Source organism: Anas acuta, chromosome 25, assembly GCF_963932015.1.
Source record: "Anas acuta chromosome 25, bAnaAcu1.1, whole genome shotgun sequence".
NCBI classification, from domain to species: Eukaryota; Metazoa; Chordata; class Aves; order Anseriformes; family Anatidae; genus Anas; species Anas acuta.
The window spans coordinates 5,596,785-5,706,356 of NC_089003.1; the positions used below are offsets into that span (position 1 = coordinate 5,596,785).

Below are 109,572 nucleotides of genomic sequence, written 5' to 3' on the forward strand. Positions count from 1 at the left end.
CCTGTCTGGGGACCCTGCCCCACAGCGGGGACGTGGCTGCTCCCTGTCCCAGCACAGCACTGCGCAGCCCAGTGCCTGCCCTGTGACAAGGACGTGGCTCACTCCCTGTGCCACGATGCAAACTTGTGCAGCAGCCCCTGCCTCCCAGGGGGGGCCGGCATCTTGCCCACCTCTGGGATGCAAGAGCAGCCATCCCATCACAGGGACACATGGGCAGGTCCCTGTCCCTTTGAGGGGACACCACACCTTGTCCCCATCCCACCGCAAGGACACACGGGCAGGTCCCTGTCCCCCCCCCCAGGGACACCCCAGGGCTGGGTCAGTTCCGTGTGGGGTCCTGCCAGTGTTCCCAGGGGACTCATGGAGCTGGAGCAGCCTCCACGGGACCAGCCCTGGCCATGGGCCCAGGCTCGGGGACACTCACTGGGCAGCACAAGGCACTGTCTGAGCCCCCATCCCCAGCTGGCCTCCTGGGGAAGCTGCAGCCTGCACCCTGGGGAAGGGGCTGGGGTAGCCCCCAGGAGAGCAGCACCAAGGAGGCGGCAGTGTCCTGCCTGGCCCTGGGAGCGGGGAGAGCTGCTGGCCCCGGGGTCGCAGCGAGGCCTGGATTTGGCTTCTGGTCCTGCCATGCAAAGATCGGCCCTGCCGGACTCCTCGGCCCAGCCAGACTCATTCCAGCCAGACTCATTCCAGCCATATTCCTCGGCACATCGGCCACGAGAGGGCTCCCCCAGTCCAGTCCATGAGCATCTGCACGCCTGGACTGGACGGCAGGAGCAGTGCGAGGGCATCCCTGACACGCTGCGGGGCCACACGCGCTTTGAGGGCCTCAGCCCTGGGAGGACGGAGGCCGAGGATGAAGGCACAGAGCAGGGCTAGGGCTGCAGCACGCTGCTGCCGTTTGATGTCCTTCAGCCATATGGGTAGGACAGGGGACGTGTTTGTCACTGCTGCCAGCCAGCCCCACACCAGGCGGCTCAGAGAACCATGGCCAGCCCCAGCAGCCCTCCACTGGGAGGCCAAAGCGTGTGGTGCCCAGCGCCCAGACCCCAGCTCCTCCTTCCCGACAGCACAGCAGTAACACCCCCAACAATGTGGGCACAAAGACAGGCTTGAGGTGACAGTAGGGGGAGGCAGCCACCGTCCCCTTGGCCCTTATGGTGGTGGGAGAATCTTCCTCCATGCCCCCCTGCAATGTCGGGCTGGTGTCTGGATACCACTGTGATGCGTGTATGAGAAATAACCCACAGGCTTTTTTTGAATGTTGAGTTACAGAAGGCCCTCGGGGTCAGGAGCACAAAAAAAAAAAGGCATAAAGTCACCCCAGCTCTGGCAGCGTGCTTAGAGCAGGAGCTCCCCAGCACAATAAAATCTGTGAGAAGCGGCAGGGTCCAGCACCCAGGTGTACCCAATGCAGCAGGCTGCAGATCCTCTGCCCCATGAGCTTCTCCAGCTCTGTTTTAACCACAGCATCCCCCCTCCTTTGCCTTGAACAGCGACTGCCCCAGAGCATGCCGCCACAGAGCACCGGCCAGCTGCATGCTGCCCCATTGCTGCCTGTCCTTCTCAAGAATTTTCTCCTACTTTTAACTCACCAGGTTTAGGCTAAAGCCCAGTCGTCACAGGCAGCTCTGAGCCAGACTTCTCAGAATCCCCAGCCAGAAGACACTTCAGCAACACTTACTAAAAGTCAACCGTATGCCAGGAGAGAAGCCACAGACTTCCACGCCTGTGCTGCACGCCGAGATGCTGTCACCAACCTCTGGGCTTGCTGGCACCGTGTCCCACACAACGCTCCTCCAACAAAGGCAGTCCTTGCTGTGCAGCCAGTGCTGGCTTTCCAGATCCTCTGAGGTCACTTGCAGAGCCCTCTCCCTGATCCCGGTGTGATGTGTCCTCCTGTAACACAGCACACCTGACAGCCTGCAGGGAGTAACAGCTTGGGTACGCACGGAGGGTGTGTTTGCCAGAGCAGCTGTTGCTTAGAGGGCTAAAATCAGAGTTATTTTCCTTTCTTTTCACTGAAAACAGCAATGAGCCTCTTAAGGGTGGATCCTGCCAATCACAAAGTCCATGCTGGGGAAAAAAAAAAAAATCCTCTCATAATTAGTAAAACTAAAGAAATAAGAAGCCAAGTCTTCTGCAGCCTCCTCTGTGTCTGTGCCATTACATAATAGGGAACCCTTGAACCTAAAAATCTCTCTGCTCCTTTGGTTGCACACACTGATGTTTGACCATCTGGCTGTGACTTTTCAGCTATAATCTAATGAGGCAGACCTTGCTTTTAGGGTACACACAAGGAAGAAAATCCTCACGGACTCCTCGGGAATACGGTCGCAGCAGAGGCCACAGCATGGCACAGCGCCATGTGAGCAGCAGCTTGCACAAGCAGACGGAGGCTATGATTTTTCAGCTTTTGTACCCGTAAGAAAGTCGAGATGTTTTGGTCAGCTTTAGAGAGCAGAGGGAGATGTCAGAGGGTCATGAGCCAATGCTGCTGTGTGAAACGAAATGGAGAAATGTCACCCTGAAGGGAGTTTTTGTTGGGGGATGAATCAAAAGGCGAAAGCAAGCAATACGCCAAATATTGGCTTCACACACTGCAACGCAGCTCAAAATCCATGTCCTTGTTTCCATGCAGATACAGCAAATAACTGGAGGCACAGAGCTGAACTCTGACCACAAACCAGGACATGCGTTTTCCAGCCAGGAAGCCCGCTGAAGGCTGAGAAGCACGCTCACACTGAAGCCACGTCTTCTGCCCATCCGCCCCTTCCCTGCCAGAAGCCCTCTGGCCATGCCCCACCGCCCACCAGGAGCTGCAGCCCTACCTGCACCCACACCCCGAGCAGCAGGCACTTTCTGCTCCAGTCACTTCACGCCCTGGAAGATGCCGCTTGGCTGTGCCAGCGCCTTTCCCTGGTGGGAGACTGGGGTCTGGAGAGAGAGGGGTTGGTGAGGGCAGCGCCTGATCGGGCTCTCCCCCAGGCGCACTGGTGCACGGTGCCCGTACTGGGCCAACAAGAATTTGGTGCAGTCCTGCCCCATAATTCTTGCCCCATTCAGCTATGCAAGGCTGCCTCTCTGAGCTGAGGCTCTCCTTTGGCACAGGGACATTTTAGGACAATTTCCTTTTTGTCGCAGGAAAATTCAATGCGACCACAGAGAAATTCTGCAGGCAAACATCTGATAAAAGGTATAAAGGAGAACGTGCATATCAAGTGAAAGCAGATCTTGGTTCTGTCTCGCCTGCTGTGGGAATTTCGTTATTTAGGCCCCAGCTGGAAATAAGAAACAAATCAGTGCGCGGAAAAGAGGCAGTTCAGGGAAAAAGCAGTGAGTGTCTCCAAGCTGCTTCAGCTCCGCATGGCTTACACAACGCTGTCAGTCCGAATGGCACTCCGGTGCGCTGATCAGAGACCACGCGCTCCAGGGGAAGGAGCAGCACTCCCAGACACTGAGGGTTTGCCGAGCGTGCTGCGCCTGCAGCGGAGGTGACTCCAGCATCAGGTGAAGCAGCAGGACCTGGGCAGGCTGAGCTGGCCACTCCAGAGGTGCTGAGCTGAAATGGGTGAGGCTGAAGGGTCCCACATGGTTTGGAAAATGCTTGTCGCAGCTTTGTGAACAGGTCACAGAGACCATGCCACCCCTCAGGCTCCCTCCTGCTAAGTCGTGCTACCGAGCACCTTGAGGGTAGTAAACACACCCAGCACCACACAGTGCTTAAAGCATTTTGCACAGGAAAGCTGAATCCCGATTTTTCAGTAAACACAAAGCTATCCGTGCTAAAACCTTCTGCTGACCCATTTGAGTCACCAGCGACTCGATTTCTAATGGCTAGAAGGAACCCTCAGCAGCAGAGGGACACCTGCACCCAAACCAGGCTCATGCCAAATCCAAAATCTCTTTTAAAAATTCTTTGAGGGTTATTGAGTTCAGGTGGAGGGAGCTCCTGGTGGCGCAGGTCCCAACCCAGGGCACTGCAGGCTGGGTTGGTATTCACCCCCCAGCCCCTACAACAGCACCAAACTCTCAGTTTCAGGGCGGTGAGGGGTGAGAAGGGAAGAGCTGAGTCTCCAAAGCCAGCTTAGCCATTGGAATGACAGGTGAGAGCAGTTTGGAGCCACCAAAGGGAAAAAATAAAGGTCAGATAATACTAATAATAAGACAAAGCTGCTCATGACTGGGGCTACTGCTCGCAGAGGGGGGCAGGAGCCGCTCTGCTGCCAAGGCAGGGGCTGGGGCCTGACCCCACGCATGCCTCATGCCGAAATGGGGCGCGCACACGCTGGAGGTAATCGGCAGCTCATGTGTCACTGCTGCTGCATCAGAAACTGCTCGACTCCGAGAGCAGCTCCTCGGCATGCAGACAGCCCACTGAGGGCGCTCAGAACGGAGAAGGAAGGGGTTTTGCTAGCCCAGAAGACAGCCAGTGGCCTGAAAATGTGATTGAAGGCTTTTTGTTCTCTGCTTTGGCTGCACCGCTGCTGCCAGCTCCAGCGAGGGGGGCAAATATCCTGGGGACAATGGGGGAAACCCAATTCCTTTAGTCTGTTATGACTGGGCTGTACAAGAAATTTCCCAATGCCCTTTAAGAAGCAATCTTCTGCTGGCCAGGATGCCGACTGCATTGCCTTATAGGTCTTTTCCAGCTCAAAGATTATGTCATTCCAGGCTTTGGCCAGCCTCGCTGCTGCTCTTTATTAACGGCCCTCTGAACACTCGAGTTCACATTTCTGCTGCTGGTGAGCTTTAACCCGTAAGGAGCCGAGGCAGACACTGGCATGACTCAAAACAACGCCTGATTGCTTCTGGAACCGTGCGCGTAAGATAGGTGCAGCCTGTTTTACAGCTCAGCAGTTCAAATCCAGGTCAGCAAAATTTAATTGAGAATACCCAGTGGGCCCGTTTCACCTTGCCGGCGCTGTCAGAGCACAGAGAGATGGCAGCTGCTGAACTCCCCACCCCACAGGCTCAGGCCATCGTGTGTCTCAGCACAGGGCGCAACACGCCGGGACCCGCAGCTTGCCGGCCCTGCCTGCGGTCCCAAGCTAAGCATTAAACCCTCATTACCTTTACGTTAAACTGTATGAGCTAGGGACCAGAGATTGTTGAGTTAAATTGGCCCCTGACAAAGAAAAGGCTGACTTTCCTGTTTTCCTGAGCATTTCTTTCCATGGTTTTGGTTTCTGGGGGCTTTCCGGGGGAGCTAGAGGGCATTGGGTGGCCCTGGTAGACCTACGGAGGATCTAGAGTGCAGGAGAAGACTACAGGATACCTGCAGTGTGCCCAGGAGTGCACTAGAGAGCCCTGCAAGGCCTCCAGAGGCCTCTAGATTCCAGGAAGAGTCCTTATTTTACCTCTAGGGTTCAAGAGGAGGCTCGTAGGGCACCCTACAGTGTCCTGGGAGACCTCCAGGGCACTGGGGGGTCCTGGTGGACCTTCTGGGGGAGCACCACTCCTGGCTCCTCACTGGGCTGGCAGAGATGCTATAAAGGAAACGTGGCACAAGAATACTGCAACCAAATGCACACGCATATATATGGAGTTTTCTATATTTAATCAAGCAGAGATATAAACAGATCAAACTAGCCAGAGGGAAGGTCTCTTATGGCCTTTCACCACATTAGAGGCTTGATATTTTTATGTTTAGTCTTGAAGATAATAGGAGATTAATGCCAGACAGAGGGCAAGCAGGAAAGCTTTATGTTCTGGTTTGCCCAGAAGATGGTATTTCCAAGAATTCTCAAGCTGCCCTGAAGTTTCCTTCATCAGCACGTCTGCTAGAGCACACTGTCCGTGAATATTTCTCCCTGACATACCAGGGGAGGGAGAGTAGCTCATTGCTGGAGCATCGTGGCAGGGGAAGAGCTCAGAGAATGCCACAAGGCTGTAAGGTGAAATTTGAGGTTAATGAGTTGCACTGAAGTCTGGTTTTTCATCACTTATTCCCTTTTTTTGCTGATGAGCTGGTTGGAGCTACAGTGTTATATAATGACCTGCTTTTATTTTTATGCTTTTAATAATAATAATAATAAGTTATGATCCTCTATAATGTTAGGGGTTTTTTGCATTTCCTATTAATATGTATGTTCTGATGTCCAGTAAGGAAAGAGGAAATTCTGATTAAGAAAGAAGATCCCAGAAAAATGGTAGAAGCCAGCCTAAGGAGATGGTTACATAAATTCTGCTCCAGTGCTCTCTAGCTGCCCCAGAAAGCCTCCCTGTGACCCCCAGTTTCCTCTAGGATGCCCTGGAGGCCTCCCAGGGCACTCTAGGGTGCCCTATGGGTCTCCTCTTGAACCCTAGAGGCAAAATAAGGACTCTTCCTGGAATCTAGAGGCCTCTGGAGGCCTCGCAGGGCTCTCTGGTGCACTGTCACGCACCGTGGAGGGCTCCTGTGGTCCTCCCCTGCACTCTAGATCCTCCACAAGTCTACCAGCATTTCTTTCCTTTTTTTTTTTTTTTCTTAAAAATTTACATTAGTAACTACATACCAGCAATTGATTAAATTAGTTTTGAAGTCTCTCCAGCTCCAGAAGATCTCAGCTCTCCTCTCTGGAATATCTGCAGCACATGGCACTCCTCTGCCTAGCTACACGTAACACGCACGGCGAAGGGGCTATTTTTATACCTGTATAGCTCCATGGTCTCCAGCCTGCCCTGCAGCATCTAGGTGCTATTCTGTGCAACTAACAGCCAGGATTTCCCTGACCGGAGTGCCAGACACTGTACATCATCTGAACTGTGCCAGGTGAATCACGTTCATGCTCTATGCACAGAGGCAAAACATCCAGCTGCACCTCGCTCCCTGCGTTTCCTTTAATAAACCCATTTTCTGTTTGATATAGTCACACGTCTTCTCTTATTTTAGCTCTTGCCACGGAAGGGCTCCTGGCCATGCATCCTCCGCTGTGTGTCTGTAAGACCAAAGCCTGCAGGTGCTTCTGGAAGGCTTGGAGCTGCTGCTACGTGATCTGCTACCTCCTCTTAGCAGCCGCCCAGCCATGCTACAGAAGTCCTTGCTAATATTCTTCTGGTTTTCAGCAGAAGCATTTCTGGTTATTGCTGTTTTATGGGACTGGAAACATCCTGAGATTCTCTTTAATTTGCTTGAAGTCAGCCAGCACCTGCAGGAGGACTAAAAAGAGATACTGAAAAACAAGGCAAGACAACACGTTTCCACACTGAAAGCAGATTTGCTTTAAGAGGCTGAGTACCTACATCCAGGTTCACACCAGGTCTGTAGCATGGACAACAGAAAACATCACCCAAACCTTCACTGACTTTACAAAATGCTTCCCAGTGCCACGGTACTAGCAAATTCTATTAGTACACTTGATATTTGCAGGGGAAAAAAATCAATGAAAAATATCAATGAGGAGCTGTTCCACGACAGCTCTTTTAAAGACAAAGAGCACAGCTCCTGCCCTCAGAGGGGCAATTCCCCATTCTCCCTCCTGTGTTTGCATCATGTGCTGCACTGCTCCAAGGAACAACGCACCTGTCAGCTCTCACAATGTCTTATGTGGCACTGCAACAGGACTGGGAGTAACGGACACAGAGTTTACATTTACCAATTTTCTCATCTGAGTCATTCACCTTATCACAAAATTTACCACGTCAATCCAGCCCTAATTCTGATAAACCCACTCTGTATATTTTCATGTCTGTCTTTTCACCTCATTTTAAGACCATTCACAGCGGTGTGTGTTCACACAAGCGCAGTTATGTGCCTTCTCTTGGAGCTCACAGAAAGCACACGCTGCCAGGGAACCTACGTGTTAATCGCACATGCTGAACACGTTCCAGCTGCACGCCCATAGAGATTCAGCATGCAGCTGATGTAATCAAACTGACTTTTCAACAGCTCCTTCAAAGAGCTTTTGAAACGTTAACAAGTTTATTACCAAATATGGTTGACTAATCAGCCCCATTTTCTGATTCATGCTTTACACGTTAGATAAAGGGCTCTGTCTGTGCTGGAGGGTCACTCAGAGCGCAGCAGAACCCAGCTCATTCCAACAGGCTGGACAGCTAACAGAGGCTACTCTTTATGCAGCTTATAAAACGTCCTACATACCTGGGGGACCAGACCGCTGACCACATGGGCCTTCAATTAGTGCTGGAACCGATTAATGAAACGCGCTGCTTTGCTGAGCAAACCCCAGGCGGTTTGATGGCCGTCCCTCTGCTGCCTCTCTCCCCACGCTCCTCGCGCTCCTTCGGGCAGGCACTCTGCAATGAAGCTGATCCGAGCAGCAGTTGGATCTCTCATGGGCCTCTCCACCCTCCATTTAAACCAGACAAAACAGCTGTTTGCAGGGGAACATTTAACACACAAGGGCTGGGAGACCTCCCTGGGCTTCTAACACCAGTTAAGCTGCTTGCCAGCCAGCAGGCCCTGGTCCCATGGATAACTTTTCTTTGTAACTTGCTGCTTTCACAAAGCTTTTCACCAGGACACACCAGTGGCATTTACTGCGGTCTGTGGTCTAATTCCAGTCAATGGAAACAATCAGAGGACATAATACAAACACCCAAAGGATCTCCATCATTTGTTGTTGTAATTTGCTGTGTACAACATGAGAACATGTGCAGCAAGAAATCACTAAATATTGCAGAACCATTTTCAGAGGAAAAGAAAAAATACTGCTATCAACAAAATAAAGCAAAAGAGTTTTCCCCCCATTACATTTAAATTCAGCTTCAATTGGTCTCCTCCCTTCCTCCCTGCACAAAAAGCCAGGGGGAGTAACAGCCAAAGGTGACTTCAAAACTCTGGATACACAGATACGTCCTGGCACCTGCCCATATCAATGTGTGACCAGAAACATTTTCCATACAGAACAAGGGAATTTCACGTGATTTAAAGCTCATGGAAAAAGATACAAAGCCTGGCGGTCATTAATGGCAGTACTGAATTTCTGGACAGAAGAAATAAAGGGCAAGAAAAAAAAAAAAGCACTCAAGTCACAGTGTTTTTAAGTAAGGGCAAGATAAAAGCTTAGGAGTTGGCACAACACGCTACTCACGTGTCTTCCAATATTTCCACAAAGTGGAAATATATCACTGTTTATTTGCTGACATGAAATTTCATTCATGGCAAGAGATTCAGATCTTAATTTCTATCTGAAGACCAAGACCAACCTGCAGCCAAAGCGTGCCACAGAGGATGCACGGGTCTGTACCACCTTGAACGCCAGGACACGAAAATGAAACACAGGTACACCAGGAGAAGTCCTGAAGGTGCTTTTGTCAGACCTGAACCAGGGTTAACGTGCACAAATCCTGGGGTGTACAACCGCGAGGCAATTCAGATGCAGCCACGGGAGCCTCAGTTCTGCTCCCAGGGAAGCAGTGGGCTTGGGTCCTCCATGAGCAAACACGAGACTCTTCGTTTGCCAAAGAATGAGAACACCCCATTCAATAGCAAAATAAAAGGGAGGACAAGGAAGCCTGAAGTGTAGGTACTGTTCCATACCACTGATTAGCATTGATCAGGTGCCTCTAAATCCCCGTTCTGAGGCATTTTTCCTCAGCTATCACCATGGAATTTAAACAACAACTATAATGTCACTCTGTAGAAAGCAAAATGTCATTTTCCAAGCAATGATGAACTGGTATTTTAAGTCTCCTCTAATACAGAGAAAATGAATGGCAAGCCCCGAAGGAGCTGAAGTCCCCGTGCTCCTTTCCACGCTGCTGTGGAAAGGTGGATTGTGTCTAGCTACACCACTAACAGCAAAACATAATTTAACTCGCACACACAGATTGGTCTTTCAGGAACTATTTCATGGTAACTGCACAGCGTGCAAAGCACAGCACGTCTGATTCACAGGAATCAGGAACGCCACAAGCGCTCTGAGAGCAACCATGCGCGTCTCAATAAACAGCTCCTTTACAAAGGAGTAACCTCGTAGCTGGCAAGGTGTGCACCCGATTGCAAGAATTCTTCACCTATCAGCAGATTAAGCTACAAGCATTGTGTAGCTGCAACAAGATTGTAGCTAAACTACCCACAGGAATGCTTAATGCTAACAATATTCACCCCCTAACCACTGCTTCCAGCAGGAAAACTGTTCGGGAGATGATCTCATTTATACTTGCAATACCTGGTACAAAATGTCATGCTGTCCTTGCTTTATAGCAGAGGACAGTAAGGCAGACATGGTCAGTGACTTGCCTAGAGGTGTGAAGGGTCGGTCAGGATCACATCTGGGGGCATGGTGCTGAGATGTCCTCGCGTACCTGAGGCACTGGCACAGGGCTAGCAGATGTATTGCAGGAGCCCGGGGGACCTGTCCCTTGGCAGCAGCAGCTGGCGGCCACGTGAAAGATGCTCCACACTGGAGCATCTCCAACAGCACCAGGCATCTGCACAGAGCTGCGGGACCACACCTGGGGTGGCTGCAGAGGATCCCAGCCCCGACCTCTGCGTTTCCCTGTGCTGAGCATGACACCGACTACAGCCACCGCGTGATGGTTTCCATGAGGTGATTTCCCCACACACCCCACCAGCACAGCACGCTGCTCTCACACCCTTCTTTTCCAGTTACATTTAGATGCCTGAAGCACTTCAGAATTCCTCGCCGCCAATTTGATGTTAAACCAAGGCTTCTGCACGTTAAAATACTTCAGCATGTGCTTAACTGGATGCCTGCAGCTGGCTGCATTGACTCACACAGAGATAATCACGTGCTTAAAGATAACTGCAGGTTCAAGCATCTGGCTGGAGATGCAGAGGCGAGGCAGTGGGAACCCAGGCCTCATTATCTGTGCCCAACCATGCTGAAGCCGAACCCAAACCCATGGCACAGCCGAACCCTTGCCACATGGCTTTGGCCAGCGCTTCCCAGCCTGGCTGCGGAGGTCGCGGCCGCTGCAGGCCGCAGGGCAGGCCGAAGCAGCACGGGGCGCGTGGGAGGCCGAGGCTGAACCCTCCTGAGGAACAAACAGCTTTTTATCTCAGGTCCACGCCATCAAATCCACTTCACTCCTTGCTTTCCTGTAGCTACGTGACATGGCAAACGGGTTAATGCCACCTCATGCACGCTTCCAAGGCTGAGGCCAAATTTTCAACGAGGCCAAACAAGGGGAAAGCATGGGACACTTACAAAAGCTATCTTTTGTGACAGCAAAACAGACGGGCATTCAGCTGCAATTTTTAAAAGGAGCTGGGCAGCCAGTTCCCTTATGTTCCTTCAAAAACTGCAGCTAAATTAGGGCAGCTAATGCAGCACAGTTCACTGGACAATATCAGCACGCTCATTCATATGCATAAATGCAGATTTTTGTGTTTTCATGAGTGGTACCCTTTCCAAGGTCTGACTTTCGGAGTTTAAATTTTTCTTTTTTAAATTCAGTTGTTCTTGTCACTGAAGATCAATTCACATGCAGAACGGCAGTTAGAAACTGACTCTTTATTATACTGAACAAGGTCAAATTTTAAAAAACTTCAAGCTCTATTCCAATACAAATCACTGAAATACCCCTATTCTTCACTCTCATATCCAAAGCATATTCATTGTTGGAAAAAGAAGTCATCTCAGACAATGTTCAGTAATCCACTGGATTTAATACTTTTTTTTCCAAACTGCATCCAAAACCAGAGAACGACAACACAAACTCAAGTTATGTTCAGTGTTTTTCTTTGTCCAAAAGACTGTTCTGAATATTTATTTCAGAATGGCTACATTAAGCCAAAGCAAGAGAGCATTTTCAAGTAATGCATGTATCGTTTCTTCAAAAGGAAAAAAATCCAACCCAATACTTTGAAACTGAATACAGTCACAGACATGAACAGTTAGAGTTTCAACATACATCCTCTACTAATAACAAACAGTTTCAAAGAAAATGTGCACTTTATACACAATTAAAATGGAAACAAAACAGTAATAAAAACAGATCCATCACTTTGCATTTTTGGAATGAACTTAGTGTTGGGATTGAAATACTCTACACACTTTGCTTGCTAAGAGAATTACTTACTGGTTAGGTCAGTCCTGTGAGCTTTTGTCCAGAGATGGTAACCTTATGCAGGTAATGGTTTAGATCATGAATTAGGAAAGGGCTGATATAAACAACAGGTGAAGCAGCTGTTGTGAACTGATTGCAAACAGGTTTTATGCCATTACCAAGAAATGGCTGCACTGATGCAGTTTGCATAGAGAGCAACAGGGGGAAAGAATTTTAGCTTCTTGCCATTCAGTTGATGAAAGGGAGTTCTGAAACCACCACAAGGGGTTAAGGGCAACACAACCCTTTTGGGAAGCTGAAAAGAAAAACTGAGATGCAGCGCTCAGGATAATGAGTGGAATGTAGCCATGAATCTGTGTTTATCTCCAGGCTCCAAATGTCTTTCCCTAGTACTTTCTGACAACATGTTTTTCACCCAACTTCTCCATTACATGCAGCTCTTTGCTGGCAAAGCCTCTCTGCCCATCCTCAGGCAGCACACTTCTCTTTAGACTCCTGTTTAACTGGAGGAACACTATTAATAAACTTTCTCACCCCGCACAGCTAGTCCCATCTCACCAGCTAGCCGTCCCTGCCTGAAACTCCACTTCAGCTTTTAGAAGTGGGTATATACTTACTGAGTTTATCATCTAAAAGACATCACCCGGAAACTTCTCTGCGTTAAATTCAGAGGTTACTCCTCTTCCAGCACAGAGCCCAGGATGTTCTGTTAAACAAAAAGCCAGAAAGCAAGTTTTCTTCCAAACCTTTCTGCTGGCAGCAAACTGGGGAAGCTCTTGCTGACATTCTGTGGAGGGTTGCACTGGCTCTGGGCACACTTACATCTCTCTAAAGCAGAGCTGAGAGATAGCTGGGAGAGATATCTATGCCTGGACACTCCGACTGTCTGGTGTCCCAGAGCAAAAACAGACTGAGAACAATTCAGCAAAATATCTATTTTCAGCAAGTGCTTGGGTAGATGATAACTGCAAGCACACGCTTGTTTATCCTTAGTTTATATTTAACATAAAGCCTATGCTTAGCTGTTCTGCAGACAGGAATGGAGTACAGGTTTACACGTTCTCTGTGTAGCTTTACTTCTCAGTCCCGCTCCTGGTCAGACTGTAACAAGGGCACTACGGACTGAGGTAGCCTTGAAACAGAACAGTCCCCTTCCCATTGGAAGCAGGCCCCCAAAATAAATTAAATACACAAAAAAACTAACAGAAGAGGAAACAGAGCAAGGCCGTGAACACATTATAAATAATAGCAAAAAGCATACACATTTACCAGCATCCCTCAGATATTAATGCTCATCCTTGCCAAAAAGACACTGCCAGAGGCGATGAATACCGCATTCCCCTTTTTCTAATTATAAATTCAAGTTTAATGCCAAAACCACAGAATGCCAAATCTGACTGGTCTCTCAAGCAGAAATCTAAATTATACATATTGCTCTGTCTGAACTAAGTTCCTCGGACATAATGGAAGGAAGAGGGGTCTGGAATAAGGCATTATCATTCATATTCGGAATGGGCTTTGTAACAGAACTTGTGCAGACAGCTTGTGTGTACGGGGTTGTGGGGGGAGGAAGGTTATTTCTTGAATGTAATGCATCGAGAAACAAAATTAACATGACTCCATCTAATCAGATTACTCTGGAAAATACAAAAATCTTACCCAAAAGGTATTGTAACAACGTGATGCCCTTGGGGAGTGGGGTGTTATGTAACAAGAGACCTCAGAAACATCTTTCCGTAGATATCACATAAATATGTGGAATTACTGAATACAGTAGTTTCTATTTACTTTATCTGAATGTTTTACAAAAGTTTGAAGTCTCTCTTCCCTCCTGTTGAGTAAAGCTTGCAAGGAGGTCTGACCCCACTCTGCATTATGGCTGGCAGGCTTGCTCTGAACACAAGTACTCTAACACACACGCATTTTTCCCCCATTTTCCATAGGACAAAAAAATGTAGCACATAATAGCTATAGTTTGACACTTCCGTTTTGTAAGTAGCACATCATTTTTGTAAAAGATACAGTCAAGAGCACCATTAGCAGATGTTTTCCAAATCTTTCTCTGCCCTGCTATGAAGTGACTGGCACCCATGGGCTGCCTGGATAACTGGAGACTCTGTGCTGTGTGCATGTTCAAGGCACTTCTGAAATGCAGCATAGAAAGTTTTTACATTTAAAACAAACAAAAAACAACAACAAACCTGCGGACCACAGTAATAAAACTAGCAAAATGCTAACAACTACCTACTGTTTTCTCCTTATTAATATAAAAATGTGTAACTTCAGAGATCCAGTGTACAAATACAAAAATTGTGCATAATAAATGTACTATAATACTGTACATACAGCATAAACCGTTCAATGAGAATGATTTAAATATACCTATTTGTCTCCTGGCTTGGAAGGCAGAAGAATAAAGTTCTATAATCCTAGAATATGCGTATAAACACTTTCTTAGAGCTTGAATCACTAGCCAACGGTATCCCTGAAAATAAGCAGAACCAAATATTTACTTAATGGAAGCCATTATTCAAGGGGTTGCTGGTTATGATAAACTAGGAGAAAAAAACAATATATAAACTCAGCCAACGTTAAATCCAGACACAGTTCTTTCCGTCTCCTGATTTGCTACTGGCACTGCTTTTGTTTGAGCCTGCTTTGGACTTTTTCTCTCTGGAGCTGCTGGGATTGTTTTGGTTGTTGTAAGCCTGGATCGCAAGGTCCAGGCGTTCCTGAGCCACTTTAATTTCCCTCTGCAGATTTTCCAGGTCAGCAGGAATGTTTTCTTCGTTGCTTCCATACTGCTGTTCCTGAGCTATGTTGGCTTTGTTCTGTTTGTAGGCCATTTTGGCATTGGACAGTTCAGTATATTGGATCTGATCTGGCTTGACTGCAATGTTATAGCCAGGAGGAGCAGATGGTGTATTCCAAGTAAAAGGGTAGTTATAAGTACCAGAATCTTCCAGCTCTTTTCTCTTGTTGTTTAATGTGTCCCGGATTGTGCCAAATCCTAAATGGAGCATCTCCCAGACATTCAAAAGTAAACACATACAGCTCACCCCATACATTATTAGCAGGAAAATGGTCTTTTCAGTTGGCCTTGAAATGAAGCAATCTATCTTATGCGGGCACGGCTTTCTGCTACACACAAATATGGGGCTGACCTCAAAACCATACAAAAGATACTGACCCACAAGAAATCCAATTTCAAACGTAGTCCTTGCCAGAAGCTGCAGCACGTAAATTCTCATTAGTCCATCTTCACGAATTCGTCGCCTGCCATCATGTTTAGCTTTGGCAGGGGCTGGCTGCTCTTTGTTCTCCCGTTCACTTTCCAGCTCTATTTCTGGGTACATCATTGGATCTTCCTCGTGGTCATCTTCAGCTTCCTCTAAGCCACGGTGTTGTTTCCAGCGCGTTGAGAAGCTTTTACTTCTGATTCTTCTGTCAGCTTCGCTGTGTTCCACCATCCGGGCAATTTTGTGAATTGCATAGCCTAAATACATCACAGATGGAGTGGCTACAAGAATGATCTGAAACACCCAAAATCTCACATGTGAAAGAGGAGCAAAAGCATCGTAACAAACATTCTCACAGCCAGGCTGCTCTGTGTTGCACACAAACTTGCTTTGTTCATCATAATAAATGGATTCTCCTCCCACAGCAGTTAGGACAATCCGAAATACAATCAACACTGTCAGCCAGATTTTGCCAACAAAGGTTGAGTGATTGTGGATCTCCTCTAACAGGCGGGTCAGAAAACTCCAACTCATGGTGGTCAAATAATTTTATCTAAAAAGAAACAAACAAACAAAATCCCCAGATGTTTGAGTTTATCGGCTTAAGCCTAAATGCCACAAATATTCAGTTAAGAGAATTAGCCTAGAATTTTACAACCAAACACACAACTTTTGTTTGTGTTATCACCTGCTATCGGGAAACTCCAGCTGCCAGGATTTGCTTGAAGATCCTGTGTCTCCTCTGCAGGCTTTTGAGAAGTCCACTATACATATACATAAATAAATAAGAAAAGGAGTTAGCTGCCATTTCACAAGCAAAACTTGTGTTCAAAGCTATTTCCAAGCAGAAGAGAAAGACACAGCTGCTCTGTATTTCAAATGTTAAAAATAACATTTACACTTCGGGCTGAAATCTCCTAAATATAGTGGAACAAAAGCTCAGCTCCTGTGAAATTTTATGGGCACCACTGGCTATGTCCCACCACTGAAATTAGGATTTGTTTTAACTGCGTGAAGGCATCCAAGAGCTGTTGAAGTCTGAGCTGGCAATGTTGGCCTCCACCATAGACAGTGGAAACAGTTCTATCTATGGAGCAATGCCAGCTGCTGCAAGGCAGAAACAAATTGCCCAGCCAAAGCCTGAGAGGCACGCAACTGCTATTATCTTTGTTCTAAGGACAGGACAACCTTATATAGATTGTGACCTGACCAATGCTGTCCTGCAGGTCTAAGCCAGAGACAGCGTGTGACCCAAGTGACATCTCACTTCTAACCTTATGGTCAAAGTGCTCATTCTGTGTATTTTGGCTCAATCCCTCAGGGAGGCCAACAGTCTCCCTTTAAGGCACAAAAGACCTTAGTATATGTATCTCGTAGTGCCACTGGGAGAGTGGAAGGAAAATCTAGTTAAAGAAGATACCTATTAGATAGCAACCAATATAAGTTTGTAATTTTAACAGTAAAACAAACAAACAAACAAACAAAAACACACAAAAACACACTATCAGTGGAAACTCAGAGCTGGGACACTGCGAAGTATTATAATGAACAAAAACCTAGCAACACTACGGGCCTACCTGGTGCTTTAAGTAGTAAACCTGGTAAAACATAAGGATAGAAAGAAACATTGGACATTGCTGTAGCACAGGGGATATCTTTCAGTCCTCTGATGATGTTAAAAATGTAATAGTAATAGAAATTTTCAAGTCAGAAAAAAATGAGGAACACTTGGTCAAAGGTTCAGGATCTTGCTAGGAGGAAGCAGGGCAAAAAGTAGTATTGAGACCCTGGACTTCAGGAGAGCAGATTTTGTCTTCTTCAGGGATTTAACTGGAAGAATTCCATGGGTTAGCACCCTGGAAGGAAGGGGGGTCAGTATTCGAGTATCACTTCTTCCAAGCTCAAGATCAGTGCATCCCTATGAACAAGCAAAGGGACCAGGAGACCTGCATGGATATGCAGGGAGCTCCTGGTGAAGCTCAAACAGAAAAAGGAAGTTTACAGCATGTGAAAAAAGGGACAGACCACTTGGGAGGAATATAGGGACACTGCCAGAGTATGCAGGGACATGACAAGGGAGGTCAAGTCCCAGCTGGAATTAAATCTGGCAAGGAATATCAAGGACAACAAGAAGGGCTTCTTTAAATACATCAGTAGAAAAAGGAAGATGGGAAAATGTCGGCCCACTGCTGAATGGGGCGGGTGCCCTGGTGACAAATGATATGAAGAAGGCAGAGTTGCTGAATGCCTTTTTTCTTCAGTCTTTACTGCTACAATCAGCCCTCAGGAATCTCAGATGCTGGAGACAAAAGAGGAAGTCCAGAGAAAGGAGGACTTTCCCTTGGCCAAAGAAGATCAATCCCTATTGTTATTGCTAGACCACTCTCCATCATCTCTGAAAGGTTGTGGAGAACAGGAGAGGTACCTGAGGACTGGAAGAGAGCCAATATGACACCAGTCTTCAAAAAGGGCAAGAAAGAGGACACAGGCCACTACAGGCCAGTCGGCCCCACCTCCATCCCTGGAAAGGCGATTTAATAGCTCATCCTGGAGGTCATCTCCAAATCTGTGGAGTATAAGAAAGTGATCAGAAATAGTCAGCATGGATTCACCAAGGGGAAGTCATGTTTGACCAGCCTGATATCCTTCTACGATGAGATGACAAGTTGGGTAGATGAGGGAAGAGCAGTGGATGTGGTCTGCCTTGACTTCAGCAAGGCTTTTGACACTGTCTCCCATAACATCCTCATAGACAAGCTCAGAAAGTGCAGCCTAGATGAGTGGACAGTGAGGTGGATTGGCAATTGGCTGGATGGCAGAGCTCAGAGGGTTGTGATCAGTGGCACAGATTCTAGTTGGAGGCCTGTAGCTAGCGGTGTCCCCCCGCAGTCAGTACTGGGTCCAGTGTTCAACTTATTCATCAATGACTTGGACAATGGAACGGAGTGCACCCTCAGCAAGTTTGCTGATGACACACAGCTGGGAGGAGTGGCTGAAACCCCAGAGGGCTGTGTTGCCATTCAGGGGGACCTTGACAGGCTGCAGGGTTGGGCCGTGAGGAACCTCATGAAGTTCAAAAAGGGCAAGCGCAGGGTCCTGCACCTATGGAGGAAAAACCCCAAGCACCAGTACAGGCTGGGGGCTGACCTGCTGGAGAGCAGCTCTGCAGGGAGGGACCTGGCAGTCCTGGTGGACAGCGAGCTGACTGGGAGGCAGCAACGTGCCCTTGTGGCCAAGAAGGCCAACGGGATGTGGGGCTGCATTTGGAAGAGTGTTGCCAGCAGCTCAAGGGAGGTGTTCCTTCCTCTCTGCTCAGCCCTGCTGAGGCAACATGTGGAGTATTGTGCCTAGTTCTGGGCTCCCCAGTAGCAGAAGGACGTAGAACTACTGAGTGAGTTCAAAGAGGGCTATGGAGATAATGAGAGGAATGGAGCATCTGTTGTACAGGGACAGGCTGAGAGAACTGGGCCTGTTTAGCCTGAAAAAGAGAAGACTGAGGGGAGACCTCATCAATGTGTATAAATATCTGAGGGGAGGGTGTCGGGAGGATGGAGCTGGTCTCTTTTCTGTTGTGCCCAGTGACAGGACGAGAGGCAACGGGCCCAAACTGAAGCACAGGAGGTTCCGGCTCAGTAAAAGGGGGCACTTTACAGTGAGGGTGACAGAGCACTGGGACAGGTTGCCCAGAGAGGTTGTGGAGTCTCCTTCTCCTTCTTGGAGGTATTCCAAACCCACCTGGATGCCATCCTGCACAATGTGCTCTAGGTGATCCTGCTTGTCAGGGGGACTGGACTAGATGATCTTCAGAGGTCCCTTCCAACCCCAGCCGTTCTGTGATTCTGTGAAAGGTCCTAAAACCAGAACTGGACAAATCTCTGGTATTCTAATCTTAAAATTTATTTGGTCTCAAAGCAGAGAAATTTGAGGAGACTGGAAGAAAACTAAGATTTACATCTATTCAACTTCTTCCACACAACTACAGAGTTGTTCACAGGCAATGTAACGAAATTTGAAGGGATGCAATCAATGTAGAATAAAATCTTTAATTGAAAATGCAACAGCATGGGCATGATGTGGTTGGGCTCTGCAGAACATTTGATTTATTACTTCATAACAATGAGAAAAAAAGATAGCATGATAGAGTATTAAAAAAAGCACACGTTAAGAGAATTAAAGATCTTGAATAATGATTCCCACATTAGAACAAAGATCAATCACTCTTAATTACAGCAAGTCCTACAAAGACTAGAAACAGGTCTGGCAACCAGTCTGCTTTTTCCCCTGAACAGAAAATGGCTGCTGACAAAATCCACAAACAGCCCAGAAGTTTGCAGACTGATAAATAAAGATAAGAATATCGGTGATGCAAAAAAAACACATTGTTTGAGAGGCTGAGTCTGCCGAAACAACAAAAAAAAATGCTTTAGCCAAGCTTAATGCAAGGACATAGAGCTAAGCAGAAGAACGAGTAAGAGAGCAGTTACTCTGGACAGCAGTTAATAGGAAAGGGAGTCAGGGTCCTAATGGGCAAGGGTGTCAACGAGTACTGGCAACAGAACGAAAGTGATTAATGCAATCCTTGGTAGTGTAGCATGCAAACAGGAGCAAGAAGGGTGACCTTACCTCCTTATTAGCGAGACAGCATACAATGCCCGTGCCTGCATCCTTCAAGAGTTGCTTAAACGTCAGAAAGTGAATGTAGCAGTCTCAAAGCCATCCGAAGAATGGGGAGGATGCCTGAAAGTGAAAGATTTAGAGAGTTCAATTTGTTAATCTGGGAAACATGGGAAGAAAGGGATGGATTACTGGTGATTCACTTAACCTAGTGTCCGTCAGTTGAGCATGCAATCAACCTAAGGCTTATAATCGACGCTCTTCTTAATAGGTAACTATACTACCACTATGCCATACACAGAACTGGCTGAAAAAAAGAAAAAAAAAAAAAAGAAAAAAAAAAAGCATTTTAATGGGCAAAAGAGACCAGAGGAGTCCAAGCCCAAGCTTCAGGCTCTGACCCCTTGTCTCAGAAAGCTCCCCAACTTCAGCTTTGCAACCCTGAGTTCTACGTTACAGCAAGATGTGAGAGGCTGCTTCAGACCCCTGTGCTTGGCATTTTCCAGTGGCTCTTTTAGATTAGGACTCAACACGGGTAGCAGAGGCTGGAGATACTGTGTGCTTGAGGACACTCCCATATGCTGAACAGAGAGCTCAAGCGACACCTGTGTCCAAACCCAGGGAACAGAGTTAAGAGCCACAACACTCCCATTCGCACCGAGATGCTTTATCAATCCAGGCACCAAACAAGAACATACAATGGCACGCGCACGTTGCTAGCTGATGTGTTTTAACTTAGCAATGAGGAAAAAAAAAAGTTTAAAAAGGGGTTAATTTTCACTCACTGACAACGTTAGAGCCAAATTCTTTTCTATAAGGAAGCTATTGAGTAAACTCAAAAACAAACACTGTTGCCTGTTTTAATTTGGACTAACGGCAGGAACCAGCCTTTAACTTTTCAGGTGGCAGTGTTCATTCCTGCATGGCTGCTAGCAGAGAAAATTTAAATTAGAGCAGTAGCCATATGAGAGAGGAATCTGAATCTTGAGCTTTAGATGAGCTGCTACCTTGGGGTGGCACCATGTTTTTCAAGGTACACGTCAGCCTTTTCAAGGTGTGTGTTCTACCTGAGGACGGCATCACTGGCATCACAAATGCACACAGACACCAACAATGCAGACATTTACATTTTGATTAACCCCAGCCTTCAAGTGAGGAAGCCATATCAGCTATATATTTACTAACCAAGATTTCTGTTGATTAGAGAGCTCTTACTGCTACAATTTGAAGTTGCAGAACAGCTCTGTTTCTCTTTGATAGCAAGTGTCATTTATTCTAAAATTAGTTTCAGTCCAGAGCAGCGCGGCTGATACAAATATGGGAAAATCCACCAGCTGGCAAAGAATGTTTGGCACCTTCTTTGTCTTTTAGGAAACCTTTAGGCTCAAGAGAAACGACCTGGCATTATCCTGCTGTTCTACTGAGGTGCTCAGCCCATCCTAATGGGAAGTAACTGGAAAAAAAGTTATAAACAGGATTAGACACTTAAAATTCTTGAGTTTCATGAGATCAGCCAAGGCTAGAGAACACATATTTCTGCCTCTACAACATGTGTACTGCAGGACCAGATATACTGCAGTAACCTTCACCTAATGTACACTTAGTGTCTCCCAGATTTGTTGTTCTGGCAACATTTAACTCAATAATTTTCCATTGTTTGAAGCAAAAGTCTATGGACACTGACACACATCTGAAAAAGGCAAAATGTCAGCAATTTCAGCTAATTTAAGTCATGCCAGAAAGTGCATTTGAGAGAGACTTTCATTCCTTGTATTTGTCATAAGCTCATCCCAGCACTTAGAGCAGAGGCGGCTCCTTGGAGCAGACAGGACGCGGGATGCAAGCAGCACGATGCTATCTCTGACAGCAAGCTGGCTCCTGTGAATTAAAGTTCTGTGCACCAGCTCCCTGAAGACACTGACACGCAAAAAGGAAAAAGAAAAGAAAAAAAAAAAAGAAGAAGAATTTGGAGCAGGTACATGGAAAAAAATCATTTTCAAGTTAACAGTTTCACTGCAGGAAATCTCCGAGCTGATTTACACATCCCTGTTGTTCAAACACTGACACAAGCACTGAACAGCCCCTTGTGTGGAGCTTCTCCTGTCCAGCCTGGGTGAGCTTCTGAATGTGTTTAAACACGGGATTAATTTCACCTTGTTCCAGCTTTCCAGTCTAGCTGTAATAGCCTCCCTGCGGTCAGGGAAGAAAACGCGCCTCTGAATGGCAGATTACTCAGCTACCTTAAAATCCTGTCTCCAGGTCGTGACCGAGATGCAGCAGGGACAGGAGGAGTGGAGGCAGCTTGGCCCAGAGCAGCTCCTGGGAAACGCTCCCTGCGATGCCTCCGTGCCCCGTGACATACAGCACCTACAGCTCGGTGTGCTGTGCGACAGCCGGGCTCGAAGAACAGGCTGTTGAATCCCAAAAGCCTTCCATAACCCAAACCCCTTCCGAATCCGAAATGCCTTCGTGATGTCCGACACCAGGCTCAGGCTGGGCAAGCTACACCCAGCTTTGGCCACGGCTGGCGGGCTGCTGCCAGGGCACACAGGCAAATCCTGCGAGACCCTTCCCCAACCACGGACAACCCCAGTAGGGGCTTCAGCTCCCAGCTTGGTTTCCCCTGCACGTACCTGAGGCACGGCACAGCCCCGTGCTCCTTCTTGCCCCGAGATCCAGCTCCCGGGGGAGAGCAGGAGCCGAAGCTCTCGATGCCACCGACCCTCAGCACGACACCGGCACCTCGCTTAAACAGCAGGCATAGGACAAAGCCTCTGAAGCCAAAAATGATCATTACAGGGAATGTTTTTATAGGAGCACTTTTTTTTTTTTCTTAAAACATATCCTACCGTGTCATCCTAATTAAATTTGATTAATTTATTGCTGAAATATTTGTTTTGTTTTGTTTTTAAGCAGTGTAAAAAGATGTGTGCTGATCAGAAAAAAAATCAAGAATAACTGCATGGCAATTCTGTTGATAATCAAAAGAGGTTTCATGCTGCATGAAAGTGAAATTAGGCCCAGAGGCTAATTAAAATAGGATTTGAATTAGGATGAATGAATAATTAGCATTATTCATTCAAATCTCATTTACATTGAAATGTAAGAAACTGCATGATTTACAATTTTTGAGGAAGCACAGCATTTTTGCATTTTTTTTTTTTTTTTAAACCTGGAAAATGAGTCAGAACTCACTATTAAGAAGGGAGAAAGCCTCGGCCAGACCCAGCACTGGCAGGGTACGAGCCCACCATGCACCCAGGCTGGCAGCCTGCTCCCAGCAGCTCCAACATCCGTCCTCCCCGGGGGAACGAGGGGAAGGATCTGGGGGATCCTCCTGCGTGACAGAGCCCAGGCAGCTCCTCGCTTCCCTCACTCGCGAAGGAGGCACGCTCAATCACCATTACCTTTATTCCCGTGTTTTAAAGAAGTGCTTGCAGCACTGTGTAGCTGAAAAATGGTATGAAAACAACTGTACTGATTTTTATTTTTATTTTTAAATCTGTATTATGTAACATTTCGGAGTTAAAAGCCTGGTACTTTTTGGACAAAACACAATGCCTTCCTGAGGAACTGGAAGTACCCAGTCATCTCGTAAGCCTCATGGTGGCAAAGCAGAGAGAGCAGTTCCGAAAAAGCCACGGCATCAATGTCAATTTGGGAACAGCTTCCGAACAGCGCCTTGAAATCCCAGGCACGTTAACAAGGTTCTGCTGATCCCCAGACCAACCCCCCCGAGCCTAAAAACCCCTTCGTCAAACGATCAGACCGCAGATTCTGTGCGGAATATTAACAGCATCCTGAAATGCGGGTAGGAGGTAGAGATATAATAAGATTCTTGTGCTGTCAGAAAAATAAAGATGTCAAATACGTATCTTTTTGAAAATCAACACACATATATCCAGCCATGCATTCAGCTTAAAGATAAAGTGGAATGTGCAGCTAAGACATGAACCTCCAGTAGCCTCAGAGTGCCCTCTAGGTAGTGCTAACACGGAAAGCCAAGTGACAATTTTAGCAACACTCCCCCGCAGTGACACAATTCAAACAAAATTGTTGCATGTTCTGTGCTGGCCAGAACGAGCATTTACTTCACGTACAGCAACCAGGACGCGGCGTTTCCAGGGCAGGCACCTCGGAGCACACGAGATCCCTTCCGAAGAGCAGCGCCCATCGGGGCAGCTCCAGCACGAGGACAGGACAAGCTGCAAGCCCCACTCAGGTGCACTGGGGACTGGAAACCTTCATCAAAAACAGAGGCTGAGCTGTCGAGTCTCTGTCATGTCGAGGGATTTTTGGAGTCCTGCTTTTGGGTCCCTGTCAGCCTGTGTCCTTTTATATAGGCTCAGCACTCAGTGCCCTTCAAACCAGCGGGGAAGAGGTGGCTCAGCTGCAGAGTGGTACAGCAAGCACCCAACTTGGGCATTTCTGTAGCAGCTCGGGACAGAGCTGTCAGACGTGCAATAAATTTAAGGAAGTTGCGCTTCAGATCCGTCCTACTGACTTGAGACACCAAGAAACTTCAGAAGCAAGCCCCAGGTGATGCTGGTGATGTGAAATATAATAATGGAGAAAATAAACGGGTCAGCAGATTACACAACAAGACTCGGCGTATTTGACAGTCTTTGCAAGGAAACACTCGATCCTCAGGGCAGTAAGGCACAGCCTCAGACCAAACCTGGGCTGTAGCAGCATGGTACCAGGCTGAGGCTTGTGTCCCAGTAAGTCTTGTCCCTTCACACAGTTCGCAGGCTGGGAGTAACGGCGGATGAAGAACTGCTGCTGGAGCTCACACAGCCACCGGGCTCACTCTGCTCAAGCTCCCTGCAGCTCTCTCTTTAGTCTGAACACCTCAAGTCTCACACACTTCAAAGCATTTCTCTGCAATGTAATCTAAGGCCGTGAAGTCCAGGTGATTTTGAACAGCTCCTATACGAGCTGGCCTTACGCAGCACTGGCAGAGGCCCACCACCATTTACTGACTCAGGCTCTGCCCTGCACTGGGCCCCAGCATTGTTGTGCTTCTTCTTCTCTGCACAGGAGTTGGGAACGTACACGAACTCCTTCCCTGTGTCAGACACTGAAAACAAGGCATTACAGTGTTTGAAAAGGCCAATTTCTTTTTGAGAAAAGATTGAATCTGGACCTCAAGCCATACAGGAGAAAACAGCCAAGCCTGGTGTTTCAAGGCCAAGTTTTAACCAAAACCTGACCCAGAGCAGGCTGTCTGCACACAGCACAGCCAGGGACTGCTACACTCACCCTTGTAACATCCAAGGGCAGCAGTGTGTCCTCAAGAACGACTGTTCCTACCAACACAAATGACTAACCAAATTGCTGAGTTGGGCCACGATGGATTCAGGACTACAAAATACTCCTGGCTGAGCTGTTGGCTCCCTTTATTCCACACGAAATGGATTCTGCAGGCTTTTCTGAGAGATGATCAGAGATACTCAGCACTCATCTTCCAGATACCAAGAAGTTCTCGCCAGGAGCTGCTCCCAGCTAGATATCCTTTCGATGAGATAACACGTGCTCCTTGGCTCAGGACATGAAGTGCTACCACTTGATGAAATGCTTCAGAGCTAAGCATGCCAAACGCCCAACAAGTCCAACGCTGTGACAGCTTCATTTTAAGCAACAGAAGCACCCACTCACCTCAGTCATTCATTTATACTTCGACAACCTCTGGTTTTCCTTGTGCCAATATGCATTACCCTAAAAAGTTACAATATTCTGCCAACTTGCAGTTGAAACTACTAATTCTATCTGCTGTTTTCAGCCTACTACCTCAACGGAACTCCAGGGCAGGCTCCCGAGCAATGGCTATAGACTCAGACACATCCTGTGCTCCAAGGATGCATTTTTGGGGAGTTGCCTTTCACAGGCTCATTGAGTCTGTGGCAGGGACCTCTAGAGATGCCCAGCAAAACATGCTGCTCAAAGTGGCAGTGATCAGAGCGGGCTGTCAGGACCACGTCCAGTCGGGCTTTGAATACCTCCGAGGATGGATAATCCGCAAGCTCCCTGAGCAGCCGGCTCCAACATTTGCCCACACTCACAGAAAAAAGTTGTTCTCTCTCAAAGTGGAATTTCCTGCGTTTCAGTCTGTGTCCATCTCCTGCAGTCCCTGCACTAGGTGTCACTGAGAAGACGTTGGGACCACAGCAGGAAAGCTGTTTTTCCTCTAAGAATGAATGTAACAGAGAGGAAAGGTTATACAGAGACTTGAAATACACAGGAAAGTGATATTGGGACATAAAACCTTTTCCATCCACAGTGCAGGCTGAGTGCCCATATAAGCTTGGGTGTGCAGTCACCCACGACACGCTGTGTGCAGTGCTATATAAACAATACCTAACAGTACAGCATTTTTAACATTTTAGTAGCCCATCACACCTGTGTCCTCAGCAGTTATTTTAGCATAAACAGCTACGGGCAGTGAAAGGGTAAGGGTGGAAAAGCAATACAATGGGGCATAGCACAAAAGCCACGTACCAAGTGACAAACAGCACTCCAAAGTGACAGCAGGCTTAGGTTACTGTACACACCTGCTGACTAATCCTACAGGTTCAGCTCACTTTGGGACATTAAGCTCCTTCCAGAGGGAAAAACAGCATCCTCCGACAGGCCCAGCACCACTGCTCGGGACTGCACTGGAGGCAAACAAGCGAAGAGCAGACCCCAGGTGAACCACAACAGTTTGCAGGCTCAGAATGCAAATTGGAGCACAATGCCCTACCTGAAACAGCCCTGCACGACGGACACATGCTGCTGCAGAGCAGCCACCTTTGTATGTGCCTGAGCATGGGAGCACTTACAGGGTCCCTCTGCCTCCCTCGCAGTGAGGTCTGAGGTTGGCCGTCTTCACCCGCGCACCGTTTCAGGCAGGCATCAGAGATATTTCCCCATCGTGACGTGATCAGTGACTCAAATAACCACAAAACCCCTCTAACCACTCCGAATTCCACTGCAGCCAACAGCACCACAGCTCTTCCCCACCAGGCTCCTCTTACACGCTCAGAGGGATGAGTGTCAAAAGAAAATGACACACTCGAGGCAGCTGACCCAAATATCACCCTCACAGCCATTTTGGGAGAAAAAAAAAAGAAAAAAAAAAAAAAGAGAGAAGCCAAAAGAGAACAATTCTGTCTGCTCCTGTAAGTCAGAGGCTCTCAGCTGAGCTGGAGACAATGGAATGGGTATGAACACCTAATTCACCCAGCACCGTATTATGACAGGAAAAAGGAACTCTGCTAGTGTTTGCTTCATAAGGAAGCCTCAAAAACTGGCGTGAATGACACACAAATACAACAGACACCCTGTGCCATGACACTGTCTGCCACAACGCCCCCGATCAGTCACTCTGCAACATTTAAGAATGGCCGCGGTTTCGCTGTGACCCAGATTCCAAGAGGACTGCTCTTTCCCAGCTCTGTCAGCTGGTCTAGCAAGAGATGCCACCTCTCCCTACAATGGCATCACTCAAATCCATGTCATTGTTTCCTCAATGGCAGCTTTGTGACTTGACTGTACAGAAAAGGATGTTCTGAAGGCAAAAGAGGAGTTTGCAATGGAACGCGTATTCCAAATCCTTACCACAGACCGCTTCACAAGATGTCCCGCACTTAAATTAGCTCTGTTAACCCTGGTCAGGACTTCCCACCTGTTCAGACAAAGGGCAGGACAGCTTTCCAGACCTCTGTGACTTCACACGACTGTGAGGCTCCTCAGGCAGAAAGCACTAACCTCAGGAAGATGGAAGCTGTCAGCAGCCAGCTAAGCCAGGAGGCCGCCTTCTTGCCATCGGTTACTGCAAGTTACTGGCACACCGCAGCTATGCAGGAGGGTCGTGCTGACCAACAGCCAAGGACAGAGAACCCCAGACCTCCAAAAGCACTTTCAGTATGACCGGGTATCCAGCCTGCACGTGGCTGGGTGCAGTGCAGATCACACAGATGCTCCTTCCAGAGTGCCACGCGAAGAGGAAGCTCTGCGCTAGGACAACGGCAGAAACACGAGCTTGTCAGGCAAACTGTTTCTTCTGTCACATACTGCCTGCTGCGGCAACTTCCTAAGCTGCAGAAATAATTGAGAAGTTTGTTTCAGTTAATCTGTTTTCAGTACAATTTGTTTTGAGGAAAAGGAGCGCAGTGAATCCGAGCAGATTGCTGAACTGTGATTAAAATTTTACTCCGACTTGAGTTCAATGGGAGTTTGAACAGCTTTATTTCGCCAAAGATAAAAAATACAGAATATTAATGTGGATAGAAACTTACTACGTGAGATTTTTTGTTGGAAATTATTTCCTAGAGTGAAATAAGAAGCCGTAAATTGTCATTTTCCCTAAAAGACCTGAATACATTTCCTTCCCTTCCTTCCCTTGGGAAGGAAGCTGAAGCTCGGATCGTGCCCTCCACGCTGCTCCTCACACAACCACCACAGCGGCCGTGAGCTGCCAAAACACACATACCAACTTTTTTTTTTTGCCTTCCTGAAAACAGCCACAAATAACTTTAGTTTATGAAGAACTCGAAGCCCTTTTCCCACTGTGCTTAATGGAAGAGGATGCACTAAACCAAGCACAAAGCAGCAGACAGTTCATTTCATGTCAGCTGCCTGCTTTACCCCGCCATACACTGCATCAGGCTCGTTATTAACAAGGATCATTAAAAGTGGCAGCACCTGCGATGCACATGAGCCTCCCCAATGCAGGGAAACTGCTTAAATCAGGCACGTGAGCTGGAGATGTAGCGGCATACTGAAAAGCTTGGCACTTGAGTTCAGACAGACCACGGTCCCTGCTGCTCTTTGGCACTGCTGGAGATGGAGAAAAGCACCTTGACTACTGCCAGAACCGCCCAACAATGCGGAACTTCCCCCAGCTTCTTATTTCTGAGCTTTCAGGATTGCAGGCAGGTGGTCACTTCTTAACCTAACCTTGTTAGTCACCGAATGAGCTTCCTGCCTGTGCTGTACGTGTTCTGAGCTCTGCCTGGGAGACAGCACACAGCTGCCATTTAGCAAGGCTACAGAGCCACCGAGACCCAACGTTCAGCTTCACCTCCACACCAGGTGGGCAGCAGCAGCAGGACTGCAGCACGCTGGCCAGGTTAGCAGTTTGGCCTTAGAAGACCTTGCTTAGAAAGTTACCTGTAACAGCAACGGGTTATGAAAATTATTTTTTTTTCCTTTATAGCTAAAGAGAAACAGAAAGCAGAGCATATCAGAACAGACCCTCTACCAACACAGCCTCCTTTCAGCCAGCGGCTGGAGGCCTCTGCAGTCTTTGGACAAACATTTTACTCCCAAGTCTGGCTAAGGCTTCACCATCAGTTTGCTTACAATTAATTTCCCAGTGGCATCACAAGAATAAAATACTCACGGGAATATACAAGCTTGTGAAAAAACGTTAGCACACTGGATGCTGTGGACATAAATGCAGGCACAGCCTCATATACTCAAGGATGTCACAAACTACTCCTGTGATTGCTTTACCAGTTCTCTGAAGCGCTGACCGCTGGCAGGCACAACCATGCTCTCACAGAGAGGCAAGCTTGCCTTTGGAAACATCCTCACCACAAAGGACGCTCCAGCAGCTCGAGCTGCATCACTTCTCACTCCCTCAGAGAAACAGGATCAGCTGCCAAGCGAGGTAATTCCTAGCAAGGAACTGCCAATGATTTGGTGGATTCCCTTCCTAAGGTACCTGCCCCACGCTGCTGCCATCTGGCTCACCCATGATGACCACAGCTCCTGTCCCACCACTGCTGGAGCCACAGGCAACCTGGGCGTCCCTCAAGGGGAGCCTCCTGCAGGAAGCCACCAGCAGGAGCAGGCTCGCTTCTTCGTGCTGCTAACAGAGGGGCAGTGGCTCACAGGAAAAGTGAAGCGACTTCTTCACATTTCTACTCACGGTACAAAAACCAGACCCATCTGTTCCTCTGGGGACTCTTTGGCTGACACTGAAATGGCTGGAAAAAAAAAGAGGTCGCAGAACAAAGAGCCAAAGCGAGGAGCAGCGGGTTGCCAGCCCTGGGTGACGTTCACCAAAGAGGAAACCTGCAAGCCAGCTACAGCCTTCCTAAAACCGCCTTGGTACCTGGGGACAGCAGGGAGGTGAGCATGATGCCACTTCTGTAAGACAAAGAAACCCTGGTGACTTGTAGGCCTCCAAACCCAGCGCTCTTCGAGGAAACACAGACAATATTTAAAATACAGACAAGAATTAGCAGACTACTGATGGATCTGTATAAATATGATGCACCAGGAAAAAAAAGAAAATCATTGAGACTTCTGTAATGGGACTCCCAGCCTCGCGGAAGGCGGCGCAGACCACTTCAAGTTTCAAAACTTGTGGCTTCCTCAAAGGCTTCTCACAAGGAATCCGCAATGCCAAACCGGAACAGGGACTGTCCCCGCAGGGATAAACAACTGGGCAAGAGATAACAAACAAGGGTGGGAGTAAACAGTCACTTCCAGCAAGGGAGGGAGTCACAGCAGTTTTTCTGGGACCAGGCCATTATCTGAGTCAACGGGGCAGTAGGAGGGTGGGCAGCGACCACGTACGCTGATGGTAACACCCCAGGCAAGGAAGTCAAGCAGCTGGGAAGAATAGCAGAAAAATATTATAGCTGTAAGCTGTAAGTAACCTGGTAGTAAAGTGGTAGATGAAATTGCATGTAGATAAAGTGAGGCATACACCAGTCGGTAATAAAACCCTATTTCACACTAAAAAGGATGAGCCCTGAGTTGACCTCGGCGCAGAGAGAGAGATGCTGGGGCTGACAGGCTGCTCCAGAAAAGCTCCAGCGCTGCTCAGCACGGCCCAGGAAGCAACCAGCACTTGACCAGTATTGGAGGAGGAAGGCAGGGAGCTCAGAGCACGCTGCTGCGGCCCCGTGAGCACCGGTGGCTCCCTACATCCCAGACACGGCATCACCCACACCATCCCCACCACAGAAACAAGAGAGCAGAAGCAAACAGCTTCGGAGAAGGACAAAACCCACCACAGGCACACGCTGGCTGATGTAGGAAGAGCAGTAGGGAAAAAAAAAAAGGTTAAAGAGGCAAAAGGGTCGGGAGCTGCAAAGAACCGAGTAGCCTGGAGGTGGAATGCAGTCGATTACTCACTGCTCCTTCAAAACCAAAGAAAGGGACAGTTGTTCACGCAGTGGGTGAGTCTCCAAGCACAAAGCAGTCAAAATGCTGCGAGGGGTTTCAAAGATGCTTCTGTTGGGCTTTCATCTCAGCCCCCACCGCGGGCCGGTGCCACACCAGGACGCGAGGCCAGGCGGCCGCCCCGGCGCGGCTGTTCCTGTGCAGCCCCGATTTGTTTCTGCCAGCAGCTCCGCAAGGCAGCACCCCAGGGAATCAGGCCTTCCAGACATCCAGATCAATAAGGGCTTGGCTACAGGCTGCAAAAAGCACAGGAGCAGGCTGAGGAATACAAATCAAGCTGGATCCTGACGGAGAGGTGCAGATTCCAAGTGCAGTGGGAGTGAAGACTTCAAGCGAGCCAGGGACTTCGGAAGATCACTGCCATATGGCCGCACGGGACGTCGATGTGTACATCCTCCCAAGTGCTTCAGTTTTGGGTTTTGAAATATCCGGGGAATCCGTCTCCAACATGAAAATATTTCTCCTTTTAAAAATAGTTCAGCTATGCATTTGAAAGCCAAAGGAACTCTTGTACACGACTGACTGCTTTATTTAAAATCAAGGCATTTGTTAATCACCTAAAAAAACATATTTAGTGGGAGAATCATTTTTTTTTCTATTTTTAAGTAAAATCAGGAGTAAATGTTGCATCCATGACAGCATAACAGCAAGACACGCATTTTTCATACATAATTTTGTCTGTTACACCATTTAGGATCACCCTACCATCTGTACCAGCCCGGTGTGCACAACCCACCCACCCCAAACCTGCACAGCACCACCTGTGTAAGGTAACAGCAAGGCTCCCAGAGCACCCAGGGAGCCAGAAGCTCCCCCTCAAGGTAACAGGGGAAGCATCCCCACACACAAGAAATACAATCCCCCTTCCAGGCTCTATTAGCCTGTCCAGCCCCGGGATGTCACCCCAGGACTCAGCACACCCTCATGCCCCAAGAGCTGCCCGACATTCCGCACACCGCCTACTTTGGAAGCACACCGTAGCTATCCTTGGTTTTAAAACCACAAATCATCTTTCACGTTCCTTTGTTAGTTCAGCTCAATCGGAAAAAAAAAGCGGAACCATCAGGTTACGTCGCGGTGCTTTTTTGGGGAGGGCTTCTGGGATTTTTAGGAGAGGAAGCAGCGTGCACAGCCACCTGCGAGGCAAATCCAACAATCCTCAGAGGCAGATTAATGGCTGAGAGGAACACGGTAAAAGGTACTCAAAGGAAAATCATGAAATACTATTGTCATCCACCTCTCTGGCACCGCTGAACGCTGTGTTTGTACTTGAGGAGCACAGCAGGCAAAATGTGCCCATCACCTAGAACAAACGCCTCCCCTCCATACCTCAGCAGCATCCTGCGCAGGGTCAGGCACATGCAATCCTGGCTGTCCTCTGCCAGACGTGTAACTAAAAAGGTGGAACTAACATCCGTAAGAGCGGAAAGCTGGTATCGTGTCCTTATTTAGGCAAAAAGCTGGCTGGCTCCAACGATTTTCATCTAAGAAAGCTAATAGGGAGAAACCCCTCGCTCCTCTGCAAAGCACAAATCCCAGTTCAGCGAGACATTTAAGCACATGCCTAATTTAAAGCTTGAAAGAGATCCTCCTAATAACCGGGCTGCTTGCATATTTACTGCTAGGCACAGGCTTAAGTACCTGGATGATCTGGAAATACCCCGTAGCCCCCGGAAAACAGACTAAACCAGCTCTGTTTCTAAATTAATCACAGGGATCCAAACAGAACGGCTAATATTAAACGGCGGGGGGCTGTGTGTGCGCACACATCTGTTCAAGTTTAGGCATATAAAACATTTTTCAGCCCAATGACTCCATAGGAAAATGCCTCGTACATCAGCTCATCTGACTCAAATTTTCCATCGCATTTCCCTTGATACACTTTTGCCCATAAATACACTATTTTTCCAAATATAGCTTCTTATTTGTAGAGTAAGAATGCCCTGTATCTCGTGTTATTATAACCCCTGGGTTCTTTCTTGAAATGTAATCATTAAGAAATTATTATGGAGGTATGGAACGAAGCTACCTACATTTGCAGAAGGAAAAATGCTTTTTTTTTTTTTTTCTGCAATATTTACCATTCTCAGTACTGCCTTCAGAAGTGTGTTACCCAGAAAATACTTGGTAGCACCCTACCTGCCCGGCCACACGTAGCCGTAGACCAATTTAGCTCAAAATGACGGACTAAGGTGCATTATATTTCAGAGAAACCCAAGTTTTTAAAAATCCCAACCAGATCTTCCAGACAGTCCACAATTTGGATTGACCTGTGTTACTACCCACACAGCGATAAGGATTTGTGTTTATTGTAGGAGTAGCACAGAAAAGGAAATCCAACAATGCAGCCTTCCCTTCCAAGAAGGGATTTGATGATAAACTCATTTTTGTGGCTTCTAGTAGAAAGTGAACAGTCAACCAAAAAGATGATAAACACTGGGGAGCGAACAGATCTTTTAGGTGTTTAAAGAGTAATTCTTTCCAGAAGCAGAATTTAAACATCGAGCAATGTAAGTAAGTAAAATGTAAGTAATGTAAGTAAAATAGTAAGTAAAATCTGAATTCCTATCATTCTACCATTGTTAGCCACAGCTGCAGTCAGAAGCAAACGCAGCATGAGTACGAGGTGCTGCAATTCCAGCCCCACTGCCCACAGGAAGCCCAGTGAGCAAATGGGATGGCCGATAATTAGGTGGGGTCCTGCACTAATTAGGTGGGGTCCTGCACAGCACCTCCACCACCGCACGAAGCACAACCAACAGGGCTGGTCCCCAGAAGGGGACGTGGCCGTGGAGCAGGGACCTGCTGCCAGCAGCACGCCCATAACACGGGGACCTGTAGCTGCTGGCCCTGACCTCACGCAGGCCAGTAGCAGTAAAGCCAGAGCGAGCATAAGGGGAAATATACAAAAAGTGGGAAGCGTTTATGGAATGTTTCTCACTGGAGTAACTCCTGTTATCTAGGAGACACTCCGAAGGTGTTTGCTGGATGAAAAACAAAACCTGGAAGCAGCATGGGGAGAAAGGATCACCTTCAGCGAGACATCATCCGTCCTCACAGAGCCCGTGGAGCTGTGGGGAACAAAGGGGCCCATTATCCGCCCAACTTTTTACTCCAACTGTTTAATGATCGTTACCATTGTCTGAGTCTGCGTCACCATTCAGAGGGTCCCGTCTGAGCAATCAGGCTAAAGCACAAACAAGAGACCTGTTGTAATTCGCGTTGGTTGCCTACATGCGAGAAAAAGGCTGGTGGAAATCCAAAGTGGCATCAGAAGAACAGCCCCCAAATCGCCTCCCTCCCGCTGGCACAGCGCAGACAGCAAGTCCGTAATCTCCCTGCTTGTCCCAGCCTCAAAGGAGCAGCAGAGGATGGCTCATCACCCGTCACCATCTATAGCGTGGCACTTTGGACGGGCTGCTGCGAAGGAAGAGCTGTGGCATTTAAACCCCTGGTGCTGGTGGAAGAAGGAACCAGGAGCTCCCCAGCCCTGGTGGCCACGCTCGGCTCCCACGCAGGAGCGAGGCACAGCCCGGCCGCAACGCTTCCTAACAGGGAAAATTGGGGCACAAGTGCCCTGTGCTGGCTCACAGCGGGTGAGCAAAACCACGACAAATTGGTGAAGCCAATGCGAGAACCCAGCTTCTGTCAAAGCTGTTGTAAGAGGACAAAGCACGGCGGTAACGGGAACTACAGCTGTACAGCTACAGAGGACGGGGCACCGCGCACCTGTGGCTGCGTACAAGTGACCGCCGGGGCAATGCTGGTGAACGGATTCAAGAACATTCACCAAAAGTCAGGGGATGAGCACAATCTGCCTGGGTTTCTCCCTTCCCATCTGCCACAGACCCCGTTTTGCTTTGAGAAGGAGCTGAGGGGTCACCACACCGCAACACGTCCTTACCCCCAGCGGGGCTGCTCAGCGAAAGCTGCTCAGGGTGCACTGAGGCTCCTGAGCAGCAGGACCCGACCCACGCGTGTCCCAGGCGCTCGGTCCGTAACGCAGCCACCAAAAGAGCCACTGTCAGGATAAAATTACTCCTGATAAAGTTTATACGTTACTTTGTTGGTCTTAAGTGTCTGAATTACACCCGCAGACAATTCCAGGCACCACAAGAAATGTTCTGGACCTCACCCTTGCTTTGCTCTGGACGGTAAAAAAAACAAACAAACAAACAAACAAAAAAAGGCTGTTTTAGGGGAATTTTGGGGACTTGGAGGAGTTGCTGACAGTCAACACATTACTAAGTGAACAACTCTGTACATTAAAAACTCATCGCAAACTTTCCACCACCAACTAGATTTTAGTTTAAGATTTTTGCCCTTGAATCTTGTCCTTGTCAGATATAACACTACGCAAAGCCAGAAAAATCCTTTTAATATTTCACCTATGCGGCACAATTCCCAAATTAATTATCTTTTTAAACCACAGAAAATTCTTTAGAAAAAACGTGTCTAAAATTAAAACTGTGAAGCACGCACTAAAATCTTTCCTGGATTCTTACATTGGTCTGAACTTGTCCAGAGCCTTGCTGTGCCTGTGTTAGTCCGAAGCCCATTCTGCTGCTCCAGCTGTTTTCCCCACAAACACAGTTACCAGGTTTTTTCTTTCAGCCTTCCCTTTGTTGAGCAGTGGACAAGACCCGCTGGCAGCCTTCATGTCAGATGGTTCCTGACCCCTTCTGGGCTCTTCTCTAACTCGTTCCAAGTGAGCCACAGCGCTCTCAATCTACGACCCTAATTTTTCAGTTATTTACCAATATTTGCATCACCTGCACGTTATCTGTGATGACTGGGACATTTTCTTCCAAGCAACAAACAAGAATATTCACTTATGAAGGGCTAAGAATGGGTACTGACGGAATCCATCTAGAAAATGGGCAGAAAAGGACAATTCCTCATTTGTCATCACGCATTCAGACCTGTAAGTCGATTCAAACTCACACACCACTCAATGCTGCTGCATCAATTTAAAAAACACTTTGTTACATTGCTTTTTTTAAATAGAAATGTTTTCTATTACCGATAATCCAAAGTCTGCTCCATCACTGATAACAAAAACTTGCAATTTTAGTCTTAAGTCCTAAAGGTAGGCACTTAGGAAGGGGTACAGCCAGTCATTACATTTTTTAATGACTTTTCACAGTTTGAACTGAATTGAAACTCGATAAAGCCAGTCTTAAAAGCAAACACAATGCTGAGAGAAGGCAGGCAATAAAGACAAGTACCACAACGAACACTAACTGCACAGGTCTTTGACAGTTGAAAAAAAAAAAGAGATGGTCTCATAAAATAGGTTTCATCTTAAATATAAGCCTTCAAACGTACGTCAAAGCATAACAAAATGCTTTCCTTGTTCTGGTTTGCCCCGTCCTTTTCCAGTTCAATTCAGAAACATTACTCTGGGCACTGTTTTCCGAGGGGAAAAGACACTGCAGAAGGGTGATTCTCCTCCGAGGAACCACAGAAATATTCCCAAGCCTGACACCAAGCTCAAGACGAGTGACGGGCAGCACGCAGCCACGGTGCCCAGCCCCACCGCGCATCAGCTCAGCCCCAGCGCTGCTCCGAGCCCGGCGCTTCCCTTACCACGGCTGTGTCACAGCTGCAGGCATGGCAAAAAGCTGGCGGCCGCAGGAGGGTCGGAGCCTGCTCTCAGATCCCGGCTGCCAACACTTCACTCGGCGAGGCACCGCGTTCAAACTACGGGAACGCCGGGGCCATCCGCTAGGTACCAGCTTGGCCGCTGACCGGCGAGCAGCCTGCGCATCCGTCAGATGCAGAAAATATGCAGGAGTTATCCCACCCACCGTCACGCCCTCGGGATCTGCCTCAGTCACGAGCGCGACAGCAGAGGGAACGCAAACGCTGTCCTCACGCTCCCTCGGAACCACAAACAACGAAGTGAATTTTAGGATTGCTGCAAACACAGATCCTGCAGCTCCGTTCAGCTGTGCGGGAAGAACAAGGAACGGTGCAATAAAGGTCAAGTTACCTCTGTATTTGTATATTAATTGTCTTTAAAAGAAAAGTCTTACTTATCTAGCTTCATGTACCAGAGCAGAGCTTTCTTGTTCCCCCAGGAAAGCACACGGATAACTTCAGTGCATTCTTCAGAAGAATCCACACCAAGGAGAAGGGCACCTTTTATTTTCCTAGCCACAAGTCTCGACAACAATGTCGTTTTTTCTCATTTGCAATGAGCTCAACAAAGGTGGGTTTGGGTAACTGCACTGCCAGCAGGCTTGCTGAACGTCACTGAGAAATGGCTTTCGAACAGAAAAGGAACAGGAATTTTTTCTACCAATTATCCCTGGCTTACGGAGTGCAGAAAGCATGGAAATGAGACACGGAAATATCAAGAACAATTGCCTATAAAACGCAAGTGTTTTGTTTTCCCTCTTATTGGTAAGGGCTAACTAAACATTCAGTGAAAGAGCTTTATCCAGCGCTACCAATTGTTGCTCAAGAATCCATATTGGCCGTCCATGCCCTAATTAAATCTATACACAGCCTCCTGTTTGCAATCAATTGGATAGTGGAACAAAATTAGCACTTCCCTAGGAAGCAAGGTCTCCACAGCCAGAAAGTCAGAATGGATTCCTCCCAGCACAAAGGGAACTGGATAAAAAAAAAGTAAAATAAAATACTAAAAATAACCGTACGGATGTGATCCTTGCGAAATTTTCAAACAACAGGTGAAAGGCCTAGCAGAGGCCAAAACTTTGATAACAACAGCATCGTTATCGGATGCAGGGGCTGAATTTTTCTCTTGGCACTCTGCATTCAGACTGCCCAGGCAGAAATGCCCAGCAGCACCGCTGCACGAGTCTACCTTGAGACAGGGCTAAGTGTTGGCAGCGTTGTAAGCGTGGACCTGGCCACGGACCGCAGGGCACCGCGCATTTCGTGGCTTGTTCTGGCGACACACCAGCAGCCGTAACGGGGAGCCCAGCGCTCGGCTCAGCCCAGAGCCAGCCGTGGGTGGCATGGCCACCTCTGGGTGCTGCCAGTGCCCGGGGTGCCACTGCTGGTGCCTCTGAAAGGATCCAAATACCTGTTCCTAGGGGCTGACGCTTTCCATACGAGTTCTTACGGCACGAAACAGCCAAATTCACCACCGAGGGCCGTGAAACCGCTTCAAAGTCCGCCTGCTGCAGCACATCTCCAACACCAACCGCTGCGATGAGCTTCTCCATCCCTTCCCTGGGGAAAACCTCGCCCCCAGCCCCCGCCGCTAAAAGCCACCTCCGGGCAGGACGCAGCGCGGGGACAGCCGCGGGTCCCCCCCCTCGGGGCACGAAGGGCGCCGGGGGCGCTGCGGGCGTGCAGCGAGGAGCCCCCCGACCCCTTCAGCCTCCCCTCAGCCCCCGGTCCCCTCTCAGCCCCCCCCACCCCCCGGTCTCCCCTCACTCACGCCGCCGCCGCCCGTCTCCGCTCCGGCTCATGGCCGCGGCGGGCCCCGGCAGCCTCCCCCTCGCTCCGCCGCGGCGGGCTCGCCGAGCCCGGGCAAGGGGGCGTCGGGGAACGCATGCGCGGAGCCCCGTAACCAACCCCCCCCCCCCCCGGCCCCGTGAACCCACCCACGGCGGAGCTGAGGCGGGTTTGGGGGCTGAGGAACCGTGAAGATGTTGGGGTGACACCGCCCTGGCTGCCCCCAGCCCCAGCCGGCCCTGGGATGGGGCACACACAGCTCCTCGGGGCAGCCTGGGCCAGGGCCTCACTGCCCTCAGAGTGAAGGATTTGTCCCTTTGGTCTCGTCTCAAGCCTCCCTCTGTTTAATTCTCCCTCACCCTGTCACTGCGCCCCAGCAAAGAGCCCCCCCCCAAGCTCTCCTGCAGCCCCCTTCAGGCCCTGACAGCCCCCTGGGAGCTTTCCCCAGGGACTTCCCTTCCCCAGGCCGAACCCCCCCCAGCTCTCAGCCTGGCCCCACAGCGGAGCTGCCCCAGCCCCTGAGCATCCTCACGGCCTGCCCCGGACCCTCTCCAACAGCTCCATGTCCTGCTGGTGCTGGGGGCCCAGAGCTGAGCGCTTTTGAGCATTTTGAGCGTGACCACACAGCCACTTCCATATCCCTCAAGCAGCCCATCCATCACATCCACGTCTCTCCAACTTGGAGACAAGGATGTCACGCAGGATAGTGTCAGAGGCTTTGGGGATGGGGACAGGGACACTGGGGGCAGGGACACTGGGGGCAGGGCTGGGTCACCCCAGTGAGGCCCTGTTGCTCAATGCTCCAAGGCCCCTTGGGAGTCAGGCGGGATGGGGACAAACGGGGATGATGCAGGGGCTGGGCTGTGATCACCCCATTGCTGAGCCCTGATGAACTTGTGCCCAGGATGGAGCCACAGTCCCCACCATCGTGGCTGTGCTTTTACCCGCTGCACCACTGCTACAGCTCAGCTGCCCCCATGGCCGGGCTGCTGGGGGGTAATTCCAGCCGCTCCACAGGGAGCAGGGTCAGGCCCAGCTGTGCACATTCCCCGTTCCCAGGGAACAACCATTTCCGTGGAAAATTCCCAGCCTGTGCACAAGGCTGCGTGCTCAGCCATGGCTCCAAGAGCTCGCATGATAGCCCCGGACCCTCTGCAGGTCAGCGTTTTCCAGCCACACTCCCCGTTGGGATCAGCCTGCCTGAGAACTGGCTCCTTCCCACGCTGCTGGGCCGCATCCTGCATCCCAGCCTGTGGGTAAACAGCCTGGGGGATGTGCCCAGCTCAGGGACATGCCCACGGTGACCAGAGCTGTTGCCAGAGCAGCCCCAAGGCTCTGCTCTCTGGCAGGCAAGGGGTGATGCATGCTGATGGCCATCGGTGCACAGGTGTGCCCACTGTGGCGGCAGGACTGCTGGCCTTTACACCCAGCTCTGGAGAGGCTGGAGCTGGGAATGGAGCCACCCCAGAGGGCTGACAGATGTCCCCTTCCTGGGACAAAGCCCTCCCTGTGCTGTGAAAGAGCGGCCGAGCACTTGGCTCCAGAGCTGAGGCCGCAGCCTCCAAGCCTTGGGACGTGCGGTGCTGCGCCGAGCACACTGCCAGCCCCACAGGCACTGAGCCTGCTGCAGCCCGGGCCCCTGGCTTGATCAATTCAGGGCTTGAGCAGCTCGAGGAGATGGTGAGCCTGGCCCCCAGGGCCCAGCTGGGCACTGGGCTGCTCCCCATGCTGCCCTCATGGTGGGCACAGGGCCACCAGGCACTGCAGGAGGGGGTAGGAGCACCAGGCAGGAGCCTTCATCCTCCCTGGGACCTCTCTGCCAAGGCTGCACTGCAGCAGGGCTGTGGGGCCAGGCCCTATAGGGGAGGTGATGGGGCAGCTCCTGGCACTGCCTGGATGGGACGGCTGAGCCCCAACACGGCAGCCTGCCAGGTGTGTGGGCGATGCCCCTGGCCCCCAGCAGCTGCAGGAAACCCTTCCCGGTGTTTTCCAAACCTGGTGGCTCCCAGGCCCAGCCCTCCATTACCCCCTGCCCTGTTCAGCTTCCGCAGAGAGCCAGCACACCGCGGGATGCCTGGATGCTCTTTGACAGGGCTGCTTCCTCTTTCCCTGGGCCTACGTCAGCCCAGTGCCTCCCCATTTCCACCAATAGCTGGGAGAGGGTTTAGGAGGTGCCTCGGCTTTACCTTCTGCTCCTCGGGTGCTGTGTGCTCCCACGACCTGCCCCGATGCCCCCCAGGGATGCTGATGCTCTGTGGCAGGGTTGCTGGCATGGACCACAAGGTGCATGCTGCCACCACACTGGCTGCTGCAGCCAAATTCAGCACAGCTCCCTAAGAAGGGTTATGAACACCGTGGAAGGAGGAAAGAGGGCTGGGTATTGTGGACAAAATCCAGGCCCAGATCCCAGGTTCTCCCAGGACCGTGCTAGCACCAAATTGTGCTCTGAGAGCAACAAGGGTGTTTGGTGGTAGAGGGATGGTGGCAGGACATGAGATGTAGCCTTGTCAACACCCAAAGCATCACTAGTACTCACAAATGTGTTTTTGTTGTTGTTGTTGTTTTCCTGGTGCAGACTCTGCAACTGATCTTGACAAGGTCTTTCCACACCAGAGCGCCTCCATCCTTGCATACAAGAGGATTGCCCACGGATAAATGACTTCCCTTGGCCCTACAGGAGTTAACAGCACTGAGATGCTGAACACATCTGGGGTGAGCTGTGAGCCCTGCTGAGTTCCAGTCCCCAGCGCAGGGCTGAGCACCTGATGGTCCCAGCCCCAGCCTGTGCTCACACGACGCGCAAGTGGCACACGAGGACAGCCCCAGAGGGCTGATGCCAGGCATCTGCTCCATGAGAGCAGGGCCAGGAGGCAGATAGGCTGTAAATGACACAGGGAGATGTAAACTAGGCCCAGTTGCCCAGCACACACTCAGGAGTGGACAAGGGCCTGAGAAGAGAGCTGGGGCAGTGGACAGGGAGCACCAAAAGCAACATGGACAACTGCTGACATCCCCCGAAAATACAGCAGCAGCCCAAAACAGAGAGAAATGAAGAAAAGCCTGGGGTGGGACAGGATTGTCCTGGGCTAATTAGCTACAGCAGGCAGGACGTGAGATCTGGGTGGAGAACATAAAGGCTGGGGGGGTGGGGGGGACGGGACGGATAGTGCCAAGGGCAGAGAAATCAGCACCGAGCTGTGGGGAACTGGGGCACGGGGTGCTGTAAGCATCAGGGAAGGAAGAGCTTCTCCCAGCTCTCCCTCCTGTGGAAGGGATCAGACTGAGCTCTGGTTTAAAGTTTGTATTAAATGTTTATAAGGGTTGAAAAAACATGTACAAAAAAGGTAAAATCCACACTTGCTGCTTCTCCTGGAGAGGCTGGTAGAAACACCCCCTCCTCCCCATACCTCCACCTTCCTCAGCTGCCCAAAGACAGGATTTGCTCAGAGGAAAACAAAAACAAAAAAAACATCCTGACAGCAACCTGGAGGGGGGCAGCGTTATCAGAAGCACAGCCAGGAGCTGACCCCAGCACAAATGCTTGACGCATGCTTACACTCAGCCCCTACTGAGGTTAACACTATATTCCAACCGCTCTGTTGCAGCACAAGGATAACGTGTGTGCCTGGAGAGAGCAAATCCAAAGGGAAAATCTTGCTGGAGGCCACAATGGCTGAACTCTAATAATACAAAAAGCATCAGTGCCTTGGGCTGATCCCTGTATGGGACAAGCCCTAAGCACACAGTCCACAAATGCCCTAGAAAACTTCTACAGTTGTGAAAGAGCAACCTGAGGGGCAGCTGCCCGCTTGCCTCAAGCATCCAGGAGCCAGGGGTGGGCAAGTGGGGATAGGGAAGGACAGGCAGATGCTGGCCAGGGCTCATGTCAGCCCTCACAAGGCAGCAGCTGATGCAGCACGTTCACATGGGGTAGTTGAGAACAACATCTTGCTTGGCCAGCTCCAGCAACATGGGGTCATCGAAGAACTTGCTGATGCTCACATCCTCGCTCAAGCCCTGCAGAGCAACCACAAACCTGGGTTATTCCTCTGGACGCCAGCACCCATGCAACCATCTTGGCAGAGATCCCATCGAAAGGCCCTGGCGTCCCACAGTAAGAGCATTTTTCAGGCTCGACAGGAGAATTTGCAAGGCGCCAGGTGCTACTCAGCAGATAACACCTATCAAACACACCTCCCCTCTCAGGAAGCTGCCAACAGGCGGTTCCTGTTGCTGAGCATATACACACAGCAGCTCACTGCCTGCCCCAGCTGGAACTTGATTCTCTCTGCTCCCTCTGCAGTCCCCCTCACTAAACCAGCACAGAGAAAAGAGCTGCTCCTTTTTCTGGGGGACTAATAGGCTAAATCAGGACACTGGGGAGGGAACAGGGCTCACTGGATGCTGTGCGACCCCGCTTTGGCTGGGGCTGCTGTCAGCTCAGTGCGCTCATGGGGCCATCACAGGCACCAACAGGCAGCACAAGGCACAGAGTGAGGGAAGTCCCAAGGCACAAGGGATGACGGTCCTTTCTGGGAACACAGAGGGGATGTGGCATGTCCAACACTGCAACGGCTCAGCTGCTGCTACAGATGGACAGAGGGATGCTCCGGGGATCACGCCCAGCCATACCTTCCTGCGCCTGGTCTTAATCATGAACTCTCTGGCCAGATGTGGGGCTGGCTGTGGCTCCAGGGGTCGGATGACGATGCTCTTGTCCAAGGGGTCACCAGGCACAATCTGAAACAGGACCAGGGCATGAGAGCAATGCTGGAGGCTGGTTTAATCTCCAGGAGAGCCTGAACTACAAGAGTAAACACCCCTGGGCCCCACAGACACCTCCAGCTTTGGTGTTACAAAGCCCCAACATGGCATCTGTTCTCCTGGCACAGAAAACTGTCACATCACCACCTGCGATCGTTCCTGCGAGGAGTCACTAATATGGTGTTGCTAATCCAAGCCAAGAACACATCCCACCTTCTCTGCCTGCCGTTGTACTCTAAGACCTCTAAAAACCTGCTAACCAGAATAACCCACATGGGTCCCCATCAGTGCTACCTCCTCAAGAAACCAGGCACATTTACCTCATCAGAGCTAAGCCTCTGGCTTTTACATCCCGACATTCAAACCAGCCTTGGGGCTCAGAAAGCTGCTGCTCCCACCTGGATGCACCACACGTAGCTGTGTGTCTCACAGGCTCAGTGTGGTAGCTCCCACAAAACTCGGTTTGCCCCAGATAGGGAAGAGGCCACACCACAGTATTCTGTCCCAAACCCTGTCTTCTGTAGGGTTAGAAAGCCTTCTCTGAGAGGTGAAACTGTGGCAATCTGTCTTAGGGCAGACAGACAAGTTCAAGCCCTGCTCCCCCAGCTGCAGAGAGCTGCGTGCACCCAAAGAGCTCCCTCCTGCTGGCTGAGGATGCCCTGTCCCCAGGCACTAACGGACCTTTATGCTCAGCACGCAGCAGCATTCTGCACTGCCCAGCTAGGGCAAATAGATGTAACCTGGAACAAAGATGCTGGCTTCTGGTAGACACTTAACAGCTGGCGTACAAAGTCTCCACCAGCTCCCAAATGCCTACATTTGAGATCGTCTGAGAACAAGCTCCAGAGAAGTTCACCTACCCAGTGTACGCTGTGGCACTAAGCTCTACTGAGAGCACCTTGCACAACCTGGTGCCTGGTCCTACCACGCTGCTCTTCCCCATCTCACCAGCGCACGGACTCACCTGCCAGTGGTGGAAGACAGACAGCGAGAATGCTTGTCCCTGCGTGTGGGTCCTCAGGTCTGTCTCGAACCCAAAGGAATCAATGGCTGGGATGAAGGCTTTGATGGTGTAGAGAGGGGAACCCGGGATCGGAGCATCCTGTGTCACGTGGCCTCTGCCCAAAAGTCAAAAGATCAGTCTTCCTCTATGTCCCCTTCTATATGTGATCCTGGCCATCCCCATCCCACACCGTATGGGGCTGGGATCAGCCAAGGAAAAATGTTCAGCTATCGCTTTGTATAGATTTCACCCTCTCCCCTCACTATAAAACCAGCACACGCCAGGACTGTAAATGTCTCCAGCAACCCAGATCCCAGACAAGCAGTTTTTTCTTTGCAGTGTAAGGTGATGGCAACTGGTCAGAGCAGCTCACCTCCGCCGGGCCAGCACCGTGTACACCGCAGAAACGCAGTCAGCAGGGGCCTGCACCTCCACGAAGTAGTAGGGCTCCATCAGGCGAGGGGTGGCCTGTGGGGAGAAAAGAGCACCATGCCTGAGCCTACAGCAGCACCAACATGATGTGGCTCATGTGAGTAAGAGGCTGGCACACTCTGGTCAAACACAGCGCCTGACTGGGGATGAAAGGGTTCCTCCTGTCCCAGGGGTGCCCAAACAAACCCCAAACAGACACTGAATGGAGCTGTTCTCTTTCTGTCCGTGACTGGTGTGCTTCCCTCTCCCCCACGGCCACCTTCCCCTACATGTCTAACACTAGGGAAATGGGAGGCAGAGCAGATGCAAGCAGGTTTCCAGCCAGACTTCAACATGAACAGTTGTAAAACCTGCCTGCCAGCCTGAAAGGGCACAGGTAGCATTAATGGATGGATGAGTCAGTTTAAACCTACATCCTTGGGGCACATACTGCAGCACGTGTGTACCCTGCAGTCCTTGGAGCCTCCACCCTGCCAGACCCCATGGGAGCAAGCACAGCATGAAACTCGGTCTTTGTCACACACAGCATAGTCCTCACCATCAGGAAAGCAGAATACACCACTCTCCGTGCCGTTGGGATGATCTGTCCTCCGCCTCTGTGCAAGGGCTCCTGAGCAATCACCGCATCCAGAATCTTAAACTTCACATTACGGATCACTGAGGAAGGGAAAAAATGACAGCAAGTGACTCGAGGGGGGATGTTCTTTGCCATATCAGCACCAGCCATGCATCCCCAGAGACACAAACCCCACAGATCCCAGTATAGAGCTAGAGCCACCAGAGAAAGTTCTCCTAAGTTTAATTCCAGCAGGGAAAGCATGACCACGTCCTAACCCTGCACACTCCAAGAGAAGCAGTTCAGCAGCTAATCTTGCAGGGTGCTCAGCTGTCTGCACCAGAACTGTATGAGGGGCAGAGTCAAGCTGCCTGCTAACAGCCCCTGGTTTGCAGGTAGGCACCAAGTGTCAGTGCCCAGGTGGAAGCTACAGCAGGGAGAAAGGGGGAGGTTCTGTTATCTCCCTCACTCGTTCCCAGAGCTGTCCCCAGCTGTGGCGTGTGAATGGAACGGCCACTGAGGGACTGCAAAATCCCTTGAGTGCTTACAGATGGCAGAATTTATTGATCTTGTTAGCTCCACTTCTACCCAGGTTCTACTTACATTCATCACAGAGAGGCCCTTCCCTGGTCCCCCACTGAAATCCCTGCACGATGCTGTCCTTCACAGAGCCCAGCAGTGCCTTGTCCACCTACAGACAGACAGACAGACAGAATGACTGCTTAAGAGACCAAATGTGCATCGTGAGGCAGTAACAGACAGACCCCAGTGTTTAAAAGTCAGTTGTTAGAGAAGCAGCCATATCCCCCTATACTCTCTCTCACAGTTCAGGAACATCACCACTTTCAGAGTTTGGCATCTATAGTTATAAATTAAGAGTCTATGTTTTGGTAATCCCAAAAGACAGGCCGTTTAGTTGCCAGTTTTGAGGATGTTGGCCCAAATAGCAGAGCTTGAAAAATAACAGGAAGTTTACTAGCCTATGGTATGACTATGGTAGAAGTCCAACAGATCTGAGATGATATGGCAAACCATCAAGTACTCCAACAGCCTTAGGACCTTGCTGCAGGTCCTAGAAGAAACTGTCACCTCTGGACACCAAAGGACAAATGTTTAACTGAAATACAACCCCGGTGTCTGTGTTTCTCACCTCTGAGGGTAGCGTATCATCTACGAGGATGTTTGGGCCAGTAGCATCTGGCCCAAAGGCCCAGATGGAACGGGCAGCCAGCAAATCCCAGTCATATTTGGTCTGGAAGAATTCACCCAGTTTCTTTCTGATAAAAGAACAGAAGACAGTTCAGGAAACAGGTCTCTGCATTGCACTCACAGCATATTTATAAACCTGTTCTCTTCGCGCATAAAATGGTCTTTTTTTTTTTTTTTAACCTGAATGCAAAATGTTTGCTGGGGCGGGGATGCTTGTGGACTAGCAGTAGCAATATTGGACACAGAACCCCTGCTGAGGGGCTGTCTGATATTGTAGATCCCAGCATTCCCCGTCTCCCCAATTATCCCCTTCTAGAAAGATTCTTGCTCTCCCCAAATTGGTCACACCTGTTCCATGTTATCTGGACCACTTCATTTTCAATGTCCTCCGCAAGTCCCTTCTCCAGAGGCTCAGCAATCATCGTGATCTTGTTCCTGAGAAGAGAGACAGTTGCAATTAGTCCACGGAATGATGGAAATGGCAGTAATTGGCAGGACCTAAGGGACTGCACAATGCCTTGAACGCAGCCAGGGAGAGGAAGCCATCCGTGTCTTTCAGTGTTACTGTCTCGCTTGTAAAGACAGCTCACACTCTCAACAACTGCTCTCTGAAGCCTGCTCCTCTCCAGCAGCAGATTGCTAAAGGACAGGACTGCTCCATCCCCCCGCCAGATGTCCAGCGCTTGTAAAGGCTGTGGAAGGAAGCACAGCCAAGCCCAAGCAGGCCAATAGCGCAAGCAATACGCCTCTAGCAGCCAGAATAAGCTGTGTCAGACAAGTATCAGACACAAGGGATGTTGCCTTGGAGAACCCCACTCAAATGGGTAATCTTGCTCCCAAAACAAATCATTCCACATGTACAGCACTTCAAGGACTATCCTAAGACTAGAACCTTTCAGTTCCCAAAAACAAGATTGCCTACCATGGAGAGTCTACATCAAAACAAAGGAGGGCAAGAAGAACCAGAAAACACAGTGGAACAAAGGAAAACTATCTTCAGCATGACATCATCATTGCCATGAAAACTCATTTGGTCATTCAGCCCTACGTTCTCCACCAGACCTCCCTCTAACATGTACTTCTCATAACGCACTGCTGGAGGAAGAAGACAAGACCAAACTGTAAGGCTCCAATGCACCACCATAAAGGAACAGATTCATTTCAAGATTAAGAACAGATAAGAAGACAAAACTTTTGGTTGTGAAGTTTGGGGCGTTGCTGAAGGCAGCACCAGGCTCTTCAGCACCTGCTCTAGGATCCCAATACACCCCTTAGTCTTGGAAACAACACAAAACTGCTGAGAGGGTGTGAAGTTCAGTTAAAGGTAAGGAGGATTATTTTATTCCCTCCATTATGAGGAAATTCCTATGAAAAAAAAAAGCACAGAAACATCCCTGGGACTCAGGGTGTTGCTGAGGGGTTCAGCAGGCTGCCAGCTCAAGCACGTGCCACTTGTCTGGCCAACAGGAGCTGAGAACAGACCCCTCAGAGGGGGGTGAAGCCCCAATCTCCAACAAACCCCTTCATCTGCCTGTCTCCAGTGACCAGCTCACCAGGAGTGCCAAGGGCTCTTACTTCTTATTGGGTGTCTCAGCAAAGCACTTCAGGGAGGACGTTTCCACCACTGTCTCGCAGAACGTCACAACTGGATCAGCGACCTGGAATAACAGCAACAGGTTTGTGGAGGTGTTTTACTCAGTTTTCCAGTATGTTGTCTGGTTTTAAAGGGCTGTTTAAAACCTCTGAACACATACAAAAGAAAAAAAAATAAATCTGGCAGTATTTTAATCAGCATTTCATATGAAATGCTGAGGTTTGTACAGGAAGTGTTAGCAATTCCTTCCAAACAAGAAATATTTTCATCTAATTCCAGGTAGAAAAAAATACACTCGATTCATTTATTTGATGTTAGCTAGGCAGTGGCTGAGGTGCAGGAAAGGGCTGGAACACAGTCACACACCCCTCTGCACAGCAATTTTCAGGCTCTCAGTCACAGCCTGTGTCATACCAGTCTAAGTTACTTCTGCATCCTAAGAACCCTTTTTATTTTAAAGAGGACTGAAAAAATCAGAGCTGACGAGTGGAGAAAGGGACCCTGACTGCAGCACAACAAATCTTGGCACTGATGACAGAGTCTCAACTCCTGGCAATGAAGGGACCCTTACCCCCATCCTGGTCCTCTTATCACAGGACTGTGAATATGCCAAACCTCACCGCCTCCCGTACAAGTGGGTTCCACAGGACTGGCTGCCTACACATGGCAGAGCCAAGGTAGGAACAAGCTCCTGCGTATCAACCAGAAAAGCCTCTCTACAACTTGCAAGCCACAAGGAAACTTACTGCAATAAACCTCACCAAAACCCTTCAACCCACACTGAGGAAGAATCAGAGGAAGACAATCACCTTGTACATTTTGCAAGGTTTATCTTTCTGTCCTTCTGAGTTTGGGGAACAAAATCCCTCCCTAGCTGGGAAGGCACCTGTCTCATTTCCTCACCTTGATATCAATCTCCGAATACATCTTCCGTAGATCATGCATCACACAATCCAGATAGAGCTCCCCTGTCCCCAGGATCACGTGTTCACCTGACTCTTCCACCTGAAAAATAAGAAAAGGATTTAACTTACAGCATTACTGCTCACAGGCACTTGCTTTCCAGTCCTATATAAGCCTGAGGATTTATCAGCTGTAAATAATTCAGCTGGGATCAGAGCACCCAAGAAAAGTTCCCACAAGCACAATCCCAAGCAATGCAAGTAGACAGAGTGGCTTAATATTGTGTGGAAGGAACAAAACCCAAACGCACTCCAGTCCCAGCAACAGCACTGCCAGTAACCATCATAACTGCCAGGCCATGGCCACACTTGTGACAAACTGACCTCCAGCCTTTTCTAGCAGAAAGTGATAACGTGCTCTGCAGAAAGCTGCCTCCTGGGCACAGTGAGGTGTGAGCTTTTCTGCCAAATTTACAGTTTTCTGCTATTTCCACATGATTTACGAGATAGACTCCAACCACGTGAAAAAATCCAGAGCAAACAAAACCAACCCACAGTAAAAATAGTTTTTAAGATCAGCCTACAAGGCATCCCGTAACGTAAGCTAAAAACAGACAGCACACATACACCCAAAATACCTTAGTTGTAAGCGAGGGGTAACTCTTGTTGACTTTGCGAAGACCATCTAACATTTTGGGGAGCTCAGAGGGGTTGACTGGCTCTACAGCTATTTTGATGACAGACGTGGTGTTGAATTTCAAAGGACGAAAGATCTGAGCCTGAAACCAGATAAGGACAAAGAGCTGAACCTCTACATCATTAGATGGCCGTGGAGTTTGACACAGCATTTGAGTTATTCTCCTTTCATGAGATGTTCTCATGCCTTGGCCTTTGGCAGGCCAAATTTATTTAACGTCACTACTGGAGCTTTTAAGATGCACTCCAGATCCCTGACTCCCTGTAAAGCCAAGCAATAGCAGCCACACACAGTACCTCCTCATTGCCTCGAGGCTCCGTGACGGTTGCAGTCTTCACTATGGGCTGGTCCACGCCTTCTATCAGCACCCAGTTGCCAGCAGGAACCCGGTTTACCTCAATGTGATACCTAAAAGGCAGGGGAGCATGACAGCAGCATAGAATGGTCTGAGTTGGAAGGGACCTTTAAAGGTCATCTTTCTTGTTCATCTACAAGGCAAGGACCTTCCACTAGATCAGCCTGCTCAAGGTCCATCCAACCTGTCTTTGAACAGCTCCAGGGAAGGAGCATCCACAGTCCCTGGGCAACCTGTTCCAGGGCCTTACCACCCTCATAGTGAAGAGTTTCTTCCTTACACCTAACCTAAATCTACTCTTCCATCGCAGCAGTGCTCACTGCTGTCAGCCTCAGGCCCCTTGCAGCAACGACTCCAGGTGACTGCTCTCAAAAATAAACATTGCCGGAGTTTTCCATACCTTGCCACCGAGATCCAGAGGCGTCCAACAGTGCAGATCTGTGAATCCTCCTCATCTTCCAGGGTATAGTTTTCTCCTAGGACCTTCACAGGCTGGCCGGCATGAATGGTACCACTGAGCACTCTGCCAAAGGCATGGAACTGAACGCCATCATCTGTGCTGTACATTTTTGTTGTGTGACACATCAGCGGACCCTTCCCAGGGAAGAGAAAGAAGACCTTTTCAAAATGCAGTCAGGAAATTGACACATGCATGGTAGGACTTACAGATACAAATCCATTCAGGGGATGGAGCTTAGAAATACTTCTTTCAACTTGCCACTTTCAACTTAATTCCCTTCCCCTGGAAGCCTTATATCTCTTTGCCTTGGACAGAGACCCCTGGGATGACTGTGGTGTGCTTTTCTGAAGTTCTCCTCCCTCCTCTTGTGAAACAGTGAATAGTGGTTGGGACAAGGCCATGAGTTGGGTGGATTACAGAACAAAAATGTCGGCTGCTGGCCTGCAAACCAGTGCCATCTGTCTGCTGGGCAGAGCACCTGAGCCCCCACAGATCACAGCTTTAAGTCCCACAGGGGCACCCCACAACTGAAGACCTGGCAAGAGCCACCACTGTATTATTTTTGGGGGGTTAATCCACAGCTCGTTAGAATAAGAGATTAATTTTCTCTCCAGACTCTAGAGAAAAAGTCACAAGTTCCTCACTAAGCTGCTGGGCTGGCCTTTGATGGTTCTTGACCACTCCAAACATAAGCTCAATGCAAGCTAGGTTTGAAGAGGAATTTTCTTGCAAGGCTTTGGCAGGAAAGAGGCTGACTAACTACGGTAGGCTTATTTTATCAGTATAATTCACATCAGTTTTCTCAGAGTTTGAGAGTGAATCGAACTTCATGGAAAAGGGACAAAAAGACAGCAGAAGGCCATGAAATCACCCTGCAGTTCCCACGTGCTCTGAAGTCCTGACCTAGCCTCTGATCTTCTCCGAACACTGTCAAACAATTCTATCTCTCAAGGGCTGCCCTGGCAGGCAGCTAAAGTTTCTCAGAGTGAAGAAATTTGTTTCACTATCGGATGAGAGGTTTCAAAACGCTGGAAGTCAAATCTGTGCAGATGGCTGTCTAGGAGGCAGCTGCTCTAATAAGTCAGTGAAAGGAGTGTGTGTTTGCCACACTTTTGGACACTCAGAGCAAAACAGAAGAGTTTCCTTACGTCAGGGTCGCATTCACTCATGGCTTCCCCTAGATCAGAGTCAACGCCACCAGTGTAGGTATGCTCGATTTTCGTCTTGGCTCCCACCTTTGGGGAGGGAATATGCTGCACACACATGTCCACAAAGCCTGGAAAAGTAATACTTCATGAGAACATGATTAAGCAGGGTAGAGGAAAGAAATGTACTCCAATAAACACAAGGCAAATCCTTTCCTAATGCACTGCACCCACGGCAAAGGGGATTTGCCCACTGTCCTTTGGGCAAATGGTTATATTTGAAAAACCAAAGCTGAGAAGGGATCTGTGCAGGTGGACACTCCATGGCTGCATTACAGCCCTTAAACTCAGCCCATGTGAGACTAAGCTATTGGGAACATTGCAGAGGAGATGACAAACAGCATTTACCTGTGAATTCCCCAAAGAACTTCTTGCAGACAAGCCGCAGGAGCGGTCGAATGTTCAATTTCAATTCCTCTTTGGTCAGGTGGATGCCGAGTTCATCCAGAGTCCTAGGCAGGGTTGTGTCCACATCCCCCACCACCTGCAAGACAACGAGCAGCGCTGTTAGCTTCGCTGCAGGTGTCCAAGTCACTAACTCCCAGGGGCACCCTCACACACCAGCCCGTCACCCTCAGTGCTCTTGAGCTGCTCTGCTTTAGAGCTCACGTGAGAACTGCCTGGCCGGCTCATGTTATCACTTAGCTGATACCAGAGCACATTACAAAGAACATAAGCTGTTCTGCTCACTGTACAAACACAAGGCTATATTTGCAAGGAACAACTGCAAGGGTATGCCCATCATTTCTGTATGCTCAAAGCCAGGAACACAAGATCACACTGCATTAACGGGACCAGAGCCCCACAGGCACTAGACACACCACCACCTAGTGCTCAGTCCTTGAACACTCGTGTCTGGAACTGCAGGAAGAACAAATCACCACGTACCTGAGCCAAGATCTTGTACAGGGGCTCAAGAATGAACTCCACAAAACTGCGCTGGGAACTACTAGTTGGGGCCTTTTTAGTGAACTTCCGTCTGTTGGGAGACAAAAGGAGGGCAATGAAGAGCACTCTGCAAGCACCTACCACAGGACCATAGGACAACTCAAGCTGGCAGGGACCTCAGGCGGTCACCTAAAACACATTTTACAGAGGAAGGAGACAAAAAAAAATAACAAAATAGCAATAAGGTAACAGACATTTAAACAGCTTCCTTACGTCTTTGGATTGAAGTAGATGTCACCCCAAAGTCGCTTCGCGAACTCTTGGTAATTGATATCTCCTAAAGGAAAAAGCAAATGACAAGAGACTTTTAAATAACACTGTATTTCTCTCATTTTGCAAATCCTTGGTTTTTGCCTTTTACAACAACCCTGAGGATTCAATGCAATGCTGGTGAACAAACACTTGGTACCAACTCTGAATAAGTGACTGAACACTGATCTGGGGAGATTAGACAGAGAAGTGGGCAGAAAACAGTCTGCTGAGGACCATACCAGCAGCCCAGGTACACCGTGGGCTCACTCATTTGCTTCCCAGGAGCATTTCAGTTGTCTTGATTATACACAAGGTTAGAGCTGAGAAGAGCTGGCCTGACAGACTCTGCGCTGCAGGAACCCAGTTACATCTGCTTCATTTTCCAAATGTTAACAGTGCAACCTGACTATGTAGTGCCAAGGTGCTGGGATGGCTCACACCCCATCTGCCCCGCAGGCTTATCACAAGCATTTTCTGCCTTGCTGAACATCTCCAGGTTCTTTTCTCTTTTTCAGCTGATGCGTTAAGTGCATAGCCAAATACCCAAGCGCGGAAGGAATAGTGAAGTGCTTGGCTGTCATGGTGGATTTACAAATAATAAGACAGCGGTGATAATTTACAGCAGTTTCCAAACAAGCTTTTGCTGTGGGCAGATGTGCAAGCATAAGAAATTTCATGGTGGCTGCGGTTTTGACAGTTAAACTACTATAACTCATGTTATTTGAAGTGTGGTGGCTGTACATAAAATCCCTGGTGGCCACAATCAAATGTTACTGACTTCAGGTACCATTCAGCTCATGTCTTCCCCACATGGATGACATCTCCTACCGACTGTGCCTGCATGCTTTATTAGTCCCCAAAAGAAGGGGTATCATCCTAGCAGGCACTGAGTTAATTCTGTGATGCCCAGGGAGATCATTTATTTCTCCAAACTCATGAAGACGCATGACAGCCCTGGCGCATCAGTCTCCGACCTCTACAACTTCTTCCTCCCTTGGGCCAACTTCTCTGCAAGAGCTAGGCCAGCTGCTCTACAACATCCTTGTCCCCTGCTCGCTGCTCCTACAGATCACCCTAAATTCCCAATGTGAGACTTCAAAATCTTGGCTCTATAGCTGGCAAATGCAAGCAAAAGGCCCACTTTACAAGTGGCAGATTGCCTTGAGTGGGCACCTGGGGAACAGAAAATTAAATCAAAGGCTGAAAAAAGACAGTTTCTTAAAAAAGACCAAAGGGCAAGAGTGCAAAACCTTGTGGGCCAAGCTTGCGCCTGGCTGCAGCTGAGTCTCAGACTCTGGAGACTTCAGGGAAAAGGCAGGCAGAGCTTAACTGCTTCATTTCTGAGCTCTTCTGATAAGTAGGCAGAGTGCAAGGCATACACTTGCCTTCAACTGCCATAGCAGGAGTTGCTTTTTCTGCTTAAGAGTACATATAAAACACTGACTTCTGACTCCAGAAATATTTGTCAGGAGAAACCATTTGCCTAAAAATAAGTTAGAATTATATTTTTGGAAAGACTGCAATAATGTTATCTGGGGCTCAGATCTGCAGTACTTCTCTATTTCTGAAGTTCAAGAGTGCATATATTGGCTATACGTATCTACATGCGGTGAAAGCTGAAGCAGAAAACCTCAACAAAAAAAAGGCTAGGAAATGAGATGTTAAAGCATACAAGGTTTCTGGATAATCCTCACCATATGTGTCTGCATAAATCTTTGCAAAAGATCCCAGCGTGAAGCAGATGCTGTACTGTGAACTGGAGAAACACACGTTCCCCAGAAGGGGAGACAGAACGAGGTTCTCATCGGTGGAATACATGCTGAGAGGAGACAGTTTTTAGAGACAAGAAAAAAACATCAGTGTTATGAACTAAGAAAGACACTTAAGTCTATTTCCCACATCAAATAGCAGTATGTGATAGGTAAGGATTTTATGCTGCCAAACAGTGGCTTAAAACCAGCTGCAACATGCTCACCTGTTGGAATTTCAGGATCAGTATCATATTATGACTATGAGCTTCAAAACATTTGCACACAAAGAAATATTTAAAGACCTAGAACTAAAAAATTATCAGCACAAGTGCTCTGTATTGTTTATCAGGTAGAGTTTTTCTTCCCCTAAAAAGCCAGCAAAGTCAGTCAACCAAGGGAAAAGATAATACAAGGCAAATAACAAGGACAGAATTGAACCGAAACAATTTTAATGAGTTCACAGGCATGTTAAACAGGATGAATTATCCTGCTACGAGCTGCATCGTGCCAGTAGCGACTCAACAGAAGCATGCAAGTGAGCTCGTGTGCAAATTCACTTTGGGGTTATCCAAGCTACAGTGCCAACACAAACTGAATACTGTTAAGAAAGTCACCTGAGTGGCAAAAGAACCCACAGAAACGAAGTCTTGCAATTGTCAAGGTTAGAGAAGATGACCCTCCCTTCTCTGAGGAGGGTCTTGCAAGGAGATTTGACGACAGCAATATTATGGCCTCTGTTTAGGGGTTGGGACAGCAAATTCCCTTTATTTTTGTAAATAACTTTTAGGAGCTTTGAGACATTTCAGCCTACTGTTTGGGATACAGCCTGGACTTCTTAGGGTATTTGAGACATTTGGGAACACAGAAGTTTCCCCCCTCTTGCCCTATGTCCACTTTCCATACTTTGTAATAGGGAAAAAAGTGCTGATCCTATGAAGCCTATCAGAAGTCATACAACAGGAGCCAATCCTGCCTAATCTGAGATGAACTTCCACTGCTTCTTCTCGTCCCATTTTCTATGATTTAACGTATTAAGAGACAAGCTCGTGAGACTTTTCACACACGCAGGGCTCCCAAAGAAAAGCATCTGCAGTGAAACAGGGACAGCAAGCGCTAGTAACACACCATCCCAAGCACATACCTTATCAGACCGTTAACTTCATCTACAATATGCCGGAGTTTGTAATAGGCATCTGTAGGGGGCAATTTCAGCTCCAGGATCAGGCGGTCTATTTTGTTGATGCACACAGTCACTGCCAGTCTTTCCTGCACCGCGTGCTTGATCAGCCTCTCTGTGTTCAGCATCACCTGCGGGGAACAATGAGCACAAACACCCTAGCAAAAGCCCTCCACAAAATGCTATCTAGGGCATGACAGGCAGTGACCCTTACAGGCAGGGTTGCAGCCTGTAGAAAAGCCTGAGCTCAGCCATCAGCAATGAGCTGATCTTCCTGTGATTTAGAATTAGGTGCTAACCCAACCAAATTCCTTGAATCCTGTCCCTTGGACATCTCTGATATAAATAACCTGTTCCATTTTAGATATTATGGAGATAGAGATGCAAACAACTTAGGGAATCAGCCTACAGGTCACATGTGTCATGCCCAACCTGGCAACAGAAGCTGGAGGCTTGACTCCATGATTTGGCTGAAAAACATTTCCTTCTCAAACTGTCCTTCAGAAACCCTTCAGTACCAAAAGCAGAACCCATTCCGGGCCTTCACGATAAAGCAAGATCAAGGACTCCACTGTAAGAGTTTGAAATGAACCTCTGGCAGAACTTGACACTCACCCCCTCAGCTGCATCAATGAAAAGCACAACACCATCTGAGATACGAAGGCCTGCTGTCACCTCATCGGAAAAATTGACATGACCTTCAGAAAAAAAAAACAGAGGTGAGAATGAGAGTAAGCTCAACCCTGATCCCAGCATCAGAGAGGCAGGAAAGCTACCCCTACCCCTCAGCTCTGTGGCTTGCTCTGGTCACCAGTATCCAGTGAGGCAGAACAAAGAGTGCTTCCTCCTTGGACAGTGACTCAGGAGTGGCTGCAGAGCTCTGCGTAGGGATCTGCTTCAGTTTTAATGTCATTTTTTGAGACTAACCACAACAACTAGTTGAACAAGTTCTTTTCCTCACATTTGTTATTGTGTTTCTCACAACACTGTGCAAGTACCTCAAGAAAAGGAGGGAGATTGCTCTCCACCAGAGAACAGAGGCCCTTCTCTCCCATCTTCCTGTGTTTTAACTTCTCTTAGCTTTAGCTGTAATTCAACAGATGTGTCCCAGGACCCTCCTAAAATTTTGCCTCAGCTTCCTGCAGCACATTGATCTGTGATTACATCCCCCCACAGGAACCTGTCAGAGGACTGAGAGAACTCCTTGAAGGAACAGTGGGCAACAGCATTTGAGAAAGCCACTGTCCACACTGTGCACACCGGTACCTAGAAAATGCAATTCTACACGTGCTTCCCATATACTAGAGTCAAACATTTTCAGCCCCATTAACCTTCACTGTGCCACTAATCAGAAACACAAGCCTAGCTATGAGCCAGCAGTACAGTCATTACGGCTGGAAGTGATTTCTGAAGAAAGAACTTAGTGAAAGGCTTGGGTCCCAGGACTGGACTGAAATCATCTACAAAAACAAAACAAAGCACAGGGTTCCGTCTTTAAAAAACGTCCCAGGGTTTCATTGCACTTAAGTGCCATTTCCAGGTGGATCAGTGAAGTTTCAGGGTATAGATTCTCACCTTGTTTTTCTGAGAGCCAATGCTACACAGACCCACCACAATCCAACATAACAGTTCTTTGAAGGCTCTCATTAACCACTGAGCTGTATGTGTTTTTGCTGTTCTGCTCCTACCCATGGCACTGCCCAGAGGACCAAGGAGTTTCATTAATGAGAGAAACCTTGAGTCACATGGTCATATATCTGCCTCACACATCAAGCTGCCTTCAGCTAAGTGCATCCCAAACCAGGATTTTCAGGATTATACAATCACCTGGAGTGTCGATGATGTTGAAGAGAAAAGACTTTCCTTTGGTGTCTGGCAGAACAATAGTCACTGGTGTGCTCTTGATCCCTACTCCCCTCTGAAAGACAGGAAAGCAGGATTATCAATTAAAAGAAAAAGAAAAATCACCATGTAAAAGATGAACAAGGATAAATTAATCAAAAGGACTGAAAGAAGTAAACATCCACCCAGCACAATCTCTTCCTACAGGGAGGGAGCAGCAACCTCAGATCACTGCACTGCCCAGCCCAGCTCCCCCACCCACACCAGCTCAGACTGGTGAGCTACCACTCCTGGGCCACACAGGCTGTGCTGACTCCAGCTAAGGAGTTATAATATGCAATGCCAGAGACAGAAGATCCATATTTTTCTGTGCTTTCACCCTTCTTCTGCTATCAAGTTATACCTCAAAGCACAAGATTTAATCATACAGAGTATAGAGCACAGCAGTAAGGTGAAGAGAAAGCAATGCGTCAAAGGATTGTTCTGGCCATGACAATATCTAGCGAGCAGGACTAAATAAAATTCCTATCCATGCCACACCACATGGAATCAAAGCACCCAGCTAAGATTTCCCATCAAAAGAAACCAAGGAGAAACGTGTATTTTGACTTCAGTTTTTCTCCTTATCCACCACTGCTGCAAACCCCTTCCACCTCTCTCCCTCAAAAAAAATGGTTGTAGTTGCCTACAACCAGGTATTTTGGGATAACTCCAGTGCAGATCATCAGCTTTACGCAGGTAGATAAATAAAATCACACACGGAGATGAGGACTGCAGGAATTGGAAGAAAGTTGGACCACCAGGGACCTTACTAAAGCAAAGCCAAGAGAAGCAGATCATTTTACTGATTAAGAAAATAATCTAAATGTAGAAGGCATATAAAGATGATAAAAGAAAGAGGAAGAAACTGTCTACAGCAATTAACTGTGAGTAAAGCATAAGACAACTGCAAAAAATCACTGCCTGTTCTGCAAGGCTCACTTACCTCTTGCTCTGTGAACAATATATCGGTGTAGCAAAGCTGCAAATACAAAACAAAAGTCAGAATATCACAATTTTGTATCAAAAACTACGTTTGAAACAGGATGTGATAACTCTCTATATATGGTTAGCATGGCAAAAATAGAGCCAGAATTAGGACTGTACTCTGGTTTTCCAGCCCTACGTTCTGATCACAAAACCACCTTTTCCCCACATATGATCCAAAGGCAGGAACATGCTGAAAGCTCACTTACATCCTGGTCATAGCGCTTCCGGATTTCTGGGTGCGTCTGTTCTATCAGGCAGTCAACAAAACAAGTCTGAAAAATATCAGATTGTAAGAAAAAAGAGGTGACCATGTTCAAACAGACGAATACAAATGAGCCCATCACTCCTATGCGGTACAGAGAAAGGCGAGTACAGAACTATTTCCACATGGCTGAAATAAAAGCCACAAATAACTGCAGAGCAACAGGATCAGCCAGAGAATGAGAATGCTGCCACAGAAATCCGGGGGTCAAAAGAGCAACAGCAAAAGCAAGCAAGAGAGATGGTTAGTACCACCCAACAAACTTTGGATATTCACACTACCTTGCCATGGTGAAGGTGCCCACACAGAGTCACATTTCGAATTAGCTCCGAGTTGTCCATCAGATCTGCCAGGAAACTGGGGAAATGAAACACAAAAGACTGTTGGAGGCTTCTGCTGCGTCTAAGAAAAGTAGGTGCCATTTCAGCTATGCTTTCTATCCGAGGTCCCTCCAAATCTTCTCCAAACTTTCATTCTGCCAATGCCCTGCGGAGGAAGAATCCCACTTTCCAGATGGGGAGGACAAGAGAGTTGGAATGCTAGACAGATGGCAGTGGGTGGGAGGAGACAGAGCTGGTAAAACTGCCAGTGATGAAGTATTACTGAATATCTTCCTTCTCTTCTAGTCAGTATTAGAGCAAAAGTCACATCCATGTACGTGGATGATGAAATACTTCCGCTCAAATAGTGGCAGGTAGTCAACTAAATCACAGGGGTGGATAACAAGCACCCCACACACTTTTAAAAGATGGCCACAGGGCTCCACAGACGATTAATTCTGATTTTCAGGTCTTAGAACAGTGATAACCCCAGGGACTCAAGGAAACAGTAATGGAATTTAAATGTTTTTAGAATCAGCAACTGAGCTAGGGAATGATGGACTGGTCACTTCTGCATAGATCCTGCTCAAAATATAATTGAGATCCTAAATTAGCAGCTACTCTAAAAAATAACGGGAAGCTATAAAACAAGTATCAATTATTATGGGTTTGTAGATATTAAGTCCTGTCAAATAATCTCCTTTTTAAAACTCCTTTAATTTTCTCTGATGCGGCAGACTTCTTAGCATACGAGATTTTGATTAAGAGCTAAAAAAATACAAAAATCAATAACAATACAGATTAAAAGCTTGCTTATTGGTCTTAAAACAAGGCTAAATGTGAAATCAATACCAAGCTCGCAGGTTTCTGGTTAAGTCCCACAGGGACTTCCTCTTGGCCCCATCGTCACCATTTATATCAACGAACAGAAGAAGAATTCATTACTGAAGGAACACGCAGAGGACACAGGACTCAGAAAAGCAGCAGATAATGAAGAGTACAGGCCATCGACCAAGTGCAAAATCGGCTGCTTAGAAAAATAAGACCAAGCACACTGTTTGCTTTACATCTGGCTATTCTGAAAATCTCCCTGGTCAATGAACACAGCCATACTGATAACAAAGGGGACAGCCCATTTCAGAAAGGTCCTGGGCATCTGCATATGAACTCCAGGGAAATTTTGCTGCCAAAAGATAACAGGATCCTTGGAGGTATAAAGGACTGCGCATGTTGGGGTCTGCTCAGCACACACGGAACTGCTACCAAACCTGCATCTGGATTTGGTATCAACACTTGAAGACAGCTATTGAGAACTGGAAACAGCTCTGAGTACCCACGAAGCAGTGCATGGGTTGAAACACCAGCCTAGCGAAACACTCACGCAACTCAGTCTGCCCATCCTCAAACAGAAAACAGCACACAGAAACACCACAAACATGGATACAGAACCCCTCCACCCACCAGCAGAATGCAGTGCCTAGGCATCAATAAGATCGTGTATTTTCATAGACAAGGTAAACAAGTGTTTTTATTCTTTACCAAAATCTCAACTTTTAAATTTGTTTGGATTTTTTTCTCCCCCCCCCCCCCCCAAAGATTTTCTCCTGGTGTACCAGGGGCTGCTTTGTGGGGTACAACCAGCAGACACCACCAAGCACAGCAGTGCAGCTTGGCTGAGCAGCCTGCACTGACCCACACACAGCTTGGCAGTGGCTTTTGTGCAACCAGCAGCAGACAAATTCTCCCTGGAAGCTCCTCCAGGAGAGACAGGAATGAATTTGAGACAGCCTTAGGCCTGCATGCACTGGGATGAAATCAAAACGTCCCTTTTGGGTGTAGGAGGATGAGGCATGCCCCATGCTGACCGAATAAATACTTCTGGAGCCAGTCAGGAAAACTTGTGTTCGGCAAATCTAAACACAAAGGTTTCCAACTGCTGAGCTTTCTATCAGCTGCTGAGATGAGAAAAGATTTACATTCTAGCGTCAGATAACTGCACTATGCTGCCTGCTGGGGAGACAAATTAACTGTAAAATGTTTAGCCTTGGACTTTCTTACTCTTCTTTTTGGTTCAAATTCTGGGAAACAGCTGCACTCCATTACATTGCTGGTGTTAGTAAGAAACAAACCCACTGCCCCTTGTAAGCTTCCTCCTCCATACAGCACACAGCCTTTTGACTCCCTACCTTTGCCTGTAAACAACAAAAAGCAAGGAAATCGCAGCACAGATGGCTTTATCCAAAGCACACGCTTAAAACTCTACATGTTACTTACTCCATCTCATAGACAGTGACCGGTAACGTCTGTTCCATCAAGGAGAACTTTTTGGTTTTCACAGGTTTAATAATAGGCTCTGAAAACAAGAGAAAGAACAATGCAGTGCTGTTATCAGTGACCTGAACCCAACACTCTCAGAAACAGTCATGCTGAAGAGGGATATTTGCAGACAGAAACACATTTTTAAAGCTGACAGATTCTTTTTTTTTTTTTATATGAGTATCAAACGAGATGCCTTAAACACATTTCCATTTCTCTTTAAATATCTTTGCAGCATCTGTCAATATCTGTTTTTCAAAAGACAGTTTGCTTAGCTTTTGCAGTAATCCAGAGTGCTAAAATGTGGGCATCGCTAGACAAACAGAAGAGTTTGACCTGGGACAGACAGGAAATTCAGAAGGAACATTAAAACTGATTGGGAGAATCAGAGGGAATGTTATTTTCCCTTTTCCAAGGATCCATGACAAGTTCTCCTCACCCCATACCCACCTCACTGCTTTGTCACCACTTACCAGTGAGAGGCTGCGTGTCTTCCTCTTGCACTATCGTCTCTACTTCAGGCCCATAGACCTCCTCGGCAGTGGGATAGTATTTCTTATCCTCGTGCAGCACCACCTCCATCCCAGGGTGGTCTTCATCGTGGTCCCCCATATCATCATCGTCGTCATCATCCTCAAGCTGCAAGCAATGTTCACATTTAGCCACTGCCGGCACTGAAGTGCTCTATAAACCTTAACTGCTCCAGAAAGCGCTTGGCATCATATATCCAGAGAGCCATAAACCCACAGGCAGCCAGGAAATCACCAGATGTGGTGGCCCCGGCATGTCACAACCAGCTTTGGAGAAATCTGCAGAAATGCCCTCGGGAAGCAGCACAAATCCCCCCACCGTGTGCCTGCTGCTGACGGCCCCGCTTCAAACAGACGGCGCAGGCAGCAGCTCTGCCCTTCATTCAGGCACAACAGAGCCACTCTGGCACACATAACACAACCCCCGCACACACAAGCCCCGCTTTTAGGCTTCTAACACAAGAAGGGGCACCCGCTGTCCTTCATCACCTTCCCTGGTGTCACCCAGCACAGCCCCTGCTGTCCTCATCCCTCACTGCTACATCTGTGCAGCTTTACAGTGTTTGCCACCAGGGAGCTGAGCTACTCACAACAGTGCATCAGCACTGGCACATATTGGGGTCAGATAAAGACCTTACATAAAGCACACGGATCCTTTGAACACACAAAAAAAAAGCCAAACGTGACTGGAACCACCAAAGCTCCCAGTCCTGGCAGCGAATCACGCCAGAACATCGCCCCCCCCCCGCTCACCTCGTCCAGGTCCTTGGCCTCCCTGCCCAGCTCATCGTCCTCATCGTCCGAGTCCAGCTCCGGCCCGATGTAGTTCCCGAACTCGTCGTACAGATCCGTGTCCATGCTGGGGGCGGAGGGACCGGCTCAGAGGGGGCACACGGAGCCCCGGGGACACGGCCTGGGACCCCCGGGAGCCCGGCCCGGGCCTGTCCCGGTACCCCCGGTACCCCGCTACTCCCGGCCGTATGCCCTCAGTACCCCCGGTACCCCGCTGCCCACCGGTCCCCCCAGCCCTATACCCCCCTCCCTGTTCCCCTTGTCCCCCCCTTGTCCCCCCGGTCCCGGTCCCGGTCCCCCCGGTACCCTCCGTCTCTCCCCGCCGCGCCGCCCAGGCCGTTGGCGCCGCCGCCAGCCCCACGGAAGGCCCCGGGGCTGCCCCCGCCGCCTGCAGCCACCGGCCCGGGCCCAGCCCGGTACCGGGGGGGTCCCGCGGGCAGCGCGGGGCGAGGAGGGGCCGAGGGGACCGGGAGGGACCGGAGGGGACCGGGGGGAACCGGGGGGGCCGGGCCCGGTTGTGTCAGGCGCGGCCCGGGCAGCCTCACGGGGCCTGGCGCCACGCGGCCGGGCGCTATGGCAACGGGAGGGAGCTCGGCACGGGCGGCGGGGATGTCGCGATAGGAGAGAGGGGGGTGGGGTGAGCAGCCCGGTGGGATGTCGTGATAGGAGTGAGGGTGCCGGGGTGCAGTCCCTGGCAAAGTTGTCGCGATAGGAGTGAGGGGGGTGGGGTGGCAGGGTGCAGAGACCGGTGAGGCTGTCGCGATAGGACTGAGGGTGCTGGGGAGCGCAGCCCGGTGGGGATGTCGCGATAGGAGTGAGGGTGCCGGGCTGCGTGGCCCAGCAAGGCTGCCGAGACAGGAGTAAGGGAGGCAGGGGGGAGGGGCGGTGGGGTGCAGTGCCCACCGAGGGTGTCGTGACAGGAGTGGGGGTGCTGGGGTGCGCAGCCTGGCAGGATTATCACGACAGGAGGGAGGGAGGGGGGCCGTGCTTGCAGCCCTGCAGGGCTGTCGCAACAGGAGTGGAGTCCCCCTTGCTGTCTGTGCGTGGTCTCATGGGGCTGTCGTGATAGGAGTGGGGTCTCTGGGGCTGGCCACGAGCCTGGTAGGGCTCTATTGCGATAGTAACAGGGATCCGTGTTGCCATTGAGGTGCTCAGCCAGGCTGCGGCAACAGGAGGCACTGCCCCCACAGCTGGCCAGTCGTGCCTGTCGCGATAGGAGCTCCCTGCCCGCTCTGGGTGCCCGCAGCCCCGCAGGGCGATGGAGGCGGACGGAGCCCTCGACCTGGGCGCGCTGCACCGGGAGCTGCGGGCGGCGCTGGCGGCCGACGAGAAGCACGCGAGGGAGGACGAGGCCAAGTTCCGCGCCGTGCGCCAGCGGGTCGGCTCCTACGAGGAGTTCAGGTCCGGCCGAGGGCTGGCCCCGCGCATCACCGTCCCCAGGACACCCTGAGGGAGGATCCGAATTGTTCCATACCCTGTGGAGATCTGTTAGTGCCGTTGGCTGCGGTCCCTGGCCTTGGCACCGAGGGCGTCGTGTCACGTCTCGGCACCACGGAGGCTTTGCTTGGTGCCAGGTGGTCTGGACACGGCGCTGACGCAGCCCCCAGGGGGTGGTGGTGAATTTTCAGACCTCTTGTAGCACAGATGGAAACGCACCACAGGCTGCTGGGGTCACCCAGCTGCTTCTGAGCTCACACCTTGTTCCAAAAGGCTCCAAAAGGCTCCAAAAGGCTCCAAAAGGCTCCAAAAGGCACCCTTCGCTCCCGAGCTCCCTGTGTGCGCTTTATGCCCTGGGTGGCTCTGAGCATGGCCTGACGGTGCAGTAAACCTGGCTTCAGGGTTCCCAGGGTGCTTGAAAACTCTGTGGTCCCTGTGACACAAAGCACTGATCTGAGAACTGGTCTTGTTTAAGGGTGGCTGAAAAAATTGGCAGCGTAACTCCTGCCTGCTAAGGTCTCAGCTGTACCAGCCTAGAAGTCTCTTGCCGACTCGCTGTCACCAGCGTTGTGCCGAGTCCGAGGCACTGGTCTGTGGACAACCAGCTACCCGAAGGCGTTGGGTTTACCCCGCTGCGATGCTTTCCCTGGTGCAGCACAGCTCCTGGCAGCCCGTCGTGACCTCCCATTCCCCTCCCACTCCTCCAGCCCCAGTTGGTGGTGGTGGTGTGGAAGGACAGGGTGGTGCACCCACCTAGGTGTATTCTTGCTCCCAAACCCGTCACCCGAGGCGGTTTGGGAACAGATTTATGATCCGGGGATGGCGGGGATGCTCCCTGGAGGAGCAATGCTCCTAATGCCCTCCTTGCACAAGTCCCCATCCCTTGACATATGCAGAAAGATCTGCAGACAGATCCAGGGCTCTGACCAGGCTTATCCAGGAGCGGAGCAAATTGCATTCATGGCCTCATCCTGCCGGAATTTGGTCACACTGTCGGATCTGTGAAAGGGGGAAAGTTTAAAATGGCATTTATGGCGTTTTTTCCTGTTACTTTCTCCCCAGTCCCTGTAGAAGGATTCCCTGCTGCAGTTTTGTCAGCGTAGCTGCTAGAGCACGATCAAAGATCACACTCCTGCTCAGTACAGAAAATCTGCAATGCAACCGTGGCGTTAGCAGCTAGGAGCCATCCGAGGGAGGCGGCAGAGCAGCTCCTCGCTGTGGGTGCAGCGTCTTCACCAGTGAAGGCTGCCGGTGTAGCAGCAGGGACCTGGACTCCTTCAAAAATCTCCCGCTGGTCGCTGGGGGGGCTGTGGGCTCAGATGTTCATCCCATGGGGTGAGAGGAACGAAGTGAGCCACTGAGTCCTGCCTGCTGTAGGTAGTTGTAGGCATCAGTGTAATGAGGCGCTTCAAATGAATCCACAAACACGTACCTGTCCGGCGTTCTGCAAGCTACAAAACAATCCTTAGGGCCTGTAGGATTGTAGGGCCCAACACCACAAAAGCTTCACTGTACCATAAGAAAAGAGCAGGAGAAGAGTGTCCTGCCAGTTCCTTGGGCCCTGGCTCTGACAGGAGCTGCTGGGTTGAACTGGCAGCGCCCTGCCCGTGTCGGGCAGGAACCACGGTGCTCAACAGCAGGGCAGCCTACAGGGCAATTCCTGCCTCGTTGGGCCTGATGGCTGGGTTAATATGCAGTGTGTGAGGAGGATGTGCCTGCCAAGTGTCCCATGTGCTGTCTTTTCTTCTGATCCCTCTCTGATGCCCCATGATCTGAGGAAATGGTCTGCCTGGCAGGAGGCACTGCGGAGGAGTGCAGCCTCAAAGCTTTTGGTCTTCTGTCCCCTTCCTGTTGCCTGCAGGGACATCGTGCTGGCATCACACCTGAAGCCTCTAGAGAAAAAGGACAAAATGGGGAACAAGAGAAACGTGCTGTGGAACCCTTGTGCAGGCCACACTAAGGGCCAGCAAGCTGGTGACGTGGAGATACCCCAGGTAAGGGAGATGCTTTCTGGGACTTTGTCCACATCTAAAAATTACTCCAAAATAATTGGAGTATTATTTTAAAGCACAAGAGTTATTCAGAATTATTTCTACACGTGTGTAGTGGGTTTACGTGGCAAGGTTTGGTAGCAGGGGGCCATAGGGGTGGTTTCTGTGAGAAAGATCTAGAAGCCGCCCCATGTTTGGGAAGGGCCCCGTTGTTTTCCAGATCTGAGCCAATAAGCGATGTTGTTTTGCGCCTCTGTGAGAGCATATTTAAGACAGGGAAAAAAACGCTGCGACACACAGCAGCCGGGAGAGTCAAGGGAGTGAGAAACAGCCTTGCAGGTGCCAAGGTCAGTGTAGAAGGAGGGGGAGAGGTGCTCCAGGCGCCGGAGCAGAAGTCCCCTGCGGCCTGTGGTGAGGACCATGGTGAAGCAGGATGTCCCCCTGCAGCCCATGGAGTACCACGGTGGAGCAGGGTTTCACGCTGCAGCCCGTGGAGGAGACCACGGTGGAGCAGGTGGCCCTGCACCGATGGAGGCTGCCGCCTGTGGAAGACCCCTGCCGGAGCAGATTCCGGGCCGGACCTGTAGCCCGTGGAGAGGAGACCACGCAGGAGCAGGTGATCTGGCAGGAGCTGCTGCCCGTAGGGGAGCCAGGTTGGAGCAGTTTTCTCCTGAGGGATGGACCCCGTGGTACGGACCCATATCTGGAGCAGTTCTGGAAGAGCTGCTGCCTGTGGGAAGCCCACGCCGGATCAGTTCATCAAGGACTGCATCCCGTGGGTGGGACCCCACAGCACAGGGGACGAGAGTGACCGAGAAGGAGCGGCAGAGAAGAAGTGCTGTAGACTGACCATAACCCCCATTCCCCCGTTCCCCTGCGCCGCTCGGGGGGAGGAGGTGGAAAAGGGTGGATGGGGGGAGAGGTGCTTTTGGTTTCTTTCCTTTGTTTCTCACTTCTCTAGCTTGTTAGTAATGAGCAATAAATCTTACTATCTGTCTTCTTATGCTGAGTCTGTTTTGCCCGTTACACTAATTATTGCGTGATTTTCTCGTCCTTATCTCAATCCTTGAGCCCCTTTCACATATTTTCTCCCCATTCCTCTTTGAGGAGGGGGAGTGAGAGAGAGGCTGTGGTGGAGCTCGGCTGCCCACTCGAGCGGAACCACGACAACGTGAACAAGCCCTCAAAATCCCCAGGAACACTGAGTTAGATAACCACAGGGCTCAGTCTTGGCCCCTGCTTTGTGGCTGGTAAGGGCTTGCACCAGCTGCTTCAAGGAAAAGCTGCTTCAACCCTGTGGGAATGTAGGACCAGCTGCACAGCGCCGGGCCAGAGCTCCCAATACCCTGCCTCTGCCGGTGGCCAGTAACAGATTCTTGGGGAAGACTGCCCTCCCTTGACCGTACTCCTCCAGCTGGCTGCAGTTTAGAGCCCGGGAGCCAGGCTGTGCATCTGGATCATCACGCTTAATAGATGCAGATAACGCATCTTCTGTGAATGTAGCCAATTCTTTTTCACCCCACGGTTTAATTATGCATGATACAGAAAAGTGCGATTTCGTTTTAAACCTGCTGCCTGATGAGTTCATTGGGTGCTCCCCTTAGTTCTTCGGTTGTGGAAAACGGTGACAAAACCTTTTATATCCAGGCCATTTGTGATTTGACTGACGTCTTTCCTGCTCCCTTCAGCAGACTTTTCCCAAGCTGGAGAGTCCTGGTTAGTTGGATGTCTTCTGGTATGGAAGGCGTTTTACACTTCCATTGCCTTTGTTTCCCTTCTCCCTGGTGCTGCGTTATCTCGTATGGATAAGAGGGGCCCAACTGCAGTCAGCATCCAAGGCTCAGACACCCACTGGATTTATAGAGATATAAAACAATCGTTCTGTTTTATTCTCAGTTGCTTTCCTATTAGCTCCCAATATGGGCTTTGCCATTTTGACGGCTGCTGAGAATGAGCTGATGTTTTCGAAAGAATATCTGTGGTGACTCCCGCTAGCCCAGTGACACGATGACAGTGAGACTCACCTGCTTGATGGCAGCTACAGTGGAGCCTGTCACTGGACATTTCCCTAGCCAGAGATGTTTTGCATGGATGTTTCTCACAAGCATTGCATGAATTTTTTGACAGTGAATTTCATTTGCCTGTTTATTGTGACATCCTTTTGCAGCTCTTCTAGGCAGCTTTGTATTTGCTTGGAGTGAGCAGAGATCTCCCCAGAGCAAACTCTGTTCCTAATCCCATTAGTGCTTGGGCTCAGATCTCCAGGGCTTCTGCATTTTGTGTTTAGACACAGCCTGATGTTGCTGTGCCTTGTTCTCACTATCTGTATAAAAGCCTAAACATTTTAATCCTTCTTCAGTCTGTGCATCAGTTAAGTCAGCAGTGGTGAGTTCAGCAGTTCAATTACATATTGTATAAAACAGGATTTGCTTTTATCTGAGATGCCACATTGAGCTTGGCTCTCTCTTCCAGTCTGAGGCTTGTATGAATGCAGTATGTTACAAGACAGTATGTTAGAGTCATCAGTGTATTTTATGGGTTTTATGCCCCTTATCTTTTATCTGCTCACCTGTTTGATTTGCCTGATGGTGCTCAAGATGGAGACAGGTTTTTTGCTGAACTACTGCAGTTCCAGGATAGCGTTTAGTGTGTTTGGTTTTGGTTAGGGATTGGATTACCCCACTGATGGTCTGTGTTCATCTACACTGTGCTTCAGGTCTCACCTATTCTTCCTTTATTTTCCTCTTAAGTTTTCTGGTTTCTTCTGGGCTTGATGGACCTGATATTTCTTCATCTTTCTGCATGTTTTGCTACCTCACAAGCTTTACGCAGCCCTTTGTGCTATCAAAGCGTGTATTAAAAGCATCTGTCAGACACACCCACAGACTGATGAGGGGGGAGTAAAAATCTTCAAGTGGGAACAAAACAGAAAGAACTTGACAATTATTTTTTTCCTTCAGGAGCTGGATCAACTGCCTGGAACCTCTGCCGAATTTTACCGAGATTGGCGCAGATACTTAAAAAGCGGAAAAGAAAAATACCAGCTTTTGCTTAAGCTCGAAGGGAAGGCCTTGGGCAGAATCTTTCAGGCTGACTTGGGTTTTGGCCTCCTGGGTGAATTCTTTGCTGTGCTGGCAGAGAACATCTGTCATGAAGACAGAGATGCTGTCCTTCAGATCTTACAGAGCCTTTCTGGCACCAAGCGCTTTGGGTTAAACGTGGATCTTCTGAGTGAGTCGGAGAAGGAGAGCACCAGGGATTTGTTTAGGAAGCTGCAGAGCATGAGCAGGGATTATTGGACCCCTGACCACTTTAGTGGCCCAGACAGCTGCAAAGCAGAGAGGGAAGCTCACCTCACAGACGCCAGCTTGCAAAAGGAAGCTGAGGAAAGGATAATGATGGAGCTGATGAAATGTTACCAAGTCAGCTGAAGGAGCAGAAGCACCAGGGTCATGCAGAAGCAGAGTGGAAAAGAGGCTTACGGCTTGGCATTGGCATCAGATACTGTGTGAGACAGTTAAGGATAATTCAGATACTTTTGGAGTGTTGCTGTACATTTCCCTGTACCTGGGAGTCATCCAGAGCAATAGTTCTGCCAAATAAAAGTTAGTTACAGAGAGGACTCTGTGTACGTTGTGATCTCTGGGGCAGAGTGTCCTCACAGCACAATTCTGTGAGAATCTCTTAGATGGGGAGAACAAATGAGAGAAAGAAAAATTAGGCAGGCATTTATGAAGGAGAAGCCAAAATTCAAATAGTTCCCTCCTTTTTCCATCTCTGCCATTGTCACTCAGGATTTAAGAAACGTAATCAGTGGCACTTCATGCTTAACCATGCAGCCGCTGAAATTAGGCTGATGAGAGTGCAAATACTGTGCGAGGTGGTATATCTGGGGCTGATCCAACAGCTATTTTAAGCAGGTCATGAGGTAAACCTCTGAGATACTGTCCTATTGATATTGGACACTATATGGTTTGCCTAAATTCTACATAAATTTAAATTCAAAAGGAACTGACAAATATCAGTCCAACAAAGAGACTCTCTGGTGCTGCCAAATATTGTGTCTAAACTGACTAGCCTTTCTTAGGCTGCAGGCTTCAGGAAGACTCTCATATTGTACAGCTCAGCACCTACCCACCAAGTTCTCTTTCTTTTTCTGGCCTGGGAAGATCCTCAAGCTTCTCCTGAGGCATCTGAGGAGCCCAGGGTTGGTTCCAGCATCAGCCAAGGCAAGGAGGATGTGAATGAAAAGCCTCCCTCGATCGCTCCAAGAGAGGGAGTCTCAAACATTGCCTGTGTGGTGGGTCTTCAGCACACACACTTGGACAGCCAACAGGCAGGATGCAGAAGTCTAAATACCGTGTTTGTTACCTCTGGTTCTGGGCTACAGAGGTCAGCTGCCATCAGGGGAGGTTCTCTTCCATGATCACTGCACTCAGAAGAGTTGGTGCAATCCTCAACGTTTACTTCTTTCAAGAAAACAGCAGCGGTTCCCTTCTTCCCACCACGCAGGCTGCATTTTGCCTCCACAGCCATGCTACAGGAGTGGTCTCTGCTCGTTGCCCAGTGGCACGATGCGCTCTAGAGCAGCTGGAAACATTCTAGAGTCCACGTCCCGGACACACAGGGACAGGGACAGGCCACGTCCCAGACAGGGACAGGCTGCTGTAGGGCAGGACAAACATTCTCTGCTGCAACAACAGATGCATGCAAGTGATTCCCACCAGTTGTTACGCTGGGATGAAAGATTTTGGCTGTTATTTGATCCCTGCTGTCAGCCACAGGCTGGGCGTCCAACTTCCGAAGTCTCTTACAAGCCCCATCCCTGCTGAGTGAGCTGGTGTGCGTGCCCTGGTCCCTGCCCTGGTGCCGACACCACCAACCCCGTGCCACACCGAGGACGTGGCTGGGTTCATTCTGCTGTCAGCAGAGGCTGCTGGGCATGATGGAGACCGGGCTGCCAAGAGCTGTGCTTCTCCTCTGCATGGTAGATGTGCTCCACTCTTTTGCGATTGAAGAGAAAGAAGATGTCTTCAAGCGAATGGTTTGTCCTGCTTTCCTGATGTTTGACAACGCCGCTTACTTGGCTGACATGACCTTCGAGCTCCCTTGCAACTGCAAGCCCGAGGAGGTCTCTAATGTTGTCTGGTACTTCCAGAAGACCATGAGAAGCAAGGAAACCACGGTCCTGACGGACTTTGCTGGCAATGTGGTTGTTGACTCAGGCCATATCCACGTGGGCAGCAACGTGCTGAAGCGTTTCAGCATCCGGATGTTCAGTCTCATCGTCTTCCGGGCCCAGGTGACAGACTCGGGCCTCTACCTGTGTGGCACTAAGAAAGGGGACTTCTTCTACGGCTACGACGTGGATGTGCAGCCAACCAAGCACATCACGGTGGCTTTTGTGGACAGAGGCGAGCACGTCCGGGATGACTACACGGGGAAACTCTTCAGTCTCTTCACCACCTTCTGGGACTGGACCAAATGCGACCGCTGCGGTGTGAGGGGCGAGCAGCGGCGGATCGGGCTGTGCTACATGCGGAGCGCCAAGCTGCACCCCCGCTACCGCACCGCCCTGCCCAACGTCACCTCCTGCGGCTCCAGGGCCGTCTCCACGTGGCTTCAGCGCCGCGGCCGCCGCTGGAAGCCTGAGGTGGCCATCCGAAGCTGCCTGGCCCCTTGCGTGAAGGAGCAGAACCCCCAGGAGGGGGTGCAGGCCATCTCCAACATAATTTACAAGCTGGGCCAGAAGCCCTGGCTGCCCCACGTCCCCACGCAGTTCCACAAGCATCCAGTAGGAAGAGATCTGATCATCGCCTGCCCGGGAGCCCGGCCCGAGCACGCCGTGGCCTGGGACAAGGACTCTGTCCGGCTCTACCGCTCCAACTTCCTCGTGGGCGTCAACCAGAGCATGCGGGTCTTCATCGACCACGGAAACCACCTGCACATCCAGCGGGTCCAGTTCAGCGACAAAGGCACCTACTTCTGCTGGCGGGAGGGCCAGCTGGTGGCCGGCTTCCGTCTCAGCGTGGGCCACCAGCGCCAGCGCAGGCGGACGCTTGACGATCCCGAGACGATCTACGCCGTCAAGGCCATCAGCACGAGCTACGTCCTCATCAGCATCATCTTCGTCGGTATCCACGTGTGCCGCTGCTGTCGGCAGGTGTTCAGGTGTCCCGGAACGACGTAGCGTCCCCACGCAGCCCCGACAGGCCACTCCGACACCTTGGGCCATTATTTCATGAGAAATTTATAATGTTTGGACCATTAAAAATAAATGGGATCGAAATGCTGCCAGCACCTACTCATCCTCCATTTTGGGTTGAGAGCGCAGCGGTGAGGACTGAGATGGAAAAGTCCCCGTGCTGCTGGGCGGTACGGCGTGGTGGGACAGAGGGGATTTCACACCACCACGGGCTGTTCCTGGCCCCTTGTGCGGGTTTCAGTAGGCTTTTAAGCTCAATATAATCCTTTTTGAATAAATACTTGGAGTTGTTGCTGTATTTTCTTGCCAAGCACTACAGAGTTCTCAAACCACATCAGTGATTTATTAGGGCTGTTTTTCTAAGAGTCCACTGTAATCCACCGAACTGTTTTACTCCAATTAATTCTGGCTTTTCTTAGATTTTTTTTTTTTTTTAGTTCTTTTCATTGCTGAAAACTTTGACTGCCAACGTTTCAAAACATCCAGTGTTTGTTTGAGATCCTTGCTGGAGCAAACCTGTCGTTAAACTTTTGAGTTTAAACATTTATACTTTTGAAGGAAAAAAAGAAATCCAAATGAAAAGAGAGGATATCTTTAGAAATTTTCTTGTTTGTGTTTTGTTTTTGGTGGTGGTGGTTTGATGTTTGAATTTTCCCAACTCAGCATGAACCTGTGAGATATTTGGCTTTTTATTAAGCCGTTATTTATGCGTTGCAAAAGATGTCCTCCAAAGAGGACGGCATCTCTGCAGGCTTTAGGTGGCCTCTTGTTTGCTCCTCAGTGTGGAGCACAACTTCTCTGCTGGGCTCATCTCTGGTCCTTTTTCCACGGAGGTGACCTGGGGGCTTCAGCTTTCCTTTCTTTTTCCGGAGAAACCGGCTGTCCGGGTGGCCAGGCAGCACTAAGGTCCCGCAGTGCCCAGAGCCTGGGCTGCTTTCCCGGTGTGCAGGGTCTCATGGCACCCTCTCCAGTGGCTATATCCAGCCTACATGCACTGGCCACATCCTTGCACCCAGGGCCAGGCTGGGACTCCCAAATTCCCAATTCCCAATGCCACTCACCCACAGCATTTTCTGCTGCTTGCCAACACAACCCATCCTCACCGGCCATTCACGAAGTCATTAGGAATTAACCACTGGTCCTCGGAGATGCAGCTGACACCCAGGGCTCCTCCCAGGGGCCAGGTTTGGGGCTGAAGACCCCCAGAACAGGTCTGTACTTCCCCTCCCTCCCGCTAGAGAAGGGGATCTCTCCTGCCACACTGCTGGCTTTGGGGGTTATTCCTGCACCACGCCACAAACCCTTTTGGGTGTTCAAACCACACACAAACATCCAAATGCATTGGCCATGCCCTGGGGTTCAGGACTGAGCCTTCATCCCCCACAAGGAACCTGCCAGCAGTGGGTTTGGGCTCCCAAAGGGCCCCTCTGCCCTGGTTAATCCTAAATAACCCATGGCACCGGCATCTTGTCCTGTGGCTGGGGCAGGCGCAGAGAGGCAGCTTGCAGGCACAACCATCGAAGTAGCACTTGTGTAAGCTTTATTTCTCATCTCATGCTGCCGCAGACATTAGGACGTTAATTTTCACAGAGCTGGGAGACACAGGCGACAAAGGGGGCGAGGGGGATGGCAATGGAGTGGCATCTGTGTGCTCATCCCTACGGGCTTATGGGGTACGAGAAGCGCTGCTGGGGGGTTGCTCCTACGTTAGGTGGCAGTGGGGCAGGTTTTGCTCCTGGTAGTGGCTAAATCGAAGGTTGGGGACGGGGGCTGTGGGTGAGCACCGGGCTGGGTGATGGCCCCAACTGGGTGGTATGTGCTGGTCTGGGCAGGGGAAGCAAGGGAGGATGCGTGTGGGGCCAAGGCCACGTGGAGCCTCGGGACAGGGAATTTCTGCCGAGTCCCTCTCATGCAGGAGCCGGGCTCAGGCTCTGCACGGCCAGGGCTTGACGTGGGCAGCCCCGGTGCACTGCGGTGGTGGGACTCGTACTGTGAGCTGGTTGGGACAGGCAGGACAGGGAGGGCTGCCCGTCCTCTCCCAGCACTCCTGGGTCACGGGAGGCACCTCCTGCTCCGAGAGCACCCATGGGTGCCTCAACACCCTTCTCCTCCTTCTCCTCTTCCTCTTCCTTCTCCTCCTCCCTCTGTCCTCACTCCCCCCACCCTCACCTCCACTTTCACCTGCATGGGAACCCCTCAGGTGAGGGGCCAAGCACACGGCCATGGGTCCCCCCCTTGCCACGAGCTCCTCTGGACTGTTTCCTCCACCATGGTGATGGGGGCACCTTGGTGGGGGCACCCACTCTGGGCTGGGACAGCCCCATGGCTCTGCGTCCTGGAAAAGCAAATGAGGCTGCCCCGCCTGCTGTGCCCATCGCTGCTCCAGCCCCACAGCCCCCTGTGCCCCCAGGCACCCCTTGTTATCCCCACTCCGTCACCTTTCACACCATCCCAGCAGCTTCGGCCTCCCTGCACAGCTCCATCCTCCTCTTCCTCCTGCCCGTGCCTCTTGGCTAAGCCCACCCAATGCTCAGGGATGGGAAATGTCCCTGGCCAGCCGGTACCTTGCCCCCTCCAGCCCCCCCCAGGATGTTCAGGGCCCGGGCACAGGGGCAGATTCAGGGTGGCCTCCTGGAGCAGAGAGTGGGCAGCGGGGTGGGATGCAGGGAGAGATGCTCTTTGCACCATTGCCTTTTCCAACTGGCATGCAGAGATCGAAACAGGATGGACTTCCTCGACAAACATCAGCGAGCCAGAGACCCAGGGCGCACGCTTGGCATGGCCCCCAAAATGCCAACTCTGCTGTGCTGTGGGACTGGTCGCTACCCAGTACCGCTCACCTCCCCCCATGTCTCCCATCCCCTCCCCACACAGTGCCCAGCCCCAACCAGGGGGTCGAGGGGTGGTGGGAGAGGCGAGGGTGGGCAGGAGGGAGGTGCCCCCCAGAGCACCCCCACCTCATCCCGCGGCTCCTGCCCGGTCACTGGGGTCCCTCGCAGCGTCGGACGGCACCTACGGGGCTACGGCTACAAGCGTGGCTGCTGCGGCTCGCCCGCCCTACGCCACCTCCTTGTGCTCCTGCTTGGACTCCTTGATCACCTGGAGGCAGAGAGAGAGGGACCGCCACCGTCACCCCAGCTCCGGCCCTCCTCCCCTCCTGAGCCTTCCTGGGCTCTGAACGAGCTTGGGGACAGGGACGGGGACAGGGACAGGGACAGGGACGGGGACAGGGATGAGGATAGTTTTCTCTCAGAGCTGCCAGGCTCAGCTCCACCACGGTCTGGAGCCAGCTTGCACCGTGCTGGCAGGGCACCAGGGTGCCCCGCTCCCTGCCCAGGCTGCTCCTGGTGCTGAGGGATGGTGGCCCCACCTGCGTGACGAGCAGCCCCCTTTGGGGACACCCTGCGGGCAGGCGGGGATGGAAGGGAAGCAGCGTGGGAGGCATGGATGAGGACTTCCCACCTCTCCATCTCTGGTCTCCACAGTTTTGACCACGATGGTCCTCTTCAGGTGAGCTTCTGACAGGGATTTGGCGTCCAGGCTGGTCTCTGGGGGACGTGGGCAGGACACGGCAGTGACCCCAGTGTCCCGCGTGCGGCCCCTCCACCCATGCACAATTGAAGGGGCCCAAAGGGAACGTGTTGGGCTGGAAAACCCCAGTGGAAAAACCCATGGCAGTGAGCAGCCCTGGGGATGTGATCAGCCTCAGGGACACGGATGACCCTGGGGACATGGTTTGCACTGGGGACGTGACTGGCTTCAGGATGTGGTTGGCCCTGGGGACACAGCTGGCACTGGGGATAGGATTGGTCTTGGCAATATGTTTGGGCTTTGGGATGTGGATAGTTTTGGGATGTGGTTGGTCTTGGCGAAAGGGTTGACCCTGGGGGGACAGATGGCATTGTTGGCCTTGGGGACGCAGCCACGGCACACTCCTCCCCTCCATCCTGGGGTCCCCTGTGGCACAGAGGGACCTGGCCGCAGGTTGGTGACAGGGACAGGACCCTGGAATCCTCGTTCCTTGAGATTCGGAGGAAAACATCCCACTCCTTCTGGATGGGGCAGGGCTGGCCAGGATGACACCTCCTCCCCAGGAGCCCCCAGGCCCTCCCGGCCCTCAGACCCCACTCCCAGCACCACCATCCTGCCCACCTCGGATCTGCAGGTTGGAGAAGGTCTGCACGGGGATGGTGATCCTGTGGGAGCGACGAGAGCGTCAGGGACAGTACCATGTCCCCACCGCCCCACACAGCAGCTCCGCTCTGCCCAGGGCTGGGGCAGGAGGGCTGGGGGCTGCTCCTCACCCCCAGAGGGACCGGGAGGCTGTGGGGATGGTTCGGGGCAGGATGAGGCCCCGCTCTGCCATCACCTGCTCTCCTCTCCCTCCAGCAGCTTGCGGTACGTGGCGATCTCGATGTCGAGGGCCAGCTTGACATTGAGCAGGTCCTGGTACTCCTGCAGGTGCCGCGCCATCTCCTCCTTCAGGCTGCGGATGTCCTCCTCCAGCCTCACCACCGTGTCCTGGTAGCCGGCGGTCTCCAGCGCGTAGCGCTCCTCCAGCTCCCGCAGCTGCCTCTCCAGGGACTCGTTCTGGGGGCCGCCAGGGGACGCGGTGCCCTCAGCGCCCACCTCCTTCCAGGAGCGAGGGGCTCCCCACGGTGCCCACTCAGCTCCCACCCGGGGCTCAGCTCCTCAGCAGCATCCCCGTGGTGGTGGCCCCTGCCCAAGGCCGTGTCCCCCCCTTTGTGGCACCTACCGAACCCCGCAGGGCCTCCAGGTCGCAGGTGAGGGCCTGGAGCTGGCGCCGGTACTCGTTGGCCTCCTGCTTGGCCGCACGCAGGGCCTCCGCGTGCCGGGCAGCCGCATCCGTCAGGTCTGTGAACTGGGGGGGGGGGGACACACCATGGGGCAGGGGAATGGGGACACGACCCTGATCTGCTCCTCGGGAGGGACATGGCCCCAGTGGCACGTGCCGGGGGACCTGTCCCTGCTCCCACAGGAGGGACGTGGCCACGGTGACACAGGAGAAGGGGGAATGTCCCTGCTCCTGCAGGATGGCGGGACAGTGCCATGTGTCACTGGGGACGTGTCCCTGCTACCATGGGATGACAGGACAGTAGGTGTGGGGCATGCCCCTGATGGCACCTCGTGGAGGCATGTCCCTGGTCCCTTGGGGTGGAGGGATGGTGGACGTGGGACCCGTCCCTGATGGCAGGTGTTACAGGACATGTCCCTGCTCTTGCAGGAGGGAGGGATGGTGGTGTGGGTGGTGTGGGATGTCAACGGGGACGTGTCCCTGCTCCTATGAGACTGTGCCCGTGGGACCTGTCACTGCAAACACCTCTCTAGGGACTGTGACTCACCAATGGGGACATGTCCCTGCTCCCCCAGGGCCCAAACCAGGACACGGGACACGACTGGGGACAGCAGGGATGCCAACCCCCCGGTGCCACCACCCTGCAGAGTCACCCAGCCCCGGGAGAAGCTGACCCCCTCCCCACAAAGGTGACATCCCAGGAGGGGGACAGCACCCACCCAGCAGCCAGGTCCCACCTCACACCTTGGACTTGTACCACTCCTCGGTCTCCTGCATGTTGCTGGTGGCCATGGCCTCGTACTGGGTGCGGATGTCGCGCAGGGCGGCCGTCAGGTCTGGCTTGCTGGCGTCCACCTCGACGTGCACCCGGTGCCGGGCCAGCTGCTCCTGCAGCTCCCGCAGCTCCTGTGGGGCACCGGGGGTCAGCACAGAGCCCCCTCCCCAGTTCCCCCACAGCGTGGTGGTGTCCGTGGTGTCAGTGGTGTTACCTCCTCATGCACCTTCCTGAGGAAGGCCAGCTCGTCCTGCAGGGACCCCACGCGGCGCTCCAGGTCGAGGCGAGCCAGGGCGGCGGCATCGACATCCTGCCACCAGAAGGAACAGGACAGGAAGGAACGTCCCCAGGGTGGGCTCGGGGCGCTGCACCCCACACCCCTCAGCCCCGCTTGGCCCCATCCCAGCCCTGCCCGGTCCCACCAGGAGCCCTGGTGCTGGGGGGGGGGCTGAGCCCGGCCCCGCTCATGCCCTGGGGCTGGCAGCACGCAGCCAGGATCCAGCCCTCGGCCTCACCTGCCTGTACGCAGCCAGGGTGCTCTCGGCCTCCAGCCGCAGGGTCACCTCCTCCTGCAACCTGCAGTGTCACAGAGAGGCACCGTTACTCGTTGGGCACCGTTCCTCGTTAGACACCTTTCCTCGTTACTCGCAGTGGCTGCTTGCAGCTCAGCCCCGTGCATGCACCCCCCTTTTGGGTCCATGCAGCTCTGTGGTGCTGCCTGCGCCCACCCTGTCCCCATGTCCCCCACGCCACACACGTGTCCCTCACGCTTCCCCTGCACGTGACCGTCTTGGCCCTGCACCCCCAGCACGCGCCCTGCGCCCTCATCCCCACCGCCCATGCCCAGAGCCCTACCAGCCCCCAGCTCGGCCCGTGTCCCATGGAGTCACTGTTCTCAGCCCCGTCACCAGCCTGGGGACAGCCTGATCCCCTCCTGAGGTCACCCCGATCCCCTTCTGGGGTCACCCTGGTCCTTGTCACTGCCTGGTCCCCAGGGCGCCCCTGGTCCTGGTGGCCACCCTGATTCCTGGGGACACCTGGGGATTCCTGGTCCTTGTCACCATCACGGTTCCAGTCACCACCCTGGTCCTCAGGACAACTCTGATCACCATCCCCGTAGCCACCCTGGTCCTGGTGGCCACCCTGATACCAGCCCCCGGGGGTACCTCGATCCCTGGGGACAACCTGGTCCTGGTGCCCCCCTGGTCCCAGTCACCGCCCCGGTCCCCAGGCCAACCCCAAGCAGGGCAGCATCTTACTTCTGCCGAAGATTTCCGAGGTCCTCGGCCAGGTTGTCCCTCTCGATCTCCACGCGGGCCTTGGCGTTGTTCAGCTGCTCCACGTGGCGCCGCAGCTCGCGCAGCTCCTCCTGGTAGACGTCGGCCAGGCGCGAGGGCTCCTGGTCCCGCGCCTGGTTCAGCTCCAGCACCAGCATCTTGTTCTGCTGCTCCAGGAGCCGAACCTTCTCGATGTAGCTGGCGAAGCGGTCGTTGAGCTCCATCATCTCCACCTTCTCGTTGGTGCGCGTCTCCCTGAACTCCGAGTTGAGCGCCTCGGCCAGCGAGAAGTCCATCCTGCCCGGCCCGGGGCGGGGGGCCCAGCGGAGGCCCGGCTGCGCGCTGAGGATGCGGGGCCGGCCCGGGGGGCTGCCGGGGAGCCCCCGGCGCACGGAGGTGGCCGAGCCGAAGCGGCGGCCGTAAGAGGACAGCCGCTGGCTCTCCATGCTGAGGGCTGGGCACGATGTGTCCCGGCCCCGAGCGTTTTATGGAGCGTGGGGGCTCCCACCCCTGCCAGCCGCCCCCGGCGCTGGCCGTGGGCCAAGGAGCCACAGGGCGAGCACAAAAGCCAGCCTTTGTGGCGCCCGGCAGGGACGGATGAGCCCTGGCAGACAGCCCGGGCGTCACGGCAAGGCCTCCGGCCCCCTGCCCAGACCCCCCCGCCCCAGGGTTTACTCCACTGCCAGCACCCGGGGCAGGAGGCAGGGCAGGACCATGGCCATGGGCACCCTGGGGCACCGCTGGTGCTCGGTGCAGTGCCAGGGGCACCGTGGGTGCTGGCTGGGTGCTGTTTCAGAGGGTGCTCACTGCAAGGGCACGGGGTGTCCCTGCGCCCTGGGTCCTGTCCCCACAGCCACTGGCCCCAGCTGTGTCTCCAGGTGCTCAATGGGCCGAGGTGTGTGGTGCACACACACCTGCACACACATCCTTGTACACACGCGTGTCCATGCACATCCACACGCACAAAGATGCCCCCACATGTGCACCCCTGTGAACGCCTTTTCAGGACGTGGATGTGCTCACAGACATGAAAAGGCACCCACATGCACACACAATCCCTCTCACTTGTGCCCCTACAGATATGCACACGCGATATCCACGGCCAGGCACACACGCACAGGGCTGCACTTGCACATCCTCCCCATACGTACACACCCAGCAATGCAGCTACACACGTGCATGAGATGAGTGTGCAACAGCGTGCACAGACACACACCTGCTGCTTCCCTGCACGTTGCATGCCTTACACACACACATTGATCCTCCCAAGCACATGTACGCGGTGTGCAGTGCAGTGCAGACGCACACGTGCATGGCCACCCCATATGAGCACATACATGTGTGCACAAGCACGTGCACACCCACCTGGCCGTGCACACGCACACACATGTGCACACACTCTCACACACACACACACACATCCATGCTCACACTGCCCGTGCTGCCCCCCAGGACAAGCCCTGGCTGAGCACCCAGGCGCCACAGCCCCGTTCCCCACGGCTGAAGCACCCCGTGGGACGCCTGGCAGCGCAGGTAGGCTGCTAATTAAAGCTGCTTTTAATTAGCCATCTGAAGCCTCCCAAGTCCGTTCCAGCCCAGTGGGGCTGTGAGGGCACTGGGCAGCGTCTGCCCCTCGCTGGGGCCTGGCTGGGGCTCGGGGCACCGCGTCCTGCTCCCAGCCCTGGGCCTGATCCTGCACACGCGTGTGCACGGCCCTGTCCCCGCCACCACCCCCTGCACCGGCCTCGCCAGGGTGCTCACACGTGTGCCAAGGCCGAGCGGGGGCTTTCTCCCCGCACCGGTCCCCGCGGCCGGGTGCCAGGGCTGCATGAAAGGGGCTCTGTGAGCCGGCAGGCGCGGGCCCGGCATGGCAATGAGGGGGCTTTGTGCGAGCCCGGCCCTGCCGGGAAACGCGGGGCTCGAGGCCGCGGTGACGGGCACGGGGCCACTGCCGACCTCGGCCCTTGTGGGGTGCTGCGGTGTGGCCATAAAGTGGGGTTACGGGGCTTGGGGACATCCTGGGGACAAGCCGGCGTCGGAGGGGACTGCGGTGCAAGGGGTGGGCTGGAGGGTGTTTTGGGGACCTGGGGACGTAAGGGACATGTGGTGGCAGCGAGGGTGGCCGGAGGCAGCGGGGCCCTGGGGTGCTGGCTGGGGACACTGCAGTGGTGGGGACAGGCCTGGGTGGCTGGCAGCTAGGTGGCAGCCGATGGCCGGGAAAGCTCCCGGCCCGCCTGGTGGGGACGGTGCCAGGTCCCGCTGGGCCATGTCCCAGAGGGACTGGGGAGATGCACTGGTGGCACTGGTGGCACGCTCGGGGACAGCCTCCTGTCACCACCGCCCCAAACACCCCACAGCTCCCTGCTCCCAGCCCGATGCTGGTCCCACACTGAGGCTCCTCGGTCCGGTGCTGCCGGTATCAGGATGGGTTTTATACCCACGGAACCGTTGTGGGGCACGTCCGCACCCCATAGGTGCCGGGAGCTGCCTGCTGTCCCCAGCCAGCCGGAACAGGGACCCCCCTGAGGACACGCACTGGGGGGGCTCTGCGTCCCTGCAGCCTTTCCCAAACCCACTGGGAGAGCGCAGGGTGCCCGGCCGGCCCCCACTCAGCTCCCCAGAGATTTATTTTCTCCCAGCTCCTACGCAGCCGGGATCAAAGCACTGCTGCCTCTTGCGGAAAGCTGTCACTCCCAGCGCTGCGGGGATGCAGATCTGGGCTCTCCCCCCGCCTCCCCGTTCCCCTCTTAATGAGAGGAACGAACTCAGAGCGGGCTGGAAGTTTTAATTAGAAGCTTCCAGCCTCCGAGAAGACAAAGGCGAGAGCTGCGGCTGCCAGCCAGCGAGCAAAGTAGGGCAGGAGGAGCCGGTGACCCCGGTCCCTACGGGGAGCAGCCTGTGCGGGACGGTGCTGCCGGAGCAGGGCGAGGGCTGCAGGTTAAACGCAGCCGCCTGGCCCAGAGCCCACGCGGCTTCTGTGACCTCTGCCGGGGCCCTCACCACTGCCGGTGGCCCTGAGGAGCTGGAGCAGGCACCGGGGTGCGTCACAGGGCCCAGCAGTGTCATGGTGGGGAAGTAGGACAGGGCACAGGGGGACAGCTGCAGGAGCGATGCTCTGAGCTCTGCCCCAGAGCTGAGGTCTCACCAGCAGGAGCCAGGGCTGGAAGACGAGGCTGAAATGCCCTTGAAAGCACTTAGCAGTGACAAGAAGGGGGCAAGCAGCTGCCCCCCGCCCATCCCCACACCAGGGCCCAGAGCAGGGGCCTGCACCCGCCCCCGGCACCTCCCTTGCAGTGATGGGAGATGGGGCTGAAGCCTTTGGGCCGAAGAGGGAAGCCACGGGGAGCCTGCCCCTGGGGGCCAGAGCCTTTTCCAGGCCTACTTTGGAAGGAGCCAAAACCCAACCACTGCTCCCTGGGCGAGGCGGAGGCGAGAAGAAGCAGCCACACGTCTCCCCGCGCCCCTCTGGTTTGAAGCTTAAAGATTTATTAAAAGCGTGTTATTTCTTAGCATCACCCATCTGTTAGCACTCGACACCCTGGTGCGGAGTAGAGAGGGGCTGAGAGGGAACAGCAATAATCCATCTGCTACAAAAATACGCGGCGCTGCGCCCGGGGAGAGCAGGCGCGAGGCAGGAGGCAGCTGGGACCCCCCAGCGGGGGGAGCTGGAGGGTGGCAGGGGACGGGGTGACAAATGCAGGTGGCAGGGGAGGTGGCCCTTCTGCAAGGAGGGAGATGATGGGGCCCAGAGGAAGAAGTTTGGCAGCTGGGTTTGGGCCCCCAGGGGAGGACTGGGCCATACTGGGTGCCATCAGCACAGGAGTTTTGGGGCTGGCAGGGTGGGTGCAGTGGAGGCGCTGCCGCGCGCTGTCAGCTCCTGGGTGCTGTGCTTGCTCTTCCAGCCGAGACCACGCCGAGGATGCTCTGAGGAGAGAAACAGGAGAGGAGGCGATGAGGCAGCTCTGGGGCAAAACCTGAAAGCCCGGCCCCCTCCTGAAGGAGATCCCAGCACTGCCAGCTCTGTCCCCCTTTACAACCTACTGCAAGCACCCGCTGCCTTCCCCAAGGGAATATAAATTCTATTGCCCCCAGCACGCTGAACTTCACAAGGGGGGTGCCTGGCTGGGTGGGGGGCTCACCTGGAATGCTCGGGGGCTGCGCCAACCTCTGGCTGCTGCTGGAGAGCTGCCCAATTCTGCTCTGGAGCCCGCCCAGCGAGCACGAAGTGGTGCTGTGAAAGAAAAAGGGGACACAAAGGCAGGGCCGTCTTAAATGCCAGGCTCAGGGCAGACCTGGTTGGCCCCCGTCCTCCCCAGCTGGCCGCAGGCAAGGAGGGGGCTCCAAGCCCCCGAGGGGAGCAGCCCCCAGCCCTCGCAGAGCGCTCCTGGCCCCCATCTATTGTCTCACCTCACCGCTCGCCTCCGCTTCCGCGCAGATGCTTTGGAGACAGAGGAGGGCTTGGGGATGGAGGAGCCCCTCACGGAGAACACCGGGATGGAGGCCCTGCAGGCAGGGAGGAGAGGGTCAGCACTGGGGGGGGGCCAGACCCCCTTGCTGGGAGCAGAAGCCACACACAAGCAGGACAGCAGCCCAGTTTGCAGCCCCAGGGGAAATGGTTCAAACATGGTTAAAGCCGCAAGAGATGGGCACAGGAGGAGGCAGCTGCCCCACCACCACTGCTCCCCGAGATACTCATGGTCACACCATCCCCTGCACCTCAGTTTCCCCAGCTGCCCTCTGCAGGAAAAGTTCCCTCAGGTTTCCCACGTTACCTCGGGCATCACGACCTCTTCCCAGCCAGCCTCCCAGTTCAGCAGAAGCACTGGCAATAAAGGCAATGCTGCACAGCCCCGCTCCTCACCCCACCTCTCCTTAGGTAGAGGCACTGCCCCACCTGCTGCCCAAGAAGTACTTGGGGCTCAAGAAGCCACCTGGAGGATACTTCTCCCAGTCCAAAGGGAAAAAGGAAAAGGAGGAATAGATTCTTTGGAATATTTCTTCTGTCTGAGCAAGCCATTCATGCACAGGCTCAGCCCACTGCTTGCAGGCTGTTTTCTGCTCTATCTCCCCTCCTAGCCCAGCTGCAGGGATCCACAAAGGCTCTGCGGGTGCAATTCACTCAGAAAGCAAGATCAGGGAGGGGGAAATCCCCAGCCACGCAGGCAGCCCATCCACGAGCCTGGGCGCAGCAGCACTAACCTGGGCACGAAGGGGCCACCCTGCTTGTTTAAGAGGCACTGGGCGTTCTCCCAGCCAGGGAATTCGGGCAGGTTGAAGGTGTCTGGCTTGGCCACACCAGGTGAAACGATGTCCTCGGAGAGGTCAAAAGTCACGTTCAGGTCACGGGCAGCCAGGACAGTCGGGGTGCAGCAGTTCTGGGCAGCCGATGTCATCAGGGGCACGCGTCTTTTGGTGACTGTCAGCGGGCAGATTTTGGGGGTGCAACTCCGCAGCAGTTGGGAGGATTTGGCCTCTTTGAAGCAGGGTGTGCGCGGGCTCTGCATCGCCTCGGGAGCCTCCGCTTCTCTCCTGGAGCCCTTCCGTAGGCCCGGTGGGGAGGATTTCCTCTGGCGCTTCACCTGCGTTTTGAGGCTGTGGGGAGTTTCCAGCCTGGAAGCACTGCTCATCTCAGACCTCCTCCTCTTCCTCGCCAGGCCAGGAGCTGCCAGCGTGGGACTGGAGAGCGGAGCAAGCTGCTGCAAGCGCCGCAGAGCTGCCCTGGTCATGGGGACGCCGGGCTCAGCAGCAGGCGTGGTGGCTGCTGCCACGGCTAAAGGAGAGAAGTGAGAGTCAGCCCTGCCTGCAGCGGGTCCCAGGAACCCCCAGCACCTCCTTCTGCCCCCGGCACAGCTCCGAGATGCCTGCCCAGCCCTAGCTGTGAGCCCAACAGCAGCAGTTTGCCAGCAGGTTTTGCCATCAAACCATGCTCACACGAAACCCAGAGGGAGAGGCAGCGTAAAGCCTGATGTCTCGTCAAACTACAGGCACCGGACTGGTTCTAAAGCAAATGCCCCGTGGCAGTGCCCTGTCTGTCCCTAAAAAACGGGGTCTGCAGAGTCCACAGCTTCACTGCTGGGTTCCTGCCGTGGCACTGAGGGTGTGGAGGAAGAGCTCAGCGCTGCTCAGACACAGGCTGTCAGCTGGGAGACTGCAGCTGGGCTGACTTGGGCAAACGTACCAAGGAGTAAACAAGACGAGAAAAGATGAGAATCCGAGCTGCTGCTTTAGTCTCGTGGACAGAAATATCGCTCACGTTTAAGCTGACTCGTGCACACATGCTGAACTCCCCTGGGACAAGTGCTGCTCACTGCTCCTACCGTGCCCCGGGCTGCCAGAGATGCTGGCTGGCCTGAAATGCTCGGCAGCAGGGCTGGGAGCTGCTCTCGGAGTTCCCCGCCAGGCACCGTGTCAGGAGGAAACTCAGCTCTGGGCCTGTGCCCACGGCTGGGAGCTGCACCCTCCCACAAGCATCTCCTCCAAAGCACCCCTCCAGCACATGCTGTGCCCCGAGGAACAGGGACAGCACCAACTGTCCCAAATCCTTACTGTCACAGCCCTGCTGTGGCCCCTGGGCATCTGCGGGTCCGTTCGGCAGCGGGGCTTGCTCCAGGCTTGCACCAGCCTCCTGGTGCACCAGGCGCTCCAGTTCCTCGAATTCAGAGACCATGTCAGGAGTCAGGAGGTTGGCAGCCTTCAGGAGGGAATACTGCTTTCGGGCAACACTCAGGATAGCAGCCACGAGCCTGGCACAGAGAGGGACACGGTGTCAGGTGAATGGACCTGGCCCAAGGCAACCCCTCTGCCAGAACCAAGAAGCAATTCACAGCTGAGCTTGGGTCAGCATCACCCAGACCAGAGGCTCAGCACCACCAGCATCACCTCAGGGACCTGCTCGAGGCGGGGCAGAACCCATTAGTACAGGTTTGGGCAAAGATGGGCAAACTTTGAGGCTGTGAGGTACCGAAGCTGTAAATCTAGCGGAGGACCTGAGCCACAAGGTGTGCGTTCACCTGGTGGTTACAAGGAACACAACGGCACCCGTGCCCTTTCTGCCAGGCTTCAGGCACTCGTTAGCTCAGATAGAGGCAGACAGAGATCCAGGCACACGCTGAGGCCAGCCTCCCTCAGGAGACCTTTCTAGAGAGGCTCGTTCTGCCAAGATGCTTGGGGCAGAGACATCAGCAGATGGTGCCGCGGGAGCCCTGCCAGGGCAGGACCTTGGGGAGCCAAGGCAGGAAAAAAAAAGACTTTGCAGAGGTAATTTCAGGACTGACAATTTGCACTTAAGGCTCCTGCAGCTGCTGTGCCTGGAAACCTCCCTCTGTCCATGGAAATGGCATTTCCAGGAGATCATCCCACGGGATTAGATCCCTGGGAGCTAAATCTGTTCCTTCACACACGGCAGTCTCTGCAAGCAGAGACCTGCTCCTGCAGCCGTGTGGGCTGTCCCTGGGGGGGCTGCATGCTGCAGGAGGGTGGACAACACATCCTGTGTGGGAAATAGCACCCGCAGGCAGGAAGGGGCACGTGGGGGCAGCACTCACGTTTCTGTCTGGCTGCTGGACAAACTCTGCGGAAGGCAGCTTGATTTCCTCATTCCCGGCTGGAGATCTGTCCCATCAGTTGCTCTGGGACTCCTGGGAGGAGTTTCCTCGGGAGCCTGGAGCAGTCATCCAGAAATGAGAACTTCGCTAGCCCAAGATTAGTTCATATCTCAACTGAGTCTGACCCCCCCAAACTGTTATCTGGGAAGTTAAGGGCTTTTGCTAGCAACTTGCAGCTCACGCTGAGCCAGGACCCCACAGAGCAGCTGAGCTCCTGCCTTCTCCAAGCACGCCAGCTGTGCCCCAAGTGTGTCTGAGCCCCCAGCTTGTGCCAAGCCCTCGCGTGCTGCACTCCCCTTCTCTCACCTCCTCCTCCCGTTCCAGCTGTGGCTGAGCAGCCTGTCCAGCTCCCAGCTCCTGCTGCCCTCCATCGCTCATCCCATCAACACCCAGGGCTGAGCACATCTTTGGGACAGCTTCCTCAAACCTACAGCAGTCAGAGAGAAAATCACAGAGAGAAAGACAGAGGATCCATTGAGAAAGCCATCACATTTGACTAAGAAGTTTGGGCATGGATCAACCAGGACAAGACACGGCCTTTGCAGCCCAGCTTCCCTTGGAGCTTGCACTCTGTGGTCTCTCAGGCCCGTAACTACACCTCAGCGCGGTCAGGATGATGACACACGCTGGTGGAAGAAGCTCCTGGGCTGACACCTGGGCTGCGACCAGCTCTGGAGCTGTGCAGCCCTACTTGGCACAGGGGATGCCAGGACCCAGCAGCTCTGCCCCAGTTCCTTGCCAGCCCCACAACCTCACCTGGGCAACCCCGCTGGGCTGGAGCTAGGGGCAGCCAGCGGTGCTGGTGGCTGCTTCGCTGCATCCCGGGCGGTGTCCTCATAGGCACGGAGCTTCGCCCGCAGATCTGCCACCTGCAGGGAGGGATCAGCTGCTGCACAGCTGGCTCTGGGAGCCCAGGGAGCTCAGAGCTCCCCGAGAAGCTGACGCCACTTTCCCAGTGGGCAGCACTGCCACACAGCTCAGAGAGGACCACGGAGCTCAGAGGCGCATGTCCCAAGCAAACCATGGCTAAGGACAGTGCCCTCCCTCCTTGCCAGCACCTCACCTCTGCTTTCAGCTGCTCGCAGATCACGGCGTATTTACTGATGTGGCAGTCAAGGCTGAGGACGTTGCTCTTCAGCTGCAGAGACGGGGACGAGTGAGAGGTTAAAGAAGCACTGGGCAGCACACACCCCTCAACCAGAGCTGGAGCAAAGCCTGCTCCCGGGTGGCTGCAGTGGGCACCACCAGTGCTCAGGGACCTGCTGTGCCAGCCACGAGCCCTGGGCTCTAGGCTGAGGGGCTTTATCACAGGACCAGGCACTCAGCGTCCTCAGCCTCATCCTGCCCAGAGCAGCCCCCGTGGCTGGATAACTGATGCTGGAGCACCGAGACACCTCCTAACCTCCCCCAGGTACCAGGGCACGCTGCAAAACCCAGCTCCTTCCCACCCATCCCCAGCAGCTCCCCAAACCACAGCAGGTCACGAGGTCCTCACCGACAGCTTGATCTCCTTGGCCCGGTTGGCGTACTTGAGCGTGTTGTAGGTGTCCTCGTAGGCCAGCGCGGAGGGGCTGACGGCAGCAATCATGATGGTGCGGCAGTTCCCTCCGATGGAGTCCTTCAGCAGGCGCGTCAGCTTGCTGTCCCGGTACGGGATGTGGGTCTTCTTGCTCTGCACCAAGAGATCAAGGCGCTGCTCAGCTTTTGGGACCTGCGCGCTCAGCCCCAAGTCCCGCACCACAAGGGCACGGCCACACATCCCACTGCACCTTTCACAGCCCAGCCCAGGCTGCCAGCCCCACCACAGCAGCAGAGCCATCAGCCCCGGCACTCAAGGACCCCCCTCGCATCCACCTTCCCTGCAGAGCCATGGCCCAGTGGGGCCCTGCAGGGAACAGCCTTACCTTTGCGTCAGCCAGCGCGTTGATGACGTTGATGAGGGCCAGCAGCGAGCGGTTGATATTGGCGCCTTCCCGGAGCCGTTCGCCCCGGGTGTTGGTGACCGAAGCTCGCTCCGAGCCTGCCAGGTCGATCAGGCTCATCTTGGCTACTTGCAGGTCCTGAGCGAGGCCGACAACACGGTCCTGCTGCTTCACGTAGATCTGTGAAAAAAGAACCGTGAGGCTGCAGCTCAACAGGGCAGGTGAAGCTACCAGCTGGAGGCAGCTTCACCTGCAGGACAAGGTGTCAGCGTGTATAAAAGGGTGGTGAAATGGATTACAGAGGCCAGGAGATGGGGCGGGGTTCAAAGAGGATCCCAGCACACTGAGAAGACAAGCCAAGACTCTCTGATGGCCTGGGTAGCAAAGCCACAAGAGGGATCAAACAGGGACTGACAGAGCTATGGGAAGTGATCGGCATTTCCGTGTGTGTAAGCAGCGCACAGCGGGTCGGGTCCCCAAAGGACAAAGCCAACGGGGAGCCCTGGTGCCATCCAGGAATGCTCGCAGCATCTCAGCCTCAGCCCCAAATCTGGCCATGGATTTTGCCTCTGAAGGTTGCTGGGAGATGATCACCACGGTACATGCTGGGAAACCCAAAGCTGCCAGGGGCTGCAAGCCCCCAGGCACAGCCTCGCAGCCCCTGGGAGCGTTCAGGCAGGGTTCTCAGTGCTGAGCCCAGGTCCTGGCTTACGTGGGCAAAGCAGAACCCTGCCACTGAGACTGCAGCGCTGCTCCACAGCTTCCCCTTCTGCAGGCCTAGAGATCCCCCAGGAGCAGCAGACACCTCTCCCACCGCCCCGTAACATCCTCAGCTGCCTGCCACGGGCCAAGAGACGTCCACGCTGGAGGTGCCACCGATGGCAGCCAGTCGTGCGTCCTCACACAGAGCCCAGCTCCTCCACGGCCCCTGCTCCAGCTGCCGGGAGGCAGAGCTGGCAGCGGGAGGGCAGCCTTCCAGTGCCACTAATGGATTCGCAGCAGGCAGGAGTCCAGCGCCCACCGCCGTGCCCAGCTGGGGAGCCGGCTGGGAAGCCATCCAGACACCTGGACTTCCCCTGCAAGCAGCCACGGGCAAGGCACCAGGTTCACACTGAAATTACAGTCAGAGTCCTCAGTCTCCCCACGCAGCCGTGACGGCCCTGCTAATTCAGGGGAGGGCCTGGCTGGAATTGAAATCAAGCGGCAGGTTTGTGCGGGAGAGCACCGAGGAACCAGGAGCAAAACTTACAGAGCAGGGAACAGAACTCCTGGCTCAGAGCCGAGGGGGATGACGGGGCAGACAACGCGCCTGCCCCCATACCTGCAGGGAGGCACTGCCCCGAGGCAGGTCCCCCTTGCTCTAGGTCAGGTTTGGGTACATCTGCCTGCAGCTCACACGCTCAGCCTGCTATAGTCCAAAGCATCGAGTGGGTTTTCAGCCCCTGGGGGGTGTAACACCAAGCTGGGCCTGCTGGCTGGGGGGTGCAGCCACCAGCACGACCAGTACACTCTGTCCCAGTGAGGAGCAGGCTAAGAGGCCTGCCCAGCCCCGTGTCCCCTCTTCTCAGAGCCACAGCCGTGCTGATTTTCCCTGCAATTCACCAGGAGCAGCGATAGCGACCCTGCTATGCCAGGCTCGGTGTGGGCTTGCTTCTTATCTCCTGCTCAGCACAAAGCCTGCTCAGCCAGCAGCCCTCACCTGGAACACGGCGTGCGAGCGGGAGGAGGTGGCGTTGGCGTCTGTGGGGTGCTGCGTCCGGTTTTTGTTGCCGTTGGCCAACATCTCCAGGAGCTGCTCTGCCGATTTGGGCTGGAGGAGAACACAGAGAGGCAGGGATCAGCAGGCTGGGCGCCCCCTCCGCAGGCACCGAGACAACCTGACATCGAGCAATGGCAGCGGCTCAGATGAAAGGCAACCCACTGCTCTGCGGGTTTTTTTCAGCTCGGGGTCATGTTTGCTGCTAGGAGCTGCACAGAAAGCACAGCCCCTGCCTTCCCTGTGTTTGTTTCCAGAATTGGTTTAGCCGCAGCACCGCTCAGAAGCCGTGCCCATCTTTTACACCCACCTGATGGAAGGAGAGGCCCTGGACCACGACTCCTTTCTCTGGGTCCTCCCGGATCGCCAAGGGGCCCTTGGGCTCCAGCAGGTCGTGAATCTGCTCGTTGTACACCTAGAGGGGGGAGCCCACAGTGAGGCTGAGCTCTGCTCCCCCAGCAGCGAGCAGAGAGAAGCTCCGAGCATCGGGATCTGACCCGATCAGATGCCCCCCACTCCCCCTCAGCACCCTGCAGGCCACTTCCCAGGCGTGACACGGAGCAGCCGAGGGTGCTCTAAATGCAGAGGACGGCTCTCGAGGGCTTTGCTTGCAAGTCACCGTGCCAGCGCTCCCCTGCAGCCCTCCGAGCCGGGAGGAGCAGATTGCTATGCAGACCGCAGGCACCGCGGCGTGTCGGCGAGCAAGAGAAACTTCCCGGGCTCCAGATGGGGGAGAGGCAGGGAGGAACCAGCAGCACCAGTTCACCCAGCTGCTCAGGTGAGCCTGGTTCCAGCAGCTCTCTGGGCCCCGGGGGCACTTGGGGGTCTGCGCCAGCCCTGCCTGGTAGCAGGGGAGCCTCGGAGGCAGGAGGGGACGCAGCGCGGGCACGGCGTTACCTCCTGGTAGGAGACGAGCACCTCGCAGCTCTTCTCGTCCTTTCTGGCTTCGATCCTCTTGTACAGCTCCACCATGGTGAGGTACATGATGCCGGGGCTCTGCTCCGAGCCCAGCATGGTGTAGGTTTTCCCCGCTCCCGTCGCCCCGTAAGCAAACACTGGGAAGGGAAAGGGCGGACGTTGGAAGCTCCCAGGAGCCCCGCAACGTTCCTGCGGCAGCCCCTGCAGCAGGGCTGGGGTCACTCCCTGCCTTCGGAGAGACCAGGCAGAGCGGTTCAATAGTTAATTATCCTCAGCACTGCCTGCACCATCCTCTAGTGCAATTTCTTCCTAGTTTCAGCTGTCAGCATCTCTAATTTAGCAGATAAAGACAGAACGAGTCCCCAAACCGTCACCCATTTAGACACTTTGAGGCCATACTCGAGTCACCCTTTAACCCTCCCTTTAACAAGCTGAGCAGCCCCAGCTCCCTGCCTCTCGCTGGAAGGTGTTTCTTTTTTCCAGACCTTGCAATTCATCTCATTTTTAACCCCGGTCTTTCAACACCATTTCTGAAGCATTAACATCAGAGCAGGCCACACTCATCTGGAGAGCCTCAGCCCTTCTCCCCCATTAGCGACACTTTGTGAGCGCCTCATTTGAGGATCCGAGCTTTGTTTTATGCAGATAGAGACGCGAGACATGCCTGCCAGGTGGGCACGGTGACAGAGGCAGCCTTCAGCAGCGCGCCGGGGAGCCAGGAATAGCATCCTCCGGTCCCGCTGCCCAGCCCGGCGCATGATGAGACAGGAGAGCGGCCGCCTCCCGCTCAGCAGCACTGACATGCTCGTTACGCCGCTGCTCTGACAGCCCGAGAACCGCACGAGGATCCGCAGCGTCAGGCGAGGAGCTCGCAGACCCGGTCGTTGTGTGCTGCCAGCCTGGGAGACGTGCGGGGGGCACGGCAGCCCCCCCCCAGAGCCCCGACACGCGGGCGCCTCACCTGGGCTCCTGCTCTGACGCTCAGCGGGTGCCCCCCGAGCACCGCTGGGGGGTGAGGGCTGTGCCCATCGCAGCCTTTTGGGATGGGAAAGGATTGCAAAACCAAAGCAGCCTTTGCACTGTGAGCCCGCTCCACCTCCTGCTGCTGTCCCAGCCCCAGCACAGGTTGTCTGCCCCCAAAATGCCACAAATGCCTGGAAAATGCCTGCCCGATCTCATTGCCTATAGCAGCGCCCTTTTCCCTCGGACATATCGCATCCCCTACAGTGCTGAGCGCCATCGGGGCCCTCACAGCTCTGCTGGCTGTGGCCCCAAAAGGGCCCAGAGCCCTGGCTGCTGCCCCCCCTAGCAGCACAGCCATCCCTTGGTCACACACAACTGTCACCCACGCAGCACGTGGCTCGCTGTGCCCACAGCTTGCTCCAGCCACCAGCAGCACCCAAACCCCCCAGCTCCACAAATTATCTCCCACTCCACCTCAAATTCCATTTCTCCTCCTTGACCCGAGGAGCCCAGTCAACACTTCTGTGCCAGGAACACCCCAGCTCACGCCTCCAACCACCCCCAGCTCATCGCCACTGCTTGGGCTACCCCATTAGCCCAAAAAAAACAGGTGTGAGAAGAGAGCAGCAGCCACCTGCCCCCTTGGGGACGTCCCCGCGTGGTGACCGGCAGCACGAGGGCCACATCCTGGCCCTGCTGAGCCCACCCAGGCGGCATCGGACGGGGCGGAGGCGCTGGCCGGGCCTTACCGGAGCAGTTGTAGCCATTGAGGACGCCGTCCAACACCTCCCGCGTGGTGTGCTGGAACACCTCCTCCTGCGTGGCCCCCTCCCCGAAAACCCGGTCGAAGACGAACTTCAGGTCCTTGCCCCGGTGCTTGGCCCCGCGGCCGGGCAGCACGGTGCCGGGGGGGCCGCCGGGCTCCTCGGGGTCGAAGACGAGGATGTGCTGGTCGACGACGTGCAGCACGGCGTGCGCAGCCCCCTCCCGCTCGCAGGGGTTTGGGGGCCGCACGCGCACCACCACAGCCACGGTGCCCTCCTCGGGCGGGGGTCCCAGCGCCATGGGGCCGGGCAGGACACGGCCCTGGGGGGCCACACGCTGTGGGGGAAAGGGGTCAGCCCTGGGGCAGAGACAGAGCGGGGGGACCCCCACACAGCAGCCCCAGCTCCCACCTCCCCAAATCCCTCCCCATCAGTGCCACCCCTCCCCCGGTGCCCCCGTTCACACAGCTGGGGCCTAAACCCCCCCCCAAGGGCCCTATAGGGTCTGCCCCTCCCGTCCCCTGTCCCCTCCCTCCAGGGCCCTTCCGAACCCCCCCCCAGGTGCCCTGTGACCCCCAGACCCCCACCCCTGCTCTGGGCCCTAGTGCTGACCCCTTCATGCCCTATAGGGCCGGAACACAAACACATAGATGTACATATGGCCCCTTGTGGGGCCCTACAGCCCCTCACCGAGCCCTATACCAACCCCTCAGTGACCTACAGCCCCCCCCGAGCCCCGCACTGACCTCTTAGTGCACGATCCCAGCCCCCAGCCCCCAGACTCACCCTTTAGGAGTCACAGCGGCGCCTCCAGGCCCTGCGGCTCCTCTCCGCGCCCTATAACGCCCCCTCTGGGGCCCTACAGCCCCCCCTTGGGGCCCTGTACCCACCCCTTTGTGCCTTGTGACGGCTCCTTGGTGCCCCACAGCCCTCCCTGGGGCTCTGCACAGCCCCTTTGGGGCCCCGCAGTCCCTGTTGGGTGCCCCCGGCCCCGCTGTGAGCCCCCGGCCCCACACACGGCCCCCGCCCCTCAGCGCCCCCCTCCCCCGCCGCTTCCGCCCCTCCGCGTTCAAACCACCCGGCAACCCCCGCCCGCCCTCCTGATTGGCCGCTCGCTCCGCCGCCTCCCATTGGCTTCCCCCGCACCACGTGTCCCCTTCCCTCCCGCGCGGGGCCTCACGGGAGTTGTAGTCCCGCCCTGCCCCGTCCCGGTGGGCGCGGGGCGCCGCCATGTTGGGGTCTCGAGGGCGCTGCCGGGGCTCGTCCCCTGCTCGCCCCTTCCCCAGGCGGCGGCCCCGGGTCTCCGCCCCCCGCCTCCCGTCCCGGCTCATGGGGGCTGAGAAAGTTGCACTGGGGGTCCCCAGCCTGTCCCCGCAGCCACCCCATGTCCCCAAGGGCCACCAGGCGATGTCCCCACGCCCGCTGCCACCTCCCAAGAGGTGTCCCCATGTCCCATCCCCACGTCAACCACACTCCCGTGGGACCCCGCCACAGGGACAGCGAGCCCCTGAGGGGTCAGACATCCTGGCAGCCCCCCAAGGGGACAGCCGGGACCCTGCCTCTGGGCAGGACCCTCTGGGGACACCTTGGTGGCATCGCAATGTCACCCCTAGCCCGGCTCCCACGGGGACACCGGCACCCGGGGACAGGCTGCGGCCACCCGCAGGGGATGTGGGCCCCTCCTGGCACCCCCATTTCCCTATGTGGGGCTCTTGGGGACATGCCCCAGGAAGGCCACGAGGCCATGGGACGCCGTCCCCAGGGTTTGGGGACACGGCTGTGCCCGACGCGGGGACAAAGACAGCACACGGGGGAGGTCACAGCTCTGCTTTACCGTGGAGTCGCCCGGGACCGGGCAGCGGTGGCCCCCCCGGCACAGCCCCAGCGCGGGGCGGGGGCACCCATAGGGCTCCTGTACATATCTACAGCCCGGCGCGCCCGCGGCGGGGACCGTGGGGCCAAGCGGGTCACAGCCAGGGGACACGGGGTGGGGAGGGGCAGCGCAGGGCATCCCCCGGCTCCTGCCTGCCCACCGCCCCTCTGCTCCCCCAGCCCCGAGTTAGCAGCGTTGGGGTGAGCGGCCGGGGGGGAGCGGGGTTTTGGGGCCCCACAGCCAGCCGGGGTGGTCGTCCCGGACCTCAGCGGGGGGACACCGCGGGGCTGGACAGCAGCAAGGGGACGCCGTGGGGCCGGACAGCAGCAAGGGGTGGCCGTGGGGCTGCACAGCAGTTGGGGGGAGGCCGTGGGGCTGGACGGAGGACGGGGATCCCATGGGGCCGAACCATGGCAGAGGGACGCTGTGGGGCTGGGTGGGCGTCGGGGGGTGCCGTGGGGAGATGCCGTGGGGCTGGGCGGCTGCGGGGCGATGCCGCGGGCCCAGGCTCAGTCCGAGTAGATGATGAAGCCCGAGAAGGTGCTGTACTTGTTGTTGTTGCCGCCGTGGGCTTTGCCCCCGTCCAGCTTGATGAAGACCTCGTCACCCGCGTCCAGGTGCAGGATGACGCTGTTGCTGGCGTAGTCGTAGTTCTGGTCCGCGTCCTGCGCGATGGCGCTGGCCCGAACCTGCGCAGGGGACACGGCGTTAGCCCGGCCTCGTCCCGTGTCCCTGCCTCACCCGCGGGTCCCCACGGCCCCGTCTTCACCCCACGTTCAGCCACCCCGAGGGGCACCCAGCCCCTGATGTCCCTGCCTCAGCCCTGGCTGCGGGGAACGCAGAAAAGCAGCTCCTGTGCAGCTCCTGCACGCCCGGGGGACACCCATGGGTGCCCGGGGGCTTGGTTCCCACTCCCTCCAGGCTGCCTCGGACCCACACCCACGGGTAACCGGGACCCAGCTGGAGGAGACAGCGCCGGCACGGGGACATTGGCAGGGCTCTGCCACCACGGTGGCACCCAGCAGCACCCTGAGCCTCTCCCAGCCCGGCAGGCTCGGACACGGGGCCACAGCCCGGCTGTGGGGCAGGAGGGGCCGCTCACATCAACAACTGCCCCCGAGCGAGGACCTGGCAGAGCCCGCGCCTGCCCAGCAGCCACAAAACCTCCCGGAGAAGCAGCGCCGCGGCCGGAGCCTGCTGCTGCTACCGAATGATTTGGGTAATCAAATCTAAGCCGGCGCCGGAGCCTTGCAGCGAGATCTCCCAGCGCCGGGTGACAGTGACAAGCCGGCAGGTAAAACCCCGTGTGAAATACAAAGCGATGCGCCGGGGAGAAGTGGCTCCTAATTATAACTGACAAGAACGGGCTCTAAATTGGCTGGCGCTGCTCGGGGAGGCTCCGCTGAGCGGCTGCGGGGCCCCAAACCGGTGGCAGGAGGAGGGAGGCACCCGCGGCACCCACAGCCAAGGGTCGTGGGCACCTCTGGGGACAAAGCAAGGCCACCCCAAAAGCCTTCGGGGCTAACGGCAGCACAGCCTTTACAGGCATCTCCCCAGCCTGCGGGAGCGAAGAACCCCTCCAGGCAGGAGCTGTTCATTCTGGAACCTACTGATGGCCCCGCGCAGTCCCCGGGGATCGCTCTCACACACAGACAGACCCTTTACAATAAAAATCACCCCATTTCCACCCCACCACGTGGCACTGCGCAGCTTGCAGGCACCCCCGTCCCGGGGGGGTTCCTCTCAGGTGCAGCACCCCGCTCCCCCTGGGGACACAGCCGGGCTGGCGGCTGGACACACGCTGCCACTGCGCCCCGTGGGCTGCGGTGAGGAAGAGGAGGGTGGGAAGCAGCAGAGGGAAAGGGGAGGCAGGAAGAGCCGCTCGGCTCTGCCACCCCCCCCCTCTCCCCAGCCCTGTCCCCGCTGCAGCGGGAGCCGCGCGGTGCCATCCGTCTTCCCTCGTTAAGGAGCCGCCTCGTCACCGCGCGCCCGCCAGCCCTCCTCGCTAACCAGGGAAGATAAATGGCAGCGCCGGGGCCGGGCTGAGCAGCTCCCGGCTCCTCGGCGGCAGGGCAGGCGGGGGTGCCACCACCTCGTCCCCACGGCCTCGTCCCCAGGACCACGGGGGACACAGGGAGCGGGGAGCTCCGGGGGGGCGCAGGCGGCCGAGCGCTGCTCCGTGCCTCGGTTTCCCCGCGGCACTGCCACAGGGAAGAGCGCAGCCCCCAGAGAGGGGTGGGAAGGGAGAAGCAGCTCAAAGTGGGGACATGGCACCCAGCTGGGGGGGGGCTGGCCACTGTCACCAACCCGGGTGACCCTAGGGCTGGGCATTGCCCCCCCAGTGGCAGGCTGCACTCAGGGGATGCAGGCAGCCCACGGCCCCACAGACCCCGCTCACTGCAGCCATGCCCCAACCCCTGTTGTCCCCCACCACGGAAGGACGTCACATTTGGGGACACCCCGTGACACATGCCTTGGGGACACCGGTCTCTCCAGCACACGCCTGGGGCCAAACACGCAGCCCTTGGGTGCATCCAGGCACCCCAGGACACAGCGGATGCCCACGTCCCCACAGACCCACGGACACCTCTCCCTCTGTCCCACCTTGGGGACAGTCCCCGTGCTGTCCCCGTGGTGCCCATGGAGTCACCTGCACCCTGCTCTCACCACCGTCAGCTCCGTCGCAGCCCAGCCGTCACCTGTCACAGCCACACGGCCAGAGACAGCTCTGGGGACAGTGCCTGTGCTGGGACACCCAGCGGTGCTGGCACTGCTGCCAGCCACAAGGGACTTGGGGTCCCCAATCCCACCCCAAACCTGCTGTGACCCCACGGGACGTGGCACAGCCACAAATCAGGCGCTGCCCTACAAAACGAGGACGGCCCTCACCCTGTGACAGTGCCACCGTGGTGACATCCGCTCCCGCATACACGGGGCACCTCCGGACCCTCCGTGGGGGTGGGACAGGCTGGGACGAGGTGGCAGTGGCACCCCCCGTGCCCCCCCCACCACCCAGCTCCAACCCAACCGAGCCGCCCCGTCCACCCGCCCGTCCCCACCGCTCGCCTTTCTCCCAAACACCAGCTCCTCGCCCCGCTCTCTCCTCGTCGCTCACCGGAACGGCTACAAGCTAATACAAATAAGAATAATTAATGCTAATTAATCATCAGGAGCTGCTCCCTCCCGGCACCGGGGCTCCCCTGGCTCTCATTAACTCGAGCACCGGGGCGGTGGTGCGGGGGCGATGGGCTGCGGGACTTTGCGCTCCCCAGGGCCGGGGCTGATGTGGGAGCGGGGCAGGGGTTGGGGGGGGGCTGGCGTGTGCCCCCCGGGACCGACGGGGCCGGGGCTGCACCAAACCGCAGCATCCTCCAGCGCTCGCCGCCCCGCAGCCGATTCCTGCGCAAAAATAACGCGGGGGCTGCCGCTGGGGCTGGGGGCTCGTCCGATGCCGGGAGTGAGATTTATTCATGGGGAAGCCAACCGCGGCCCCCCCGGGGCGTCACCTCTGTGAGGAGCAGGTCACCGAGCCGGGCACGAGGACTGCGGAGAAGTCCAAGGGTGATCTGGTGATCTGCAGCCTTCCCGCGGGGACGCTGCCGGCGCCGGCTCGCCCCGCGCAGCCCTGGCAGCAACAGAAGCCCGAAAGGCGCCGCGGTGGCCCCGGTCCCGGTGCCCAGGGGTGCTCAGCGGGTGCCCCCCGCACCCCCCGGGGTGCAGCCCCCTCGTCACAGCACACCCCGGGCCGGCTGAGCATCGCCTGGCTGGCACAGGGCTGTGTTTCCAGAGCAGAAAGCCCAATTCCTCTGCTTTTTCATGCATTTTTTTTTGTACCTTTTTAAACTCCCTCCGCTCCAGCCCCGTGCCAGCCCTCCCTCCCGCCCAAAGCACTCAGCCACCTCCCGAGCCGCTTATTTATAAATATTTGAGCGGTGATATCTTGTTGGTAATTAGTACCCGGCGCGTGGAGATGGCTGCGATTCAGGCGCCCGACCAGGACCGCCGTTACGATGATTAAGCTGTATTGCAGGCGCACGCCCGACTGATTTTATTTACTCTTGACAGGGGCTTTGTAGCTTCTGGAAACGCATCTGTTAGCGCCTCGCCGCGCCGGCACAAGCCCACGGCGCGTGGGCCCCGCGGTTCACCGGAGGCTCGCGCTCGCCCCGGCGACCCAAGCTGTGAACGGCGAGGGTGCGGAAAGGGATGGGGGGGTCGTGCCCCCTCCTTCCAGCTCGGTTTCGGGGGGGGTCGGGTTCCCGAATCGCTGCGCGGGCTTCTTAGGGAAGGAAAAAGCCATCCAGGTGCCGTGGGAGATGCTCACCCCGCGAGCAGGGGATGCCACGCGGGTGATGCTCCGAGTTGTCGCCATGGGGAAAAGCACCCTGCGTGCTCAGGCATCGCCACGATCCCCCAGTTCGGGGCTGTAAAAAGCAGGTGCAAGTGAAGGGAGGGAAAAAAAAAAAGAAAAAGAAAAGAAAAATCCAACTGTTCGGTCACAGCAGCCCCGGTTATGATGCTGGGGGCTCCTGCCCTGCCGAGCCCGAAGCTTCTCGGAGCGAAGCGCTGGAGCGCAGCGGCTGTGCCGGGGGTGCTCGGCTCCCCAGCGATCAGAGCCCGAGGATGATTTTGGGTTCATAACTCACTCTTGGCTTAATCTGGCAGCCCAGAGGCTTAAACTCGGGTGCGTGCTGAAGTGCATCAGGGTGCCAGGAGCGGGGTTTCGTGTGGGGGGAAGACAAAACAGCAAAAGCAACGGCAGGCAGGAGCCGGGGGCAGCGGCAGCGCTGCCGCGATTCCCTGCCCGTCCTTCCCCGGGGATGGATCCCGGCCGCGGCAGCACGACCGCACCGCAGCCGCCACGGTGACACCGGAGGAAATTCAGCTCGGGTGACATTTCGAGTGTGACAGCCAAGGCTCCAGCAAAGGCTGAGGATCTGTGCCTGGAGTTGCGGGTGGGGAGGACGGCGGGGGGAAGAGGCACCGTTCTGGGCAGCACCAGAAAATCTTGGGGATGGTGCTCGGGGATGGCTTGGGATTTGGAGGATTTGGGGATGGAGAGGGCTGGGGGGGCTGCTGGAGGGCAGGGGTGGCAGGGACAGGGCCAGCTTCTGCCCTCCCTCCCCCCCCTCATTGCGCAGATGTCCTTCAAGGGTGACGCAGGGACCACCACGGCCCCAAGCTGCCCTCCAGCATGGGGGGGCCACCAGCACCAGGGGGAGGCACCAGCACCGGGGAGCCAGCCCCATCCTTGGGTTGCGAGGGTGCCCCAGAGGCTGTCCCCAGGGCAGGTTGGATGTCCCACGGGTGCGTGGCTGCGCAGCCGGCCACAGATGGGGACATCGCTCCCAAAACAGGTGCCGGGCACTGTGGACCTGGCTCCAGGGTTGCAGTGCCCAGGATGCGGGGCAGGGGCTGTGCAGCCCCCTCGGTGCCCCTCTTGAGGCCACCACAGATGCTGTCCCTGCGGAGGAGTCCCCAGGGCAGGGCAGCCTGCATGGTCCATGGGGATGCTGGACAAGGGACCTCAGGGACATGGCAGGGGACCACGAGGACACCCTGAAGGCACGGCAGGGCACATCTGCAGGGCCAAGACAAGGACAAGGAGGACCCCCGGGGACACATCGGGGCCCCCTGGGTGCACGGACAGAGCACATCTCCAGCGCTGTGAGAGGGACGGGGCGTCCGGAGCCTGGTCTGTGGGGCTGGGAGGAGGAGAGAGCACCCTGGGGGGGCACCCAGGGCACATCTCCGGGTGGGAGAAGAGCACAGGGCACCTCAGGGTGCTCCTGGAGCTCATCCCCAGAGCTGGGAGAAGGAGAGGGGGCACCCTGGGGGGGATGCAGAGCACGTCCCCGGGGCTGGGAGGAGGGCAGAGCACCCCGAGGGTGCACCCGGAGCACATCGCTGCCGGCAGCAGGCGGGCAGGGTGCTCCTGGGGTGCACCTCCAGGGCTGGGGGGAGCTCAGGGCACCCCGGGGAGGCGGCGGTGGCAGCTCCGTTCCCCGCAGCCCGGCGCGGCGGCCGGCCCTTACCTGGCCGTTCTTGCAGAGGTCGGCCCACATGCTGGTGCCGTCGCCGCCGCGCATGAGGACGTGGTAGGTGAAGAAGTAGGTGCCGGGGATGGCGCAGGTGAACTTGCCCGAGGCGGCGTCGTAGCTGTTGCCCAGGTTGGTGACCACGTCGTCGAACTTGAGGATCTCGTAGCCCTCGTGCGGGTTCTTCAGGCCGGCGTAGAAGGCGACGCGCGGCACCGTGCTGTAGGTGGCCGTGCTCACCGCCCCCGTGGCCCCCGGCCCCGGCAGCCCGGGGGGGCCCGGCCGCCCCGCTTCGCCCCGCGCCCCCGGCGGCCCCGCGGCTCCCGGCGGTCCCGGTTCCCCGGGGGGCCCCGGCGGGCCCGGCTTGCCCGGCCGGCCCGGTTTGCCCTGGGGGCCCTGCACCAAGGTGGAGGGCGGCGGGAGGGGACCCCGCTCGCCCAGCGGCCCGGCGGTGCCGTAGGGCTCGCAGACCATGCGGCAGGTGCCCAGCATCTCGTAGCGGCCGTCGGTGCCCGCCGAGCTGACCAGCACCGGGATGAGCACCACGAGCAGCAGCACCATCACCACGCCCGCCGCGGCCGCCAGCAAAGTTTTGCGGCCGAGGCTGAGCCGCCGCCCGGCCGGGGCGCGCTGCCTCCCGCCGGGGGGAATGGTGCCGGCGGGGGGGGGCGAGGCGGCGGCGGGCAGGGCGGCGGCGGCGGCGGCGCTGGGCAGGGGGGAGGCGGCGGCGGGGGCTCGGCGGTGCCCGCTCCGCTCCGCTCCGCTCCGCTGGCTCCGGTGCGCTCCGCGCCCGCCCGCCCCGGACACGCCCCCTCCCGGGAAGCCACGCCCACATCCCGCGAGGCCACGCCCACCCGGCGCTCGGGACACGCCCCCAAAGGGCTGTGGCCACGCCCACTCCGTTCATAGCCACGCCCACTCCACCCATTGACACGCCCGGGCCAATCATAACCACGCCCACAAGCCCCATGACCACGCCCACTCCGTTCATGACCACGCCCATTCCCCTCCATGACCACGCCCATTTCATTCATAACCACGCCCACTCCCCGTAGCCACGCCCCCTCCCACCCCGCCACACCCCTCGAGGCCACGCCCCCTCCCCGGGCTGTGCCCCCCACCCCGCCCCACAGTCCCCCTATAGCCCCCCTGGGGACACCGTCGCAGCTCCCCCCCCAGTGTCACCCGTGTCACCCCCGCGTCCCCTCCGGCCACCCCGTGCAGCCCCGCCAGGTCCGGAGCTGTCCCCCCCCAGGTCACCCACACCCATGGGACCCATCCCAGGGACACCCTGGGGACAGGGGACACAGCCCCCGGGGCCACACCAGGGGACATCCCCAGGGCCACCCGCAGTGTCCCCAGCAGGGACAGAGGCAGCCGGAGCAGCCAGATGGTTGGGGACAGACCCAGGCCGCAGGAGCCCCAGCACCCCGCGGTGCCACGCTGCCTGTCCCCTGGGTGCCTGTCCCAGAAGGGACACCTGGGGACAGCCTCGCTGCTCTGAGCACCCCGAGCCCCAACCCGGTCCCCGCTGGTGGCCATGTCCCCGTGTCCCCACGGTGTGCCACCGGGCTGGAGGGGTGGGAGGCAGGCAGGTGCCCGGTGGTCCCTTGGATGTCCCTCCCCGTCCTGCATTGGTGCCTCCAGCGTCACCTTGGTCCTCGCTGTCCCACTGCCACGTCCCCATCACCCCAAAATCCTCCCCCAGCCCCACACATTCACCCCACCATGGAGATCCACATGGGGCCATGCGGTGGGATGTCACCGCTGGTGGCAGCAGGGCTGAGCACGGTGTCCCCAACCTGGCCGTGCCACAGGGCTGTGCGCCCCCCCCCAGATGGCACCGGAGCGCTGCTGGGGGAGCGGGCGCAGGCGGGCACATGGCCGTGGCGGTGGCAGCGGGGACAAAGCCCTGCGGCAGAGCTCGCTCTGCGCCCCGGGGCTCGGTGGCCCTGCTCTGCCGCTTGTCACCCCGCCTTCGTGCCGAGGACCCGGGGGCTGGGGGGCCGCGAGCCCGCTCGTCATCGCTTGGCATCTCGGGCGGCCGCAGCGGCCGGCGACGCGATGGGAAGTGACAGCCGCCTCCGGCACCGCGGCCCAACCGCAGCGGCGGGGAGCGGGACGAGGACGCGGGGACAGTGGCAGCAGAGCAGCCCCCGGGGCCGCTGCCGGTGACACCGCAGCCCCGGGACGTGCAGGGCTCGGCCACCCTGGTGGCCTGGGGGCCGCTCACCGCGGGTGGCAGCGCGGTGGTGGCATCAGCCCCGGTGGCACCCACGGGGTGCGTCCGTGACTGTCCCCTCTCCGTGGGGACACACTGGGGACAAAACCAACGCCCAACCCCCTAATGAAGCCGGGGATGCGGGGACCGTCCCCGTGCGGGGCCGTGGGGGCTTTGGCAGCCGGAGAGGTGCCCGCGTCCCCCCCCCTGCTGCTCCCCCAAAGGGCCCCGAATTTAATCAGCGAGCAGGAATCAATTTGCCAGCTCCGACCCGCGCCAGAGAGCAGGATGGAGATGCCCCGAAAGAAAAAAAAAATCATGTTTCATAAGAAGCTCCCGAGGAGGAGGCAATTATTCCTGGTGGCTTAACAAGGCGCTGGCTTTGGGGGCTTTTCGGGGTTTGTAGGTTTTGTGGTGTGGGGGTGCTGCCCCCCGCGCTGGCTCCGTGTCCCCTTCTGAGCTGTCACCAGGGGAAGAACAAGTCCTGCTCCACCGCTGCTTCCCCCCTTTCTTTTCTCCTTCTCCCCCCCTTTTCTTTTCGTTTTTTAATGAGCTCCTAAAAATACGCCTCGGCGAGGCCACGGCGACGTGAGTCACCCTCCGGCACGGCGCTGCCGCGGGTGGGCACGGGGCTCTGCGTGGGGACGGGGACAGGGACACGGACAGGGATGGGGTGGCCGTGGAGGGATCCCAGTGGGGCAGCCCTGCTCGTAGCAGGGCACGCGTCTAATGCTGAGGGACAAGGGACAAGGGACAAGGGACAAGGGACAAGGGACATCTCTGTCCCTGCCCGCTGCATGCCTATGGGGGGGCACAGCCCAGGGGCATCCCGTCCCCACACCACAGCCACCACCCCGAGCCACCGTGTCCCCATGGCATGGCCACCACCACACCCCACCTCGCCACCCTGGGCCACCACGATGTCCCCACAGCACAACCACAGCCACGTCCCCACCCCGGACCACAAGGTCCCCGTGGCACTGCCACCACCCTGAGCCACCACGTCCCCATGGCACTGCCACCACCTCCCTATCCCAGACCACAAGGACCCCATGGCACTGCCACCAGCCCAGCCACCACGTCCCCATGGCACTGCCACCACCCTGGGCCACCACGTCCCCACAAGACAACCACGGCCACATCCCCACCCTGAACCACAAAGTCCCCGTGGCGATGCCACCACCACAGCCACCACGTCCCCATGGCACTGCCACCACCCTCGCTACCCCGTCCCTGCAGACCCAGCACGGGGATCCCTGCCCTGTGCCCGCAGAGCCGCGCAGGTGGGGACAGCATCTCGGGTGGCCCATGACGGAGCCCCCCCAGCGTGTCCCCATCCCCAATCCCCTACACGTGGCCACCGTAGCCCCTCGGAGGAGCGCGCCGGGAGCCATCCTGGCAGGGCCCCGTTGGCAGGCGCGGGCTGGAGAAGGACAAAGCCGAGAGGCAGCGGCTGCGGCTCCGCTCGACGCGAGCTCTCTGCAAAGGTTAAGCAAACAGCAGCTCCCGCAGAATCGATGCGCAGCCGAGCCCACGGCTGTTTGCTCTGCATAATGAGGCGGAGGTGGGCGGCCGGGGGGGCGCGGAGGGGCCGCTGCCGGCGGGGGGCCCGATCGATGCTCGGGGGGCGCGGGGGACGGCGCGGGGGCACGGGGCGGTGGTGGGCGGCCACGGCCCCGCTGCTCGCTCGGGAGCTCATTAAGGGAGGATTTGGGGAAGGGAGAGGGCAGGCGGTGCCGGGGCCGCGTGGTGGGGTCGGAGCTGCTCCGTGCCTCAGTTTCCCCTCCCGTGGCAGCCGAGCGGGTTCAGGAGCTGACGAGGAGAGCTGGACGTGGTGGGGGTGCTGTGGGGGTGGGGTGGCACTGGGAGGGCACCCAGTTGCCACACGGGTGCATGGTGAGCGCCTGCATCGCCCACGCTGGGCGCTGTCACCCACGGTCACACCGCGTCCCTCGCACCAAGGGTCCATGCCAGCCCTGCTGGGAGGCAGAGGTGATTAAACGAGGCTGTTAATGAGTTTTTTCAGCCCGGTGATGCCTGTGAAGACGTGGCACAGAGCCTGGGCACTGCAGTGGAGCTCCGGGGGCATGAAACAAGGGAAACTGAGGCACGGGGCAGGGCCACGGCTGCACAGGCAGCGCTGCTCAGCCAGCCGCCTGCTGACCTGGAGGCTGCCTGACCGCTGGCTGGCTCTTTGGGCTGGTGGCCAGGTGGCTAGCTGGCCAGCTGGATGCACGGATGGCTCTTTGGCTGGTCACGTGCTCTGCGAGAGAGCTGCTCAGTCGGCTGTCCTGGTACCCACACAGCCAGGGGGCTGCTTGGCTGCCTGGTCAGCAGGTCACTGGCCAGATGGCAAGTGGCTAGCTGGCTGGCCAACAAGCTGGTCAGCTGCTTGGTAGATGGCTAGGCGGGTGGCTGGCTGGCCAGGCGGTGGGTTGGGTGGCTGGCTGGTTGGCTAAGTGGCCAGTGGGCTGGCTGGTTGGCTCGCTGGCTCATCAGTTGGCCAGCAGGCTACTTGGTTGACTTAGAGGGCTAGCTGGCTGGCTGATGGGCTAGCTGGCCAGCTGGCTTAGCCCCGGTATGGGGCCGTGGCAGCACACCCAGCCCCGTGCCCGGCACTGTCCCTCGTCCTGACAGGTGACCCCATTGTGGCTGGGGGGGCAATGTGGGGGCACCACGTCCCCCTCGCAGCCCCCAGCCCGGTCTCATCGCGCTGCCTCTCGTTACAGAGGCTGCGGGCACAGCAGGGCCGCCACCCTCCCACTGCTTGGCAATTAAGGGCTGCCAACACCGACACTTAATTAGAGCCTGGTTGATTGGGACAGCCGGTGACTGATGGAAAATCACTGCTCGCCTGGCAGCAGGGGATGGGATGGGGTGGGCGGAGGGGACAGGCTCAGGGACCATGGGGACGTGTCCCCCCAGCGGGGCCGGGAAGGGCGAGGTCAGGGCTGGTTTGAGCCCAGAGTTCACTGCTCTTGGCCACCTCAGCGTTGTCCCCTGGGCACATGGACACGGTGTCCCCGAGGTGACTCGTTATGCGGTGGCACAGGGACTGATGCCACGTAGTGACCGGTATTTGCTGGGGACCTTCCTCCCGCTGTGCCCTTGGGCAGCCGGTCACGGGGACACTGTCCCCAGGCTGTCCCCAGGGCTGGCAGGGACGGGACGGGGCGCAGCGCACCCCAGGGGCGTGCTGTGACACTGGTGACAGCCCGCGGGCCGTGCAGGGGAGTGGCTGTGGGGGATATCCTGCGCTGTGCGGTGACACTGTGACATCCCGTGGGCCATGCAGCGACAGCAACACTGGGTGACACCCGTGGGCCATGCAGTGACAGCGACGCTGCGCGATACGCTGCGGGACGGCAGTGACGGTGACGCTGCGTGACACCCGTGGGCCATGCGGTGACATGGCGCGGGGTGACATCCCCTGCGCCCGGCACTGACGGTGACTCCGTGTGACAACCCATGGGAGCTGCAGTGACACTGTGTGGCACCCCGTGGCCACGCCGTGACAGTGACACCCTGAGCACCGTGCGGTGACAGTGACGCCGTGTGACACCCCACGGAGCAGGGAGGCGCAGTGACGCCGCGCGGTGCCTCGGGGCCGTGCGGGACCCGGCGCGTGCGGGACCGTGCAGTGACGGTGACAACGCGTGACACCGTGGGGGCCACGCAGTGACAGCGACACCACACCATACCCCAGGGGCTGCGCAGCAACACCGTGTGACACTGGGGAACACGCAGTGACAGCGAGACTCCTGACACTGGTGCCACCAGTGCCACCATTGAGCCTCCTCCAGCTGTCCCCTGGGGGCTGCTCCCTTGGGCGTTGGGGCCAAGACCAAGCCCATGCTCGGGGACTGTCCCCACCGGGGGACACCGCCCTGTCCCCATGGCACAGTTGAAGCCCCTCGCCCAGGCAGGGACCCCCGGTGCAGCTCGTGCTGCCCTAGGAGGGGATGCACCAGGACGGGACACACGGGGAGGGGGCGGTCCCCTGCCCCCCGCAGCGTAATTGATCCAGGTGCCAATTAGCAGCAGCCAAATATTTGGCTTGCGCGCCGAGCCCGCTGGGCTCCCTGCTCAAACACAGCCCGACGAGAGGAGACGGGTGGGCAGGGGCTGCTCAGACGCTGCCCGATCGATGGCGCGAGGTGCAGTGAGCTGGGCCGGCCTCAGCGTGTGGGCTGGAGGACGTTGGGGACACGGCGCGGAGCCTTTGGGCCACCACCAGCCCCCGTGGCCACCTCCTGCCCACCCCATTCTGGTGGCTCCCTCCCGCCCGCAGCACCCCGGGGTGACCCACGGGTGACAGGAGCCCGCGTGGAGCCAGGTCCCCGGGGTGACCCCCCCAGCATGACGGGCACACGGGGCTCGGGCCGTGTCCCCGGGCTGGGTGCGCGCTGCCCTTCAGGCCCCCTCCAGGGCCATCGATTGAGCTGGCGATGTCACGGAGCAGCGCTGGCAGCCCGCAGAGCGGGGCCATCCGTCACCAGCACCGGCTGTGGGACGAGCTGTGCGGCCACCGCCAAGCGCAGGGGGACAATTGTCCCCGAGAGGGACAGGGATGGGGACACGGGCATCCTCACGGCTTGTCCCCTGGGCAGGGTGGCTGCAGGAAGGGACGCAGGACCTTGGGGAGGACAGGTCTGTCCTGGGGCACCCACAGGGGGTGCAGCAGCTGGGTGCCCACCGGGCTCGGTGCCCCCCCAGGGGTCCCAAACGCCCTCTCCACGCACCAAGAGGGGGCACGAGGTCCGACCCCGCAGCACCGTGGCCACCCCCAGCCCCTTCCCACCAGCCTGCGCCGGGGGAGCGCTGCGCCTCGCAGTCCCCCTGAAAATCCCCCCTCCCTCGGCCCTGCTAAACTCATTAGCGGCTGGGAAACGTCAGCAGGGCAGGAACGAAGCGCCAAATGTGATTACTGTGCTGGTCTCGCTCCCCCCGGCCTCATCGCAGCCCCATTTATCGCGGAGGCAGCGAGCCGGGAGGGAGGAGCGCAATCAGTGCTTATCTCTGGCTTAGACCGTCCTGCTCCAGCCCTGATTTATGACTTGCTGGGAGGGACTCCCAGCCCCGACGTTCCCACTGCAATTAAAGGCACATTAAAAAGGAGGCGAGGGGCTGGGTGAGGAGCGTGGTATGTCGGAGGGTTATTGCTTGTCACCAGCTCCTCCCAGCGCTGCCCGAAGAGCCTGAGTGCCCCGGCCGGGTGCCCCAGCTTGGGGACACTCTCCCACAGCCGCAGGTGCCAGGGCTGTGGCTCGGGGACCAGCAGAGCCCCACAAAGAAGCCAGGCCCCCGGGCACCCCACTGGGCTTGGGGGGGGCAAGGTGTTGGGGTGGGGACAGGGGGATGGGGGCACACATGGGCTGGGCAGGGCTGGGACAAGCTGGGAAAGGTGCCTGTGCCCGAGGCTGGTGCTGGGGACAGGGGGCACGGTGCCTTGCTGCTCTGCAGCCCTGAGCTGATCGGTGGATCAGAGCCCAAGCACCCTGCAGGGTCTTGGGGCGAGCCCAAAGACCTCTGCACACAAGCAAGAGCCTCGAGTGCCCAGAACTTCAGCACCCCCCTCTCCCCACAACACCCAGACGTGCTGGTGGCAGCAGGACGCGGCTTCCCCGGGGGTAAAGCACTGAGCTCAGCCTCAGCAAAACACCCCGAGCCCCTGAGCCAACACCGAGCCACGGCCCGGAGCCCAGAGCTGAGCCCAGAGCTCAGACCTGGGGCCGAGCCCTGAGCCTGGCGAGGAAGCTGATCCTGCGGCTGCTGCCTGTGGAGCTCCCTGGGACCAGGGCCGGGCTCGGCACCACGAAAGCACGAGTGCACTCATAAGCTTCGCTCACACGCGGTGAACTTTACAGAGTGCAGCCGTGCCCCGGCAAAGGAACAACCTGGGAGCTGGCCAGGAAAAGAGCAGCGCTCGCAGCCCGGAGATTTCAGAGCCACAGGGAGCCGGCTGCTGTTCGGTGCTTTATTAAAACAAACGCCAGGAACCAGCACCCGCTTTGCCCAGACTCGTGCTCTCCCCCCCCAGGGAGATGCTGAAGGCAAACTCCAACAGCAGCAATCGCGTTTCCTGAGGTATGTCCCAGGTCCCAGACCCCTGCAGGGTAGGTCCCAGACCCCAGACCCTCAGCATCCCCCCCTTTGGCAGGGGTGACCC

The 109,572-nt window shown here is 54.8% G+C and overlaps 7 protein-coding genes and 1 long non-coding RNA gene across 26 annotated transcripts; 3 read left to right on the forward strand and 5 right to left on the reverse strand.

Moving 5' to 3' along the window:
• Positions 1-11,558: 11,558 nt before the first annotated feature.
• Positions 11,559-38,577, reverse strand: GJC1 (gap junction protein gamma 1). Of its 16 annotated transcripts, none has more exons than XM_068660629.1 (6): positions 36,603-36,816; positions 19,842-19,955; positions 18,954-19,069; positions 17,644-17,784; positions 15,907-15,982; positions 11,559-15,771 (listed from the first exon to the last, which is right to left on the reverse strand). In XM_068660629.1, the coding sequence occupies exon 6, from the start codon at positions 15,750-15,752 to the stop codon at positions 14,571-14,573; it is 1,182 nt and encodes a 393-aa protein (XP_068516730.1). In that variant the 5' UTR covers positions 15,753-15,771; positions 15,907-15,982; positions 17,644-17,784; positions 18,954-19,069; positions 19,842-19,955; positions 36,603-36,816; the 3' UTR covers positions 11,559-14,570. The 16 variants fall into 16 exon arrangements, with proteins under 16 accessions (XP_068516730.1, XP_068516719.1, XP_068516729.1 ...); XM_068660618.1 differs by having other exon boundaries at positions 18,954-19,081; XM_068660628.1 differs by lacking the exons at positions 17,644-17,784; positions 36,603-36,816 and adding an exon at positions 38,431-38,577.
• Positions 28,549-29,560, forward strand: LOC137844341 (uncharacterized). The gene is made up of 2 exons (XR_011089883.1): positions 28,549-28,944; positions 29,032-29,560. It is a non-coding gene; the product is annotated as an uncharacterized lncRNA (long non-coding RNA).
• Positions 38,578-41,738: 3,161 nt separating the features above from the next.
• Positions 41,739-63,308, reverse strand: EFTUD2 (elongation factor Tu GTP binding domain containing 2). Its single transcript, XM_068660923.1, has 28 exons — positions 63,150-63,308; positions 62,805-62,910; positions 61,995-62,160; positions 61,480-61,558; positions 59,167-59,242; positions 58,830-58,895; positions 58,580-58,615; positions 57,580-57,670; positions 56,368-56,450; positions 55,717-55,883; positions 54,519-54,643; positions 52,786-52,849; positions 52,513-52,603; positions 51,973-52,108; positions 51,568-51,695; positions 50,360-50,553; positions 49,901-50,012; positions 49,546-49,686; positions 48,909-49,010; positions 47,987-48,069; positions 46,760-46,846; positions 46,353-46,479; positions 45,806-45,893; positions 45,185-45,303; positions 44,588-44,682; positions 44,176-44,329; positions 43,080-43,187; positions 41,739-42,464 (listed from the first exon to the last, which is right to left on the reverse strand). The coding sequence occupies exons 2-28, from the start codon at positions 62,907-62,909 to the stop codon at positions 42,369-42,371; spliced, it is 2,919 nt and encodes a 972-aa protein (XP_068517024.1). The 5' UTR covers position 62,910; positions 63,150-63,308; the 3' UTR covers positions 41,739-42,368.
• A 67-nt stretch (positions 63,309-63,375) lies between these two features.
• CCDC103 (coiled-coil domain containing 103) lies at positions 63,376-69,890 on the forward strand. 3 transcript variants are annotated; one of them, XM_068660926.1, is made up of 4 exons: positions 63,376-63,480; positions 63,991-64,244; positions 66,142-66,274; positions 69,232-69,890. In XM_068660926.1, exons 2-4 carry the CDS (start codon positions 64,102-64,104, stop codon positions 69,700-69,702), a joined length of 747 nt encoding a protein of 248 aa, XP_068517027.1. In that variant the 5' UTR covers positions 63,376-63,480; positions 63,991-64,101; the 3' UTR covers positions 69,703-69,890. The 3 variants fall into 3 exon arrangements, with proteins under 3 accessions (XP_068517027.1, XP_068517028.1, XP_068517029.1); XM_068660927.1 differs by lacking the exon at positions 63,376-63,480 and adding an exon at positions 63,545-63,571; XM_068660928.1 differs by lacking the exon at positions 63,376-63,480 and adding an exon at positions 63,636-63,657.
• A 146-nt stretch (positions 69,891-70,036) lies between these two features.
• Positions 70,037-72,928, forward strand: FAM187A (family with sequence similarity 187 member A). Its single transcript, XM_068660925.1, has one exon. It carries the CDS (start codon positions 71,214-71,216, stop codon positions 72,459-72,461), a length of 1,248 nt encoding a protein of 415 aa, XP_068517026.1. The 5' UTR covers positions 70,037-71,213; the 3' UTR covers positions 72,462-72,928.
• Positions 72,929-73,995: 1,067 nt separating this feature from the next.
• GFAP (glial fibrillary acidic protein) lies at positions 73,996-79,815 on the reverse strand. The gene is made up of 9 exons (XM_068661088.1): positions 79,327-79,815; positions 78,583-78,643; positions 78,282-78,377; positions 78,037-78,198; positions 77,233-77,358; positions 76,846-77,066; positions 76,629-76,672; positions 75,939-76,024; positions 73,996-75,575 (listed from the first exon to the last, which is right to left on the reverse strand). Exons 1-9 carry the CDS (start codon positions 79,788-79,790, stop codon positions 75,534-75,536), a joined length of 1,302 nt encoding a protein of 433 aa, XP_068517189.1. The 5' UTR covers positions 79,791-79,815; the 3' UTR covers positions 73,996-75,533.
• A 2,993-nt stretch (positions 79,816-82,808) lies between these two features.
• On the reverse strand, positions 82,809-94,313 carry KIF18B (kinesin family member 18B). Its single transcript, XM_068660997.1, has 16 exons — positions 94,058-94,313; positions 93,257-93,608; positions 91,524-91,681; positions 90,937-91,041; positions 90,570-90,680; positions 88,853-89,050; positions 88,444-88,620; positions 88,012-88,086; positions 87,705-87,817; positions 87,255-87,375; positions 86,889-87,004; positions 85,891-86,087; positions 84,544-85,114; positions 83,752-83,847; positions 83,484-83,575; positions 82,809-83,268 (listed from the first exon to the last, which is right to left on the reverse strand). Exons 2-16 carry the CDS (start codon positions 93,570-93,572, stop codon positions 83,156-83,158), a joined length of 2,559 nt encoding a protein of 852 aa, XP_068517098.1. The 5' UTR covers positions 93,573-93,608; positions 94,058-94,313; the 3' UTR covers positions 82,809-83,155.
• A 770-nt stretch (positions 94,314-95,083) lies between these two features.
• Positions 95,084-102,173, reverse strand: C1QL1 (complement C1q like 1). 2 transcript variants are annotated; one of them, XM_068661000.1, is made up of 2 exons: positions 101,180-101,998; positions 95,084-95,833 (listed from the first exon to the last, which is right to left on the reverse strand). In XM_068661000.1, exons 1-2 carry the CDS (start codon positions 101,741-101,743, stop codon positions 95,654-95,656), a joined length of 744 nt encoding a protein of 247 aa, XP_068517101.1. In that variant the 5' UTR covers positions 101,744-101,998; the 3' UTR covers positions 95,084-95,653. The 2 variants fall into 2 exon arrangements, with proteins under 2 accessions (XP_068517101.1, XP_068517099.1); XM_068660998.1 differs by lacking the exon at positions 95,084-95,833 and adding an exon at positions 99,046-99,568 and having other exon boundaries at positions 101,180-102,173.
• Positions 102,174-109,572: the final 7,399 nt, after the last annotated feature.

Bases quoted from the DNA above. Each gene is read 5' to 3' on its own strand.
- CCDC103 (XM_068660926.1), top strand. From the start codon at position 64,102: ATGGAGGCGGACGGAGCCCTCGACCTGGGCGCGCTGCACCGGGAGCTG. The intron at 64,245-66,141 runs GTCCGGCCGAGG...TGTTGCCTGCAG, and splicing joins GGCTCCTACGAGGAGTTCAG to GGACATCGTGCTGGCATCAC. The intron at 66,275-69,231 runs GTAAGGGAGATG...TTTTTCCTTCAG, and splicing joins GTGACGTGGAGATACCCCAG to GAGCTGGATCAACTGCCTGG.
- GJC1 (XM_068660616.1), bottom strand. From the start codon at position 15,752: ATGAGTTGGAGTTTTCTGACCCGCCTGTTAGAGGAGATCCACAATCAC.
- GFAP (XM_068661088.1), bottom strand. From the start codon at position 79,790: ATGGAGAGCCAGCGGCTGTCCTCTTACGGCCGCCGCTTCGGCTCGGCC. The intron at 78,378-78,582 runs GTGAGGCCGAGG...TTCTGGTGGCAG, and splicing joins CCCTGGCTGCGTACAGGCAG to GATGTCGATGCCGCCGCCCT. The intron at 75,576-75,938 runs GTGGGAAGTCCT...CTCTGCCTCCAG, and splicing joins TGGAGACCAGAGATGGAGAG to GTGATCAAGGAGTCCAAGCA.
- FAM187A (XM_068660925.1), top strand. From the start codon at position 71,214: ATGATGGAGACCGGGCTGCCAAGAGCTGTGCTTCTCCTCTGCATGGTA.
- C1QL1 (XM_068661000.1), bottom strand. From the start codon at position 101,743: ATGGTGCTGCTGCTCGTGGTGCTCATCCCGGTGCTGGTCAGCTCGGCG. The intron at 95,834-101,179 runs GTAAGGGCCGGC...TCCCCTGCGCAG, and splicing joins ACCTCTGCAAGAACGGCCAG to GTTCGGGCCAGCGCCATCGC.
- EFTUD2 (XM_068660923.1), bottom strand. From the start codon at position 62,909: ATGGACACGGATCTGTACGACGAGTTCGGGAACTACATCGGGCCGGAG. The intron at 51,696-51,972 runs GTAAATGCTGTT...TTACTTTTCCAG, and splicing joins GTTCTTTGGGGAATTCACAG to GCTTTGTGGACATGTGTGTG. The intron at 50,554-51,567 runs GTAAGGAAACTC...TTCCCTGGGAAG, and splicing joins TGAGTGAATGCGACCCTGAC to GGTCCGCTGATGTGTCACAC.
- KIF18B (XM_068660997.1), bottom strand. From the start codon at position 93,572: ATGGCGCTGGGACCCCCGCCCGAGGAGGGCACCGTGGCTGTGGTGGTG. The intron at 87,376-87,704 runs GTGAGGTTGTGG...TGACTGCTGTAG, and splicing joins AGCCCAGCGGGGTTGCCCAG to GTTTGAGGAAGCTGTCCCAA. The intron at 87,005-87,254 runs GTGAGAGAAGGG...TGACTGCTCCAG, and splicing joins AGCTGGAACGGGAGGAGGAG to GCTCCCGAGGAAACTCCTCC.